Here is a 144179-nt window from a genome sequence, read left to right on the forward strand (position 1 = left end):
TGAATTGCTATGTTTTAAAGCGTGTACACATTACCTATCGACTTTGCATGTATCGACTCTCGTACTAAACTTCTGCAGGTAGATTGTGCTGCTATCTTAGCATAACTTATACGCATGAACTTAAAGTACAGAGAATAGCTATGTCTCAAAGCGTGTACACATTACTTATTGATTTTGCATGCAACAAATATCGTACTAAACTTCTTCCTCTACATTGTACTGCTATCTTAGCATAACCTATACACATGAACTTAAAAGTAGAAAGAATAGCCATGTTTCAAAGCGTGTACACATTACTTATTGATTTTGCATGCATCAAATATCGTACTAAACTCCTTCTGCTAGATTGTGCTGCTATCTTAACACAACCTATACGCATGACCTTAAAGTAAAAAGGTGTGTACACATCACCTATCGATTTTGCATGCATCGAATCTCGTACTGAACTTCGTCCGCTAGATTGTGCTGGTATCTTAGCATAACTTATACACATGAACTTAAAAGTACAAAGAATAGCCATGTTTCAAAGCGTGTACACATCAACTATCGATTTTGCATGTATCGACTCTCCTGCAAAACTTCTTCAGGTAGATCGTGCTGCTATCTTAGCATAACTAAGACGCATGAACTTAAAGTACAAAGAATAGCCATGTTTCAAAGTGTGTACACATTACCTATCGACTTTGCATGCAACAAATATTGTACTAAACTTCTTCCGCTAGGTTGTGCTGCTATCTTAGCATAACCTGTACGCATGAACTTAAAGTACAAAGAATAGCCATGTTTCAAAGCGTGTACACATTACTTATTGATTTTGCATGCATCAATCTCGTACTAAATTTATTCCGCTAGATTGTGCTGCTATCTTAGCATAACCTATACCAATGAACTTAAGGTACAATGATTAGTCATGTTTCAAAGCGTGTACACATCAACTATCGAATTTGCATGTATTGACTCTCGTACTAAACTCCTTCCGCTGGATCGTGCTGCTATCTTAGCATAACCAATACGCATGACCTTAAAGTAAAAAGAATAGCCATGTTTCAAAGTGTGTACACATTACCTCTCGATTTTACAAGCATCGACTCTCGTACTAAACTTCTTCCGCTAGATTGTGCTGGTATCTTAGCATAACCTATACGCATGGCCTTAAGGTACAAAGAATAGCCATGTTTCAAAGCGTGTACACATTACCTATCGATTTTGCATGCATTGACTCTCGTACTAAACTTCTTCCGCTAGATTGTGCTGGCATCTTAGCATAACTTATACACATGAACTTAAAAGTACAAAGAATAACCATGTTTCAAAGCATGTACACATTACCTATGGATTTTGCATGCATTGACTCTCGTACTAATCTCCTCCCGCTAGATTGTGCTGCTATCCTAGCATAACCTATACGCATGACCTTAAAGTAAAAAGAATAGCCATGTTTCAAAGTGTGTACATATCACCTATCGATTTGCATGCAACAAATATCGTACTAAACTTCTTCCGCTAGATTGTGCTGCTATCTTAGCATAACTAAGATGCATGAACTGAAAGTACGAAGAATAACCATGTTTTAAAGCGTGTACTCATTACTTATCGATTTTACATACATCGACTCTCGTACTAAACTTCTTGCGCTAGATTGTGCCGCGCTATCTTAGCATAACCTGTACGCATGAACTTAAAGTACAAAGAATAGCCTTGTTTCGAAGCGTTTACACATTACCTAATGATTTTGCATGAAACGACTATCATACTAAACTTTTCCCACTAGATTGTGCTAAAATCATGTAAGTGTGCTGCTATCTTAGCATAACCTATCGATTTTACATGCATCTACTATCGTACTAGACTTCTTCCGCTAGAGCATGTAGCAATCGCTTTTGTGTATCCCTAACCCATGTGCACGAACTTAAAGCATAAAGATGAGCTATGTTCTAAAGCGTGTACACATCACCTATCGATAATGTATGTATCGAATATCGTAATAAACTTCTCCTGCTAGAGCGTACGAGTATCGCTTGTGCGTGCACGAACTTAAAGCATAAAGAATAGCAATGTATAAAAATCTTGTAAACAAAGCAGCAGCATTACGTATAGTCAAGATTAAATGCGTGCACACATCATGTATCCATGACGCACACAGTACTAAACTTATTCTATTAGAATGTACAAAGTTCGCATGTGTTTGTGCTGCTATCTTAGCATAGCCTATGTGAATGAACTTAAAGCATAAAGAATAGTGATGTATAAAAATCTTGTGAACATAGCAGAGTGTTAACTACGTAGGTGTAGACATTGAACTTTACATGCTGAGGCAGCATACTACGTGACCGTGACGTCACGACCACGTGCTCTTGTTTGGTAAACATAGCCACGTGCTTTTTTGACAGCTGTCTTCTTGACGAACCCTAACCTCACTTTGAAGGACAATAGAGCGTCGCTAACCTCACTGCTGCCATCTTTACGGCGGTAAACCTCAAGGCTGCCACCTTTTGCATGTTATAGCGGGGAATTTTAAAAATCCAACAACGGAACATTGCTAACCTCACTCTTGCCATCTTTACGGGAGTAAACCTCAAGGGCTGCCACCTTATGCATGTTGTAGCGTGGAATTTAAAATCCAACAACAGAACATTGCTAACCTCACTCTTGCCATCTTGAAAAGTTCAGTGTTCCAAACACTAGTTCGAAAAACGTAACTCATCGCACCTCGGGGATTTTATTAGGTAAGACGTAACCCCTAGGTTCCATTCCTTGTTCTGAACATAAAACCATTTACCAAAAAAGATTAATTTTCTACACTTAACAAAGTACAAGCGTTCTTGCTGATAGCGATCGATGAGGTTGTTGCACCTTTAGCCCTTTAGCCCATTAGCCCTTTAGCCCTTTAGCCCATTAGCCCTTTAGCCTATTAGCCCTTTAGCCAAGGAATGTGCGGTAAGGAGGAGGAAGAGTCCTTTCATCCTTTTTGCCCTTCTGATAAGATGTAACCCCTGGGTTCCATACCCTATCACGATTTTTTTTCAGCCATGTTTATGCGATAACTTGTTCGACTGATTTTTACACACAAGACGAATGACGGAAGGTAAATAATTTGAAGATATACTTTGGCTATATCGTTTACCGAGCGAGTTAGCTGCGCAAATCATCAAAATTGTACTTTTGCTCTGAACACATCAAACAATGTTCTGATCATATGTTGAGGTTAACAACATCGATTACAGTGTTCGATTCTAGTCTTGTTATGTTTCATTCTGATCTTCTTAGAACAAGGGTACCCCCTAACATGTTCTAAACACATGTTGTATTGAGTACAGTGTTCGATTCTAGTCTTGATCACTTATTTCGTGTTCTGAACACATCGATCAATGTTCTGATCACATGTTGTATCGAGTACAGTGTTCGATTCTAGTCATGATCACTTATTTTGTGTTCTGAACACATCAATCAATGTTCTGATCACATGTTGAAGTTAACAACATCGACTACAGTGTTCTATTCTAGTCTTGTTATGTTTCAATCTGATCTTCTTAGAACAAGCGTATCCCCTGACATATTCTAAACACATGATGTATTGAGTACATTGTTCGATTCTAGTCTTGATCACTTATTTTGTTTTCTGAACGCATCAATCAATGTTCTGATCACATGTCGTATCGAGTACAGCGTTTGATTCTACTCTTCTTATGTTTCGAAAGTCTAAACATGCACAATAATGTTATCGCTGCACACGCTTGCCTTCGCGATGCAGGTTTAAACTTGTTCGATATAAAGCTATGCCTTGACATAAGAGGCGGAGGAGGAGGTAGAGAAGGAGGAGGAGGAGGAGGAGGAGAATGATAAGGCCTTAACAGCCTATGTATAGTCGCCATTGTTTTTAAAGATGATAGCTGTCAAAAGAATTTTTCAAATTATCCACCACCACATTTCAGCTAAAGAGGGCAGCAGGGTGCTCTGTTGATTAAGCACATAGAATTTCAAATTGCCCTCCACCACATGCATAACAGCAGCTGTTATCTTGCGCAGTAGCCTCTAAGCTAGCTTTCTTCATAAGAGTAGCCGCCATCTTGTGCGAGCACCCCTAGGCCGTCTCATAAGGAGCTATGTATAGTCACCATTTTGTGTCTGCCATCTTGCGTAAGCATCCCTAGGACGTCTCAAGGCATCTTGTTTCTCATAAGAGCAGCCACCATCTTGTAGAAATAGATAGCTGCGAATGGCAAAGGGCTTAAGTAGGAATTGAACCGTTGATCTCATCATTAGACTATGTTTTTTCTTGTTCCTGATACTACGAACCTACGTATTAGGCGGAAAAATTTTGTCCGTTTTGCTCTACGATGCATCGTTTTCGAGATATTTAACATTTTGCATTTAAGCCTCCAAATTTAATGAATCGAACCTGCACGGTACGTTATACTCTCTACCATAGCTAGACCTGATCATGTTACGAAGACTCGCTTCAATACAAGCTAAAACAGAGCAAATGCCAAAGGGCCTAAGTAGGAACCGAACCGTTGATCCCATCATTAGACTATGATTTTCTTGTTCCTCATACTGCGAACCTAGGTATTAGGCAGAAAAATTTTGTCCGTTTTCGAGATATTTAACATTTTGCATTTAAGCCCCAAATTTAATGAATCGAACCTGCACGGCACGTTATACTCTCTACCATAGCTAAACCTGATCATGTTACGAATACTTGCTTCAATACAAGCTAAAACAGAGAGAATGCCAAAGGGCCTAAGTAGGAACCGAACCGTTGATCTCATCATTAGACTATGTTTTACTTGTTCCCCATACTGCGAACCGAGTTATTGGGTAGAAAAATTTTGTCCGTTTTGCTCTACGATGCACCGTTTTCGAGATATTTAACATTATGTATTTAAGCCCCAAATTTAATGAATCGAACTAGCACGACACGTTAGCCTCTAAGCTAAGAGCAGCAGCCATCTTGCGCAAGCACCCTTAAGGCGTCTCATAAGGAGACTTGTATAGCCGCCATCTTGTGTCCGCCATCTTGCGCAAGCATCCTTAGGGCGTCTCAAGCTATCTTGTGCAAGGACCCTTAAGCCGTCCCATAAGAGCAGCCGCTATCTTGCGCAAGCATCCCTAGGGCATCTCATAAGGAGCCATGTATAACTGTCATCTTGCGCAAGCATCCCAAGGGCGTCTCATAAGAACCTGTGTATAGCAGCTATCTTGCGTAAGCACCCTTAAGGAGTCATGTATAGCCGCCATCTTATGCAATTAGCGTCGAGAGAGGGCTGCTGTAGAATTTTTCTTTTTAAATTATCCGCCACCACTTTTCAAAGGTATCTAGCTAAAGATGGCAGCACTGCGGATGACAGGTGACGAATTTACATCTACTACGATAAAGAGGGCAGCACTATGCTCTGTTGATTAAAGATGGCGGATGGTAGCTGTCGAAAAAGCACGTGAGTTTGTTTCCAAACAAGAGCACGTGGAATTTTTCAATTTGCCGCCACCACATTTCAAAGGTATCTAGCTAAAGATGGCAGCACGGTGCTCTCTTGATTAAAGATGGCGGATGATAGCTAACAGAACTTTTCAAATTGTCCGCTACTACGTGCTTAAGGTAGTGGCCATAAAGAGGGCAGCACGGTGTTCTGTGGATTAAAGATGGCGGATGACAGCTGCACGTGGCTTTGTTTCCAAACAAGAGCACGTGGAATTTACCACCACCACATTTCAAACTAAAGAGGGCAGCACTGTGCTCTATAGATTAAAGATGGCAGATGACAGCTGTCAAAAAAGCACGTGAGTTTGTTTTCAAACAAGAGCACGTGGAATTTTTCAATTTGCCGCCACCACATAGAGGGCAGCACTGTTCTCTCTGGATTAAAGATGGCTGCTTGTCGAAAAGCATTTTTCAAATTATCCGCCACCACATTTCAAAGGTAAGTAGCTAAAGAGGGCAGCACTGTACTCTATAGATTAAAGATGGCGGATGACAGCTATCAAAAAAGCACGTAGCTGTCAAAAAGCACGTGGATTTGTTTATCTCGAGCTAGTGAGGTTAAGTTGGTAGCACTAAGGTTTAGGCCCGCCAAGATGGCAGCACTGCCGATGACAGGTGAGGAAAGGGGGCAGCACAGCGCTCTGTAGTTTAAAGATGGCGGATGACAGCTGTCAAAAAGCACGTGGCTGTCAAAAAGCACGTGGCTTTGTTTATCTCGAGCTAGTTAGGTTAAGTTGGTACCACCGAGGTTTATTCCCGTCAAGATGGTAGTACTGAGGTTTGCGATGCGTTGTTGTCGATGACAGCTGTCAAAAAGCATGTGGCTTTGTTTACAAATCTGTCAAAAAGCACGTGGTTGTCAAAAAGCACGTGGCTTTGTTTACCTCGCGCTAGTGAGGTTAAGTTGGCACTACTGAGGTTTAGGCCCGTCAAGATGGCAGTACTGAGGTTAGCGATGCGTTGTTGTCTGTCAAAAAGCACGTGGCTGTCAAAAAGCACGTGGGTTTGTTTACCTCATGCTACTTAGGTTAAGTTGGCACTAGTGAGGTTTAGGCCCGTCAAGATGGCAGCAGTGAGGTTAGCGATGCGTTGTTGTCGATGACAGCTGTCAAAAAGCACGTGGCTTTGTTTACAAATTCAAATCTCGCGCCAAAATTCAAATTTCCCGCCAAAATTCAAATTTCCCGCGGGCGGCGGCGGCGGAGGATGCGGCGGAGGCGCCAGAATCCCTGCATTATACTACTTCTACAGACACTTTGGTTCATCGGATTACTACGTGCCCAAATACTGCTGTAATATGGAAATGGACATTGAAAGTTATCAACAAAATACAGAATATCCTGCAATTTGACGTTCCGAAACAATCGAGCAAGGAAAGAAACGCAGTCCTATGATTTCTAGCCGCTGCCATTCATTATAACCTTTCTGGCCATAAGTAACCAATGTTCCTCATACAGGCTGATTTTCCTGGATCATCTGAGGAAGGAACGACGGAGACATTCCCGACACTGACAGTTTGACGCAGCCTTTGATCGCCATCTGTATCACTTTTGATCTCCAGCAGCATAATGGATGTCCTGCAGCCGTGGTACATTTGGTAGATATGTTTCAGTGCCAAAGTAGGATTCTAGATACTTACAAAATCACATCAGTGAGTGAGGGAGCATTCCAGATATATGAGGAGACCAAGTCCTCAGAAATAAAAAAATGTCCTTTCTTCCTTCCGAACTGAATGGCATACTTGTAATTATGAGATTTTTTGTATGATTGTAAGTTTAATTTTGTATTCAAAATATTTATTTTTAAATTATATTTATAACATCCTATTATTTAAAAAGTACAGTTCTTAAAAAATAGAAATGTATTTGCTACTTTCTTGTTTTTATTATATTATTGTTATTTTCATTTAATACGAATATGGCCATTTTGTACATTATATTCGTAGCGGATTATTATTATTATGATTAATATATGGTTTATTAGGTATCACATCGGGAAGTCTGATATGAAAATTTGGTTCTAAAGCCTCAGAGAACTCATCTGTGGAGACAATCTTGTTTAAGAGCGGTGGCATGATTGGAAGAGCAGCAGGAGATTACATGGGTTTAGCTGAGCCGTCGCAAACTGAAATACTGCCATTTAGCGCGAAATTAAATTACCAGAGCAGTGTAGGCAAATTTTTACTGAACTGGAGGCACGATGCTGTTATAAGCAAATCGTATTAAAACCAGCGTGCGCAGGTAACTGGATTTATTTAAAAATAAATCTAGCAAAACCTGTAGAACTCGAGACATGTGTTCAATTAAGCTACTAATAGTTAATAACAAATTTTAATGGGAATTTGAACTATTAGAACTGATGTCGATGTGTACATAGCGATTAAAATCAAGATATTCAGATTGACAAGCATACGCTTCAGAAAAGATGGGTTCTGCCTTATAATTATACATGCTCCACTGTGTCTCGAAATATCAGAATTGAAAATGCTATTAGTATCTGTAGTCTGTCATGAGTATTAAAGACAAATAAATCACTGGCTGTCTAGATAGGATATTCAGTATTCAATGTTTTGTCTCGTTGGGACTAGTTTAATCTAACGTAATATGTAACTGTGATGTGGACTGCTTCAGCCCCCTTAAATGACAGTTTCAAAATTTCCTTTCATCTCCCTCTCCTTTTAATTATGACAAGTATATAAGGAACACTGTTAAACACTTCATGCAAGTGTCTTTAACACCCACCTCGCCCCATAAATCACTCAAACTTTTACATAAATCTAGTAGAACGCTTTGATCAGCAGGCGACAACCTGATCACTGTACGCGCGTTGTTGAGCCCAAGATATTGATTGTATTCAGTAGCAAATATGGGTATTACATAACATTATATACTAAATAATTAATTTGCAGATCTTAGAAGTGCAATGATAGATTAAGGTGAACTTGAAGGTCAGTCAAGTGAGAAGAAACGAAGCCTTTACCGTGGCCGATTGCTTCGGCCTGACAATCCTAGCACCTATTTCTTTGATTCATCTCGTATTAAAAAATTCTGCATCAAATGGGAAACCTTTTAGCCTCAAGATTCTCCTCAGAATTGTCCAACCAAGGAGCTTCTATGTTATCGCGTTACACCACCCACTTAATGCATTGCACTTCGTGGATAATATTACTGCATTATGTATCACTTTTGCCGGGCCTAAATATTTTTACTTCATCAAAACGACCACAACTGAAAGAGCAGTCGGAGTGGAGTGAAAACGTGTATTGGGATAGGTAGGTGCCGTACTGAAATAGACTCTCCAGTAGCATGAATATGCAGTGTTGTTAACACCTTCAGGAAATTCATCATGCTACGTCATCTTTTAAAGCAAGCAATTGCATGCGATTTACTGGAGTCACTCGTTAGAGCAAAGGCTTCAGGGGAGGAAATAGATGATGCATGAACGTCTCGAAACCGAAACAAAATTACAACCACATTGCGACGAACATTGGACTCCTTTTTGATAAGTTGATTGGACAAGATTGACGACTATGGCACGTATTAATCAGTTGGTGGAAACAGAAGTATACGGTAATAGGCTTCATATAATATCTGAAGGTTGCTCCAATTCTGACACGGCAGCTATGAGCATGGAATCACCATACTCCTCACTTTGTGAAACAACCATGAGCTAGCATTCATTTTAATCAGTGTATTGCAATGCTTATCTTTGGAGTATTAGTAAATGAGCCGTTTTTGATGAAAGGTGTTCGTGCCTCAGAAACAGGAAATGAAGTCATACTGACATTGAAAAGTTGTGATTAGCAAGTTGCTGTAAAACGCACATTATCTAATAGGCCGAACTAATGGCCAAGTTGAAATATTGAAGTTTACGTTTCTTGGTTCATAATCACCATCATTTTGAGAATATAGTCACTATCATCAACAATAATAGGGCTCTTGTATTTCCTTCTGTAGCATGTGCTTGTTCTTATTTTCAAAACTACAGTATTTCCCAGGGCCAGCCAAACGTTGCTTAGTGTGCGAAGTTACTCACCAGCATGCCTATATGTTCAAATGACTGCTAGAAACGATTGTGAAGTGGTGTTGAGTGTTCTGGGAAATTGCCAGATAATGATAGATAGGAGTATAGCTGGCAGTTCAATTATGTTGCATGTTATGTAACGTTATATGTAGGTACGTAAGAGTCGTTTCAATGATTAAACTTAACAAGACACAGTTGCAATATATTTGCGAATTAAAATTTCCTAAATTGCTTGCCCAGGAGAAGAGAGAGACTGATATACTACAACTTGAGACATCCTGGACTCGTTCAGTTAGCTTTCGAGGAAAATGTGGGGAGTAAGAATGGAAGGGGAAAAAACAAGAAATTACACTGCCTGACAAAAGCGTTAAGCACCCATAAGGAGTGGTCCATTATTATCCCATTTCGGTGTACACGCATACCATTGATGTGTGAGTAAATGATTAGATTTACGAGGATCTGTAATGTGCAGAACGCCCACCGTCCTGTTGTTGGTAAGTTGTTACCAGTCAACTGCTGTGAGTCAGACAGTTAAGCGAGACGTGCAGAGAGGACTACGTACAGTACGAAGCACCCGCGATGCCTCGCAGACGCGCCAAACAGCCTATCCACCAATTGGCAGCATTTGACAGAGGCCGCATTGTGGGAATGCATGAGGTTGGTTGGTCGTATCATGCAACTGCCAGGCATGTGGATCATTCAGATGTCACAGTGGCCCGATGTTTGACTCAATGGGTACATGAGGGCACCCAATCACGTCGTACAGGTTCGGGTCAACCAAAAAACACCACCCTGAGGGAGGACTGTCGTATGGTGTGCCAAGCATTGTGGGATCCCATAACTTCGGCACCTGCATCAGCAAAAATATACTGAAGACTCTACAACATCCTGTGAGTTCCCGCACAATGTCTCGACGATTCTCATCCACCGGACAGGCGTCCTACCGCCCCATGCGTCGGTTGCCATTGACACCAGAACAACACCTGCGTTTGAAATCCAGACAGAGATATAAATGTTATTGGAATTTTCCCCATCTTTACTTTTCTTACTTACCTCAGGTAATGGCTGGAATAGTGCATTATGTTGATGTCCTCAATGACTAATTTTATGATGTGAAATAGTGGTCATTAACCATGTTAACTTAGCAATGGTAAACATTAGAACTATAGAATATGTGCTGGAGTATGTGTTCGAAATGAAGTGTTTCCAAACTGAGCAAAAAGCAGCAAAGTTGTATTCCCAAGCTGCCGAAAACTGCCTTGAGCATGGCTGAATTGTCTCTTGTATCCAAGGTTGAACGTCTATGGTAGTCTGGTCGTTGACAGTATTACGCTTAGTCCAGCTCCATGCCTTTGGTTCAAGAGATCCCAGGTTCGATTCTAGCCGGGTCGTGGATTTTAACCGTAAGTGCTTAATTCCACTGGCTCGGGGCTGGGTGTGTGTTAGTGTCGTGCAAAACACTCTATGCTCGGTTCATATTTGTCGAGTATGGTCATGACCGAAGATTACTGCTCAGAGGCGAGGCAAGCTATGTAAGCTCGACCTTGCCCTTTGATACTCGCTCCTTCACGGGCTATCTCAGTCACCCTCGCCTCCCTCCGTTCTTGCTTAGCTGTACTCGGCAAAGTTTGTCTCGCGCATCTTTATCTCTCAAAACATTACGCTTTTGCCATAATGGTGGACTCATGACGGGACATGAGACTGTAGTAGTAGTAGTAGTAGTAGTAGTAGTAGTAATAGTAGTAGTAGTAGTAGTAGTAGAGTTAACCATTCGTTTTGACCTGAAGTTAACCATACAACGTGAATCGGCGGACAGCGTGATGGCTAAAATGCAAATCAGTGAATATAAACTAATCAATATAGATGGGCTTAGTTCCACCACCTACAACAACTACTACTACTAAATATTTTCATTATTCCCGATAGTGTGACGCCATCTCTCAGGCTTACTTGTTCCAACCTTTCTCCCTGCACGACCCATTTCCTGTCCTCCTTTCTTCCTTTGTTTACCTGGGCGACTAGCATTTTACATTTATTCCCATTAATTTTCAAGGCCCATTTCTTTGCGATATCCGACACTGCATTTAAGGCCTTCTGCATCCCACCTGAAGTTAGAGTCATCAACATCACATCATCAGCAAAAATCAATCCCGGTACCTCCAACCCATTAATTACCGGCACGGCCCAGTTGCTTCCCCCATGCCCCTCCAAGATATCGTTAATAAATAAAATAAACAATATTGGCGATAATTTACACTCATGCTTTATACCCACCTTAGACTCTAAGGTTCTGCTCAACCTATCGTCTCCCAATTTTACACAGCACCTGACCACCCCATATATCCCCTCCACTGCCCTCATCATCTTTTCCGAAACCCCTAACCTACCCAATTTATCCAATAGAGCCCCTCTATTCACCTTATCGAACGCCATTTCAAAGTCAATTGCCGCCACATACACCTGACTTCTTGACAGGCTCCTATAGTTCTCCAAAACTGTCTTCACTATCATTATATTATCCACTGTTATTTTCTTTCTTCTAAATCCCCCTTGGTAATCTGTCAATACTTCATTTCTTTCGGCCCATTCACTTAACGTGTTCGCCAATACCCCCGTGTAAATTTTACTTGGGGAATCTAACAGAGATATTCCTCTATAATTATTCATACTGTTTTTGCTACCCTTTCCCTTATATATTGGTCATACAATTCCTGTTTCCCATTCCTTAGGGTACTTCCCCTCATCAAAAATCTTACTGAATAGTTTAACTATGCCCTCTATCATTGTCACATGTTTGCTAATTTATTGATCCCGTTACAACCCGCAGCCGACCTGCCCCCGATTCTTCTTATCACTCCCAAGGTTTCTTCCCTTGTAATTTCCTTGTCCAGTTCGTAAATTGCCACTCTTCTATTCCTCCAAATTACTTCTTACCCGGCTCTCTCAACCATTCTTCCCCCTTCCCCCCGAGTAATTCACCAAAGCAGCTCACCCACTGTACAGCCTCAATGCTCGTTATCTCTAGACTCCTTCCACCCTTAATTATTCTGTTAATCATTTCCTAAACTTGTTCAATGCTGTTCAACTTATATTCTTTATTTATGGCTTCAGTTTGTTCCTCTAACCACGCCTTTTTTACCTCACAAATTTTATTTTTATACTCTTTCCTCAACTTACTAGAGACCTCCCTTTCTGCACACCCATCTTTCTTTCTATACTCTCCTAACGCACCCAGCAACCTCTTCCGCATTCCTTCATACTCTCTATTAAACCATTCTTCACCCTCTTTCTTTTTTCTCCTTCTACATTTTACCTTGTGTGCTATCATCATTATTGGATGTTGCAGCAATTCCAAGGCTTTATCAATATTATTCTCCTCTAACGCTCCTTCCCATCCATATTTCAGAAATTGTAAATCCTCTTTTGCTACCCTATCCCAGTTCCGTTCTACTTTCTCTGACCATTTGTACTTATTATATCCACTCCCTAGTTCATCCTTCATCTTAACTTCTTTCCTTATATACTTCTCCTCCCCCTTTTTAACAGAACCCACACTGGGAAATGGTGTGATTCAATCCAGTCTCCTACTTCCATCCTTACAATATCCTTCAACACTCCTTCCGAGCTTTAAACTATATCTATCACACTAACTCCCTTCTCTGTAACATAGGTCAATTTCCCCGTACTGACACCTTCCTTCCATCCATTCAGAATATACAAATTTCCCGCAGCGCATAACTCTAAGAGCTTCTCTCCATAACTGTTTATCATTTTATCCTCACTTCTTCTACTTTTCAACATACATCCCCCCATCTTCCCTACTATACACTGGGCTCTGTTTCCCTATTCTCGCGTTCCAATCTCCAAATAGCAATATATCCTCTTCTTCTGCAAACTTCTCTCTTGTCTTACTAATATCCACCAATAGCTCTCCAAAAAGATGCTTATTTGTATATGCGGAACTACTAGGATGGCAATATACGAACGCTAGATTTATTGGGCCGATTGCAGAAATGGTATTTAGAGGATGTCCACTGTTAAACAATGCCTAAGTATGGCTGCCGCATTGCAGAGACGTTATTTATCACTTAGACAGTGTCTAAAACCGATATTCAACCGGTCATGTTTAAACACTGCCGAGAGCACTGTTTAACCTCAAATGAGAGGAGTGAATCACAATCAGAGGTTATGTACCATGAAATATGTAATTTGTATTGTCATGTTGAGACGATTCCGGGAAAGGTTAGACCGACGGCCTCTCTGTGGGTCGCCGGCTGCTAAATCGCAGCAATTCGTTTGACATGCCCGGGAGATAGATCTTAAAATAAGGTTTCGCTTTTCGAGAGAGACTTGTTTCTTGACACTGACAAAGTGACAGTTCGGTAACTGTCAACTTGAATACAATTCTTGGCAACCGATATATTTTATTATATACATGGGGTAATTTCAATGGAATTATAGGTCACTTCGACTACATACATATCAGAATTACGAGTCCCGATCGTCAGAGGGCTGTCACATACATACACCTGGAGGGATTCGTTTATATTTACTGCCAAGTAAACACACATAACAGTAAAAACTAAAAGGAGGGTTGTATGGGGTTTTTATATATATAATCGTGTAAGCTTTCTTCAACTATCAGATAGGAAAAGGCAAGTGGTGGTGATTATTGTTTAAAGAGGACTGAGTAAGAAGAGCCTTGTCCATAATAACAGCCCTAGTATTTGCCTGGTGTAAAAATAGGGAAACTACGGAAAACAATCTTCATGGCTGCCGATGATGCATTTCGAACCTACGATCTCCAGAATGCAAGCTACATCCATATGGCCCGTACAATACACTCGGTTACACATTATTATTGCTTCATCTTCCCTTCGTCGAAGCTACCGCATTTATGAGTAGATTACACTCATAGTAACAACGCTATAATGAAAGCTACGCTTCCCCGTACGGTGGCGTGTCGCTTTCGTGTCTATAATATTATGAGACTTAATTTCCACCGAAAGCGATACTCTTATCTGTGGGCAAGTCATGCTCAACCATATTTGAGTAATGTGTAGGAAGACAAACAGCTGACTGGCGTTCGGCGCGCGCACCGACGAATTTCATTGGCTGCGACAAGTAAAGAGTTTCATGAAAGATACTTCTGTCTCCATTTTCAAACCAAAATTGAAACTTTAAGCGATGTCTAGTTAAACATCGACTGAACATTGTTTACGCAATGGAAGATCGTGCTCGATTTAGACGTTGTTTAGGTAGACGATGTCTAAGGCTTAAAACTAGTCATCGTTTCTAAAATCGGCCCATTTTCTTCATCCTTCCCTCAACCCTCCCATATTAAATCCCATCCGTATGGTTTCTTTCATATCTGTCTCGATATCCTCTACTAGTTCACTAATTTCTTCCCTAATTAATACTACCATTCCTCCTGGGGCGCATCCCTCAGTCCTCTCCTTTCTTCTATATTTATATTTAATCACAAACCCCTTCCATGAAATCTCTTTCCCTGTTTCCAGCCACATCTCCAAGAGTGCCACAACGTCGAAACTTTCTACCACTTCTCTAACCTTTTTTTTTCCTAGTTTGCTTATTAGTCCCTCAATATTCAAAAATCCTATTTTCCACTATAGTTATAACTTTCCCTCACTCCCTTCTAAATTTCCTCCCCTATTCTTACTCCTTGTAGTTCTCGCCCCCTCATCCCCTATCTCCATTCCTGCTTTTTTACCATCCTTTGCCGTTTCTTGCCCTCCGTATCCTCCAACCCCTTACATACTTTACCCCACAAGTATTTTAGACTCCTACTTCTTCCTCAGCTCATAACAGCTTTACCCTCCCGTCGATCACTCTTCTCGTGTGCTTCCTTTCTCTGGGGCAAAACTAAAGGACGGAGACCAATTAGGGTAAAATTTTTATCTACCCTAATGGCCGAAATTGTGATAAGAAACGGTAACCACTGCACTCTGCTCCCGCCGGTTCTTGCTGCTCACCCTCACTCACCCCTTCAATGCTCTGATCTTCTGTATCCACACGGTATTGTCCAATTACACCTGGATTGATCTCCTCTCCTTCCTCCGCTCCACCCTTAGTTGTTTCTTCTTCCTTCCTTCCATCTTGCACTGCCATCACTCCCCCCTCGGAACTCACGTGTTCGTCCATCTCCTTCAGCTTCGCCACTGAGTGCTCTCTAACCTATCTTCCATTCGTCACCACTAGCCTCTGACCTCTTATTCGGGCCTTTAGGCCTTGCTGTCTCGCTCTCCACAGATGTCTGTTCAGAATCTTCATATGTTCATCGCCTTCTTTTCCCTTGTCTCTTTTGACCCCTACTTTCTGGCCCTGTAAATTGTTACGTTTCTTATCACAATTTCGGCCACTTGGGTAGATAAAAATTTTACCCTAATTGGTCTCCGTCCTTTAGTTTTGCCCACTCTCTCCACATCGTCTATGTCCACTTCACTGAAATTTATCTTCATCCTATCCCGTATGACCTCTGCCACCTTCGAGATTAGATCAATCTTGCCTTCCCTCTCACCTTCTTCCACACCATATATAAGTATGACATTCTTCATTCTCTCTTGCCTGTATCCCTCTGCTTCCCTCTTCATCATCACCTCCTCTTCTAGATGTTTCACTTTCCCTCTTAATAACTCTATTTCCTTCTCATTGTTGCCCGCTCTCCTGTTCGATTCCTCAGTCTTCGTTTCTAACCATTTCTTCACGTTCCCTATCTCCTTTCTCTGCTTTTCCATCATGTTCTTTATTTCTTGCACCTTATCCCATTGACAATTTTCTTGTATTATTTCGCTCACTACCACCTTAAGTGCTGCCAAGTCCTCCGTGCTGAATTTTCCGCTGGTATTTGGGCCTGGGTTTAATTCCTCCCCCCCCCCCCACCAATAACCAGAAGCACAGCTATGACCGTCGCTATCTGCACCGCTTCACCCATTTTCACGTCTTCTTTTCTTATCACCAGCCCATTCTTGCATTCCTGGCCTCCTTCCTCTGCTTCACCTGCCATTTCCCAATCGCGGCCCGGTACTGCTCAATACCGACCATGTTCACGGCACGCACTGCACCACGCGACTTCACTCCTCGGTTGCTCAAGTTAGACTGGACCGAGCGAGTAGCTGAGCGGTTTGAGTCGCGTAGCTGTCAGCTTGCATTCGGGAGATAGTGAGTTCGAATCCCATTGTTGGAAACCCTGAAGATGGTTTCCCGTGGTTTCCAGTTTTCACACCAGGCAAATGCTGGGTCTGTACTTAAATGAAGGCTACGGGTGATTCCTTCCCAATCCTAGCCATCTCCTTGCCCATCGTCGCCATAAGACCTGTCTGTGTCGGTGCGACGTAAAGCAAAAGGCAAAAAATACTTAGAATCTAGAAGATTTTAAAATTCAAAATTGAGATTATATATTTCAGTGTCAAAAGTGCGTAAGTATTTCTCAATTTCTCTTAGAGAGCGCTTAAGTGATATTATGTACGAGACTTACAATCGACTACGTAGTGTAATTGGCTAAGCGCTTATTTTCTATACTCAAGCTTCAGAGTTCGATTATGATGCAGTTAGTCGACATTTAAAGAAGTTCAAAAAATAGATACCCTTGTCAATAGATTACACCCACGCTTTCAGGGCCAAATATCAACACACTTCCATCTCTTAAAATGTAAAGCAATTGAATGAGTAGACATTAATCACGTATTATTATTATTATTATTATTATTATTATTATTATTATTATTATTATTATTATTATTATTATTATTATTATTATTATTATTATTATCATTAACATGATGCACCACATTTAGAACGTGGCTTGCACGTATAATTAATCAGAGTTTTACAAAGAATATTTCTAATCACCTGTGCAACAGAATCGGAGATTTTATTAATATTGCACCCATCAATCATTCAGAAATACACTTTTGAATCTATAGCACCTAGTAAATGACATTCAAAAGAAATAAATATTCCCCGCCATCCATATCTAATATCCACATCTCTCTGTAGGGCTATTTCAGAATGGAAACTGTCTATGGCCAAACGTAGCTTACGTATTTTTGGAGGAAGATGATAATGAGAAACATTATCATCTAACCAAAACTTCTGTTATTCCAAGAATTAATATAGAATTAGCTTGTAATTGCGGAAATGTAGTCTAAGAAAAATTCGACACCCTTTTATACGGAGTATATATATACCGGGTGGTTCACTAGCCCCTTATTTTTTCGGAGGTAGGTGACCCAACTAACGCGTATATCATAGTCATCGGAAAATCATTAGTTCCTGCTTCTTTATGGCCTTAGTACAACCATACCGTTTATATAATGCTCGCGAATATAGTAGAAATCATTAGCGACAGTGTTATTTCTATTACTTGAACTATAATGAATATGGAATACGAACACAGCTGCGAATAACACTATCTTACGTTTGGATAGGAAGTGACTAAACCACTACAACGTGCTAATAACGCACCTCAGTTTGCGGTAGCTAAGGTGGTTAAATCACCAATAACTGCTATGTGGTAGTAGGTTCGATCTGCAGGCTGGTACACGTTTTATCGATTATCGCCGTCTAATGTGACTGTAATTTGGCCGCATATCATCCTGTTCCAAAGAGTGAATTTTTATTTGGTCCTGAAAAAGACCGGTTTTTAATCCGTTGTTAACATAACCGGGTTGGACTGCGACATGATCGTCTGTAGGTAGGAAATAGGGTGTTCTGCATATTCAGAGTAACAAGTGTTCGAAATGTTGACCACTTTACAGTGTTCATTTAACTTTTTACCATTACGGAGCACGTGGCATACATACTGTATTAATTCGACCATACGTTCTCCAAAAATTAGCAACAATTCAACGTACTCTTCATATGAATACATCGTGACGAAATTAATAAGTACTGTGATGAGACATGGTAGGTGGGGTTTAATATTTGCGTGCGTTGGACTCGGGAATTTGAGGATTCGAATCCTATGCTGTCTGTCCTGAAAATGGTTTTCCTCGGTTTCCCATTTTCACCACCAGGCTAATGCCGGGACGGTACCTTAAAAACAGACCAAGGTCGATTTCTTTCCCAATCCTTCCCTAACCCACCTTTAGAAAAAAGACTCCAAATCAGAGCGCAGCCTATAGCAAAAACAGATAATGAATATTATTGTGAAAATGAAAACCTACTATATGTTTTCCAGTCATTGACAGGGTCAGGCATGGAATGAATGAAGCCTCCATCTTGCGGCAAGGATAGGAATTGTGCCGACTTCTGAAGCCTGTCGCACTCCTGCGGGGCAATGATTAATGAATGACAGATGGAATGAAATGATATAGGAGAGTGTTGCTGGAATGAAAGATGACAGGGAAAACCGGAGTACCCGAAGAAAACCTGTCCCGCCTCCACTTTCTCCAACACAAATCTCACATGGATTGACCGGGATTTGAACCACGGAACCCAGCGGTGAGAGGCCGACGCCCCCTGAGCCACGGGGGCTTTGATTTTAATGTATCCCTGCAAAATGGAGCACCTCTATCGATCCAAAACTTTGACTCATGCTGGATTCGAACCACTACACTGCCGATACTCACACACCTTGCGCACCGGACCTTACACAATACAGCCACGAACTCAACATACTGTGCATGATCCTTGCTAGAGATCTAGTACTTAAGCATGGCCGTTCCACCTCGAAAGTTATAATGTCCGCGTCAAAGTTGTCAATGATGATTTAGAGTGTTCATTTAACTTCTTTACATTACAGAGTACATGGCATAACCTATTAATTCAATCGTATTACGGATACCTGTGTTATTTCGAGGCGCAATAAATCGCATGTTGCAGAATGGCCCCTAGTTTTTGGCGCGGAATTGTGTATAGTAGTTTTTCCTTTGCTTGGTCAATGGATCAATTTACAGTGATGACACACAGGTAGAAGAAATCCTTATCGACAAGGAGAAATTTCATGTTATTTGGTGCTCATAAAACTAAATTATAAGCATCTTTAGGTTATACGCTTTATTTGGGTTGCCTATTCCCGAAAAATAAGGGGCTGGTGAACCACCCGGTATATACCGTATATAACCAAGCTCGGTAGATGCAGTCGTATAACTGCGGCTAGTATCCAGTATTCGGGAGATAGTGGCTTCGAAACCCACTGTCTGCAGCCCTGAAGATAGTTTTCCATGGTTTCCAATTTTCACACCAGGCAAATGCTGGGGCTGTATATTAATTAAGGCCACGGCCGCTTCCTTTCTACTCCTAGTCCTTTCCTACCCCATCGTCACCATAAGACCTATCTGTGTCGGTGCGACGTAAAGCAACTTGTAAAAAGTAAATAAAACAGGCAACAGAAATTATTTTTCCTAACCTGTATATATTTGACGTTACGACGCATCATAGTTCTTATTTCAGATATACTTTTTTATCTTTGATCTGCATAAAATAGCCACCACTACATAGCAACTTCTTCAGGACCAAGGTACTATATCAAGCCCGTGCCCAGTACGAGAGAGAATGTGGGATGCACTTTGCCGCAGTTTTACCTGGGGAGAACGGTGGGCATTGGTAGCTTAGAGGACATCGATGACTGTTTATTTGATTACTGCAAGGTCAAACCACATTTTGAGAAGGTAAGTAATAGATCAGCCAAATCCTAGGTCCCATACATACCCTAGATATAGCGAGAGTTATGTTGTTGTCTTTTCTTGCTAGGGGCTTTACGTCGCACCGACACAGACAGGTCTTATTGTGACGATGGGATAGGAAAGGCCTAGGAGTTGGGAGGAAGCGACCGCGGCCTTAAATTTTTTGTTAGTTGCTTTACGTCGCACAGACACAGATATGTTTTATGGCGACGATGGGAGAGGGAAGGCCTAGGAGTGGGAAGGAAGCGCCTGTGGCCTTAATTAAGGTACAGCCCCCAGCATTTGCCTGGTGTGAAAATGGGAAACAACGGAAAACCATCTTCAGGGCTGCCGACAGTGGGATTCAAACCCACTGTCTCCCGGATGCAAGCTCACAGCCGCGCGCTCCTAACCGCACGGCCAATTTGCCCGGTGAGAGTTATGTTAGTTCTGTTAAGTGCCTACAGTTCAGTAATTAGGCAACTGAGGTGACTCTTACTGCCCTACTACAAGAAAGGACGACTTCATTTACAAGACTATATTATGCTTGTTAGTGTGGTGTTTTGTGTGTAATTGAATATGTGAATGAAGACTAACAAACAGGTAGTCCACGAGCTAGGCGACTTAACGAGATCAGGTTAAAATCCTCCTCCCAGCCGGGAATCGATATCGTGGCCCTCTGGACAGAAGGCCTTGACATTGCCAAAGAGCCGGGTACTGTATTGTACTTGTGTCGTGAGTTGTGGATCAGTATTTCCTCCACAAGAGCATCTCGGCAATGTGATGTTTAAACTTCGCTTTTTTTCCACTAAGTTGCATTTGGTTTCTTTCTTCCGCAAAGAAACAAAGGGTATACTTTTGTCAAGAGATGTCTTACTTTGTACATGTGTTATTGGAGGACATATGAAAGTTCAGCAGTCTATTGTAACGCTCACCTTAGGATGACGATGCACAATGTGTAGAGCATAATAAACCTAAAACCCATGGCGCAACAGCCCCGAAGGGCCATGGCCTACCGAGCGACCGCTGCTCAGCCCGAAGGCCTGCAGCTCACGAGGTGTCGTCTGGTCATCACGACGAATCCTCTCTGGCGTTATTCTTGGCTTTCTAGACCTGAGCCGCGATCTCGCCGTCAGATAGTTCCTCACTTGTTATCACATAGGCTCATATCCAGGTAAAAATCCCTGACAAGGCCGGGAATCGAACTCAGGACCTGCGAGTAAGAGATAGGCACGCTCCCCTACACTGATGAGCTGACTAAAGCATAATATAACAGAATTTGTAATGCTGTGTGGGTGCTATTGGCCTAATTCGTCATTATCTGGCTGAAATCCAAATGACCAATATTGTGTAAGCGGAACAATCCATTTCTACATGGTGTTAGTTTCAGAAGTGAAGTGTGTTATCTGCCCCCTGGATACACAGTATAGTTCGGTTACAAAACGTTGGCATTTCTCTGCAATAAAGTTCTCTAGAAGAGAAGAAAGTAAAAGGCAATCGAATAACTGCCTGTCCGTTCTGAGAGAGAGAAAGAGAGATTGTCCGTGATGAACTGCTGAGTGGAAGAAAGGCAAGGCTGTACATTTCGTAGAAAGTTAACAATTTCCTAGTGAATCAAATGAACTGATATTACCTGTCTTTTGTATACAGTATTGGTTCGAAGATAAGCTGTAATTTTTATCTGTTACCCTCGCAAAATGCTGAGCTTACGTGCACGACCTTACGAAAATGTTCTTTCGGAGGACTCATCGTATTCGTATATACAGTACTACTTCCTCTTGAAACAATAACAACCACCACCACATCATCGTATATAAAGTATACACTGTTCGTCGTTTTGAAATATTCCAACGGATGCCGCAAGCATCAGGAAACGAGGAACTGGAAGAAGTGTAAAAGTTACTCCGTTCTGTCACAACCTAATGTTTGATCTCCGCGGTTGTGACTCTTATCATCTTTCGAGTATTCCTTTTTCAAACTGAAGTACTAGTAAATATGCAACAACGCTATGCAAGATGACTTGGAGCAAAATGCATCAACAAGCTTGCGAATTTGGTAACGTTATTCAGTGCATAGCTTAAGTAATATCCTAAAAGTACAAGCCACAGAGAGTTCGGAATCCATCAGACCAAAGATGAATACACTCCATTTCAATGGGTGCAAGTGTAATGGCATATTCAATTATCTAGAACTATTTTCTTAGCGATTGTACCCATACAGCAATGAAGGTGGATGTGTTGAATGATAATTCTGCAGTTTCCCAAATGAAATAAAATTGGTCTACTTTCAGACCTTTCTTTATAATTTTCTTTCTTTCTTTCATCCCTTGATTACAGTTTTATCTTTCCTTACTTCTTCAAATTCTAAAGTTCCACATTATTTTAGGTCAAAAACGGTATATATTACGGCAATAAAGCGAAACAAACTGAAATATCGTAGCTTTACGTGGATTTCGAACCACAGGAATGTCGTTTTCCATTTCAAAAATCCCACCTGTGTTGGCCGGAATTCGAACCGTGGCCTCCCTGGTGAGAAGCCAATGACCGTGTAGCCCTGCTGTCATTTCTATTCGTTCTTAATTTTTATTTTTAACTTTTTATTCTATTGACTATGTTTGCATTTCTTCTATCACTTGCTAACCACACCGGTGGGGTCGCGGGTGCGAACTATTTCGCACGTGTGGATTTGGCCCTGTTTTACAGCTGGGTGCCTTTCCTGACACCAATCCAATGTGGAGGGATGTAATCACTATTGCTTATTTCTGTAGAGGTTGGTAGTGGGGTGTGTTGACTTGAATATGAAGAGGATAGTGTTGGGACAAACGCAAACACCCATTCCCCGAGCCAGGAGAATTAATCAGATGCGATTAAAGTCAGCGACCCGGCCAGAAATCGAACCCTAGACCCTCTGAACCGAAGTCCTCAACGCTGACCATACAGCTATGGAGTCTGACCCTGTATCTATTCATCTTTCTGTATCTTATGAATAAAATTGTATGGGTTCCATTGTCTAATTCCATTTCTTTTTGCATTATTTTGATATATTTATCCGTTTTAGGTCAACTCAAGACCGTATTAGTGGTTTTTAGCTTTTGTTTGTTTGTTTGTTCCAACATCACGGAGAAACGGCGGGATAGATCTCGACTAATCTTTGTATTCAGAGTCAACTCATTCAAGAGCAGGTTTCGATATGCATACCATTTAAAAATCACTGAAAAGACTGGGCGTTTATAGGAAGATCTGAAGAAGATTATATTTTTCCAATTTTATTTTACACTATTGATTATATGTCGACCAAACTTCATATCCAGAGTCTACTCATCCAGGAGCAGATTTCGATATGACAATTATTTAAAAATCACTGAATAGACTCGGATTTATAGGAAGACAAGAAGAGCTTCTTTTTCACTTTCCCCTTAGACTATTGACTATATCTAAAATCTGTAGACCATATGCGAAACTCCCCTTCATTATAAATTATGTTTGTATTATGTACGTAATTTCGCTTACTCTTCAAATGACGGAGAAAATTACTATTTCCTCTGGGCTTAATGCTATGCAGCCGGTGAAGGTCACCCTCGCAGACCTACAGTTGTTTGAAGGATCGATAACAGGAGAAAATCCGAGGATCCGGATGTTGTGAACGGTGCTACTCACATGCCCAGTCATACTGCAATAGCACTTTCTAGCCCAGTGCGAAAAGCAACAGTAAACTACCATGGTGCCTAGTACCTCTCGTTTTGCCACCTCCACCGATTTTTGCGGTTTCCCAGTAATTGCGTAACTTCTGATGGTGTTATATGAGGATCTAACCAGCCTCTGAGCTGATGACTGAACAGACATACAATGACGGTAAAAATGAATGTTATCTACTCAGAAATATTGGACAATTTATATAATGTTACCGTATCGCATAATAAATTCACGGTCACGGTCACGGTCATTATGACATTAATCATAAAATAATTAAAATCAAACATTTTAACTAGGTATTAGCAGCCTGCTCCACAAGTCTATTGTATGTATCAGGTAATAAAGTTCATACAATACATGCAATCAATTTTAGGTAATTGAGTTTTAGGGATTCTCAGTTATCCTAGAAATCATGTTCATCTCATTTGGTACCATACGTTTTAGCGTAAGACCATCCACCGCGTACTACAAAGAAGACAGGTGTAAGGAATGAACGTAGAAAAGCATTATTGTACCCTGTGGGTTGATGCAGTAATGAGGGAGATGAACAATGCATTAGCATTTCAAGAGCTATGGTCAATATATGATGTAGCAGCAACAAAGGTCCTTACTTATACAAAAATTCGTCATCAAATAGTTTTTAAAATTATTATGTTTAATTTAAAGCGAAGAGTATTGTGTTCTGTAAAACGTTTTGTCTGTTGTCCACATTGCGTTGCCATCTAGTGGTTAATCTTCCTATGAGAACTCTCTCCACACTAACACCCGATCATGCCTTAATTCGCACTACAGCTGCGTTATTTCCATTCCTGCCACCCTCTTTGCATTTTTATTGTGCTAAAGAGGGAACTTCACTGCATATAGACACGTTTGTTAGTGGTGTTTAGGTACTGAAGGCAATTATAGTTCTAGACCTTGTTTTGTAACACTTTTTCGTACAGGCTGGCTACGATAAATAGATACATTTTCTTTTACGAGAGGAACGCTACCTGTATATATAAAAGAACTTGTCCTGACTGACTGACTGATTCATCATCGCCGAGCCAAAACTACTGGACCTTAGCCTACAAGGAATACAAAGCCTGCTCACTCGCAGTGCTCTCTTCAGAAACAGTGTCCGCCTGGCAGTGCGCGTCTTGACCACTGCAGCGCTAGTATACCACCTCACATCAGCACTCACTAGCATTGCTAACGGGATTTTAAACTATCACAAATTTACCTCTACACTATACACATAAATTGTTTTTTCTTCCCAAGAAGTAATCTCGGCGATACTCATCCGTCATGCCATTAGTGTAATTAGTGACACAGGGGCACAGAAACTTCTGCTTAGTTCCTCAGGATCATCACTTTTCCCACACTGTAGAATAGGATTTTTAGCAACATGTGGCGGCAGTGTTTCGGTTAATGTATGTGCTATTTTTGTACTGCCCAACGTTACCGATACCATTTCATCCGTTACTTGAACCAGTTTCATCAGCAGTGAAACAAAACCTGGCACTATCTCTGTCCTTGATTTTTATTAATGACGTTAGTGGAGATGGACTCTGGATACTACTAATTTTATCAAGAAACTTCGACAACTCTTACCAAATACCCTCCTATATATGCCATTGCAGCACTCGACATAGAAGCGCATGGTGCTCCTTCGGCTTCCTTTTCGATGCTTTCCAGTTGTGTTTGAAAATTTCTTGCTAACTCTGGATTCGTTGTTGCCGGTTCATTGGCGTGAATTGTTGAGCTAGTCACTGCAGGTGGATTCAGGTGCTACATTTCCCGTGAAAGATGCACTAACGAGTCCAGTTGTTAGAATTTTATGTAGGCTACGGGTAACACTTGCAACGTTTGTTTGGTCATTGCTACTTCCAAGTTGCCTGATGCAACTAAATAAGCTTTCTATTTCATCAGAATGGAAACCATTCTCAAGCAGGTACTTGACACACAGGATGGCAGATTTTGTCATCAGACAAGCTGCTTGATAAGTTTCTTTAACGAATTCCGCCGAACGTGCTGATGCTTTCTCCCAGAGTTCCAGATAGGAGTCTTTCATCATCAACTGAGAAGAAATTCAGAGCGAATATACTGCAAAGTGTTCTTCACGTTGAGTATGGTGAACTATTTATTAACTATCTTCAAGAACTCAATAGTACTTTCAGCATACTAAAATTCTTGACCCATATTGCCTCAAGAAATCGAGCACCGAAATGACATCTGAAGAGAAAATATCCACGGTTCTACCCATGTGCATCTTCTCAAATGATGTCGGGTAGACATGTTTGTGTGTCAGCCTTCTTACTAATTCTACTTGCATGCTCTTCTGTAAGTCCTGATGCATCTACCAGATTTGGGTTTCCCATCCTTGACCAGATGCTTCTTCGCGTATAGCAATGCATTTCTTAAATTTTTCAGTATCTGGCCTTGGTCATAAGAGAGAACTACGTTCCATGAGCTGTCCGAGGTACGTGGCACAACGGGTAGAGTCGTACTACCTCCAAAAAGCAAACGGAAAAGTTTCACATTGGTGGAGTGATTATCTGCCACTATAAGCACAACTCGAAAAGAAGCCTTTTCCATTTTATCAATAACCTGAATATCAAGTTGATGAAGTACTTCAGCCTTAGTACGCCACAAGGATTTTAAAAAGAGAAGCAAGTCCAACGAACACAAAACACACAAGTTTTATTGCAATCATTTTTTCTAAGGCTAAATCAATTTCGAGTCCAGCCAGTGACACGAGTCCCTGTACTTCATCAGCAGCTTTACAGTAAAATACGCGGGGTTGAATAGCCATCTCATCTACAATAATCTAGCCAAATGTATTTATTCTCTCGGTGCATTTTTGCTTCTTCGTGCAGTCCCTTTGCTATTAAGCTTGAAACCATTACATCAGTAGTGCTTCCAACACAACGTTCGATAGTAGACTTAGAAGGCAAGCTTAACAGTTCGCTACTTCGTATAAATCTGTAACCAGCCGGGGACTTAACTGTGACCGATAATACAATACCTGACAGTTATATCTTTCCACCTGTTTTTTTTTTGTACACGTACAGTACTTTAAGCTGTTCTTGTAGAAACTTTGCTTTTAAATTTCCTTCAGCACTCGAAGCCTCAACTGCGTCTAACGCCTCAGTGCAGATATCCTCTGCCTTGCACGTCGAAGTGACCTACACAGTGTTTATACTGCCATGTCCTATTCCGCGACTTTATATGTCGCACATGTAAGTTTCTGTAGACACATCTTTCTTGGCTGAATCACTACCACTATCCCTTGAGACATCAGGAGCACAAGAATTATTCGGAAGAGAACCAGCATTGGGAGATGTTCTGGGTATAATTGATTTTACAATACATCTTCTTGGCACTAAGAGTTTTATTTTCTTACTTGGCGGGTCCTCCTCTGCGAACCATGTGACCTTGCCACGGTGGGGAGGCTTGCGTGTCCCAATGATGCTGATAGCCGAGCCGCAGGTGCAACCATATCGGATGGGTATCTGTTGAGAGACCAGACTAACGAATGGTCCATCGAAAGGGGGTAGCAGCCTTTCGGTAGTTGCAAGGGCGGCAGTCTAGATGATTGACTGATACGGCCTTGTAATAATACTCAACATGGCTTAGCTGTGTTGAAACTAAGCCGTAAATACCTCCCGCGGACATGCAGCTCTCTCTGTATGAATGATGTACTGATGATGGCTTCCTCCCCATTCGGATCTCCGGGTGGGGACTACACGAGAGGGGGCGATCATCAGGAAGATGGATACTGACATTCTGCGAGTCGGAGCGTGGAATGTTAGAAGTTTGAATCGTTGTGGTAGGTTAGAGAATCTGAAAAGGGAGATGGATAGGCTAAAGTTAGATGTAGTTGGTATAAGTGAAGTACGTTGGCAGGAAGAACGAGATTTTTGGTCAGGCGACTACCGAATTATCAACACAAAATCAAACAGGGGAAATGCAGGAGTTGGTTTAATAATGAATAAGAAAATAGGGCAGCGGGTAAGCTACTACGACCAGCATAGTGAAAGAATTATTGTCGTCAAGATAGACACCAAACCAATGCCCACCACACTAGTGCAGGTCTATATGCCTACTAGTTCCGCGGATGACGAAGAAATCGAGAGAATATATGAGATAGAAGATATAATACAATATGTAAAAGGTGATGAGAATCTAATTGTGATGGGAGACTGGAATGCAGTGGTAGGCCAAGGAAGAGAAGGTAGTACAGTAGGAGAATTTGGATTGGGACAAAGGAACGAAAGAGGAAGTCGGCTGGTTGAATTCTGCACTGATCGTAATTTAGTCCTTGCCAATACTTGGTTCAAACACCACAAACGACGGCTGTATACGTGGACGAGACCTGGAGACACTAGAAGGTATCAAAGAGACTCCATTATGATTAGGCAGAGATTCAGAAACCAGGTATTGGATTGCAAAACTTTCCCAGGAGCAGACGTGGACTCTGACCACAACTTGTTGGTCATGAAATGCCATCTGAAGTTGAAGAAATTGAAGAAAGGAAAGAATGCAAAAAGATGGGATCTAGACAAGTTGAAAGAAAAGAGTGTGCGGGATTGTTTCAAGGAACATGTTGCACAAGGACTAAATGAAAAGGCTGAAGGAAACACTATAGAGGAAGAGTCGACAGTCATGAAAAATGAAGTCAGTAGGGCTGCTGAAGAAATGTTAGGAAGGAAGAAAAGATCAACTAAGAATCAGTGGATAACTCAGGAGATACTAGACCTGATTGATGAACGACGAAAATACAAGAATGCTAGAAATGAAGAGGGCAGAAAAGAATACAGGCGATTAAAGAAGCAAGTGGATAGAAAATGCAAAGTAGCTAAGGAAGAATGGCTTAAGGAGAAGTGCAAGGATGTCGAAGTCTGTATGGTCCTGGGAAAGATAGATGCTGCATACAGGAAAATCAAGGAAATCTTTGGAGAAAGGAAATCTAGGTGTATGAATATTAAGAGCTCAGATGGAATGCCACTTCTAGGGAAAGAAGACAAAGCAGAAAGGTGGCAGGAGCATATCCAACAGTTGTATCAAGGTAAAGATGTAGATAATTTGGTTCTGGAACATGAAGAGGCTGTTGATGCTGATGAAATGGGAGACCCAATTTTGAGGTCAGAGTTTGACAAAGCTGTGAGTGACCTAAATAGGAACAAGGCACCTGGAATCGATGACATTCCCTCTGAATTACTGACTGCCTTAGGAGAAACCAGCATGGCACGGTTATTCCATTTAGTGTGCAAGATGTATAAGACAGGAGAAGTCCCATCCGATTTTCGGCAGAATGTTGTTATACCTATTCCCAAGAAAGCCGGTGCTGACAGGTGTGAAAACTACCGCACTATTAGTTTAGTATCTCATGCCTGCAAAATTTTAACACGTATTATTTACAGAAGAATGGAAAAACAAGTTGAAGCTGAGTTGGGAGAAGATCAATTTGGCTTCAGAAGAAATGTAGGAACACGTGAAGCAATCCTGACTTTACGTCTGATCTTAGAGGATCGAATCAAGAAGGACAAGCCCACGTACATGGCATTCGTAGATCTAGAAAAGGCATTCGATAATGTTGATTGGACCAAGCTATTTATGATTCTGAAGATGGCTGGGATCAGATACCGAGAACGAAGAATTATCTATAATCTGTATAAAAATCAGTCTGCAGTGATAAGAATCGAGGGCTTTGAAAAAGAAGCAGCAATCCAGAAAGGAGTGAGGCAAGGCTGCAGTTTGTCCCCTCTCCTTTTCAATGTTTACATAGAACAGGCAGTAAAGGAAATCAAAGAGAAATTTGGAAAGGGAATCACAGTCCAAGGAGAGGAAATTAAAACCTTGAGATTTGCCGATGATATTGTTAATTTATCTGAGACTGCAGAAGATCTCGAGAAGTTGCTGAATGGTATGGATGAAGTCTTGGGTAAGGAGTACAAGATGAAAATAAATAAGTCCAAAACAAAAGTAATGGAGTGCAGTCGAACGAAGGCAGGTGATGTAGGAAATATTAGATTAGGAAATGAAGTCTTAAAGGAAGTAGATGAATATTGTTACTTGGGTAGTAAAATAACTAACGATGGCAGAAGTAAGGACGACATAAAATGAAGACTAGCACAAGCAAGGAAGAGCTTTCTTAAGAAAAGAAATTTGCTCACTTCAAACATTGATATAGGAATTAGAAAGATGTTTTTGAAGACTTTCGTGTGAAGCGTGGCATTGTATGGAGTGAAACATGGACAATAACTAGCTCAGAAAGAAAGAGAATAGAAGCTTTAGAAATGTGGTGTTACAGAAGAATGCTGAAGGTGAGATGGATAGATCGAATCACGAATGAAGAGATACTGAATCGAATTGGTGAGAAGAGATCGATTTGGCTAAATTTGACGAGAAGAAGAGATAGAATGATAGGACACATCTTAAGACACCCAGGACTTGTTCAGTTGGTTTTTGAAGGAAGTGTAGGTGGTAAGAACGCTAGGGGTAGACCAAGGTATGAATATGACAAGCACATTAGAGCAGATGTAGGATGCAATAGTTACGTAGAAATGAAAAGTTTAGCACATGATAGAGTGGCATGGAGAGCTGCATCAAACCAGTCTATCGACTGATGACTCAAACAACAACACTTGGCGGGTAATCACTAAAGACTGTGGACACCGTATCAGGCTTTAACCGCTTTAGCTTCAGTTCAGGTTTGTAGTCACATTCCGTAAAGTGATTACTGCATACGACGAAGCGGTCACTAGGGTTCCATATCTTATTCTTGGTACCACCTACACAACAGAATAAGGAAATTATCATCAGAACAGGAGCAATAATAATAAGTTATTTTTATTTTTGCCGTCACATGGTCTGCGTATTTACTGTACCGTACCTTGCCTGCTTATTGCTTTAATCCATAATTCCCTAGTTGGCTCTTGGGGAGGGAATTCATAAAAACTAGTTCCAGGAACTTTGTTTCTAGAGCCTTGTTTATAAAACGGTACGCAACAGTACACCAACGTAATACAATTGACGTATTTTAACAATACGACGTCACCCGTAAGCATACAACATGTAAATATACCGCCAACCGAGGTGTTCACGTGAGGTTGAATTGCAGCGCCTCTAGCGGCAAATATAGCATCCACAGGGCGGATAGCTATGAGTGGCTATTGGGCAGGCGTTTTATTACTTGTAGGCTAAGACTGGACATAAAGACACAAATTTTGAGGATATATTCATATTAAGATGTAGGTGCTCGCTAAGAGAGGATTTTTGGATATTCCCTCGCTAAGGGGGTGAAAACGGGGGTGAAATTTTAAAATAAGTGTATCTATATCTCAAAACTTTAAAAGTTTACAGATGTAAAAATTGGTATTTAGACTCTTCTTTAAAAATAAGGAAACACGTATTTTTTTGTTTTCAGAAAATCCCAATAGGAGGGGTGAAAAAGGGTGAAAAAGGTGTTGAATGCCTTTAATCAGGATACCGGTACTTATATCTCAGAAACTGGAGATATTACAGACATAAAAATTGGTACTTTTGATCTCTTTTAAAAATAAAGAAACACAAATTTTTTTGTTTTCGAAAATCCAATTAATGGGAGGGTGAAAAGGGGGGTGGATTTTTAAAATGAGTGCATCTATATTTCAAAACTTTTAAAGTTTACAGATGTAAAAATTGGTATTTAAAATCTTCATTAAAAATAAAAAACACATATTTTTTTGTTTTCGGAAAATAGCAGGGGTGAAAAGGGGGTTGATTGCCTTTAATGAGGGTACTCATATCTCACAAACTGAAAATATTACAGACCTGAAAATTGGTGTTTGGGATCTCCTTTAAAAATAAAGAAACTCGCATTTTTTGTTTTTAGAAAATCCAATTAATGGGGGGATGAAAAGGGGGTGAATTTTTAAAATGAGTGTATCTATATCTCAAAACTTTTAAAGTTTATAGATGTAAAAATTGGTATTTAGAATCTCCTTTAAAAATAAAGAAACACGTATTTTTTGTTCTCGGAAAATCCGAATAGGAAGGGTGCAAAGGGTGAAAAAGGGGTTGAATGCCTTTAATGACGCTACTTATATTTCAGAACCGGAAGATATTACAGACCTGAAAATTTGAGTTTAGTGATCTACTTTAAAAATAAAGAAACAGTTATTTTTTCGTTTTTGGAAAATCCAAATAATGGGGGGAGAAAAGGGTTTTTTTAAATGAGTGTGTCTTCAGCCTAAAACTTTACAGATGTAAAAATTGGTATTTAGAATCTCCTTTAAGAATAAAGGAACACGTAACTTTTTTTTGTTTTTTTTTTGTTTTCTGTAAATCCCAATAGGAGGGGTGTAAAAGGGTGAATAATGGGTTGCATGCCTTTAATGAGGATACATATATCTCAGAAACTGAAGATATTACAGAACTGAAAATTAGTATATGGGATCTCCTTTAAAAATAAAGAAACACGATTTTTTGTTTTTGTTTTTGGGAAAATCCAATTAATGGCGGTTAAACAGGAGTGACAAATTTGGGTGAATTTTTAGAAAGACTATATCTACAGAATATCTGAGAAACGTAAAATGTTACAGACGTAAAAAGTGGGTATTTGGAATCTCCTGTAAATGTAAAGGAACCTAGGTGATTTGTTTTTGGAAACTCCACTTACGGGGAACTAAAAAGGAGTGAAATTTTAAAATGAGAATTTCTACAGTATATCTCAAAAAACTTAACATGTTATAGAAGTGAAAAATGGTATTTTTTATCTCTATTAAAATCAAGAAACGTGTATTTTTAGTTTTCGGAAATACCACTTGGGTGGAGGGGGGGGGGGTAAAAGTGATTGAAAATGGTGTTGAATTATTTTAATTAGGCTACTGATATCTCAAAAATGAAGATGTTACAGACGTGAAATTTGATATTTGGAATCTGCTTTAAAAGTAAAGAAACACGTATTCTCGGAAAATCCAATGAAGGGGGGGGGGTGAGAAAGAATTGAAAAATTAATTGACTTAATTGTATGAGAATACATACATCTAATAAAAACTAAAATTGTTACAGACGTGGAAATTGGTATTTGGATCTCCTTTAAAAACAAAGAAAAACGCGTTTGGTGGGGGGGGGGGGGGGGAACTGTCTTGGAGGGCGGGAGTGAGAAGGAGTTGAATTCCTTTCATGAGGACACATACATCAAAAACTGAAGAAGTTAGAGTCGTGATAATTGGTATTTAGAAGATCCTTTACTATTAAAGAAACAAGTGTATTTTGCCGGAAAATTCACTTAGGGGGGTGGGGAGAGTGTGAAAGGAAGTGAAAAAAGTGAATTATTTTTATGGGGATACTTATATCTCAAAATTGAAGGTAATAGACGTGAACACTGGTGTTTGGAATCTCCTTTTAATATAAAGAAACGCGCCTTCTTTTAATTTTTTCTTGGGGGGGGGTGTAAATAAACTTAATGGCAGTGGGGTGTAAAAGGCGGTGAGACCAATTTATTTTACTGTTCATAATGTATTTATAAGGAGCCTCCGTTGCTCAGGCGGCAGCGCGCCGGCCACTCACAGCTGGGTTCCGTGGTTCAAATCCCGGTTACTCCATGTGACATTCGTGCTGGGCAAAACGGAGGCGGGACAGGCTTTTCTCCGGATACTCCGGTTTTCCCTGTCATCATTAATTCCAGCAACACTGTCCAATATTTCATTTCATTTGGCATTCATTGATCATTGCCCCAGAGGGGTGCTTCGGCAGCACGCACAATTCCTAGTCGCCGCTAGATGGGGCTTTATTCATTCCATTCCCGACGCTGTCGAATGACTGGAAACTGGCTGTAGATTTTCGATGTACTTATTCTGATCATAAACTGATCATTTTTAATCTTTCCTGGGTTCGTTTTAAACAGCCATCTTTTCTTTCGGAGAACGTTCTTAGATTACAGTAGATTATCCTGCCATATAAATAAAAAATTAAACTCATTTGAAATAAACGATAGGAATAAGATTGCCCGTCAAATTGTTCACCTCTATAATAAGGTCAATAATGCACGGAAGTATGTCATTCGTATGGCCAGAAATCCCGCACACTTGCCTACGCGCGACAATGGTGCTGGTCACATTGTCAACAATGACAATGGCAGCAGATGTAATTTACCGCCAAGTAGTGGTGTCCAGAACATATAATAATAATAATAATAATAATAATAATAATAATAATAATAATAATAATAATAATAATAATAATAATAATAATAATAATAATAATGTTCTGGACCGTCGTCAAATGTGCGGACCGCGCAGGAAACGGGTCCTGGACGTGTAATGGCAAAGAATGCAGTCCGGCCGAGGGGTCAGTTCCGCCAAGGCACCCAAGACGACACCACGCCGGATGATCTGAAGGATTTGATCCATATTTAAAATGCTTATAGGAAAAGACGGCAAAGATTTAGGGACCCAACTGACCGGGTGGAATACCTGGACCTAGCCCGAAAAGTACGAAATCGATTGCTGGAAAGAAAGATTGAAAAATGGGACGAAACTTGCCGTAATCTATGAGAAAACGAGTCAGATCGCGAATTTTGGCGGATTCTTGCAGAAAACGAGTCGGATCGCGAATTTCGGCGGATTATACATATCTAAAACAATAAGCATTCAATTATAAATTTCAGTATAATACCGTAGCGAAGCACGGGTGTCTTGCTAGTAATCTTATAAGTACATTTGTAGGGGGTCCGCTGTCTTTAATATCATTTATTTCACCATATTTTGATATATTTATTCGTTTTAGGTCAACTGAAAATCGCGTTCGTTCGTTCGTTCGTTCGTTCGTTTCACTATCACGGGCAAAAGGCTGAATTGTTCTGGAACAAGTTACATATTTGGAGTATACTCATCTAGAAGCAGGTTTTGATATGTATATCATTTAAAAACAATTGAATCACTGGCGGTTTATAGGAAGAGCAGTAGAGTTTTTTTAATATTCTCTTACATCACAGATTATACGTAAAATCTGTAGTCCTTATCTGAAACGCCCCTTTGTTTTGAATATTGTAAATTATATACATAATTTCGCTTACTCTTCAAATGACGCAGAAAGTAACAAAATCCTACGGGCTTCATGCTCTGCAGCCAGTGACGGACACTCTCGCAGACCTATGGTTATTTGAAGGATCCATAACAGGAGACAATCAGAGTATGCGCCCGAATCCATGGCTAAATTTTTAGCATGCTGGCCTTTCGTCACAGGGATCTCAGATTCGATACCCGGCAGGCCCGGGAATTTTGTCTGCCATTGCTTAATTTCGCTGACACGGGGGCTGGGTATTTGTGTTGTCTTCACCATAATTTCATCCTCATCACGACGCGCGGGTTGCCTACAGGCGTCAAATCAAAATACCTGCACCTGGCGGGCTGAATATGTCCTCGGACACTTCTGGCACTAAAAGCCATTTGCCCTTTCATTTCATCAGAGTATGCAAAATATTTCGTTGTGCTTGAAAATTAACTCCACCTAATGTAACTGAACACCGAGTAAACATGATGTAGAACTTTTCCCTTCGGAGTCTGTCTCTTCCTAAAAGTGGAAAACTATTGGACTTATTTCAACCAATCTATGTATTTGGAATCTGCTCACTCAGGATTGTTTTATCAGGTACATATCATATCATGGTAATCACATGGATCTGGTATTTATAGGAAGATTATTTTAAAATATTATTTATATCAAAAGGCTGTATATAAGAAACTTTTAAGAATATATTATTTCCGTTCCTTTATTCCATGTACGTATTTATCGTACGACGGATAATAACGCAAACGATTACGACTTCGGACCAGGAACTGTACCATACAATAAATTCGAAAATCGTCCACGTTCTCTCTCAACTTTGTTCAACTTCATCATATTTCACCTTACTGCCACGCGCTTTCGTAGGAAAATATCATGTCGCATTAAATGTGTGAATAGAGTCATGTTAGTTCACATAAATTCCTGAAGGCAGCATGTAATCCACTGCAATTTCCCGTGCGAAGAACGGGTACAAATGCTAGATTTAATACGTTTTCATGTTTTACTTTTATTAGTATTTACTTAATCCGTGTACTCCCCCAGGGTTGCTTTTCCCATGGACTCAGTGAGGGCTCCCACCTCTACCATCTCAGTGTCCTGGAGCATGAGGCATCTGGTCGGGTATACAACTGGGGAGAAGAACCAGTACATCGTCCAGGCAGCCTCACCTGCTTTGCTGAACAGGAGACGTGTGGGGGATGGGAAATGATAGGCAAGGAAGAGGGAAGCGCCCGTGGCCTTAAGTTAGGCACCACCCGGGTGTTTGGCTGGAAAATTAGTGGGAAATCACGGAAAACCACTTCGAGGTTGGCTGAGGAGGCAATTGAACCCCTTGTACTCAGTTGAGCTCCCGAGGCTGAGTGGACGCCGTTCCATTCCTCGTACCACTTTTCAAATTTCTTGGCAGAGCCGGGAATTGATCTCGGGCTTCATACTAATCACTACACAACAGAGGCGGACTTTTTAATTTTTAATTTCATTGAAATATACTATTTCACTTTAAAGGCAAGGCCTTATTTAATTTGAATATACACTGAGTGGCCCAAAGTAACAGGAAGTGGTTTCCCGTTAGAAAATGTGCCGTGTACGAACCCTGAGCGTTGCGGCTAGCTGCGGTGCAGCTGGGCAGTCCGTCACAGACTGTCACAGGCCAGTGTCGTGACAACTGCAACACGTCGCGAGTTAACCGACGGTGTGCATTGTGCATGGTTCATGGCATTGCGGATATTACAAGCTAATTCGAGTTTTCGAGGTCAACCGTGGCATGAGTGGATCTTCAGTATCGCAGAGAGAGTGATACTGAACCATATCATAATTTGCTTCAATTTATTTGTAGTAACACTGTGGCATAATTTTATTTAGCGCACCTTGGAGTCGCGGGAAGTGAAGGAAGGAACCCTGGATGGCCGTGCTATAGACCGTGAGAACCCCGTATTACTCCGGAAGGAACTATTTCCCCGAGATGGAATTGAGCCGCAAGACGTGATTTCAATCATGTAGACCCCTACTATACCGCTTAACCCAAGCGCAGCAACTTGGAGGGGGTGAGATTTAAACAAGTGGATGGACAGAACAATTGTCCCAAGTTGACAACCTTCTCTTTCCCAGGACTGGAATCACCTGAATTTCAATTAATAAATCCGCCACTATGCTAAATTCCACAGATCTGACGCCACACATAATTAAGAACAGAATGATTGAATGCCAGGAGTCGATAATATTATTTACTTGTGCTGGAGTGAGAGAGATGTGAATTTACAGTGGAGGCCGTTGGCATCTGGATGGCTGTCACAAAGGGAAACGGTTTGTTAGATAGGGCTTACCCTCGAGGGTAACGTCCTGTTGAGGCTATAAATTCTGCTGCAAGAAAGGAAGCGTTCTCACTTGTATCTCACTTATTCGTTCACTTGTTTCTTAGTCGGCTCGTTCAGTTGATACTAACTTGATTTCTCACTTGCGTCACAGTCGGCTCGTTCAGTTAATACTTACTTGACATTCACTCATCGAGTCAGTCGCGAACTCAATATCTCATTGTCTTATTAACCCGCTGTTCTGAAACGCCAAGTGCGGCGTGGCGTAATTCGCGCGCGTATTAGACATATTTATTTGTTAAACTGTTGTCAGACTAATGTACAATCGCCGTGAGTTAACTCACAAGAGCTAGTGACGATATAAGATATTACATGAATTTCTTTAACACGTACGTGGATTGTGTTAATAACGTGTGCGAGTCGTGTAAGATATAACCGCTGTCAAGGACTGATTACAACCGGGCTGGTTCCCATTAGATAGTGCCGCACAGATGTGACTCATCTCTCTGCGGAGGCTGTAGTAAATAGTAGCCAAACACTAAGGTTGTAGTCGTATGCACGATCACGCCAAGCGGTGAAGTAGATGTTCTGACATAACTCCACAATTCCAGACACGACCAGGATCAAGCAGACGACAACCATGATGTATCCAGGAGTCGAGCAGACGACCTTCATCCCTGTGCTGTGTGCCGTCACCATGGACTAGGCACGCATGACATAGCGGTCGTGTGATTCGTCGCTGATGGAGAGGTTGCTGTTAAGTTAAATCCTTTTGTTCCCTAAGCATGTGAATTAACATTTTATGCACTAGTTTAGGCCACTCTTAAAAAAGTAAATTAATTGTTAAATGTAAGCCAGTGCGGCATTTGCCTTGTTCAATTTAAGTAAAATGAAATACGTTCAGGACTGTATGTATGTTCAGCCCCTGAGCTAAGTGTTGTATATAAATTAGATGGAAATAAGGGACAGAATAGGTTAGATATAGGTGTGTGCATTAGTTATTAGTATTTTTTTCATTTCTGTGTTGAATTTAGATATAGATTTTGGGCAGATTCTTCATAATACCTAACGGGCTGCACGCCTTCAGCGTCCAGATATTAAACATATTAGAGTAGCGGCAGCATAATGTTAGGACGTTTCTATGCATGAAGCATAAATTTTCAGCTGCGAGGAGACTACCGGGAGAGCTTTCAACGTCGAAAGTAAAACAGGGTCTTCAAATGTGGTGGCAGGCAAATTCATGAGTGTGGCGGTCATCGAACCAAGAATGCTTTATATGTGAGGCTAGAATTTCCGTTAGATGTTTACGAGGCTGTGATGATTAGAGAAAGGCAATGAAAGCCATGGTGCTTTATTGGGAGCCCTTATTTATATGTATTGATAAGCCAGCCTGTTTTTATCCAAGAGAATGTGTGGGCTGTGAACTATATTTCTCAGTGAGAATTGTGTGCCGTTATGTAGCACCAACAAGGTCGGCCAGGCCCCGACGAGATAATTGCTTCCCAGGTAGGAAGGAAGGCTCGAATCAGTTGTAGGCTGAAGGCTGAGCGCAGAGCGTGGAAGTGTTTAAAAACAATACCGTTATTTACGTGAAATACCTAACCCACAAAGCCCAATTATTAGACGTTTATTGCTAACCAGCTGATCTCCCCTGTCATGACGAGTTGTGCTGAAATGTTGTGTCTATGTGAGAAATGCAATCCTCGGAGCGTAGATATGTGGGGATCGATCCCCGGCGCCTCTATCAACTTTAGTGCATATTCTGTGTGTGTTTTATTTATCAGGTGTAATTTATGTATATTTATCTTGTGTTGTTTATTGTTGTGTCCGGTGTATATATTTCTGTGTTGTGATGTTGTCGTCTGGTGATTAACGGAGAGACTTGGCCCGATGGCTAATTTTGGGGAAGTAAGGTTCTGTCCTTATTCTTTGCTCATGGGTGCGGACCCATATGATTAGAATCTGTGTTGTTTTGGATGCGTAATTTAGACGCAGTCCTGAATAAGTGTTTTATATATATTTGTGCGCGAGTGATCGGAATATACATATGCAAATTAGGCCAAATACTAGTATATAGTATATTGCTATCGCATTTCGTGAACGGTTTAGATCGAGCCTCCGGGCAAAGAACTAGGGTCTTGACGAGGCAGTCAACATAATGAAATAACGTAACCCATACATACTCCATGTAACATGATATCCTATTTTCTCGCGTTCGTTATCCGTTTCTAATTTGTAAACGTTTGTTAAAAATGTCAATTCATGTAAATGTGCGTATCACTTTCTTTGACCAACATCATGGTCGTTTCTTAGTTTTGTTTGATAAATTGTTATTTAATTAGTATGATTTTAATTCATGTTTTTAGTTAAATAAATCTATTATACACGATAACCTGCGTTCTCATTCACTAGTTTTATATGTACGTATTTCCTGTTCATATTCTTTAGTATATTTTAGTAAGTAGATATTTTATTGCCCACATCCGGATGTACCACGCGCTTCTACCCTGAGCTAGGCCGAATTTAAGACAGGATGCGGTACAATACCACCCGCGTAAACCGTCACACGGGAAGACCACAGGTGTTTAACGAACGGCCATCACGTCGCCTCCGCAGAACCATACACGGCGCTCGACGGGTTATTGTGAGTCAGATCACCGCCTAGTTGAATGTTGGGAGTCAGGAACCCATTTCTACCAGGACTGTAAGGAGGCAACTGCACCGCATAGGCTTCACCAACCGACGAGCAAATCGTGTCTCTTTGCTGAAAACTCGACACAGAGTTCAACGACGTGCACAGGCCCGTGAACATCGGCAGTGGACCATGGAAAAGTGGTGGCGTGTGGTGTGGTCCGATGAATCCAGGTTCCAGTTGTATCGAGCTGATGGGCGCGTGAGAGTGTGGCGTATGCCCCATGAAGCTATGGATCCTCCGTGTCAACAAGGTTGTGTCCAGGCGGGAGGTGGCTCAGTTCTGGTCTGGGCGGCGTTCTCATGGTCACAATTAGGCCCCATTTTCCGGGTGCAGGGAGCGCTGACAGGTGCACGTTATGTAGACATTCTTTCAGACTCTCTGCATCCCTTTCTGGCCCTACAGTACCCTGATGCGGACGTCATGTTTCAGCAGGACAACGCACCATGTCACGGCTCTGTGGTGGCACGCGGGTGGTTGGAGGACGACTCCAGTGAAGTTATGACCACGGATTGGTCCTCCAGATCTCCCGATCGTAATATAATCGAGCATTTATGGCATGCTTTTCGACGCTGATGTACGCTCCATCAACACCGCAGGAACTACACAGGACCAATTGTGAGCTGCAGTGCATGATGCGTGGGTCCATATCCCTACAGAACGATTCCAACACATTGTATAATCGATGCCTAGCCATATTGCTGCCGTTTAGAGGGCTCGCGGAGGAGCAACTCGTTATTAACATCACATTCAGTGTCTTCCTATGGCTTTTGGCCACTCAGTGTACTTTATGGTCATTTTAAAGCACAATACAGCATTGCGAATTAGATCCGCTGATTATTTTAAATTCATAATCATTTCCTTCATCACCACTTTTATCCTAGTCAGTGGATAGTTTCAAATTTGTAATTGTTATTTCTTTTCGCCTCATCTCGTACTATTAGGGGCCGATGACCTAGATGTTAGGTCCCTTAAACAACAAACATCATCATCACTCTGCTTTCACGAATCGTGATGTCCACCATCGCAGTCACCATCACAGTCATGGGGTTGACGAGGGTTCACAAGGGACCTTCCTGTCAAGTTTGAATTGATTTGCTTCCCGGCTCTGTCACGAATTAAAGACTGTTCTTAAAAACTAAAACTGGGGGTTCTCAGCCTCTGGTAACAACACTGAGAATAGAAGAATGTTGAAATTCCACTCTTGCCATCTCAGATTCGATTTCCTTCGTTTTCAACTTCAAATCCAGGCAATTTCCCGAACAGTGCTTTACATACAGCCAAATCGTAGCCAGTTAAAATAGTGATTATGCAGACACCATCAAATGTTGACATTGCCCTTCTTACCACCATAGACTTACAACACACTGTTCAGAACAATACTCTAATACTTCCTTCCCGGTGCTACAACTTCACTGCCAACAAATTGAGTTTAACGCTCTGCCTATATAGGCAGGGCTACATACAAATATGGTTATCTCTCCGGTCTGCATATGAACATCCAAGATACAACATACTGACACTATCTACGGACATCTTGGCACTGAGTAGGCCTTGGCTTACTGCCCATCCAGATCACCACCAGGGATTGGAGTGCCATGTAGTCACAGTGACGACATCCCCAGTCGTATTGCTTGGCTAATATCAGGCAGTTGGCCTCACGAAGCTGAGAGAACACCGTTTCTGCCCTCGATCCAGAATTAAAATCCGTGGATTGACCGGGAACAAACCCGGCTCCCCTCGTCGTTGCAAAACATTTTTGAAAAGTGTATAAGGATAGTGTTTAATATAGGAATATGGACGTTTCCGCCATGTCAAATGTGGGTAATGACCAACAATAGTGCATTAAGAAAACAAATTGCATTGTACTAAACAAAGAAAGGGTTCCATTGACTGATATAATTTATTTTTGTGACGTTTAAGTGACCTCCTCTGTGGTGGAGTGGTTAGTGTGATTAGCTGCCATCCCCGGAGGCCCCGGTTCGATTCCCTGCTCTGCCACGAAATTTGAAAAGTGGTACGACGGCTGGAACGGGCTCCACTCAGCCTCGGGAGGTCAACTAAGTACAGGGGTTCGATTCCCACCTCAGCCATCATCGAAGTGGTTTTCTGTGGTTTCCCACTTCTCCTCCAGGCAAATGCCGGAATGGTATCTAACTTAAGGCAACGGCCGCTTCCTTCCCTCTTCCTTGTCCACCCCTTCGTCCGACCCGTTGGCTGAATGGACAGCGTACTGTCCTTCGGTTCAGAGGGTCACGGGTTCGATTCCCGGCCGGGTCGGGGATTTTAACTTTCATTGGTTAATTCCATTGGCCCGGCGGCTGGGTGTTTGTGCTGTCCCCAACATCCCTGCAACTCACACAGCACACACGACACTATCCTCCACCTCATTAACACCTAGTTACCTACAAATGGCAGATTCCGCCCACCCTCATCGGAGGGTCTGCCTTACAAGGGCTGTACGCGGCTAGAAATACCCACACGAAATTAATTAAGTCTACCCTTCCAATCTTCTCATCCCTCTACAAGGCTCCTGTCCAGCATAGCAGGTGAGCCCGCTTGGGCGAGGCACTTGTCCTCCTCCCCAATTGTATCCCCCGACCCAAGGTCTCACGCTCCTGGACACTGCCCGTAAGGCGCTAGAGGTCCGAGGGAAAAACCAACCCCGGACGGTAAACAGATTAAGAAAGAAAGAAACAAAGATATTTAAGTAGTGTCAGTATACTCGTGTCCATAGGTCAGCGAGGAACCACATAATGATGGAATTGAATAGCTTGACCTGACAAAATCCGACCTCCCTATCCTCAGAATTACTGCACGGCCTTGAGAATACTCACTACAGCCCGTAAAGGTAACAAGATCATTAAAAACCAACTCCTTTAACAGATTAAGGAGAGGGCCTTATGTCGAGCCATTGTACAACTTGAGATAAGCAAAGAATGGCTTTATACCGGAAAATATCTGACGACAAAGAAATGTAGTGATCTTATCTAACTAAACTGTACTTCTCTCAGACGTACCTTCTAATTTAACAGTGGACTACAGGACGTCATGAGAGCTAAAGAAGACTGGCGTCTTGGTCATGTGAATGTGTCGTAATAATAATACTAATTAGTTTCGTAAACAGTTCAGTGATCTGAAAGGTGATATGTTTCGGAGGGCAGGTCTTCCATGACGATCTACTCCAAAGTGGGCAGATGATATTATGACTACGTGCTCGAATAAATATCGTGTGACGTGCATGAGACCTGAGTGGCATCAACTCTAGCCTCGGAGACAGGCGGCTGCGGGTCGAATCTCTGTCATTACTTCGCCTCCCTTGGGCCAGCAGCTCTGATAGGCCTTGGCGTACCAAGTGACCGCTGTTTATCCTGAAGGCCGGCAAATTACGAGGAGATCGAAGTCAGTTCGACGACAGCGCGGTGTTTATTCTTAGCTTTTTAGACCGGGGCCGCTGTATCACCGTCAGATAGCTCCTCAATTGTTCTTATGTAGACTGAGTGGACCTCGAACCAGCCTTAAGGTCCAGTTGAAAGTCCCTGACCGGACCAGAATTGAAGCTGAAGCCTCCGAGGAACAGGCAGGCTCAATACTCGAAGATAGTTTACATTAAGAAATTACATTAAATTCCAACATTAATTTACCTGTAGTATTTTTAATTAATGTCTGAATTGTGGTGCGTTACCAACAATTTTTAAGTACGTTAATGTAATCCCACTTCCTATGAACTCAGCTTCGAAACTCCTAACAGATTACTGTCCCATTTTCACTCTTTCTGATCTCTCCGAAGTGTTAAAATGGTTGGTGAATGTTTAAATACTGCAATACATTCAAGCTTCTGGACCCACTGCAGTGCCGTAGCACACCACCTGCCTTACTCAAAGTGACTGACGACATCAGACAAGCAGTGGACGAAAGACACAGTACTCACACTTCTTGACGTTATCAGTGCGTTTGACACGATAAATATCCAGATACTGTTGAACATAATTAACACTTTTTAGGTACTAGGGCTTTAACATTTTCACCGCTTATGCTGAAGGTCGTATGCAGCGTTTTATAGCACATGCTTCTTCCCGTTGCAACTCAGGAAGACGGGAACTCCAAGTGTTCTATCCTTGTGACTCTTATTTGCCCCCTATATTAATGACAAGCAAGATACTCGTGCTTCGCTACGGTTTTAAATTGAAAGTTATTTTTCAAAATTTTAAATTTTGGAGAGTCTACTGTCGACTGAGCCTGTAAAATACGCCCTCAGTTCGTACGTCAAACGGTTTTGAGGTAATGCTATCAATGTTCTTATCTAACAAGCATTGGAACCGTGTAGAGAAGAATTGGAATGTTTTAAAAGCCTATCTTGTGTAACATATAAGATGTAAAAGCGATCAGCCTGTTAAATTTAGATGTTGTACGTTGAACAGTAATGGAGGAATTATTGTTTTTTAAGCGGTGAATGTTTTACAAATATTTCTTAAGATCTAGGACATAGAAGACCACCCTTCATGTAAAATTTTAAGATCGTACCTGAAACGGTTTAGGAAGAATGGATATTGTGTTTCTTGAGAGTCAACCACCCTTTAGGGGAGAAATATAATGAAGTATATGATATTTTACATCTAGGACATAAAAGAAGAATCTTGTCGTAAAATTACAAATTTGTACGTCAAACTGTTTTGGAGGGATGAATAATTTCGTTTGCGGAAATAACCCCATTTAACACTTTAGGGATGAGATGTTTAAAAATATTTCCTAATTTTTTTTTGCTATTTTGCTTTACGTCGCACCGACACAGATAGGTCTTATGGCGACAATGGGACAGGAAAGGCCTAGGAATGGGCAGGAAGAGACCGTGCCCTTAATTAAGGTACAGCCTTTATAGCACATGCTTCTTCCCGTTGCAACTCAGGAAGACGGGAACTCCAAGTGTTCTATCCTTGTGACTCTTATTTGCCCCCTATATTAATGACAAGCAAGATACTCGTGCTTCGCTACCGTGTCTGGTGTGAGAATGGGAAACCACGGAAAAACATTTTCAGGGCTGCCGACAGTGGGATTCGAACCCACTACCTCACGGATATGAGCCCACAGCTGCGCGCCCCTAACCGCACGGCCAACTCACCCGGTATTTCCTAATCCACATCTAGGATTTATAATACGAGGAGCGTACTATATTGTTTTACACTTTCTTTTTTGTACGTCCGCGTATAGTTCACATTCCACTTTTGAAGATGGTGACGTGTAACTAGTGTCTTGTTCCACAGTTTGGTAGCAGCATGCGCACAGGGGCCAAGGAATGCACTCGCCCTAGCCATTTCATAACAACACTGTCAGTGTAGGAGCAGACAACATAGAAAGCAACCGTCAGGGACAGCGCTATACGGCTTGGTTCCTATGGAAAAAAGGCGTGACCACTGCAGAAATTCATCGACTCTTGGTGGCAGTTTGTGGAGAACATGCGCCGTCACGGAAAACAGTTTACGACTAGGTGGAAGGTTGGACAACAGGGCGCACATCGGTGGACAAGGGAACCAGTTCTGGAAGGAATGTGACAGTGGCAACACCAGCCAACATTGCCCGGGTCGAACAGGCCATCCAAGGAAACAAATGCATCACATTTACGGAAATGGAGGCAGCCACGGGCATTAGCCGAAACGCCCTGCAGCGGATCGTGCACGGCCACTTACTGTTGGGGAAGGTGTCATCCACGTGGGTGCCTAGATTCTTGTCTGCAGACGTAAATCAGAGGCGTGTGGACGTGTGCAGAGAACTTTTGCAACGCCACGATCAAGATCCAGCCGACTTCATGGCTAGGCTTGTGACCGGTGATGACGTGATGAGACATGTCTCCATTACCATGAACCACAAACGAAACAACAGTCACGGTGCTGCCACACCCATCAGACCCTCCTGACTTGTCACCAAGCGATTATCACCTGTTAGGGAACATGAAGAAACCTCTGCGTGGTCACCGTTTTGCGGAGTTTGTAGAGGCATGGGTACGCAGCACCCAGAAAGAATGGTTTCTAGAAGGTCTGGAGAGACTGACACATCGATGGCAAAAGTGCATACAGTTACAAGAAGATTATTTTGAAAAGGTGGACGTAACAATTGATGTGTAATGTACTTTATTTGGGTCGAAAAAATTAAGTGTAAAACGATATAGTGCGCCCTTCGTATCTTTCTGTTATTTAATACCTAGGATACGACTTGAAATTTTAACTTCGTAATTCAAACGGTTTCAAAGAAGTGAATTTTTTGTCATCATTCCTCATCCCCCAGTCAAAAACTCTTAGGAGTGTTTTGTTTGAAGACCACTTCTTATTTAAAATCTAAGACAAATAATTTAGTGTGTATAGTGGGTAGCATCGATCTCTAATAAAAATCGAGTTGAAAACTCCTTATTATATGTATTAAACTTGTGGAAAGCGATCAGTAATTTGAGAGGTTTAAATCTTGACATATTATACATTCTACGTCCGCAATAATTCGTAGGTACCATTAATAGTATACAGTCTCAAAAATGATCCTCTAGCTGTGAATCAAGTTCAAGATTATTTCAGTTAAATCCCAGAGTTTTACAAATAACTTTCGTTGGCAATAACGAAAAGGAGTCGGAAATTCGGTCGAGTACCTTGGCTGTTGTGGAGACATAGTTTTACAACTTCAACGACTTCTACATAATCCCAATCCTTAAACGTGAAATATTTTGAATTGTGTCATATTTGATACCTACAACATCCAAAGATCTTGTAACATTTCAAATTCATTCCTTAAACGGTTTTGAGGGATGAATAATTTTGTCATAAGTCGTCGCCCCAACAGCCAAAACCTCTTAGAAGTGTATTATTTTAAGACGACACTTTGTTTAAAATTCAAGATATATAGGAGCAACCGTCATGTAAAATTTCAAACTCGTATGCCGAATGGTTTGAGAGTAATGAATATATATGTCGTCAAAACTTCACCCTTAGTCACACACTCCCCTTAGGGGTGTATTGTTTAAAATTACTTCTTATTCAAAATCTAAGACATATAGGACAACCATCATGTGAAATTTCAAGCCCTTATGTCAAACGGTTGGAGAGAAATGAATATATATGTTGTCAGCCCCCACTCCCAGTCAAAAAATTCGGAGAAAAATGAATATATTTATTTTTGGTTATTAACGCCCATTTTACCCTTAAGGGATGAATTTATTTCTAAACATGTCTTATTTAACATCTAGTACATAAAGAAGCAATCATTGAGTGCAGGTTCAACTTTGTCCAGTCAATGGTTTCGGAGGAATTAATATTATGGTTTTTAGGGTTTTGCCTCCATTTCATCCCCTTTGCGGTGGAATTTTTGAACCCTTCCGTAGTGGGTGCCTGTTGCCTTTTAAATACATAGATATATACCAATTTTCATGTCTGTAACGTCTTCAGTTTTAGAGATATTAATATCCGCATAAAAATAACTCTACTCCTTCTTCACTCCCCCCTTAAGTGGATTTTCATAGAACAAATTCTACATGTTTCTTTATTTTTAAAGGAGATTCCAAATACCAATTTTCATATCTGTAACATCTCCAGTTTTTGAGATATTAATATCCTCTTAAAAATAATTCAGCTCCTTTTTAAGTCCTTTACTCCCCCTGGCCCTCTTAAATGGATTTTACGAAAACAAAAAGATAAGTGTTTCTTTATTTTTAAAGAAAATTGCAAATACCAATTTTCACGGCTTTAACATCTTCGTTTTTGAGATATACTGTAAATTTTCTCATTTTAAAAATTCACTCAATTTGATCACTTCTTTTCAGACCCCTTCATTGGATTTCCCGAAAAAAAATACGTGTTTATTTTTGAAGGCGATTCCAAATACCAATTTTCATGTCTGTAAAATCTTAAGTATCTGATATATAAGCATCCTCATCAAAATAATTGAACCTATTGTTTACCTCTCTTCACCCCGCGTAAGAGGATTTTCATTAAACGGAAATTTAATTTCTTTCAGTCCAGTAATTTTTTTTATTTTTATTTTTTTGCTATTTGCTTTACGTCGCATCGACACAGATATGTCTTATGGCGACGATGGGATAGGAAAGGACTATGAATGGGAAGGAAGCGGCCGTGGCCTTAATTAAGGTACAGCCCCAGCATTTGCCTGGTGTGAAAATGGGAAACAACGGAAAACCATCTTCAGGGCTGCCGATAGCGGGGTTCGAACCCATTATCTCCCGCATGCAAGCTCACAGCTGCGCGCCCCTAACCGCACGGCCAACTCGCCTGGTGTCCAGTAATTTTGGCTCGGCGATGAAGACTGACTGACTGACTGACTGACTGACTGACTGACTGACTGACTGACTGACTGACTGACTGACTGACTGACTGACTGACTGACGGATTCATCATCGCCGAGCCAAAACTACTAGACATAATGAAATGAAATTTTGAGGATACATTTATAGTACAATGTAGGTGCTCGCTAATGGAGGATATTTGGATATTCCTTCGCTAAGGGGGTGAAAAGGGGGTTGAAATTTTACAATAAATGTATCTATATCTCAAAACCTTAAAAGTTTACAGATGTAAACATTAGTATTTAGAATCTCCTTTAAAAATAAGGAAACACGTATTTTTTGGTTTTCGGAAAATCCCAACAGGAGAGGTGAAAAACGGTGAAAGATGGGATGAATGCCTTTAATGAGGCTACTTATATCTCAGAAACTGAAGATATTATAGACCTGAAAATTGGTATTTAGAATCTCCTTTAAAAATAAAGAAACACGTATATTTTGTTTTTGGAAAATACTATTAATGGGAGGGTAAAAAGGGGTTGAATTTTTAAAATGAGTGTGTCTATATCTCAAAACTTTAAAAGTTTACAGATGTAAAAATTGGTATTTAGAATCGGCTCTAAAAATAAAGAAACACGTATTTTTTGTTTTCGGTAAATCCTATTAGGAGGGGTGAAAAGGGATGAAAAATAGGGTGAATGCCTTTAATGAGGACACATATCTCAGAAACTGAAGATATTAGAGACCTGAAAATAGGTATTTGGGATCTCCTTTAAAAATAAAGAAACCTGTATCTTTTGGTTTTTGGAAAATCCATTTAATGGGGGGTGAAGAGGGGGTGAGTTTATAAAATGAGTGGATCTATATCTCAACAATTTAAAATTTACGGATGTAAGAATTGGTATTTAGAATCCCTTTTAAAAATAAAGAAACACGTATTTTTTGTTTTCAGAAAATCATAATGGAAAGGGTGAAAAAGGGATGAAAAAGGGGTTGAATGCCTTTAATGAGGACACTTATATCTCAGAAACTGAAGATAATACGGACCTGAAAATTGGTATTCGGGATCTCCTTTAAGATAAAAGAAACACGTATTTTTTGTTTTTCGAAAATCCAATTGATGGGTGGTGAAAATGGGGTGAATTTTTAATTTAGTGGATCTATATCTCAAAACCTTTAAAGTTTACAGATTCAAAAATTGGTATTTAGGATACCTTTCAAAAATAAAGAAACACATATTTTTTGTTTTCGGAAAATCCCAACAGGAGGGGTGAAAAAGGGTGAAAATGGGGTTGAATGCCTTAAAGGAGGATACTTATATCTCAGAAACAGAAGATATTACAGCCCTGAAAATTAGTATTTAAACACTCCTTATAAAATAAAGAAACACGTACTTTTGTATTTGGAAATCCAATTAAAGGGAGTTAAACAGGAGTGACAAATTGGGGTGAATTTTTAGAAAGACTATATCTACAGTATATCTCAGAAACGTAAAATTTTACAGACGTAAAAATTGGTATTTGGAATCTCCTTTAAAAGTAAAGAAACATAGGCGATTTGTTTTTGGAAACTCCAATTAAGTGGAACAAAAAAGGGAATGAAATTTTAAAATGAGCATTTCTACAGTATATCTCAAAAAGTTAACATGTTACCGAAGTAAAAAATAGTATTTTTTATCTCTATTAAAATAAAGAAACATATATTTCTCGTATTCTGAAAAAACACTTCGGTTGGGGTGGGGGGGGGGCAAATGTGACTGAAAATGGGGTTGAATTATTTTAATTAGGACACTGATATCTCAAAAGCTGAAGATGTTACACAGGTGAAATTTGGTATTTGGAATCTCCTTTAAAAATAAAGGAATCCGTATTTTTTGTTTTCGGAAATCCAGCTAAGGGGGGGGGGGGAATTGAAAAATTAGTTGAATTATTTGTATGATGATGCCATTATCTCAAAAACGAAAGATTTTGCAGACGTGAAAATTAGTATTTGGAATCTGCTTTAAAATTAAAGAAACACGTATTATTCGAAAATCCAATGAAATAGCAGGAGGGGGGTGAATGAATTTGAAAAATTAATTGAATTCATTGTATGAGGATATTTACACATAATAAAAAGTAAAGTTGTTACAGACGTCAAAATTGGTATTTGGGTCTCCTTTAAAAACCAAGAAAAAAGTGTTTTGTGGGGGGAAATCATCTTGGGGGTTGGGGTGAAAAGGAGTTGAATTCCTTTTATGAGGACACATTTCTCAAAAACGGAAGATGTTAGAGTCGTGATAATTGGTATTGAGAAGATCCTTTACCATTAAAGAAACAAGTGTTTTTTGACGGAAATTCGCTTAGGTGGGAGGGGGGGAGTGTGAAAGGAAGTGAAAAAAGTGAATTCTTTTTATGGGGATACATATATCTCTGAACTGAAGGTAACAGACGTGAACATTGGTAGTAGTATAATTGGACAGTTCGGCGGCCACCTCCACCTCAGGCTCCCAGTGGCCACCTCCACCTCCACCTCAGCCAGAGGCCTCCCAGATGCCTCCTCCACCTCCACCTCAGCCAGAGGCCTCCCAGAGGTCTCCTCCACCTCCCGCGGGAAATTTGAATTTGTAAACAAAGCCACGTGCTTTTTGACAGCTGTCATCGACAACAACGCATCGCTAACCTCAGTACTGCCATCTTGACGGGCCTAAACCTCAGTAGTGCTAACTTAACCTAACTAGCGCGAGGTAAACAAAGCCACGTGCTTTTTGACAGCCACGTGCTTTTTGACAGATTTGTAAACAAAGCCACGTGCTTTTTGACAGCTCTCATCGACAACAACGCATCGCAAACCTCAGTACTACCATCTTGACGGGCCTAAACCTCAGTAGTGCCAACTTAACCTAACTAGCATGAGGTAAACAAAGCCACGTGCTTTTTGACAGCCACGTGCTTTTTGACAGATTTGTAAACAAAGCCACGTGCTTTTTGACAGACAACAACGCATCGCTAACCTCAGTACTACCATCTTGACGGGCCTAAACCTCAGTAGTACCAACTTAACCTAACTAGCGCGAGATAAACAAAGCCACGTGCTTTTTGACAGCCACGTGCTTTTTTGACAGCTGTCATCCGCCATCTTTAAACTACAGAGCACCGTGCTGCCCTCTTTCGTCACCTGTCATCGGCAGTGCTGCCATCTTGATGGGCCTAAACCTTAGTGCTACCAACTTAACCTCACTAGCTCGAGATAAACAAATCCACGTGCTTTTTGACAGCCACGTGCTTTTTTGATAGCTGTCATCCGCCATCTTTAATCTATAGAGCACAGTGCTGCCCTCTTTAGCTACTTACCTTTGAAATGTGGTGGCGGATAATTTGAAAAATGCTTTTCGACAAGCAGCCATCTTTAATCCAGAGAGAACAGTGCTGCCCTCTATGTGGTGGCGGCAAATTGAAAAATTCCACGTGCTCTTGTTTGAAAACAAACTCACGTGCTTTTTTGACAGCTGTCATCTGCCATCTTTGAGCACAGTGCTGCCCTCTTTAGTTTGAAATGTGGTGGTGGTAAATTCCACGTGCTCTTGTTTGGAAACAAAGCCATGTGCTTTTTTGACAGCTGTCATCCGCCATCTTTAATCAACAGAGCACTGTGCTACTATCATGCGGGCAATTTCATCACCTGTCATCCGCCACCTTTAATCCACAGAACACCGTGCTGCCCTCTTTATGGCTACTACCTTAAGCACGTAGTAGCGGGCAATTTGAAAAGTTCTGTTAGCTATCATCCGCCATCTTTAATCAAGAGAGCACCGTGCTGCCATCTTTAGCTAGATACCTTTGAAATGTGGTGGCGGCAAATTGAAAAATTCCACGTGCTCTTGTTTGGAAACAAACTCACATGCTTTTTCGACAGCTACCATCCGCCATCTTTAATCAACAGAGCATAGTGCTGCCCTCTATATGATGGCGGCAAATTCCACGTGCTCTTGTTTGGTAAACATAGCCATGTGCTTTTTTGACAGCTGTCATCCGCCATCTTTAATACAGAGAGCACCGTGCTGCCCTCTTTATCGTAGTAGATGTAAATTCGTCACCTGTCATCCGCAGTGCTGCCATCTTTAGCTAGATACCTTTGAAAAGTGGTGGCAGATAATTTAAAAAGAAAAATTCTACAGCAGCCCTCTCTCGACGCTAATTGCATAAGATGGCGGCTATACATGACTCCTTAAGGGTGCTTACGCAAGATGGCTGCTATACACAGGTTCTTATGAGACGCCCTTGGGATGCTTGCGCAAGATGGCAGTTATACATGGCTCCTTATGAGATACCCTAGGGATGCTTGCGCAAGATAGCGGCTGCTCTTATGGGACGGCTTAAGGGTCCTTGCACAAGATGGCTTGAGACGCCCTAAGGATGCTTGCGCAAGATGGCGGACACAAGATGGCGGCTATACACGTCTCCTTATGAGACGCCTTAAGGGTGCTTGCGCGAGATGGCTGCTGCTCTTAGCTTAGAGGCTAACACGTCGTGCTAGTTCGATTCATTAAATTTGGGGCTTAAATGCAAAATGTTAAATATCTCGAAAGCGATGCATCGTAGAGCAAAACGGACAAAAACATTTCTGCCCAGTACCTCGGTTCGCAGTACGAGGAACAAGAAAAACATAGTCTAATGATGAGATCAACGGTTCGGTTCCTACTTAGGCCCTTTGGCATTCACTCTGTTTTAGCTTGTATTGAAGTAAGTCTTCGTAACATGATCAGGTCTAGCTATGGTAGAGAGTATAACGTGCCGTGCAGGTTCGATTCATTAAATTTAGGGCTTAAATGCAAAATGTTAAATATATCGAAAACGGTGCACCGTAGAGCAAAACGGACAAAATTTTTCTGCCTAATACCTAGGTTCGCAGTATGAGGAACAAGAAAATCATAGTCTAATGATGGGATCAACGGTTCGGTTCCTACTTAGGCCCTTTGGCATTTGCTCTGTTTTAGCTTGTATTGAAGCGAGTCTTCGTAACATGATCAGGTCTAGCTATGGTAGAGAGTATAACGTACCGTGCAGGTTCGATTCATTAAATTTGGAGGCTTAAATGCAAAATGTTAAATATCTCGAAAACGATGCATCGTAGAGCAAAACGGACAAAATTTTTCCGCCTAATACGTAGGTTCGTAGTATCAGGAACAAGAAAAAACATAGTCTAATGATGAGATCAACGGTTCGATTCCTACTTAAGCCCTTTGGCATTCGCAGCTATCTATTTCTACAAGATGGTGGCTGCTCTTATGAGAAACAAGATGCCTTGAGACGTCCTAGGGATGCTTACGCAAGATGGCAGACACAAAATGGTGACTATACATAGCTCCTTATGAGACGGCCTAGGGGTGCTCGCACAAGATGGCGGCTACTCTTATGAAGAAAGCTAGCTTAGAGGCTACTGCGAAAGATAACAGCTGCTGTTATGCATGTGGTGGAGGGCAATTTGAAATTCTATGTGCTTAATCAACAGAGCACCCTACCGCCCTCTTTAGCTGAAATGTGGTGGTGGATAATTTGAAAAATTCTTTTGACAGCTATCATCTTTAAAAACAATGGCGACTATACATAGGCTTTTAAGGCCTTATCATTCTCCTCCTCCTCCTCCTCCTCCTCCTCCTCCCCTCCTCCTCCTCCTCCTTCTCTACCTCCTCCTCCGCCTCTTATGTCAAGGCATAGCTTTATATCGAACAAGTTTAAACCTGCATCGCGAAGGCAAGCGTGTGCAGCGATAACATTATTGTGCATGTTTAGACTTTCGAAACATAAGAAGAGTAGAATCAAACGCTGTACTCGATACGACATGTGATCAGAACATTGATTGATGCGTTCAGAAAACAAAATAAGTGATCAAGACTAGAATCGAACAATGTACTCAATACATCATGTGTTTAGAATATGTCAGGGGATACGCTTGTTCTAAGAAGATCAGATTGAAACATAACAAGACTAGAATAGAACACTGTAATCGATGTTGTTAACTTCAACATGTGATCAGAACATTGATTGTTGTGTTCAGAACACAAAATAAGTGATCATGACTAGAATCGAACACTGTACTCGATACAACATGTGATCAGAACATTGATCGATGTGTTCAGAACACGAAATAAGTGATCAAGACTAGAATCGAACACTGTACTCAATACAACATGTGTTTAGAACATGTTAGGGGGTACCCTTGTTCTAAGAAGATCAGAATGAAACATAACAAGACTAGAATCGAACACTGTAATCGATGTTGTTAACCTCAACATATGATCAGAACATTGTTTGATGTGTTCAGAGCAAAAGTACAATTTTGATGATTTGCTTAGTGTAAAATCAAAAACTATGGAAACACACTGTGCACATATCACGTAGCTAACTCGCTCAGTAAGCAATATTGCAAGACTACAACTTCAATGATTTGCATAGTGTAAAAATCAAAAACACACTGTACCCATACTGCGCAGCTAACTCGCTCGGTAAACGATATAGCCAAAGTATAACTTCAAATTATTTACCTTCCATCATTCGTCTTGTGTGTAAAAATCAGTCGAACAAGTTATCGCATAAACATGGCTGAAAAAAATCGTGATAGGGTATGGAACCCAGGGGTTACATCTTGTCAGAAGGGCAAAAAGGATGAAAAGACTCTTCCTCCTCCTTACCGCAAATTCCTTGGCTAAAGGGCTAATGGGCTAAAGGGCTAATGTTCTAAAGGGCTAAAGGGCTAAAGGTGCAACAACCTCGTCGATCGCTATCAGCAAGAACGCTTGTACTTTGTAGAAAATTAATCTTTATTGGTAAATGGTTTTACGTTCAGAACAAGGAATGGAAAATCCCCGAGGTGCGATGAGTTACGTTTTTCGAACTAGTGTTTGGAACACTGAACTTTTCAAGATGATAGCAGAGAGTTTAGCAATGTTCTGTTGTTGGATTTTAAATTCCGCGCTACAACATGCATAAGGTGGTAGCCTTGAGGTTTACCGCCGTAAAGATGGCAAGAGTGAGGTTAGCAATGTTCTGTTGTTGGATTTTAAATTCCGCGCTACAACATGCATAAGGTGGCAGCCTTGAGGTTTACTGCCGTAAAGATGGCAAGAGTGAGGTTAACAATGTTCTGTTGTTGGATTTTAAATTCCGCGCTATAACATGCATAAGGTGGCAGCCTTGAGGTTTACCGCCGTAAAGATGGTAGCAGTGAGGTTAGCGACGCTCTATTGTCCTTCAAAGTGAGGTTAGGGTTCGTCAAGAAGACAGCTGTCAAAAAAGCACGTGGCTATGTTTACCAAACAAGAGCACGTGGTCGTGACTTCACGGTCACGTAATCAATCCTTAGCTCGACGTCGTTAAGAGCAGTATTAGGGTTAGCTATGTTTAAAAGTCTTGGGAACAGAGCAGCAGTATGAATTGCTATGTTTCAAAGCGTGTACACATGACCTATCGATTTTACATGCATCGACCATCGAACTAAACTTCACCCGCTAGATCGTGCTGCTATCTTAGCATAACCTATACCCATAAAATTAAAGTACAATGAATAGCCATGTTTCAAAGCGTGTACACATCACCTATCGATTTTGCACACATCGACTCTTGTACTAAACTTCTTCCGCTAGATTGTGCTGCTATCTTAGCATAACCTATACGCGTGACCTTAAGGTACAAAGTATAGCCATGTTTCAAAGCGTGTACACATTACCTATCGACTTTGCATGCAACAAATATCGTACTAAACTTCTTCCGCTAGGTTGTGCTGCTATCTTAGCATAACTTATACACATGAACTTAAAGTACAAAGAATAGCCATGTTTCAAAGCGGGTACACATTACTTATTGATTTTGCATGCATCAAATATCGTACTAAATTTCTTCCGCTAGATTGTGCTGCTATCTTAGCATAACCTATACCCATGAACTTAAAGTACAATGAATAGTCACGTTTCAAAGCGTGTACACATCAACTATCGAATTTGCATGTATCGACTCTCGTACTAAACTTCTGCAGGTAGATTGTGCTGCTATCTCAGCATAACTAAGACGCATGAACTTAAAGAACAAAGAATAGCTATGTCTCAAAACGTGTACACATTACCTATCGATTTTGCAAGCATCGACTCTCGTACTAAACTTCTTCCGCTAGATTGTGCTGCTATCTTAGCGTAACCTATACGCATGACCTTAAGGTACAAAGAATAGCTATGTTTCAAAGCGTGTACACATTACCTATCGACGTTGCATGCAACAAATATCGTACTAAACTTCTTCCGCTAGGTTGTGCTGCTATCTTAGCATAACTTATACACATGAACTTAAAGTATGAAGAATAGCCATGTTTCAAAGCGTGTACACATTACTTATTGATTTTGCATTCATCGAATCTCGTACTAAATTTCTTCCGCTAGATTGTGCTGCTATCTTAGCATAACCTATACCCATGAACTTAAAGTACAATGAATAGTCATGTTTCAAAGCGTGTACGCATCAACTATCGATTTTGCATGTATCGACTCTCGTGCAAAACTTCTTCAGGTAGATTGTGCTGCTATCTTAGCATAACTAAGACGCATGAACTTAAAGTACAAAGAATAGCCTTGTTTCAAAGCGTGTACACATTACCTAATGATTTTGCAAGCATCGACTCTCGTACTAAACTTCTTCCACTAGATTGTGTTAAAATCGTGTAAGTGTGCTGCTATCTTAGCATAACCTATCGATTTTACATGCATCGACTATCGCGAGCATAACTAAGACGCATGAACTTAAAGTACAAAGAATAGCCTTGTTTCAAAGCGTGTACACATTACCTATCGATAATGTATGTATCGAATATCGTACTAAACTTCTTCCGCTAGATTGTGCTGCTATCTTAGCATAACCTATGCGCATGACTTTAAGGTACAAAGAATAGCCATGTTTCAAAGCGTGTACACATTACCTATCGACTTTGCATGTATCGACTCTCGTACAAAACTTCTTCCGCTAGGTTGTGCTGCTATCTTAGCATAACTCATACACATGAACTTAAAGTACAAAGAATAGCTATGTTTCAAAGTGTGTACACATCACCTATCGATTTTGCATGCATCGAATCTCGTACTAAACTTCTTCCGCTAGATTGTGCTGGTATCTTAGCATAACTTATACCCATGAACTTAAAGTACAAAGAATAGCCATGCTTCAAAGCGTGTACACGTCACCTATCGATTTTGCATGTCTCGTACTAAACTTCTTGCGCTAGATTGTGCTGCTATCTTAGCATAACCTTACGCATGAACTTAAAGTACAAAGAATAGCCTTGTTTCAAAGCGTTTACACATTACCTAATGATTTTGCACGAAACGACTATCATACTAAACTTTTTCCACTAGATTGTGCTAAAATCATGTAAGTGTGCTGCTATCTTAGCATAACCTATCGATTTTACATGCATCGACTATCGTACTAGACTTCTTCCGCTAGAGCATGTAGCAATCGCTTTTGTGTATCCCAAACCCATGTGCACGAACTTAAAGCATAAAGATGACCTATGTTCTAAAGCGTGTACACATCACCTATCGATAATGTATGTATCTAATATCGTACTAAACTTCTCCTGCTAGAGCGTACGAGTATCGCTTGTGCGTGCACGAACTTAAAGCATAAAGAATAACAATGTATAAAAATCTTGTAAACAAAGCAGCAGCATTACGTATAGTCAAGATTAAAGGCGTGCACACATCATGTATCCATGATGCACACAGTACTAAACTTATTCCATTAGAATGTACAAAGTTCACATGTGTTTGTACTGCTATCTTAGCATAGCCTATGTGCATGAACTTAAAGCATAAAGAATAGTTATGTGTAAAAAATCTTGTGAACATAGCAGAGTGATAACTACGTAGGTGTAGACATTGAACTTTACATGCTGAGGCAACATACTACGTGACCGTGACGTCACGACCACGTGCTCTTGTTTGGTAAACATAGCCACGTGCTTTTTTGACAGCTGTCTTCTTGACGAACCCTAACCTCACTTTGAAGGACAATAGAGCGTCGCTAACCTCACTGCTGCCAACTTTACGGCGGTAAACCTCAAGGCTGCCACCTTATGCATGTTATAGCGCGGAATTTAAAATCCAACAACAGAACATTGTTAACCTCACTCTTGCCATCTTTACGGCAGTAAACCTCAAGGCTGCCACCTTATGCATGTTGTAGCGCGGAATTTAAAATCCAACAACAGAACATTGCTAACCTCACTCTTGCCATCTTTACGGCGGTAAACCTCAAGGCTACCACCTTATGCATGTTGTAGCGCGGAATTTAAAATCCAACAACAGAACATTGCTAAACTCTCTGCTATCATCTTGAAAAGTTCAGTGTTCCAAACACTAGTTCGAAAAACGTAACTCATCGCACCTCGGGGATTTTCCATTCCTTGTTCTGAACATAAAACCATTTACCAATAAAGATTAATTTTCTACAAAGTACAAGCGTTCTTGCTGATAGCGATCGACGAGGTTGTTGCACCTTTAGCCCTTTAGCCCTTTAGCCCATTAGCCCTTTAGCCCATTAGCCCTTTAGCCCATTAGCCCTTTAGCCAAGGAATGTGCGGTAAGGAGGAGGAAGAGTCTTTTCATCCTTTTTGCCCTTCTGACAAGATGTAACCCCTGGGTTCCATACCCTATCACGATTTTTTTTCAGCCATGTTTATGCGATAACTTGTTCGACTGATTTTTACACACAAGACGAATGATGGAAGGTAAATAATTTGAAGTTATACTTTGGCTATATCGTTTACCGAGCGAGTTAGCTGCGCAGTATGGGTACAGTGTGTTTTTGATTTTTACACTATGCAAATCATTGAAGTTGTAGTCTTGCAATATTGCTTACTGAGCGAGTTAGCTACGTGATATGTGCACAGTGTGTTTCCATAGTTTTTGATTTTACACTAAGCAAATCATCAAAATTGTACTTTTGCTCTGAACACATCAAACAATGTTCTGATCATATGTTGAGGTTAACAACATCGATTACAGTGTTCGATTCTAGTCTTGTTATGTTTCATTCTGATCTTCTTAGAACAAGGGTACCCCCTAACATGTTCTAAACACATGTTGTATTGAGTACAGTGTTCGATTCTAGTCTTGATCACTTATTTCGTGTTCTGAACACATCGATCAATGTTCTGATCACATGTTGTATCGAGTACAGTGTTCGATTCTAGTCATGATCACTTATTTTGTGTTCTGAACACATCAATCAATGTTCTGATCACATGTTGAAGTTAACAACATCGATTACAGTGTTCTATTCTAGTCTTGTTATGTTTCAATCTGATCTTCTTAGAACAAGCGTATCCCCTGACATATTCTAAACACATGATGTATTGAGTACATTGTTCGATTCTAGTCTTGATCACTTATTTTGTTTTCTGAACGCATCAATCAATGTTCTGATCACATGTCGTATCGAGTACAGCGTTTGATTCTACTCTTCTTATGTTTCGAAAGTCTAAACATGCACAATAATGTTATCGCTGCACACGCTTGCCTTCGCGATGCAGGTTTAAACTTGTTCGATATAAAGCTATGCCTTGACATAAGAGGCGGAGGAGGAGGTAGAGAAGGAGGAGGAGGAGGAGGGGGAGGAGGAGGAGGAGGAGGAGGAGGAGAATGATAAGGCCTTAAAAGCCTATGTATAGTCGCCATTGTTTTTAAAGATGATAGCTGTCAAAAGAATTTTTCAAATTATCCACCACCACATTTCAGCTAAAGAGGGCGGTAGGGTGCTCTGTTGATTAAGCACATAGAATTTCAAATTGCCCTCCACCACATGCATAACAGCAGCTGTTATCTTTCGCAGTAGCCTCTAAGCTAGCTTTCTTCATAAGAGTAGCCGCCATCTTGTGCGAGCACCCCTAGGCCGTCTCATAAGGAGCTATGTATAGTCACCATTTTGTGTCTGCCATCTTGCGTAAGCATCCCTAGGACGTCTCAAGGCATCTTGTTTCTCATAAGAGCAGCCACCATCTTGTAGAAATAGATAGCTGCGAATGCCAAAGGGCTTAAGTAGGAATCGAACCGTTGATCTCATCATTAGACTATGTTTTTTCTTGTTCCTGATACTACGAACCTACGTATTAGGCGGAAAAAGTTTGTCCGTTTTGCTCTACGATGCATCGTTTTCGAGATATTTAACATTTTGCATTTAAGCCTCCAAATTTAATGAATCGAACCTGCACGGTACGTTATACTCTCTACCATAGCTAGACCTGATCATGTTACGAAGACTCGCTTCAATACAAGCTAAACAGAGCAAATGCCAAAGGGCCTAAGTAGGAACCGAACCGTTGATCCCATCATTAGACTATGATTTTCTTGTTCCTCATACTGCGAACCTAGGTATTAGGCAGAAAAATTTTGTCCGTTTTGCTCTACGGTGCACCGTTTTCGATATATTTAACATTTTGCATTTAAGCCCTAAATTTAATGAATCGAACCTGCACGGCACGTTATACTCTCTACCATAGCTAGACCTGATCATGTTACGAAGACTTACTTCAATACAAGCTAAAACAGAGTGAATGCCAAAGGGCCTAAGTAGGAACCGAACCGTTGATCTCATCATTAGACTATGTTTTTCTTGTTCCTCGTACTGCGAACCGAGGTACTGGGCAGAAATGTTTTTGTCCGTTTTGCTCTACGATGCATCGCTTTCGAGATATTTAACATTTTGCATTTAAGCCCCAAATTTAATGAATCGAACTAGCACGACGTGTTAGCCTCTAAGCTAAGAGCAGCAGCCATCTCGCGCAAGCACCCTTAAGGCGTCTCATAAGGAGACGTGTATAGCCGCCATCTTGTGTCCGCCATCTTGCGCAAGCATCCTTAGGGCGTCTCAAGCCATCTTGTGCAAGGACCCTTAAGCCGTCCCATAAGAGCAGCCGCTATCTTGCGCAAGCATCCCTAGGGTATCTCATAAGGAGCCATGTATAACTGCCATCTTGCGCAATCATCCCAAGGGCGTCTCATAAGAACCTGTGTATAGCAGCCATCTTGCGTAAGCACCCTTAAGGAGTCATGTATAGCCGCCATCTTATGCAATTAGCGTCGAGAGAGGGCTGCTGTAGAATTTTTCTTTTTAAATTATCTGCCACCACTTTTCAAAGGTATCTAGCTAAAGATGGCAGCACTGCGGATGACAGGTGACGAATTTACATCTACTACGATAAAGAGGGCAGCACGGTGCTCTCTGTATTAAAGATGGCGGATGACAGCTGTCAAAAAAGCACATGGCTATGTTTACCAAACAAGAGCACGTGGAATTTGCCGCCATCACATAGAGGGCAGCACTATGCTCTGTTGATTAAAGATGGCGGATGGTAGCTGTCGAAAAAGCACGTGAGTTTGTTTCCAAACAAGAGCACGTGGAATTTTTCAATTTGCCGCCACCACATTTCAAAGGTATCTAGCTAAAGATGGCAGCACGGTGCTCTCTTGATTAAAGATGGCGGATGATAGCTAACAGAACTTTTCAAATTGCCCGCTACTACGTGCTTAAGGTAGTAGCCATAAAGAGGGCAGCACGGTGTTCTGTGGATTAAAGGTGGCGGATGACAGGTGATGAAATTGCCCGCATGATAGTAGCACAGTGCTCTGTTGATTAAAGATGGCGGATGACAGCTGTCAAAAAAGCACATGGCTTTGTTTCCAAACAAGAGCACGTGGAATTTACCACCACCACATTTCAAACTAAAGAGGGCAGCACTGTGCTCAAAGATGGCAGATGACAGCTGTCAAAAAAGCACGTGAGTTTGTTTTCAAACAAGAGCACGTGGAATTTTTCAATTTGCCGCCACCACATAGAGGGCAGCACTGTTCTCTCTGGATTAAAGATGGCTGCTTGTCGAAAAGCATTTTTCAAATTATCCGCCACCACATTTCAAAGGTAAGTAGCTAAAGAGGGCAGCACTGTGCTCTATAGATTAAAGATGGCGGATGACAGCTATCAAAAAAGCACGTGGCTGTCAAAAAGCACGTGGATTTGTTTATCTCGAGCTAGTGAGGTTAAGTTGGTAGCACTAAGGTTTAGGCCCATCAAGATGGCAGCACTGCCGATGACAGGTGACGAAAGAGGGCAGCACGGTGCTCTGTAGTTTAAAGATGGCGGATGACAGCTGTCAAAAAAGCACGTGGCTGTCAAAAAGCACGTGGCTTTGTTTATCTCGCGCTAGTTAGGTTAAGTTGGTACTACTGAGGTTTAGGCCCGTCAAGATGGTAGTACTGAGGTTAGCGATGCGTTGTTGTCTGTCAAAAAGCACGTGGCTTTGTTTACAAATCTGTCAAAAAGCACGTGGCTGTCAAAAAGCACGTGGCTTTGTTTACCTCATGCTAGTTAGGTTAAGTTGGCACTACTGAGGTTTAGGCCCGTCAAGATGGTAGTACTGAGGTTTGCGATGCGTTGTTGTCGATGAGAGCTGTCAAAAAGCACGTGGCTTTGTTTACAAATCTGTCAAAAAGCACGTGGCTGTCAAAAAGCACGTGGCTTTGTTTACCTCGCGCTAGTTAGGTTAAGTTGGCACTACTGAGGTTTAGGCCCGTCAAGATGGCAGTACTGAGGTTAGCGATGCGTTGTTGTCGATGACAGCTGTCAAAAAGCACGTGGCTTTGTTTACAAATTCAAATTTCCCGCGGGAGGTGGAGGAGACCTCTGGGAGGCCTCTGGCTGAGGTGGAGGTGGAGGAGGCATCTGGGAGGCCTCTGGCTGAGGTGGAGGTGGAGGTGGCCGCCGAACTGTCCAATTATACTACTATTGGTATTTGGAATCTCCTTTAAGCATAAAGAAACACGCCTTCTTTTTGAGGGGTGGGGGTGTATATCAACATAACGGCGGTGAGGCGAAAAAAGGAGTTTTAGACAATTGATTTTACTGTTCATAATGTACTTATTTTGATCATAAACTGATCATTTTTAATATTTCCGGGGTTCGTTTTCAAGAGCCATCTTTTCCTTTGGAGAATATAAAGTTAGATTACAGTAGATTCTCCTGGCATATAAATAAAAAATTAAACACATTTGAAATAAACGATAGGAATGATATTGGCCGTGCAATTGTTCACCTCTATAATAAGGTCAATAATGCACGCGTGTAGGCTATATCATTCGTGTCGCCAGAAATCTCGCGCACTTGCCTACGCGCGATGATGGTGCTGGTTACATTGTCAGCAATGACAATGGCAGCAGATGTAATTTACCGCCAAGTAGCATCTCGCTGTGGGGTCCAGAACACCAATAATAATAATAATAATAATAATAATAATTGTTACGGAGATATCCGTGGTAGGTAGAGGTGAAAGAAGGTGCGGGTGTGAATGGGTTTCAAGCTACGAAATTAACGTGCAATGTAAAATTAATTTAAAATTTAACTAGGTTATATTTTCTTTTCAAAAACAAGAGATAACAATCATAACAGGTACAGAGTAGCAAAAATGTAGGTACAATATTACTGGATTCGGGCTCAGTGCCCTTACTTCATAACTCTTGGGCAATCAGCCCCGCCTTACTCCAAAAAAAAAAAATTTTAGCCAAGGGGCAGAAAACCCCATTCATGCCCAGGAGCACTGGCTCCAAACATTACACATAAAGCCTGCACGAGGCATACAGAAACAAATTTCAAAGAGCGATCCGCTCTCAAAATTGTAAGCCTATCACAAGGCCACACCAAACTCTACCTTCAAGCTGTCCTCTAAGGACGTATTCACAGGGGTAAAATACCCAACCTACGGAGGTCTATTACATGAAAAGACGGTTGATTACATGACCTCTAAAATAACAATTTGAGAGGAGGCGAACTTGCACTCCTAATACACTTTGTTTTTAAAACCTAATCTGGCTCTGGGCCGCTAACGCAAGGGCTAATCCCATACTACAGAGGTGACTTAGAGAAGAACACTTTACATTACATAAACGAAGAATAGTTTGAGAAAATAAGTTCACCTCAAAACAAATGTGAGTGGGAGCTCGAGAGGGTTAGCACTCTCTATCCCAATATGTAGCTTTACAAGAAAAAGATGAAAAGAGTAATTACATTTTAGGAAAAGGTTACATGATGGAAATGCTTCGAACCCGCCGCGAGTGTTAAACTGCCGACCTAGCAAGAAAAGAAGTTATTAATAGGCCATTACCTGGTGTTGAACGGCTGAAGAAGAAAGAGGCGCTTCCCGCCTCCTGCTATGTACTTAATACACTGAAAGATGGAACAGAAGTGGCCCGGAGACCCCAAAATCAGCAGTTTAAATACTCTCGCGGAAGTTTCTAGGCGTTAGGGGAATGAAAACACCCGCCCACAATGTTTTTATTGGATAGGACCCCGCAACAGATACAAGTTGGGGGAAGATACACCAGATTGGTCAGAAATTACTAAAAGAAATTCGGGATTGGATAAATCTAAAACAAGGGGAAAAAGAGGGGTATACAGCCAACTTAAACAATAACAGAAAGAAATTTAACAAGAAACAAACTTTTGAAATAAAAATTTCTCCAACAAAATAGTTCTTTGACTCCGCACTAGGGTGCGCTATTGTTGATCTTCAGTAGTGTCCTCTAGAAGAGAAAGTTCACACTTCTTACTTCAAGCGAAACAAAAACACATCAAAAGTGACACAGTTCAAAAACTCAAAATTTTCCACGTGGTGACATCTTCTGAGAAAGTAGAGAATTAATAGAATAGATAAAGTTCAACCTTCCTCCAGAAGAGGAGTTTCAACTGGCGCAACTTTTAAATAAACGGTGTAGAGGTGTACCGCCCGGTACAGACCTCCCCCCCCAAAAGTTCCTCCAGGGGTGACACATGAAATCAGTTTGAAACAAAGTCCAAGTAATGATGTTGATACGAAGATAGATAGCAGAAGCATTTACAAGATTTCTTAATTCAGTTTCAAAATGTTGTTGTTGCAGGTGAATGAAAGTCTTTATGTTTGTAGAATTTGAATTTCTGAAGATAAACTTTTAATACTTAAAGGTGAAGAAAAATTTTGCAATGTCCACCAAATATTGTTGTTGAATTCCCAAGTGTAGTTATTGCTTATGGTGACTGTCCATGTCGTTGATGTAGATTGAGTCGGATGGCCAGACCGGCCGTTGCAGCTTGCGTCCAACGGAGGCCGCTCGGACCCCTCAAGTACCCTGAGATACCGCTCGCCCGCACTATGAGGGGAGCAGAGGTGTTGAAGTACGCCGCGCCCGCGGTGAACAGATACAGGCTGCGGGCATGTAGCAGGTCGTGCGCCGCACATCAGCCTTGGCCGGGAGGAGAGCTCCGGCTCGCCGTGCACATGTCGTCCTCGCTGGAGAGGAGGGGGCCCATCCCCCTCCCCAGTCGCTGCACGGCGCTGCGCGGCTGCGGGGGCGCTGAAACATTAAAGCTAGGCGGCAGAATTGTGTTGGACTATCATCTTCTTTGAGGGTACAGGCTTGTGGAGAGGTTGAGGGGCCAGCGGCGTGTAGATATCCATGGCATTTACTATTATGAAGCCACAGTGTAAGGAGGAGCAGGAGACGGGAGCGTGGTAATGGCCGTGGCAAGAACAGGATGGCAGTTTAACGGGTCGGGGCAGGTTTTACACAAGGCTTACATCTAAAACCAAAATATTACAGAAGGGGCAGAATGCCTTAAAAGTGAAACTCAAAAAAAAATATAACCTTCATATCCTTTCAAAATAATATGAAGCAAGTTAACACAGAAATTACACCGGTTTCACCTGGGACAGGTGAACTCTAAATATCCTCTCGGTGGCTGGATTACTTAGCAATAAGGTAACCGGCGTAAGAAAATCGAGAATGATACAAGGCCCATGAAATCTGGGGGCAAGCTTGCCCGCGGGAACAAAATTTTTGACCATAACCTGGTCACCTACCTTCAAAGTGGTGGGTCTCCGTCCACGATCATACTTTTCCCTAACCTTTTCATGAGACACTTTAAGATTGGCTTTAGCCTTCTTCCAAAGATCTTTAATGTTATCCGGATCTATTGTCTCGGGTAGAATGTCATTCAAAGACCAGAGGTTAGAGAGCGGCGAGTTGGGAACAAACTTGAACATCAAAGAAGCTGGAGTAAACTTGTGAGATTCATGAACCGCCGAATTCAAAGCAAAAGCTATCCAATGCAGGGACGTGTCCCACCTGGAAGGATCTTCATGATGATAGGCAATGAGTGCGGACCTGAGATTACGGTTAACCCGTTCAGCCAGAGATGGTTGAGGGTAATAAGCAGAAGTAGTTACATGAGAGATGGACAAGTCAAAACAGAATTTACGAAATAAATTTGATGTGAACGCCTTAGCATTATCAGATACAATATATTGACACGGACCAAAAGAAGCAAAAATAGAATTTAAGCAAGTAATGGTTGACTGAGCGGTAGCCAGCTTAGTCGGAAATAACCAGGAAAATCTTGTAAAACCATCTACACACACAAAGATGAACTTGTTGGCATTGCCCTTTGACTGGGGGAAGGGTCCCACATAATCAATATACAGGCGTTCCATGGGGCGCGACGCTTGATGAGAAGACAAAAGGCCTACTTTAGTGGACATGGTGGGTTTACTGATCAAACAAGATTTACAAGCTTTTACGAGTTCCCGAATTTCACCGTCCATACCTTTCCATATGAACATTTCACGAATCTTTTCACGAGTTTTAAAGATTCCAAGATGCCCCCCCAATGGGGTCTCATGATAGTATTTGAAGATCATAGGTACAAGAACCGCTGGAACAACAACTTTCATCAACTTATCATGCCTCGAAGGGCAACATAGAACACCATTCCTCAGAACATAAGGGACAGCATGTTCCCCAGAAGAAAGGGTTTCCATTATCGGAGCCAGCGTAGGATCTTCACGTTGGTATTTCTCGATATCCCTAAAGAGCATGGGAGCATCGGTTAGGATGGCATTAACCTCGGATAGTATGGACTCGGAAGGTGATGAACTGTCGACCGGTTCATGGGTCTCGACCTCGTTTGAAAACATACGGCTGAGTCCATCAGCCACAACATTTTCGGTACCTCTGATATGCCTGACATCGAATTGGAAGGCGGAAATACGGATGGCCCAACGGGCTATACGACCAGTACGACGCGGTCTACCTAAGACCCAGCTTAAGGCTTGGTTATCTGTCTCCAGGTCGAATTTGACATGTTCCAGATAGAGACGGAACTTTTCTAAGGCGAATAAGACTGCCAACCCTTCGAGCTCATAGATGGAATACTTGGCTTCTTGAGCCGATAGAGTCCTAGATGCATAGGCGATGGGACGCCTCCCTAGTTCAGTCTCTTGAAGAAGGACTGCAGCTACAGCTGACGACGACGCGTCCGTTTGGACGATGAATTTCTTCGAGAAATCAGGCATAGCAAGTACAGGGGCATTACAGAGAGCTAATTTAAGATCTTCGAAAGCGGCTTGTTGAGAAGGTCCCCACTCGAATTTGATGCCTTTCCTACGAAGAAGGTTTAAGGGCGCCGCTCTATTAGCGAAGTTAGGAATAAACTTCCTGAAGAAATTCACCATACCAATGAATCTAGCGATACCTTTGATGTCCTTAGGAGGTTTAAAATCACGGATGGCCTGTGTTCTAGAATGATCGACAGCTACCCCATCGGGTGACACAATATGCCCTAGGAATGACATAGAGGGCTTAGCAAAGGCAACCTTGGACAACTTGACAGTTAACCCAGCCTTACGAAGGCGATTCAGAACTTCTCGCAGATGATCTAGATGTTCTTCAAAAGTCTCGGAAAATACGACGACATCATCCAAGTAGTGATATAAGTACTCAAATTTGATGTCGGAAAAGACCCTATCTAGTAGCCTAGTGAGCACAGCTGCCCCCGTGGGGAGCCCGAAAGGCACGCGGTTGTATTCGTATAAGTTCCTGTCCGTGGCAAACGCTGTAAGATGTTTAGACTCTTCGGCAAGGGGAATTTGATTATAGGCCTGATTCAAGTCCAAGATGGTGAAGAACTTGGCCTTACGAAACCATGAAAAGCAAGAATGAAGGTCGGGAAGGGGCACAGATTGCAACACCACCTTCCGATTGAGAGCCCTGTAATCAATGACAGGCCTGAAGCCTCCTTGGGGTTTCGGGACTAGAAAAATAGGCGAAGAATACGCTGACTTAGAGGGCCTAATAATACCATCCTTCAACATCTGATCGATGATTTCTTTCAGAGCCTTAATTTTAGGTGGAGATAGCCTATACGGTGGAAAACGGACAGGAATCGAATCCGTGACCTCAATTTTGTATTCAATAAGGTCAGTAACACCAAGAGTATCAGAGAACACCTCGGGAAACGACTGACACAGTTTCCGAATACTATCAGCCTGCTCCTCAGGTAGATGTCTAAGGTCTAACAACATCTCATCCTGGGTAGGCGAAATAGATGAACATGATACAGAATTACACTTTAACAAGGGAATTCTACAATTGGACGCAAATTTGAATGTGCACGACCTACTCTGGAGATCGAGCACAAGACCAGTGTGAGAAATGAAGTCCGCTCCCAATATGATGGGGCAAGACAAGTGCTTAGCCACAAACAGTTTGATTTTCCATGTAAATTTAAAAATACGAATTTTGACCAGTACGGAACCTAGAATTTCTAATGGCGATGAATTAGCCGAAACATATTGAATAAGAGCTGAGACATGGTCAGGTAGTTTACAAACAGATTTCAATTTAGAATACCATTCAGCCGAAATAATCGAACAAACACTGCCTGAATCTAAGAGAGCTGTTATAGGCTCGTTATTTAACTCAATCTTAAGAAAAGGAACAGGTGCGGGGGTATCCGCCGCAATCCTAAGACATTCTTTAGGGCATTCAAAAGATGAATTTGAAGGCTGATTGTTCTCTGCATTTACAACCTGTTTACTAGGGGCTGAGTTTCGGGAAGATGGATTAGTCGACTCAGCCGATGCCACTAGTCACTTTTTATTATTGGCATAGGTGGAATTTGCACCAGAAGTTGAGCAGGAGGGGGTGCTATTTGAGTTTGGGCAATTTTTGGCGATATGTGAGAAGGCCCCACACTTAAAACAGCCTTGTGATGAACCAGCTCCATTATTTGCCCTACTAGACTTGATCAGAGGACACTTATTGCGCAGATGGTCAGGCGACCCGCAAGCATAACATTTACGAGGGGTGACTGATCGGCGAGGTGGAAGCCGAGTATTACTAAAAGAAGGCGGGGGTTCTTTTGCCACACGCAAGGAATCGGCATACCTAACTCCTTCCGCAGAGACGGCTAATGCTTCCAGTTCAGAGAAGGTTTGCGGGCACGCCGCGAAACACAAATATGACCTGTAGGGTGGTGAAATCCCTTCGATAATAGCTTGCACGATCTGATCCTCAGGGAAGTGGAGAGCAAACACCCTAGTATAAAACTTAATATCTTGGATGAAGTCTGCCAGGTTTTCATCCAAGCGCTGTACCCGATAATAGTATTTCTGAATAAGAGATGACCTCGCGCGGGCAGGAATAAAATTTGCAAGCAGATGTGCATGGAAATCTTCGATAGATGACTGTTCAGCTATGGCTCTTACTATTTTATCTGAGAGAACCCCAATAGCATAAGGATAGATAATTTGCAAAATTTGACATGGGGAAAGAGAAAACACCAGGGCATGATCCTGAAATTCCACTAGAAATCTTAAAAATGAAATTACGTCACTGGTGGTATTAACGGAAAACTTGGATATACCTCTGAGCAACATTGCCAATGGATGAGGCAAGCTGCTAAACCCGGGCGACATAGTAGGTAAAGGTTTCAATGGCAAGGAAGTTAATTCAGCACGTACATTGTTCAACGATGTGCGGCGTTCAGACTCGTTGTCCAATGGGGCAGAGATAGTTTGAGCAGCAACGGTTATCCTATTGCCTTCTCCCTTAGCAGGTTCTTCCTCACTACTTACATTCACTATGGTGGGCTGATCAGATTTGGGAGGAACTTCCCCAGTTAACAATTGAGTGACTTTACTAGACAATTCAGAGATAGTTTCAAGGAGCGTATTAGCTTGCTTCCTCTGAACGTCATTCACCTTCAGAGACAACAGATCATTAACTCTATTTGAAAAGTGATATAATCTGCCTTGCACACGCTTAATTTGGTTAGGAGACGGATCATTTTCATCAAAAAAACTAACTACGGAAGCTAGCCCAGTAATATTCTCCGTGATCGTGGAAAGAGAGTCGTCAATTTCTTTCTCTCCCAAATTGGGGATGGAAATGGGCAAATCAAGGGACTCTCTAAGCTTGTTAGTGTCTATTGCAACCGTGCCTCCAGATTGAACGTTTCTGATAGTTAACTCGTATATCAACTCCTCTTTGCGCAAATAGTTAAGGAGGAGAACATCGCGAGGGCCGGACATGATGACAGAACAATTTTAAAAAAACTCAAAAAATTCCAGCAACTGAGAAAATTGTTAGAGTTCGAATTAAAGCAATGTTTAGCCGTCAAAAGGGGCTAAATTGAGACCCATTCAACCACGCTCTGCTACCACTTGTTACGGAGATATCCGTGGTAGGTAGAGGTGAAAGAAGGTGCGGGTGTGAATGGGTTTCAAGCTACGAAATTAACGTGCAATGTAAAATTAATTTAAAATTTAACTAGGTTATATTTTCTTTTCAAAAACAAGAGATAACAATCATAACAGGTACAGAGTAGCAAAAATGTAGGTACAATATTACTGGATTCGGGCTCAGTGCCCTTACTTCATAACTCTTGGGCAATCAGCCCCGCCTTACTCCAAAAAAAAAAAATTTTAGCCAAGGGGCAGAAAACCCCATTCATGCCCAGGAGCACTGGCTCCAAACATTACACATAAAGCCTGCACGAGGCATACAGAAACAAATTTCAAAGAGCGATCCGCTCTCAAAATTGTAAGCCTATCACAAGGCCACACCAAACTCTACCTTCAAGCTGTCCTGTAAGGACGTATTCACAGGGGTAAAATACCCAACCTACGGAGGTCTATTACATGAAAAGACGGTTGATTACATGACCTCTAAAATAACAATTTGAGAGGAGGCGAACTTGCACTCCTAATACACTTTGTTTTTAAAACCTAATCTGGCTCTGGGCCGCTAACGCAAGGGCTAATCCCATACTACAGAGGTGACTTAGAGAAGAACACTTTACATTACATAAACGAAGAATAGTTTGAGAAAATAAGTTCACCTCAAAACAAATGTGAGTGGGAGCTCGAGAGGGTTAGCACTCTCTATCCCAATATGTAGCTTTACAAGAAAAAGATGAAAAGAGTAATTACATTTTAGGAAAAGGTTACATGATGGAAATGCTTCGAACCCGCCGCGAGTGTTAAACTGCCGACCTAGCAAGAAAAGAAGTTATTAATAGGCCATTACCTGGTGTTGAACGGCTGAAGAAGAAAGAGGCGCTTCCCGCCTCCTGCTATGTACTTAATACACTGAAAGATGGAACAGAAGTGGCCCGGAGACCCCAAAATCAGCAGTTTAAATACTCTCGCGGAAGTTTCTAGGCGTTAGGGGAATGAAAACACCCGCCCACAATGTTTTTATTGGATAGGACCCCGCAACAGATACAAGTTGGGGGAAGATACACCAGATTGGTCAGAAATTACTAAAAGAAATTCGGGATTGGATAAATCTAAAACAAGGGGAAAAAGAGGGGTATACAGCCAACTTAAACAATAACAGAAAGAAATTTAACAAGAAACAAACTTTTGAAATAAAAATTTCTCCAACAAAATAGTTCTTTGACTCCGCACTAGGGTGCGCTATTGTTGATCTTCAGTAGTGTCCTCTAGAAGAGAAAGTTCACACTTCTTACTTCAAGCGAAACAAAAACACATCAAAAGTGACACAGTTCAAAAACTCAAAATTTTCCACGTGGTGACATCTTCTGAGAAAGTAGAGAATTAATAGAATAGATAAAGTTCAACCTTCCTCCAGAAGAGGAGTTTCAACTGGCGCAACTTTTAAATAAACGGTGTAGAGGTGTACCGCCCGGTACAATAATAATAATAATAATAATAATAATAATGATGATAATAATAATAATAATAATGTTCTGGACCGTCGTCAAAATGTGCGGGCCGCGCTGGAAACGGGTCCTGGCCGGGTAATGACTACAAATGCAGACTGGCCGCGGGTTCAGTACCGCCAAGGCACCGAAGATGTCACCACGCCGGATCTCCTCAAGGATTTGACCCATATTAAAAATTGCTTATAGGAAAAGATGGCAAAGCTTTAGGGGCTCAACTGACCGGGTGGAATACCTGGACCTAGCCCGGGAAGTACGAAATCGATTGCTGGAAAGAAAGATTGAAAAATGGGAGGAATTTTGCCGTAATCTGTCAGAAAACGAGTCAGATCGTTAATTTTGAAGGATTCTCTCAGAAAACAGTCAAGTATCGGAAGTATGAGAGTCTGAAGAAGATTCATTTTCACGTCTTGTGTCAAAATGTAGTTGTGTGTTCGAGTGGGGGTAGTGACGCGTACATCTTTCTACATGTATTTCTTACACATGCAGACCAGTCAAGAGTTTCTCAGTCATACCAAGACTCTTCACTGCTGTACTGAGGGGGATTACAGTTGCTTTTAATGTTATAGAAGGGATAGTGTAGTTTTTACAAAGGACATTTAGCAATCCCGTGAATAGATTATAATAATAATTTGGATCTTTTCCTTTTCGGTTGGGAAGAACACACATTTTGTTGTTGTAGGGCGGTGCTTATGTCTCGTAATGCGTTCGAAACATCTTTGATCCTAACGTGACAGTAAATTTGGAGGTTCTCTCCATAAAGGAGATATCTATTATATTTTATCACTAGCAAGATACCCGTGATTCGCTACGGTATTATACTGAAATTTATAACTGAATGCTTAACGTTTTATATATAATCCGCCGAAGTTCACGATTTCAACTTCACTGCATCGGCTCTTCACAATTTCAGTTCATAACTTTAAAAGTTCTCAATATTTCGTTAGTAACAATACACAGCCACTTGTGGATTTTATATACAAAAGGTACTGTTCTTATCCAAATGCCCATTACACTCACGTTCTTCGAAGATTTATTTCCCTATCATCACAATGTTCTACTTCTTGATGCATTTTCCTTCTGAATTTATCATTTCTTTCGACGTCTGTTCTACTTGCTTGTAGTCTTAACTGTTAAGAAGGTGTCGAATTTTGTCTCATAGGAAAACTTAATGATTCATGGGGCAAACAAGACTGACTTACACACGTAAGCATCATTAAATGTCCGCGAACTCAGCCAGGATCGGTCCAACTAACTTGGGAACAAGAGGTCAATTACCAATGAACTGCACCACTTGTGGTACTAGTGATAGTGTTGCTGACGATTGCAGTTTTAAATGGTAAACCAACGTGATAGTCAGCCCCTAGAGTGCACCATTGATGTTGTGATCAGCAAACTGGTTCTGAATGTTAATCCTTGGTTCAGGACAGTTTTGTCTTTGATATTACTATTATTTTTCTTGTTATTGTTCTTTTATTTATACTAGTGGTAGCAGAGCACCTGGCTTATGAACGGTCTGGACGAATTCCTACTGAAGTAAAGTGAGTTAAAACTGACATTAAGTTGTGCATTCTGAAAATTTTCGTTTCTCCTACTTTTCTAATCTGGCCAATGTATTTAATAGTTCCTTTCTCCGTTCCATCATGGCTGCTCGAGACATCTCCTGCCCTTGCCACTGAGGAAACAGGAGCTCCTGTATGAGCTTATAATAAGGAAAGTCCTCTTGCCCGGAATCGTGAATGCCGACGTCCCCCTCTTGAGGCAGCATTGGGCTAACATATGATTGATCCTGTGTTGGACGAAAAAGCAGTTGGCGAGGCTCTGTCCATTGTTGCATCAAATATATCGGGGATTTCCTCACTTGTTAAATTTTTGGAGAATTGAGATCCATCTTCAAGCTAAACAGGTTTCAAGCTGGAATTTTACATTACCTTAACCGTGTACAGGCCTGTTATCTCTTAAATTACTGCCAGAACAATGTAAAACTCCTGAAGTTCTATTAGTTGAAGTCACGTCTGTGTCATCTAAAGTGGGGACCTTGTAAACATGTTCCGGTAGTGGTAGGGATGTTGACTCCCAACTAGAGATTCAGAACCTTGAGGTAGCTTACCTCATCCCCGTAATCTTTTACTGAAAGGTAGCGCTAAATACCATGGGTGACGACATCTCGTTCCTTCGTTTCTTTGTAGAATTTCAGGATCATGTTTTTGTATTTGGAACCGAGCTCGATAGCTGCAGTCGCTTAAGTGAGGCCAGTATCCAGTATTCGGGAGACAGTGGGTTCCAACCCCACTGTCGGTGGCCCTGAAGATGGTTTTCCGTGGTTTCCCATTTTCACACCAGGAAAATGCTGGGGCTGTACCTTCATTAAGGCCACGGCCGCTCCCTTCCCGCTCGTATCCCTTTCCTTTCCCATCGTCGCCATAAGACGTATCTGTGTCGGTGCGACGTAAAACAACTTGAAATAAAATGTGTTTGGAGTTAGTCTCATTTGCCAATTTTCCTCTGTGTTTTGTTATATGGATTTGTGTAATTCTGTTTCCCCTCCTGATTATAGTTAAAATCTGGGGAGAGGGAATTGATGTTACTGTAAGATATTTTTCTATTTTTCCGGTCAAATTTCCACACTTCGAGCTCTTTTTGATTATTTCAAATTTTACATTTATCTGCCTTGTCTTTTTGGCCTTTCATCTACACTGCCCAAAATGGTTCATCAATGCACGTGTTAGTTGGCGCCTGTTTTTTATATTAGGTCTTATTATGGAATGAAAATAGTATTTATATGTGATATTGAAATAGAATGTACAGTATTGTGAGTAGCGTGACCCTTTCGTATTGTTACAATGGATGTTGCGGTAACCTCTCGTCTCTTGTGAGCGGTATTTAATAAGTATGTTTAGGGTGTGTTGTGTTTTTCTTCGGTAATGTGTCATGGATGTTCAACTAGTGCTCGTCGATTTTGACCCCAAGGTCTGACATGTCTTCTGATACGAGGCTCTATTAGATATGTCCTTACCGAGCTCGATAGCTGCAGTCGCTTAAGTGCGGCCAGTATCCAGTAATCGGGAGATCGTGGGTTCGAACCCCACTGTCGGCAGCCCTGAAGATGGTTTTCCATGGTTTCCCATTTTCATACCAGGCAAATGCCGGGGCTGTACCTTAATTAAGGCCACGGCCGCTTCCTTCCACTTCCTAGGCCTTTCCTATCCCATCGTCGCCATAAGACCTATCTGTGTCAGTGCGACGTAAAGCAAATAGCAAAAAAAAAAATTCCTTATTGTCAGTTAAAGTCAGAATTAGGCTATTGGCATCGCCTTGCCATCTTACTTCAGCTTAGAAATTGGCTACTAATATTCTCTCGTTGGTAGATTTTTGTTGAAAATCCGTTATTAAAAATGATGCCCAGTTTTTAGGAACTTGATCTTCCTTAGACGAACCTCATAATCTGACTCCACTATTTTTCATATTTGTTGTTGTTCCCAGCTCTCCGTTGTTACCTTTGCCCCCGTCAGTGGATCCTAACAAGGTTGAGGAAGTGTGGAACAGCGTCAAAGACAGCCTAAAAATATCTCATGAGAGTTAAGAAAAGGTACGACCATGGGCGGAAGACCGTCTAAATTTTCTGTTGATGACAAAGATGTTGTGAAAAATTGAAGGGAAATATAGAGTTAATGTAAAATGCCCTTGTATCCAGTACTGACCGAGTTAAATTGTGCCCCATAATTTTTTTGATAATGACATACGCGTATGTATGCTGACATGTCCCCTTTATGGCAAGGTATTGTGCTGAATGAGGCGATAGTGCCTTCCCTTTGCTATTTCCAAAATTACATTTTCATTGTGCTAATTATATTGCTCTATTGTAGTCGTCCTTCAATGTGGGATTTTTTTATAGGGACTGGCCTTCTCTATTAAATGAAACAACTTCAAAACAGAGAATATTTTCAGTTTCAATAAATGAACTCTAATTTCTAATACCACCAGCGTGTACTGAGATGTCAAAAAAATCTCACGGAACGTTGTTGTTGTTGTTGTTGTTGGTAAAATTAAGAATGGTAATTCAGGATTTTGTCCGCCTCTGTGGTATAGTGGTTTGTGGGATTAACTGCAACCCCCGGAGGCCCAGGCTCGATTCCCTCTCTCCCACGAAATTTGAAAAGTGGTACGAGGGCTGGAACGGGGTCCACTCAGTCTCGTGAGGACAACTGAATAGTGGAGGGTTCGATTCCCACCTCAGCCATTCTCGAAGTGGTTTTCCGTTGTTTCCCACTTCTCCTCCAGGCAAATGCCGAGATGGTACCTAACTTAAGGCCACGGCCGCTTCCTTCCCCGTCCATTGCCCATCCCTTCCAACCTTCTCATCCCCCGCATCCCCCTGGGCGAGGTACTGGCCCTCCTCCCCTGTTGTATCCCCGACAAAATGTCTCATACTCCAGGACACTGCCCTTGAGGCGGTAGAGGTGGGATCCCTCCCTGCGTCATAGGGAAAAACCAACCTTGGAGGGTAAACAGATTAAGAAAGAAAGAATTCAGAATTTCATCCCTACGTATTTTTGCCCAGAATAAATTTTACTTTACAATATTACTGAAATGTCCAGTGACAATGTGAATTATTAAAAACAAATTATATTAACTTACTGAGCTCTTATATTATTAAACGAAATCAGAATCGTGCAATAATACATAAAGGACTGTTGAATAGTGATTGCTTATTAAGCAATGGAAAAATTATATTTGTATTTCCTAAACATTGTAGTGTAATTTATTCTATTTTCGGTATAGAAAAGAAAGAATAATGGCCGAGAGGACTCGTCGCACTGACCATGCGTCACCTCATAATCTGTAGGCCTTCGGGATGAGTAGCGGTCGCTTGGTAGGCCAAGGTCCGTCAAGGCTTTATTGCCATAGGGTTTGGTTTGTTTTGGTTTTATTCTATTTTGTTCCAGTTATGAAAGGCTGGCAATATAGCTTAGGATGCTATCTCACTAACAACGCAGCAGATGACCAACAAGTTTAACTGTCAATATGAAAAATGAAAAACCTACAACCTGTTTTCCAGTCATTGACCGGGTCAGGGATGTAATGAATGAAGCAGATATAGGCTGTTAGTACGATGGGGTCGCCACTCCCAAAGTGATTTATTAATGAATGGTAGATGCTATGAAATGAGAATGGAGAGTGTTGCTGGAATGAAAGGTAACAGGGAAAACCGGAGTACCCGGAGAAAACCCTGTCCCGCCTCCGCTTTGTCCAGCACAAATCTCATATGGAGTGACTGGGATTTGTACCACGGTATCCAGCGGTGAGAGGCCGACGCGCTACCGTCTGAGCCACGGAGGCTTCTGTCAATATATGGAACATAAATATTGGAATTGTGCATAGAAAGTATTATCCTTGCATTTACCTGGTCTTAGTAACATGTCCAGAAAATCCTATGAAATGGCATATGGCCTTTAGTGCCAGGAGTGTCCGAGGACATGTTCGGCTCGCCAGATGCAGGTCCTCTTATTTGAAAACCGTAGGCGACCTGCGCGTCGTGATGAGGATGAATTGATGATGCAGACGACACATAAAACCAGCCCCCCTGCCAGCGGAATTAACCAATGATTGTTAAAATTCCCGACCCTGCCGGGAATCGAACCCGGAACCCCTTGACCGAAAGCCAGAACGCTAAACATTTAGCCATGGAGCCGGACAGAAATTTATAAATCATAGTGAACACAGTCGCCGACTTCGGCAAATATTCGACCCATTGGCCTCGCTTACAGAATAACTACCCAGTCCACAATTTTGGTCACTATAATTTACAAGTGTTGTTCGACGAGTGTATCAGTATTGCGAAAGAATGGAAGAGTTTGCTATTTACAGTGTGGAATGGAAGAAAGTTATTTGTAGCATTTGTGTGCTCCATAATGGGTCCAGCTGATATGCAAATTGACCTTCCTGTAATTTAGTGTAGCTGAGTACCTGCAGTTCCAATTGGGGTCAGGTCAATAGTAGAATGGTCAACAGTTGCTCCTGGCGACCACTTTTGTTTCGTCTCACCTATCGATTTGACCCGTTTCCTTGAACTGCGCCAAGCACAATGTCTGTGTGTGGATCTAGTAAATTATTGCTATGAACTCTTAGTGGAAACATCGTCGGTGTGTGCTATCCTTGACCTTAAACATTTTCCAGTATTATTTCAAGCAAGCGCCTTACTAGGTCAGATGGATATAAAATACTTCCACAAGGATCTACAGACACAGAGAATTATTTATTTCTAACATGGGATACAACCTGTGGCCCGCGACCAACTCACGCAACAAGGAACTTCAGGACATTACCTCATACTGGTTAGTAAGTTCGTCAATTTTTCAACTTCTAGCTTCAAATAATGCACTAACGTGGTTTTAGTTCTTTTTTCATTAATTACCTTAGTCTATTTAAATGGCCCCTTAAATATTGAATTTGATTTAGAAATGTAAAAGGCAAGCAAGCTTGTAGTTTTCGGAACTGATGACATCGTGACCATAGCCGCGGGACCTCCAGTTTTACGAAGTGTCCGAACTACAGGGACGTGATATTACGTCTAATAAATTACACATACATTGGCTGGGATTCGAAACACAACTGCCTTTGTGAGAAGCCAGTATTGATGCCAGTCGGCTATCACATCGCCAGAAAAAACGTTTTATAAATAACACAGTTCAAAAAAATTAGGGGAAGGTGTTTTTAAACGTTTGGTATTTGAACGTTAATTTAGTAGATGGGGTTCCAATGGTCGTACAGCATATCTTGGGACCTTATCTACTCAGGGTATGTCAAATCGAAGTTATACTCCATCCGTAGGCGTAGCCATGCATTCAACTGTCAGGTGACCCCTCAAAACAAAGTGAATAGCTGTGCGTCCGTGTGTCGTTGTGAGGTACACAGACTACTGCGGTCATTTGAGCACGTTGTACGTAAACCAGCGTATCCCATGAGACATCTTAACGACGTTCAACTCGCAAGGGCCGTCACATTGATCCAGGAAGGATGGATTTTTCGTCATTTTGCTATGGATCTCAATGTCTCTCCGTCAGTTATTCACCGCTTGTGGAATCGCTACACTGAGACAGGCCAGTTCACAAGGAGGGTTGGACAAGGTCGTGGACGCATGACAACCCCACAGGATGACCGATATCTGACCATCTGTGCGTTGCAGCGTCGTTCAGCAACTGCCAGAGAACTGCAACAAGACCTCAGGAGGTTCACTGCAGTCACGGTGTCTGACCAGACAGTAAGGAACAGGTTAAGAGAAGTGTCCTTACGACCCAGACGTCCTGTTCGAGTTCCCCGTTTAACGCAGCAGCATCGCGCAGCTCGCTTTCTGTTTGCCCACACCCACGTCAATTGGCAACTTCGCCAATGGAGACCTGTGTTGTTCACAGACGAGTCTAGAATTTCCCTGGCACAGCGTGATGGACGTCAACGTGTATGTAGACGCCGTGGTGAGCAGTACATGTCAAATGTTGTCCAGGAAGGCGACCGGTTCGGACAAGGTTCTGTGATTCTGTGGGGTTGCATCAGTATTGATGGCCGTACGGATCTTGTCTTCATCCGTGGTAATCTTACCGCTTCGGGGTACATCGATCAGACACTGCTACAGCATGTGTTGCTTGCTGTATACGGTGTTGGCCCTGAATTCGTATTCATGCACGACAATGCCTGAGCTCATGCAACGCGCATCACCAGAGCTTTCTTGCGAGAACTGAAAATTCAACAGATGGAATGGCCAGCAGTAAGTCCCGACCTTAATCCCATCGAGCATGTGTGGGATAGGCTTGACATAAGTGTTCGTGGTCGTCCTGTTCCACCACAGACTCTCAAAGATGTTAATCAGGCTCTCATTGAAGAATGGGACCTAATACCGCAACGTGACCTCCGTCGACTTATACGAAGCATGCCACGTAGGTTAAAGCTGTGATAAATGCTCGTTGAGGACACACACCATACTGAAACTCTCCCACTGTGATAAAAGTCCACTCTGGAGGACTGTTACCACTTTGTTTTTGCCGCTATTCGGACATTTCCATTTGTGTTCTGAAAATGAACGCGAATCTATCGATGCTCTTTTGTATACTTCAACGGTAAAGAATAAAGGTTTAGTGGGTAATATACCTGGGTGTGAGGGAGCATGGCATACGTTCAAAACATGTTCCTCTAATTTTTCGAACTATGTATTTGTATTTACTTTATGTGTTTGACAAGCTGCAGAACTCAAACTGCTGTTGACAAGTTCATCCTTCTTTCACTCAGACGCTACAGAGTTAAGCCGGTCATCAACAATCACCTACGATTGTTATAAATGCTGAATCGCAATACATACGCATATTTAAAGTTGCATAATCTGCAAATGCTTTACTCGAAATCCATTGCATGGATTATAACGCGTTCATCATGCCCACGGACTAAATGCCGATATTAATATCCGGAGACCTCTCCCGCAGCTAACGGACTGAGGAAACTGTACACCCCATGATGCACAAGCAAAATACTAGCAAGCATAGAACTGTTTTTCGAAAGGAAAACGAGCTTAGCTCTAACTTGCATTGAAACAATGAAATTTCCAGGTGTGTGTTTGCAACCATTATTAAAACTCGGGAAGTATTTTCATCAGAATCTGCCTTTCTAGATGCCACGAACAGCAGAACAGGTTTTCATGCTAATCCTCAGTGCTTTGCGTACATGTCAACAAATTACGTGGCAAATGATTGCGCCCCATATACCGTATGTTAAAATAATGTGGACTACTGAAGAAAATTATAGGAGAACATTTCATTAATATCATTCGCTGCGCTCATAACTTCTGCTGTTTTGAAATTTGAAAGACATTCTTGTTTTCAGTGAGTATGGAATACTGACATCTTTACCAAGGTCGAACATATTCCCGTACTGAGGTATAAACTGGATGCCTCTGTCTTTTCTACATATTTCAGGTGTCAATTCATCCATTTCAGCGTCCGTTGTATCCCCTGTAATTACGACAAATACACAGTTCTATCCGAAAATCGCCATTGTAGTTTGATAATTGTGTACCTACCATGAGCCGTCCGACTCGTTGGCTGAATGGTCAGCGTACTGGCCTTCGCTTCAGAAGGTCCCGGGTTTGATTCCCGTCCGGGTCGGAGATTTTAACCTTAATTGGTTAATTCCAATGGCTCGGCGGCTGGGTGTGTGTGTAGCGTATTCAACAGTAGAAATCATCCTAGGTAGGGTCCCCATCTTCACAGACATACAGGTCGCCTACTAGAAAAAGACTTGCACCAGGCCTCTGCGAAGGCCATACGCCATTATTATTACCGTGAGCCAGTTGTTCGGCAGTAGAAATGGTCGGTACTGATATTCATAACAGTACGGAGATGGTCGTATTTGTAAATAACCCCAGTTTTCTACGCAATTAAGAATCAGATGACAGGCAAAGTTTGCAGCTAATTCCTTGCAACTTTGCGTAAGCATTGAGGAAAAAACATATTCCGCACGAAAAGCATATTGTCATTTCTCTGGAGATGCCTGGCTTTGTAAATAGTCGACTCAAATATTGTTTGCCCGTTCTACGATTGTGTAGGAAACATCTCATTACAATTTGTTTTACGTCGCACCGACACAGATAGATCTTATATGGCGACGATGGGATGGGAAAGGCCGAGGAGTGGGAAGGAAGCGGCTGTGGTTTAATTAAGGTACAGCCTCGGCATTCTCCTGGTGTGAAAATGGGAAACCACAGTAAACCGTCTTCAGGGCTGCCGACACTGGGGTTCGAGCCCACTATTTCCCGGATTCAGGCTCACAGTTGCGCGCCCTTGACCGCACGGCCAACTCGCCTGGTACGTTTCATTAATAGTAGGAGTTATAACAGGGCATAATCCAAATATCTACGCAAATCTTAAAACGAAGCTGTCCTGCGGATAAGAGGACACTTGATATTCGTTTGCACTCTAACTTACTGTTCCATGACATTTCTGCTTTAGTGATAATACAATGAAACAGACATATCTGGGTGGTGTTTGTCTAGGTATCAATGAAACCTGTGTTTGCTTTTCTTTGACATATGAAAACAGTTATTTTTTGACACAATTTCGTTAAGTTCTTTCAAATTCTTTTCCAAGACCTCATCTCACTGTAGGCAGCCCTGAAGATGGTTTTTCATGGTTTCTTATTTTCACACCGGGTATATACTGGGGGCTGTACGTTAATGAAGACCATGGCCACTTCCTTCCTATTCCCAACCCTTTCCTGTTCCACCGTCGCCATAATATGTATCTGTGTCGGTGCGACGTAAAGCAACTTTTACAAGATTGGATGGAAACTTCAGCCAGTGGCAACTACAGCCGATTTCGGGGGTTAGTTGCGCGAGCCCTGGCAGCAACTTCCTCAAAATAACATCCGACGCCTTTATGTCTCCATTTCCCCAACTTATCGCCGCCTGCATCTGTGCTACGGGCGGTCCAACACCCTACTAAGTGCATCGTGCAAATCTTTTGCTACCCTTCAATAAATGGTTAGTGTGGTGCAATAGTGTGATGTTTTCTTTATATTACCACGTCCTGTGCCTGTACCAGTAACGTGCCCCTACGATCGTTCCTACATAGTGCTCCATGCTTTTGCAACGAAAAGGATTAGTTTGACCTAATCACGTGGCAATGCAGTGTTGGTTCAAGGTGAGCCGTACTGGAGAGCGGAATATGGTACAGCATTAGGTGTATGTAAGATCTGACTCCTTGGATGAATGGCCAGCATTGAGGCCTTCAGTTCAGAGGGTCCCGGGCTCGATTCCCGGTCGGGACGGGGATTTTAATCGCATCTGATTAATTATTCTGGCTCGTGGACAGGGTGTTTGTTTTCACATCTGTAACAGTGTATGCACCGTATTCATTTAAAACAAAGATTGAGAAATAATTTAGTAAGGTCTCTGTGGCCGAGAATGGGACAATTTTGACTTAAATATTCTTTAATAGTACGCATACTAGCACTCGCATCTTTGGAAGCAGGCATTCAGAAATATCTCATAAGGAACATTTTCACGCGAAAAAATGTTTAAACTTTTATATATACCACGTGAATAAGTTAATTCTTCTATTAATCCTTTAGTTCTATTTGTCTAAATATCACCTAAGCAGCAGTAACCATAACTGTACCGGGAGGTACACCTCTACGCCGCACATTTAAATCTTGCGCCTAAAAGAACTCCTCTACTGGAGGAATCGTGAACTTGAAGCTAGACCTACTTAAACCTTTACTAAGAAGATGTCACCACAGTAATTTGACGTAATTTTGGTATTGTGAAATTTCCTGTACTGTGTACTGTACTTGTTTTGTTTGCCATTCATCAAGAAGTTTGGACAGTCTGCCATAGATGTCACTGCTAAAAAACTACGATCATGCACCCTGGTGCGGAGTGGAAGAACTTTTGATTGGAAGCGTGCTGGGCCCATAACCCAGAGGACCGTGGATCGAAACCACGCTCTGCTAGCACTTGTTACGGGGTTACCCGTGGAACGCAGAGGTGAAAGAAGGTGCCGGGTTGAATGGGTCTAACTACAATGTCAAGAAAGAATTTAAAACTGAAATTGAAGGTTATATTTTTGAAAAGCAATAAGTTAACAAATTCTCATTTAGTGAGATAACAATGACAAAAATAGAAAAATCCAAAATTTTAGAACTTTAACTCTCTTGGGCTTCAAGCCCCTAGTCTTACAATTCCTCGAGCTCCTAGCTCAAATTTACCAAAACAAAATTTACACAAGGGCGGAAATCCCTCCATACATGGAGCGCTTGCTCCCAACTCACAATAACAAGCCTCCCAGAGGCATTTCAAGGCACAACTTACAAATTTGAAACAGAGGTATCTAGTGCCCAACCTATTGGGCCGATGCGGGAAAGAACAGGTTAAGTACCTAATGTAAATGGCCCGAAACATCAATTGAATGGAGGCGAGTACTTGCACTCCTAAATATATATTCTTAAAACCTAAGGGGCACTAGGCCGATGAAACAGGGGCTATTCCCAAACTATGGAGGTGACTCGTATAAGAAAGTAATTTACCACATTACAGAATGAAAAACAGCAATAAACGTAGTCACCTCAAACCAAGATGAAGGGGAGCTCGAGAGGGTACATCACTCTCTATCCACGATTTCCAGTTAAAGATTTATGAAATGTTTACATGAGCCGAAAGGAGATTTACATTTTAGAGAAGTTGGTTACATAGTTAACGTTTCGAACCTTTCCCTCGGGTTAAACTGCGGAGCTAGCAGAAAAGTAAGATGTTAGATGGCCATTACCTTGCTGAAGAACTGCTGCCTGATGAAAGAGGCGCCGCCCGCCTCCTGCTTGACACACACACACTTAGTTAGATGACGATCAAATAGCCAAGAGACGCGAAAATCCGCAGTTTATAAACCCTTGGGGAAAGTTCGAAACCAGCCACATCCTCTCAATTTATTGGACAATTTGAAAGGTTACACACCAAATCGAAGAAGAAGGTTGTGATAGGTTGAAAATTAATTACAGAAATCCGTCATTGGCTAAATTCAAAACTGCCGGAAAGAAAAGATAAATATTACCAACCCAAAAATAAAGGAACATCAATTAATAAAAAACACTTATGAATACAAAACTTCTTCAAATCAAGAGTTCTTCCACCAGGGTGCATGATCGTAGTTTTTTTTGCAGTAACATCTATGGCAGACTGTCCAAACTTCTTGATGAATAGCAAACAAAACAAGTAGAAATTCACACAGTACAGGAAACTTCACAATAACAAAATTACGTCAAATTACTGTGGTGACAACTTCTTAGTAAAGGTTTAAGTAGGTCTAGTTTCAAGTTCACGATTCCTCCAGTAGAGGAGTTCTTTTAGGCGCAAGATTTAAATGTGCGGCGTAGAGGTGTACCTCCCGGTACAATAACAATGAACAGTATTATCATTATTACGATTAACATTATTATTATTATTATTATTATTATTATTATTGTTGTTGTTGTTGTACCCCGTGCATTTAAAACTAGCGCCTTGTAGAAGGCCCTTTAGATCAGGATATCTGAAACTCATTTCGGAAATAGTGTGAACATTTCTCAACAGTTGTCGCTACTATCAACTTATGTTGTGCGCTCTGGGCTGAAGATGAACTACTAAAATTCAAGATAAATTCTGGTTTCCTAAACTGGAATGTTTAGTGTTTGCTTTTGATGTTCAAAAGTTATCAAAACTTCTATCTCTTCCCGCCAGCTTAAAGCGTTGGCCAATAAGAATTGTTTTTATATTTATTTATCTACCAATCAAAATTTTCTGATATTTATTATATTAACCAATATGTATTGGGGGTGTGTCAGGGCCTTGGCCCAGACTTTTCTGGAACTTGTCTCTCCGCTATAAAAGCCGAGGGATGGTGAGCCATGTTGTCTTTGTGATCGCTCCAGTCTAGGGTGTGTACGTAACGGAGGTACGGAGAAAGGCTCCCCCGTCCATCTTCGGGAGGTCCACCAGCTGAAGGCAATGGGAGTTTCCGCTTAACTATGTGATAGTCTTTGAAAGATAGCTCGAGGGGAAGGTTTCACATTTTTAGTAATGTGAATTATATTTTCTCAAATGTAAATTTCAAACCTCGCATTTAAATTTCAAAGAAGTCGAAAGAATTTAACGGAAATCAGGGAATAGAGAGTGAGGTACCCTCTCATTTTTAGGCAATTGGACAGTTGAGCAGTTAAGACAGTGAATACTGTTTGTTCTGTTAAATGTGGGTTGTGCCTGGATAGGCCTGGAAATTGTAAAGAGTAACCTTCTGAAAAGTAAACTTGTAGAGCGAAGACGCTCCTCCACTGATGTAAATTTTTTGAGATCCGTCTCCTGACTGTTGGTTAAAAGGAGCAAGTGTGCTCATGTATAACTTGTAATTAGAGAGCTTCAAGCTCAGGTTGTTAATTGGATATTAATTGATTATTTTGATTGTCCTAACATTATTCTTTACCTGATGTACTATTTGCTTAGCAAAGTGCAAAGTTCAAAATTTGAAAATAATAACAAAACTTATAAGGAAGAAATATACCTCAAATTTTAAATGTTTAAATTAATCTTCTGACTTTTCTATATCCACCCATTCATGCCCGGACTTCCTTTCACCTCTGTAAACCACAATATTTCCGTAACAATTATTATTATTATTTATATGGTTCACTGAATGCCACTTGAAATACATACCTCTGATTTCTTGGACACACCTCGTACAACAGAAAATCTTACGCATATCACTTCATTCAAAAGTAGTCTACTTCGAGAATTTGTGACTTCAACGTGGTTACTACGACGTCCTCATCTCGCCAAGATGTCATACTGAAATACTGTAGCAGCAACAAGGGAATTCCCACATGTTACAATGAGATACGCACAAAAATATAAAATATTCAATGATGTATTCCGGAACGTTTGCATATATGTGAAGCAGTCCCTCGGTTAACCACCGCACGTGATATTAGCGACAACACACTTAGCTATGCTCTCGTGGTACGATTCAATTATGGAAGGATAACTTGACGATTCACGTTAGTGGGTAAGTTGCAGCCTTGTCAGCAATGGTATCAGACTGATTCCTGTCCAGAATGTGGGGTCGAAGGGAAGTACACTGACTGACAGAGCAAATGCAACACCAAGGAGGAGTGGTTCGAAAGGGATGAAAGTTGGGGAAAAAACAGAGTCGGCACGGAAGAATAATTGATGTTTATTTCAAACCGATATGCAGGTTACACAATGCGCACGGCATCGACTCAGTAGGATGTAGGACCACCGCGAGCGGTGAGTCAATAAGAGTGCGGATGGTGTCCTGAGGGATGGTTCTCCATTCTCTGTCAACCATTTGCCACAGTTGGTCGTCCGTACGAGGCTGGGGCAGAGTTTGCAAACGGCGTCCAATGAGATCCCACACGTGTTCGATTGGTGAGAGATCCGGAGAGTACGCTGGCCACGGAAGCATCTGTACACCTCGTAGAGCCTGTTGGGAGATGCGAGCAGTGTGTGGGCGGGCATTATTCTGCTGAAACAGAGCATTGGGCAGCCCCTGAAGGTACGGGAGTGCCACCGGCCGCAGCACATGCTGCACGTAGCGGTGGGCATTTAACGTGCCTTGAATACGCACTAGAGGTGACGTGGAATCATACGCAATAGCGCCCCAAACCATGATGCCGCGTTGTCTAGCGGTAGGGCGCTCCACAGTTACTGCCGGATTTGACCTTTCTCCACGCCGACGCCACACTCGTCTGCGGTGACTATCACTGACAGAACAGAAGCGTGACTCATCGGAGAACACGACGTTCCGCCATTCCCTCATCCAAGTCGCTCTAGCCCGGCACCATGCCAGGCGTGGACGTCTATGCTGTGGAGTCAATGGTAGTCTTCTGAGCGGACGCCGGGAGTGCAGGCCTCCTTCAACCAATCGACGGGAAATTGTTCTGGTCGATATTGGAACAGCCAGGGTGTCTTGCACATGCTGAAGAATGGCGGTTGACGTGGCGTGCGGGGCTGCCACCGCTTGGCGGTGGATGCGCCGATCCTCGCGTCCTGACGTCACTCGGGCTGCGCCTGGACCCCTCGCACGTGCCACATGTCCCTGCGCCAACCATCTTCGCCACAGGCGCTGCACCGTGGACACATCCCTATGGGTATCGGCCGCGATTTGACGAAGCGACCAACCTGCCCTTCTCAGCCCGATCACCATACCCCTCGTAAAGTCGTCTGTCTGCTGGAAATGCCTCCGTTGACGGCGGCCTGGCATTCTTAGCAATACACGTGTCCTGTGGCACACGACAACACGTTCTACAATGACTGTCGGCTGAGAAATCACGGTACGAAGTGGGCCATTCGCCAACGCCGTGTCCCATTTATCGTTCGCTACGTGCGCAGCACAGCGGCGCATTTCACATCATGAGCATACCTCAGTGACGTCAGTCTACCCTGCAATTGGCATAAAGTTCTGACCACTCCTTCTTGGTGTTGCATTTGCTCTGTCAGTCAGTGTATTTAATGAGGTGCTATTTACGACAGAATTTCCTACAGATAATGGAATCCCTGTGGGAGGGTGTACTCTTCGTAAAGTAGAGATTAATGATTAACAAGGCTTACTTTGAGAGACTGGTGTGTCCAATACAATGTCGTACTGCTTGACGTAGAGGATGAGAATGACGTCTTGACTAAATAACAGACCCAGGGATTAATGAAGCAATTATTGTAACGCTATACATTTATAGCTATTATATATATATATATAATAGATAATAATAGATATAATATAATATATAGCTAATATAAGTGTAAGTGGGAAAAGAATGAACTGTCACTGCGGCGCGTGCAGAAACTTTAGATTATGGAAAAGAAACACTAGTCATTGAACCATTGACGAAAGAGACCTCCATATCGTACAGTTGTACATCACACCCTAAAATACGGCTCACTGGAATTTATCAGCGTACTTTCCGCACTTGCCCATAGTTATCAACAAGTGAGATGGCAGTCATAGATCTAATCATTATATTCTAAATGTAATATTAACGTTCGGCACTGACCCTGTAGCGCTGAGACTGAAGATGCCACTATCTCACCTACAAATGTGGCAACACGAAATACAGCCATTTGTTGTGGTCACGATGGGCAGGTAGCGACTGACACGCCGCCATCTGCACTATCAGATCCTGCAAACAGCAGTCAGTCTCGGCGTCTCTCCAGCCGAGTTCCAATCTACGTATCGTCCTGAACAAAACGACTAGTGTGGTAGGAATCATGACACATGTCTGTAGCATGTAGCTGCGGCCAAAACGATTTTTAGATATTGCAGGTGTGAATGAAAAAATACGCATTTTCGGTGTCTGTCGAAAGTTGTTGTGTCTTAGATTAGTATCACTAGAGTTTTTCCTGAACTAAAGTCACGTTTCGACGCTGAGTATTAATCATTAAATTTCCCAGGTGGATGAGTTATTTAATAATAATTTTATTAATTGATCTGACATCCCAGTAACTACTCTTATGATATTTGGAGATGCCAAGGTACCATAACTTTGTTTTTCAGGAGTTCTTTTACGTACTGGTAAATCTGCTGGCACGAGTATTTCAGCACTGGAGTGAGCCAGGATCGAACCCGCCAACTTGGACTCCAACGGACAGAATTCTACCATCTGAGGTATTCAGAGTGACAAAGAGTTATTTCATTCTATTTAGACACTTATCATAACACGGTATACCGGATACTAATCTAAGGGAGAATAATGACTATGTTCCCTTAATTTATAATTGTTAGGTTTTTCAGTCTTCCGAAACTAATTCAAATAAATAAATTTATAGACTGCCTGTAAAAGAAAACATATGCTATACCTGATAAACAAAAACTTAATTAAAGTATAATGAAATAAAATGAGTAAAATAGAATTAAAATAAAATTGATAGACTGGGTTGCAAAAAGAAGAACTTTAAAATCAATTGTATTACTTTTGCAGATGATATGGCCTTGTTTGCTAAAACAATGGAGGAAGCAAGAGAGAAAATCCTTGAACTAGAGAAACAAGCAGGTAAAGTAGGTCTTCCTTTCTCTTTTGAAAAAACCAAAATCATGGCAAACAACAAACACCCACGTAAATACCTCAAAGTCTAAGAATAAAAGATTGAATTAGAATTCAAATATCTCACATAATGGATTAGTTGGAATGCTGCGTTATGCACAGCAATGGAATCCAGGAGAAATAAACTTGAACTAGTCTTCCAATTAACAAAAATATACAAGAAATCCCTTTCATGGGGTCCGAAATTAAACACTATAAAACAGTAATTAAACCTGAGCACTATACGCTGCAGAAACACTAAACATGAATTTCAAAGGCCGGATGGAGAAACTCGAGTTAACAGAAACGAAAATGTTAAGAAAGATCATTGGACCAAAATTTCAGGATAATACATCGAGAATGAAACACTCTACAAGAAAATTGAAATACTCTCAGATACTATGCGAAAAAGAAAGATATTATTTTACGGTAATCTTCCTAGAATGGATTGTAATAGATTAACCAAATAATATTTGACTTCTTCCGTAACCGCAAAACAAAACCCAACTGGTTTATAGAAACTGAAAAAGCTCTAGTAGAATTACAATTTACAGAAAATTCACTATTCGATTGAACAGCTAAAATAATAACTTAAGACGAAAATATAAGGTTCTAAGAGAAATCTACATTAATAGCCAAACCTATTACCTCGGAATACGAGAGGAAACGAAGATTAGAAAGAATGAAGAAATGCTGGGCACTAAGAAAAGGACAGAACACAGAGGAATCATTGATTCAACGTATCGCAAAGAGGGTAAAACGAAAGAAGGAGTAGAATGACATTTTCCGTTCTTGAAAGAACATCATCATATCACAGTAAAAAGTATTAAGAAATGTGTATACATTTACGTTTAAATTTTGTTCAAATCCTTAAAATCTTAAAATTTGGAAATTATATTAATGAAGGCCCCACATTTTTCCATTCTATCATAGAAGGCATTAAATGTTTATACATTACTAAATATTTTTGAGAGTTATGTGATAGAATTTGATGATCTTTCAAGAACGAAACACGTCTTTCTATTTTAATAAGGTTATTTATTTTCCAGGTATAATTCTGTTACCATATTTTAATAAGGTTCTTTATTTTCCAGGTATAATTCTGTTACCATATTTTAATAAGGTTCTTTATTTTCCGGGTATAATTCTGTTACCATATTTTAATAAGGTTCTTTATTTTCCAGGTATAATTCCGTTACCATATTTGAATAAGGTTCTTTATTTTCCAGGTATAATTCTGTTACCATATTTTTTTCTTTCTCAGGTTAGTTTATAATTTATTCGTTTAAAATTAGTTTCGGCAGGCTGAAGAACCTAACAGTTGTAAATTAACTGAGTTGAAACTGAAAAGAAATGGTTGCAGGTATCACAAAAAATAAAACATGTTCCCTTAGCCCTTCAGATAAGCAATAACAATATTTGAAGTGAGTGACGCGGTAATGTTTGAAAGTACATGAAGTGGTTGGTTTGGCTGGCAACACAGAACAGTCTCGAAGAATGTAATAAAAACGTTCCAGTCTGTGAGACATTCAACAACTTTAATTGCAAATTAAAACACTATAAGCATACCCGTAAAAATCACGTATTATATACAGAGAATGCCATGTTTCATTGTACATGAACATCTTCAGATTCTATCATATCACTAAATTATGTGCATATATGTACAGGTATAGTTTACGTAGTATAAACTTGTCAATGATATTGAGTTAGGTAATAATATGAACCACATGTGAGCAAAAAATGATTGTATGGGAAACGACCAACACCGTATAATGAAATATTTTGTACTTTATGTACACTGCCGAAGACACGTCCGTTGTCACCTCACACTATAACAGATCTGTGAACCTGGGAGAGGAGCGATTTTGAGTTTAGCTAACAGTTTCTCGGGGAGGGGCACAGGTAGGGGAGGGGCGCGTGTAATGATCTGGATCTTTCCTATTCTTTGGAGGAGAGCAGGTTGAAGCCTTCATCCTAGAGCTAGCAACTGTAACCTGGAGAGATTTGGTGGGGTGGAGATATTAGGGGCGGAGCGTTGTGAAACTTTCTTCAGCTATCTTCTAGTAATAATGTATGCTGCATTATGAATAAATGCAAGTTTATGGTGTGGGTTTAATAAATTAGATATTGAAATAGAGTGCACCTACTAAACGTTATTTTTAATGTTAACTTATGTTCTGACTACATGAAACATTTACTTTTTAAATTTACTATTAATATTATTATTATTACAATAGGGGCTGTCTGGCCTAGGCGGTAAAGGAGTGCTTAGTTCACCCGGAAGGACGTGGGTTCGAATCCCCGTCAGGAAGTCTTAAAATTTAAGAAAAAAGAGTTCCACTTCCAGAGGTGCACATGGGCCTGAGATTCAATCAGCCTACACCAAAAATTAGTACCAGGTTAATTCCTGGGGGTTCATATCATCACCTAACTCCATATCATTGACAAGTTTACACTACGTAAACTATACTGTACACATATGCACACACTTTAGTGATTTGATAGAATCTGAGGATGTTCTGGTAAAACGAAACATGTCATTCTTTATATAAAATTGATTTTTACAAGTATGCTTATAGTGTTTTAATTTGCACCCGAAATTGTTGTGTGTCTGACAGACTGGAAAGTTTTTATTACATTTAATAAGTCGACACTGAAAATATAGTTCCTTTCTTAACAAAAAAAATCACGAAGGAATCATGAACGAGTATAGCACTCATCTTACGAGAGCAAATTAACATTATCTGGTAATTTCAGACATCTAACATTTACGAAGCTACATTTGCTTATGATTTTCTCTGAGCTGGAATAACTTCTTCACCATTTCTTACTTCATTATATCAAAGTGTCCTGTATATTCAGTTGACATTCATTCCACTCCGACTTTTATTCATGGCAGTGAGTGTGTCTCCACCCCCTCATTAAGCATACACGCTCGCTACCTCTAGGTCATCAGCGCATTCTCTTGCCAACTTGGCATTACACACAATAATTTTAATTGCAATATGTTGCATGTTATTATGCTTTTGGTAAGCATTGACGCATATGTAGTAACACAGTGAAAACACGGTACCGAGAAGGAGTAATACCAGAAACTTAACAGTCGTAAGGAAGGTCGTTTGGGAGACTAGAAACAGAATGTATTACGCATGTGGCGCATGTACATGAATAGCACAAAGTCTGATATCTGATGATGTCTACACACCAATCTGTGATGTCACCAAAGCCTATATTCTGGCTTGAGAATAACCAAATACAGTGAGAGTCTTCTACCACTTTGAATACAGTTTTAGGCCACACTTCGCACTCTCGCATTTATAGACAACCTACAAACATCGGGCCATGCCTTTGTGCACATACTACTGAGGTAACTAAGTAGGCTACGCTGCGTACAAATCTAACGGCATTATGCCATAGATTTGGGAGTAGTAGCGTTCCTCAATGAACTCGTTAGCCTTTCGCAACAGCGAATTAAACCTTTATAGACGTGGAAGTGTGCATTAGGTCTACGCGAAGCGTACTCGATAAACTGCAATCTTGCGGTGACAACCTATGTTCCTCGTTAGAACCTGCAGTGAATTCGAGAGCGACCGAATCACCGCAGGTGCTGTTTTCTTTCTTTGTTACGTCGCAGGCATGCTGTTTCAGTGACTGGATGTTTACGATGCCCTGAAAAGGGCCGCTTGATGACCAGCTCTGGACGGGAACCGTATGGCCGGTGCAAGGGTCTTGAGGTACGTGAACACAAGTTCGCTAACGCAGTATGTGTTTGAAATGGTGACCTTGATTAATGCATATTTGGACTGAGACTCTGGCTTGCTGAACCATGTTAGGTGCGACGGACCTGGAGGCCTCCGTAACTAGATTTCGACGGCTTTGAGGTACTTCCGGCTGTTGTGCGTAGACTACTCTTTTTAAGTGGCCTCACAGGAAGAAGTCCAATGGTCTTAAATAGGGCGATGTCTAACAGACTGGAAGGTTTTTATTACATTTAATAAGTCGACACTGAAAATATGATTTTTTCTTAACAAATAGAAGTCTCGAAGAAATCATGAATGAGTATAGCACTCATCTTACGAGAGCAAAAGTCAGTGTAGCATTCAGGTGGTCGCGGATGACTGCTCAATTGTGAGGTAGAGCTCCTTGATGCTGAAACCACATGGTAACACTCTGCCCTAGAAGCGCATCATCTAACAACAGTGGTAATTAATGGCGGAGAAAACGTAGGTAGCCGTAGCGGGCTTCTGTCAAATGGGCCTCAAAGAAATTTGGACCAATTAGATGGTTACCCAAAATACTACACCAAACATCGTACTTTAAAGGCTTCCTCTATTATCCAGTCAACGCTCCAATAATGCATGTAGTGGCGATTCACGGTACCATTATTGTGAAACTGTGAGTCGTTCGAACACAAGATTTTCGAAATGAACGCCCCATCATTTGCCATTTGCCTCAGTATCCATTCGCAAAAGTTTATCCGAGCTCCGATATCTGCCCCGTGGAGCTCCTGGTGTATTTGCAGATAGAGGTTGAAAGCGCCTGTCGTGCAAGATACGTGCTACAAACGATTGGCTGATATTAGCCTGTTGTGTCATTCCCTGTGTACTCGCATGCGGGTTATCCGAGGTAGCGTTCAGCACAACCTCTGCACTAGCTGGAGAAGTCACATGCCTCTCTAACTGGTAGCAGTCGGGGGAGTGACCCTGCTGTACGCGAACGGCGTTCCACATTACTAAATGTGCTGCGGCCGGTGGAAATCTCTCTTGGTAAATGCGTCGTGCTTGTAGTGCGGTCACGCTTCAAAAACCGTAATGTAGTAATTTTCAGCATTCCTCTCATATTTCACAATATCAGATCATTTGGCACATTATCGTTTGACAGATAGATTCATTTCGTAACCCCTGGATGCATACATATCTTTACAACGATCTTACTGCGATGGCATCATCTGACGTTACCTTAACCCTTATTTTTATACTAATGTGTAGTAAGCCAAGTTTAACGACAAGATGCCCTTTCCCGCGCTAACACAATGTAGAGAGATGTATTCGCTACTGCGTTCTTGTGATATGTTGTACGTAAATGAATGTAGAGGAATTAACTAATCGCGGCTAATACTCCCAGCCCGACCAGGAATCGAACCCGAAGTCCTTTGAACCAAAGGTCTATACGATACTCATTCAGGCAAACAGCCGGGCATGTACGGTACATAATGTGTTGGAAATTTTGCCATGAAATAATAGGATGAGAGATGAGACCAAAAGTATTTTTGTGACTGAAGTGCTACATTTTGCATAGTATTTCCATCGATCCAGGAAGCTTCAAAGTGAAGCTTGCAAACCTCTTACTAATCATTTTCCGGGAAGAGTGGATCAAACGGTAGAGTGGTGGCTTTCTCCACCCAGGTTGGCATTCCGCCTGCTCAAATGCGCCTGACTCGTGTAAGTAGATTTAACGATAGATAGAAGTACGCTTGCAGGACAAAATTCTGGCTCCTGGGCATTTCCAGAAGCTGTAAATATAGCTAGTACGACATAAAGACAAGTGCTTTTATTATTTAAAAATGTATCCAACCCGCGGATTATCTACGTATCGAGCGAGTTGGCATCGTAATGTAGATCATGTAGCTGTTAGCTTGTATTCGGAAGACGGGAGTCCGAATCCCACTGTCGGCAACCAGCGCTGAAGATGGTGTTTCTGTGGTTTCATATTTTCATACCAGGCAAATGCCTGGTCTGTACCTTAATTCAGGCCACGGTCGCTTCCTCCCTAATTCTAGCCCTGCTTTAGCCCATCGTAGCCGTACGACCTGTCTGTTTCGGTGCGATGTAAAACAAATAGTTTATCGTCGTTGCCGGGAAAAAACCTCCGATGTGATAATATTTTTGGAGATAAACTGACCCGCAGCACATACATTATGAAGAGCGAGAATGCTTTGACAATATTCACACAATATTGCACCTTAGATGACAGAACCTCACTGGTCATAGTTCTAAGCTAAAATATTTCACATAGGAGGTTTTCCCCGGCACCGACGTTATCTACTATTGTTGAATGTAGCATTTAAGTATCACCGCAAAAATACAGAGAAGTGAGCTGGAGCTCTTCGGCCTCAAACCACACTTGATGTCTTATTGCGAGTGGCACACCTTGTAATGTTTCAGGGAAGGATTCCACAAGAAACACTTTAAAACGTCTACCGTCAAAGTGATTTACTTAGGCATCATCGGATAAAGAATTTCCTGTACAAAATTTAATTCACTCATCCCAAGGAATAACAAGATAAGTAAAAAAAATGTTCTCAGGGGAAGTATTTTTTTTTTTGTTTAATAACGCGAAATTACCGGTCCACCAAATGTTTTCAAACCATTCTGCGTTATATGAAAAGCCTTTTTAAATAATGGTTTTGGTTAGATTTTGTTTAATTCAAAAAATGAATGAAGTATCTGCTTAGAATCGTGAATGAAAGCGACTTGTCCTATACTGACCAGGCACTATTTTCTGGTGTGGACCACTCAGAACCAAAGTGGAGTAAGTCACATTTGTGTATTGTTAGCTAGTAAGATTTAACAGAACCAGCTGGGTAAATACACTATCAATAATTCATATACATGATAATAATGTCCACGTCCACCACAACCACAGAAAATGCATTACACATAAGGCAAACCAACTTATCTGGTTGAAGCCACTTTTATTAACAATATTCAGAATATTAACAGTATAACCCGACTTATCTGGGTCTTACCGGTAAATGTTTTGTATTCTTGAATTATCTGGAAGTAAAATTGGGCTATTTCTTCAATATTATAACGAAATGAGTAATGTTGTTAGCAGTTGCGGTGGGCTCTCAGGAGCACATGAGCACGTGAACACCCAGTTGTAACGCATATTCACGCATCCATGGATCCCGGCAATTCAAAATTGTTTCCTTTTTGCGATATGATTTCGTCAATCGATCGAAAGCATTCGACTTATATCGAACTCTGTTACAATGACAGCTGTTCGTATCGACTGACAATGCCACGGAGCTCACTGGAGATTTTGCTACGAACCTTAAGACTATATTTATTTATTTTTATTTATTTGATCTATTGTTTAACAGGCATTTCCGCCCACTTACAGAACATTCCCATTTCTTATTTCTAATTTTATAAATAATTTACAATAAAAATTAAAATATAAACCTAATATTATACTTATGAACTATGGACAGTGGTAAGTGTGTGTTTCAAATTATTTTAATTCCTCCTAAAATATACATTATTAATCTAAATTAATCTAAGGACTAAATTATTCATGGTACACAATAATGCTACTCTATTTACTTTATGTCTTCTCTCTGTGCGAGTTCCCTTCTGACTGACCTTAACAAGATACTCTCGTCGTGAAATATGTCCACGTTTGGCATTTTATTAATTAACTGACATATTCTGTTTAATGGTGAATTCATTTGGTGATTTGTGTTTGACCTTTTAACAAAGAAAATTAAATTATTTCTATTGCTTCCAAACGGTGCATATAAATTTATTTGGTGGAGTAACTCTCGGTTATCTGCTTTACCTTTGAGAATTCTATGTAGGTATTTTACACAGGTTAATGTTCTCCTCGTATGCAACCTATCTATCCCAAAATTTGTTATTAAGTCACTGTATGCAACATATTTTGCACTAGTTTTAGAGATACAGAAATACAGATATCTTAGAAATTTAGCTTGAACATTTTCTCTTTCTTTTATACGTTTGATACATGATGGATTCCAGACTATAGAGGCATATTCTATTACTGTTCTAACTAGTGAATTGTATACCGGTATTATCGCTTTGATATTTTAGAATTTGTTTGTGCTTCTCATTAGAAATCCTAGGTTCCTATAGGCCTTATTTACGGCGTTATTTATGTGTATATTGAACTGAAGTTTACTATCAAATATCACTCCTAAATCCTTCTTTTCTTCAACTCGTTTTAGGCTGATACCGTTCATTTCATAAGAATGGATTTTTGGTTGTCTTTTTCTAGTAAATGTCATTGATTCACATTTCTTAACATTGAATTGAAAGGAATTGTGTTTTCCCCTTTCAAGCAGTGCTGTGAGGTCTTGTTGTAATTTTTCGCTATCTTTGTTTGAACTAATCTGCCTGTAAATTTTCACGTCATCGGCATATAACTGAAATTTAGAATTCTTCAACACAGAGCCAATATCGTTAACAAACAGAATGAACAACAGTGGACCTAATTTTGAACCTTGGTTTATGGATGAAGCTACCCCTTTGAAACTAACAAATTGAAATCTATTCCTGAAGTAGGAGTTAAAGAATTCGACTAGTTCAGGGCTAAAACTAAAACTGCGAAGCTTGTTTAGAAGTTTACGATGATCAATCCTATCGAATGCTTTTATCATGTCCGTGTATATGACATCCACTTGCCCTCCTTGATCTAAAATAGATGACACATATTTTGTAAAGTTTACTAAATTCGAACTTGTTGATCTCCCTTGCATAAAGCCATGTTGTTGCTCTATGATGACTTTCTCAACTTGTCGATAGATATTGCAGTAAAGTATATCCTCAAACACTTTGCATAAGACCGATAGTATTGATACTGGTCTACTGTATAGTTTCGATATTACCATCTTTGTGAATTGGACACACTCTTGCTATCTTCCACAAATCAGGAAATGTTTTTTGTTGCAGCGATTTGTTAATAATTATACAAAGTGGATATGCAAGAGTGTCTCCGCATCCTTTCACTACATATTGGGGTATATTATCTGGACCAGCACTTCTTTTAGATTGTAATCTTTTTATAGCACATTTAACATCATCAACAGATACCACTGCATGCGCAAGGAGATGACGTCATGGTTTATGCAGAGATATATCATTAAGCGAGGAGCACGGTAAGGAATGTGCCTTTCCGTCTACAACCACTCTCAAACCAGAGATAGACCACAAGGGCCCGCCACCTCCCCTATTACTGTTGGCCACAGCACCCAGAAGTTACTATTGCATTACATCGCTGGAAGATTTCGCTAGTAGCTAATTCTGAACAGGTTTTCGTAATCACGGGATCAGAAAGCCAGAGCCTCAGCCAAAGCCTGAGCGACTCAGCCCGGCAGTCGTAATTTTACTTTTCTTGTACACTCACAGAGTAGTCTCGGGAAAATGCATCCTCGGTTATAAGGGTTCCACCATATTATGAGTAGAGAAGCAACCGTACAAGGAACTTTTAGTGAAATGATTTAAGTAAGTGATTTTGTACTTATTTGCGTTCTACTTTGGTATATTTCAGGCGTGAACACAAATTTTGTTGTGAACCCCCTGAAAATTTGTTCACGAGCCGCCGCTGGTTGTTAGTGTCAAAGGATAGAGAGCATTGACCTTATTAGGTTATTGTAAAAATTAAAAAAAAAGGTTTTTCCCCGGGATGAGTGAATTAGATAACTCTGATAGCAATGCTCAGTACTATCGTGTACATTCTCTTAGACCCAGATGTGCTCATTATTACTTAAGAGTAGACGTAGCTTAATCCGTAAACAAAATCTTAACAACGTGCTTCATGCAGTCCATTAAGTGCATTTTGTCTTATTAGATGACTGCTGCCATGTGACATTGCCAGCAAAAGTCGGAGTGTCACATGGCTGGCGTATTATTTGTAATCCATGATACAATTCTGAGACCCTCATATCAATAGTTCCTCAGACCTCGTTTGATAAGCTGAATATCCAACATGGAGGTTTAGTTGAAATACATGAAGCCACGACACGTACACCATGAGCTGGGCTGAGTAAAATCGCATCCATTTGGTATATGCTCCGAAAGACCACTGAACGAAGCGCACTTCAGCTGAGTGTGTTGATAGATGCTGTTGATTCTCATGGAGCATTAAACTGCTAGAAGTGCCCGGTTCCTTTGCGTTGGCTGGAGGACTCTTTCACGGACTCTCTTTGGCCACATCGACCATATACTCCTAAGTGAACAGATCAGACACACTGATGTGTCTTCCCCACGTATATTAACATGTTAACCTCCTCTGTCCTAAGATATCTATCGATATCAGTGACAGTACTCTGCCAGTACCACGAACACAGTTATACTTTTTATTGCTAGTGGTTTAACGTCACACAAACACATCGAAGGTATTCATTGGCATAACGATGGGAAGGAGTTAGGATTGGGAAGGTAGCAGCCATCGACTTAATTTTTTTTGCTAGGGGCTTTACGTCGCACCGACACAGTTGACTTAATTAAGGTACAGCCGCACCATTTGCATGGTGTAAAATTGGGAAACCACGAGAAACCAACTTCAGGACTGCTGCCGACGGTGGGATTCGAAACTACCATCTCCCGAACGCGAGCTCACAGCTATCCGATCCGAACCGCTACGAATGAAAGACTTGCCAGTACTGTAGTTCAGGCACGTTGAAAGCAACAATGCTATCTAGTGAAATCGTAGGTGTGGTTGCCTAATCTAATAAAATATTGTACCGCACCTTGAGGATTTGTAGAGCGTAGGGAAAGCGACGAAGAACTGTCAAATCTTCACCATTCCCAAACATTTTAGTAGCTACGTAGTTGAGTTATTGAACAACATTTACTTTTGTATTTTCGAAACAATAAATTGCATTTAATATAGTAGATATAAATGTCTGTAAATTGTCAAACATTTTCTCACACCGAGTTTGTTCGTCCGGTTGAATTACAAAAACTGATCATTCGTATTGAGTATCACCACAGTCCAACTTACTAGGGTGTGATAGATGATCCTTGGGTAATCACATTCCCTCCATAACAATGACTCTAGCGGATAATACGAATCAATACGAATCAATTACACAAACAATAAATGCATTTTAACTGCCTCTGTACGTAGAATTAAACATAATTATGTTGAATTTATCAAAATATCTTTGTATAGACAGAATATTATACGAAAATGAATTCCACTGGACATAACAGGTAATTGTTCTCCAATTTTTTAAATATATTATATTTTTGAAAATATTTCGGCATTTCAAATATTTGATGAAGTATTTCCTTTTATAGTTAAACTAAAGTAATTCCGATTTAGCAGAAAACTTTCATCGACTGGTACGTGAATGCTTACGCTATAGCATCAAGTTCTAAAACTGGTTTTAAGTGCATAATGTTGCTACCAGGAGTGTAGGATTAGTATATTAGATCGGTTGGAGACATTTATTCACCTGGAAGCCGGCTAGAGCTAGATATAGATAGATAGATAGATAGATAGATAGATAGATAGATAGATAGATAGATAAATGTCTTTATTGGCGTAGTTAAGGCCATTAGGCCTTCTCTTACACTAAACCAATTTGTACATAGAATCAAAGTTAACACTACCGTAATTAATACTAAGTATAGCACAGTTAAGGACAATCTAAATATTTTATAACAGAAATAAAATTCCACCCCAGTGAGATAAACATACTTACAACAATAATAATAGGCATAATAATAATCACAGCAATAATAATAATAATAATAATAATAATAATAATAATAATAATAATAATAATAATAATAATAATAATAAATAATAATAATAATAATAGCTAGTAGTAATAATGTACTAACACCATCAGTAAAGGACTAGAAATGCACAGTTCATTCGTATCCTGCTGTACCTCTTAACGCTCTTTTAAATGACCTGGTGGTTGGTATTCCTCTGACGTCATCCGGTAAGCGATTCCATTCTCGGGCGGCAAACACAGAAAATGAGTTATTATATGTTGCAGTTCGATGGTGAGGAATGACGAGCAGGTTTGATGTTTGAGCCCGTGTACCTCTGTTATGAACATTTGAGAAATAATGGAAACGCGAAGAAAGGTAAGTTGGGGAAGATGTAGTAAGGACTCGGTGGAGGAGAGACAGAGTATGATGATTACGACGAACGTGGAGTCGCGACCACTCTAGTTCTAGGAAAGATGATGATACGTGGTCATATTTTCTTAGATTGCATATATACCTCACACATGCGTTTTGAGCGCGTTGTAGCCTTAGGGACAGCAGTGGCCTCACATCATTGAAAACAACACCGCAATAGTCGAAATGTGGCATTACAAGAGCCTCGATTAATTTCTGCTTAAGTTTTATCGGAAATATGTATTTATATTTATATAAAGAATGAAGAGCAGAGAAAACCTTCTGGCAGATATGTGAGATATGTCCAGACCAAGTCATGCGTTCGTCCATGATAACGCCGAGGTTCTTCAATTGTGGTACAAAAGGAATTGCAACATTCTGAAGGATTACTCTCGGCAATGGACGTTTATTGATACTTGCCATTTGATTTTGGTGGCCAAGAAGGATTACTTGTGACTTTGTAGGGTTCAATTGCAGGCCGTGGGCAGCAGACCATTCACTAACAGTCTGTAAGTCAATGCTTAGTAAGTCTATATTTTCCTGAAGGTCTTGTGCTGTAGAGTCTGTGTAGAGTTGTAGGTCGTCAGCGTACATGTGGTATTTGCAATGTCTTAAATTCGATGATATGTCATTCACAAAGAGTGCGAAAAGAAGTGGTCCAAGTACAAGCCTTGAGGGACTCCTCTATTCACTTGACGCCACGATGAAACAATTCCATTATTACCTTTCACACATTGTTGACGTCCGTAAAGATAGGAATGCATCCAAGCAATCGTACTTTGAGAAAAATGTAGAGCCTTCAGTTTTACAAGTAATATGTCAATGTCTACGCTGTCAAAAGCTTTACTGTAATCTAGTAGTACTAGAACTGTGACTCGTCCTCTGTCTATTTCCTGTCGAACGTCCTCAGTCACTTTGAGTAAGGCTGTAGTTGTACTATGTCCTTGTCGGAAACCGGACTGGAAAGGATTAAGGAGACTGTGCGTTTGAAGGCACTCTGACATTTGTTTATGGACTATATATTCTAAGATTTTAGATAAAGCTGATAAAATACATATTGGACGATAGTCTCCCTCGTTCGAAGGCGTTTGACTTTTCGGAAGAGGTAGCACAACAGCCTTCTTCCAGAGAGTTGGATATGTGGAGTATAGAAGAGAGAAATTGATTATATGGGTTAAAGTTGGTAATATAAAATCAAGAATTAGTTTCACCATGTCAGTCCCAATGTCATCAATTCCTTTCGCTTTTGTGCTTATCCTAAGAACTGCTTTCCTGACTTGGAGGGGTGCCACGTGACTGAAATAGAATTTATCTCTGTCAGGGGTGGGGTGTGTATCGTAATGGTTCATAAGTTTCTGTTTGTCGATAGGTCGTACTGCGGAGGAACTAGCAATAAAGTACTCGTTAAGAGCCTCGAGAGGTACTGTAATTTCGTCTTTGTTTTTGTTCTTCGTAAGTCCAAGGTTATTAATAGATTTCCACAATGTCGTCGCTGTTCTACCGTTAGGCGTAATTAAACTGTAAGCGTGCCGCAGTTTAGCATTCCGTATTTGTTGTGTTGTCTTGTTCCGTAACTTCCTATATTCGTCAAAATTTTGTACAGTAGGGTCATTTTTGTATTGTCTGTGGGCGCAGTCTCTTTGTTTCATTAGTTGTCTAATGTCGTCATTTAACCACGGAGAGGGTTCTTTAGATATTCTCGCTCGCCGCTTTGGGGCATGCTTGTCAAATAATTCCGTTACTTTGCTGTTAAAGAAAGTGACTTTGTCGTCTAGTTTGTTATATGTCGTTATGTTATGCCAGGGTATGTTGCTTGCGTCCTGGAAGAGTCTATCTTTATTTATATTTTTCAATGGTCGATAGGTAAAAAATTTCTGGGAGCGTTTCGGTGGCCGGAGGTCATACGAGATGTATATTGCGTCATGTGCAGAAATACCAGGTACAGAGGTTTGACCAACATTGAGAACTCTGTCTGAATTGCTGGTAACTATAAGATCTAACAGAGTGTGCGAATGAGATGTGTGGTGAGTTGGAGAGAGAGGCAAGATGTTCATATTATAGGATTGAAACAATGTTTTAAGTCGCGTGGTTTCGGGAGAAGTTACGTCAATTATGTCCGTATTAAAATCTCCCATAATTATTGTGTGGGGGTAGTCTGGCAGCAGTTCAGTTAAGTCAGCTTCAAAGTCTTCTAAGTGGCCTATATTCGGAGGTTTGTAAACTACTCCTACAAGGGTTTTAATCCCGTTCGCTGTTATTTCTACGAACATGTATTCTGGTTTTCTCTCATACCTGCCTGGTGAATGACCTAACATTTTGGGTTTGAGGCTGGTTAAGAAATAGCCACATACCCCTCCACCTCGCTTGTGTGCGGTCATTTCTCAGAAGCGAGTAGCCTTCAAGTTGACACAAAGAAGACGGGCTCTTATCTGTCAACCATGACTCAGACACTAGTAGGACATGGAAAACAACTGGAGTGAATATTTCTGTAAGCTCATCCATTCGATTGGCAGCTAATAAGCTTTGGCCGTTTATATGACAGACGTGAAGGGCTCTAGGATGTTGCGAGACGAAGTTCTTAAGAATGTTAGCGGTACTTTGGTCAGGATTGGAACTACAGGGTGGGGGGAGCGGGGACAGCGGAAGGAAAGGAGCGGGTACATGGCCTGGTGGCTGCTGAGATAAACAGGTGACGTCAGAGGAATGTCCATTGTGACTCGTGACAGTAACCAACTTGTTAGAATGTAAATCACCAAAATAGACAAATAAACACTAGGGGCTAGGAGAAAATTATCGTTAACTGAAGTACAAGGGTGCAGGTAATGAATTAACTGTGCATAAAATTACCAATATTTTTAAAGGACAACTAAACTAGGGGTGTGTTGTCTTAAATTAATGAAGTATATATGTGACTTCCCCTCTTGGAGAACAATAATTGAACGAGAAATGCAACCATGCAAGCTAAGGGCGCCAATCTTTAAGTTGATGACTTAAAGATAAAAATTTATAATCAAGCTTGGACGGACTCTTATCACAGGGGTGGGGTGATAGTGCACTAATCATTAAGCAGGAGAATTAGAAATCAAAAGGCTAATTAAGGCAGACTGATTAAAGTAAACTAGGAAAATACTATTTATTATATTGAATATAAATGACGACGGTTTAACGAGAACTGAATTTAAAATAGGAAATGAATTTAACAAAAAGTTGAATGACTCTACTTCGCGAAAACTTGCAATATTTTTAACTCGCTTGCTCACCATGTAGTCTTGTTCTGCTGGTCCTTGGAAAGCTTCCATCCTTGTAGCTGGGACATCACCGGTCGTCTTTGAGATATCTTCATCTGCAGCTAAGTACCATTCCTGCCTTGCAAATTGCATCAACCACTAATTGGATGATGGCTTTGAAACTATCACTCCCTGTTATGCTCTATCCCATATATTGGAGATAAGCCCTATGTCATAGTTAGAAAAACCTCCTTGGGTTATGTGGAGAGGATACTCAATTAATAATCCTTCCAACTTTACTGAAAATGTGCACTGAAGTTTCATTTCTATCTAGTTTAATACTACCTATTGTCTTAGACTGGTATAAACTGGTCTAATACAGAGCTGTTCGTACTTCCTGATGAGAGTGGCTATACACCCATCATTCAGAAATTCCGAAGTACCACGTCGTGGTAACGAAGTAATGAATGTAGAAGTAATAAACTATCACACTAGTCCACTATGGTACAACAACCATAAGACAAGTTATCAGACCTAAAGCGAAATACAAGATAGAAGAATAATCAAGAAGATCCAGAAGATTCAAAATGATGACAAGAGCTCCAACACGCCCTTTTATAACCTTTTCTGGCTCGAATTACAGGTCGCTACACGTGGTCCAATCAGTTGACACGTCTCTCCCCACTCCAGATTTTAAAGTTGATGGGTCCCAACCATGATATCAACTGTTCTTCTATTAGCCCTTTCACTCAGTATCCATGGCAACATGACGCTCCTTTGAAAATATAGGCGGTGATCAGTTTGAATTATTCTGGTCGAAATACAGTAGCTGTTCGTTACAACGCTTGAACACGTGCTCGCTTTTCCCAGAATTTGATGTCTAAATTTGTCTTTCCTTCTTCCTCAGTGATGTGGCAAGATAGAGGAAAATCTACTGCAAGTTAAATTTAAACGAATGTCGCAAGAATCTAAGTTAATATTAGGATATTCAGCCCTCGTTTACAAGTCGTAGTTACAAAGTAATGAAATGATAGTGAGCAAATGATCAAACATGAATTATAATAAAATTACATACCAAGATAAATATCATGACGTTAAATTCCTGAATTAATTACACGTAATAAAATTAACATAATTACACTGTGACGTCTGGAACGTTACATATATTACTGTTAAAGTATTAAAACTATTTAAAAAATATTACATTAATACTAATCATAAAAAATAAGAACGCAAATACACGTATTTGGTTAAATTCAAAAGTTAATTAAAATTAAAAATGAAGTGTTAAGAATAGGAAATGTATATACAAATATAGTAATACTGAAATTTCAAAGTTACAGTTCAGAATAGTGGGCAACGGAGTTTCATAACTATGGAAAATAATGCTATCTTAATATTTACAATGTGATGTGTTCCATCCGTGTTGCTCGGATTTTGCTGCCGTCTGGTTTGCGAATGATGACTGTGCAGTCTTTGGTCCACACGTTACGCAGTCCGTGGAGCTTCACTGCTGCACGAAGGATGCTCAGCCGGCAGGTCGTCAGATCTTCCCGGATGGTGACCCCACTTCCTTTAAGCTTCCTCTTATTATGAAACAGTCTGCTGCGATCTCTGTATGACACAAATTTAACTATTATCGGGCGAGGTTTCTGCCCCACCTTCGGACCAACACGGTGGCTGCGCGAAATATCGGTTAACTGAATGTCAGCTCCTATTTTTCGTGCAACATCCAGTACAAGATGGTCAGTGTCTTCCCCTTCAGTCTCAGGCACACCAAACACTCGCAGATTGTCTCTCCTCTGGTACTGCTCGAGGTCATCAGTCCGAGAGATAATTTCTTCTTTAGACGATGTCCTTAGCTCCTCCAAGCTTTGCCTCAATTGTTCAATTTCACTGTCCTTTAAACTGAGTTGTTTTCTAAGTTCCTCATTCAAATTCTTGAACTCGGACAGTGCCTCCTCCACTCAATTTAGAACTTTAGTTTCTATGCTGGCTGCAACCGCATCGGCTAGCACCTTCGCTACGTCCGGCTCCTAGAGTACGCGCCGAATGGTGTCCTCCACGCTAGGGTTGGCGGCACTTCCTCTGGGCTTGGATGCAGGCATAACGCTACTTCACAAAGCAATCAATAATTTAAAGATAATTACGAAACCGTAGCTTTTTCGTATGTGGTACTTAGCTATCAGTTAAACACCCTTTACACACGGAACACAAGCACAGTTTCAATGCGCACTTCACTGTTTTTCCCCTCCTATTTTTACTTTCTCCGGGAGCCTCACAACTCACGTGTTGATATACCATAACGAATTAAAAATTATTGCACCGGGCAAGTTGGCCGTGCGGTTAGGAGCGTGCAGCTGTGAGCTTGCATCCGGGAGATAGTGGGTTCGAATCCCACTGTCGTCAGCGCTGAAGGTGTTTTCCTGTGGTTTCCCATATTTACACCAGGCAAATGCTGGGGCTGTACCTTAATTAAGGCCACGGCTGTTTCCTTCCCATTCCTAGGCTTTTCCTATCCCATCGTCGTCATAATACCTATGTGTGTCGGTGCGACGTAAAGCAAATAGTGAAAACGTACAGTTTCCTGTACAGCTCATTGACAGCATAGGTGCCTTTCTACCCTATTAAAATCAGTTCAAAAGTCGCGTCATTTGTAGGGTGATGGGCGAAGGGACTCGAGCGGCGTGTGGCCAGAACGAGACCCGCAAAAGATCGCCTGGAAAACAAAGGAAAGTTTGGGCTGGAACCAAGCCCTCGTGAAAAAGCCCTCTCAACTTTTAGACAGAGTTGGAGATACGACGCAACGCTACGGTAGTCTAATACGCCCAGAGGTGTGGCCTAGTTTCTCAGGGTTCCACACAAACAGAAGGAACTTCCGGGTTTTTATGCACGTTCCACGGATGCCAACGTCGAATTTTGGCGCGTAAAATTATATGATATTTTGATCCAGACATGGGAAAATTATGGGAGGCACACCAATGAATAGAGGTGAATTTTCTGCGTATCCCAGACTGAGAATATGGAATACCTTATTCAAGGGGTGAAATGAGGTCACCAGATGTCCAGCTGTAATGTATTACTAACACATGTGAATGTAGAGCGTTCCCCAAGCTAAGAATAGAATGTATTATGTAAGGGGACATCATCTCATATTACACGGTGTGATCGACAGAAGAATAAAATTAACGAAAATTGTACGAAATTAATGAGGGAAAGATAGACGATATTAGTCGCCAAACCTCAATTATACCTTTGTGCTAAATGAAGGCCCTCAGGCGAGTCAATTTAAAGCTTTTATTGCTTTTCTTTTGGTTTCCCCTCCATATGCGGAGAATTAATTGTATAGGGCTGTTCCCTGTTATGTCACAATTCATAATAAACTAGTCTTCGTAACCCCATTACATGATTCTTGTCATTTTAGCAGTGCTAAGCAGTATCCAGTAGACAGTTGAACCCAGAGATCCTACTTTCATATTACATAAGGCTCCATCTTAGGTATTTTTTCTCTTCTTGCGAACGTGTCCACCCCCAAGTGCTCGAGCTGCCGAGGCCAGTACAGAAAATAGGAGGGGAGCGGTTCGAAGCTCGTTAGGCAGTTCGGGCCGCTCTTCACTCTAGTCTCACCCGTGGTTGCTTAACAGGTTACGCTGAAGCATTATTATGCGTGGGTCGCCTATTCGAGGCCCGTTAGGGTACAATAGCAAATAAAAAATTGCAGCTAGTTGTACTTTTTTATGGTACTCCCGATCGTATATTGAACTGCCTGTACATTCACTCAATTATATTTAATTTAGTAATAAAAATGATTTTATATACTCCTTATTGATATTGAGGGATATTTTATTTCTGATTTATGGTAATTAAGGGTATTATTCTGTTCATAAAACGTCCGACTCTTTGGCTGAATGGTCAGCATAGCGGCCTTTGATTCAAAGGGCTTTAATCGGGCCGCGGATGTACTGTATGCCCGCTCGCACCTGGTTAATTCTTCTGGTTCGGGGACTAGATGTTTGTGTTCGTCTTCATATTCGTCAACGTAAAACTGGGTCAAATCCACATCTAATGTCGGCACCAAATTATCGGGGTAAGTCTAAGAAGGTTCTGTTCTTCGAAGAATGCTTGTTCCCGTAGTAACTTGTACTTCCCATAGTTATCTATTTCCTAAATCATTGTTATATTCCCTGTATGGTTTGAAATATAAGAAATAAATTTCTTCTTCTACTTCTTCTTAACAACCCATTTACCTTCCAGGTTTGGTTTTTCCCTCGGACTCAGCGAGGAATCCCACCTCTACCTCCTCGAGGGCAGTGTCCTGAAACGTGAGATTTTGGGTCTGGGATACAACTGGGCAGGAGGATCAGTATTTCGCCCAAGCAGCCTCATCTGCTATGGTGGACAGGGGCCTTATGGGGGATGGAAATATTGGAAGGGATAGACAAGGAAGCGGCCGTAGCTAGGTACCATCCCGGCGTTTTCCCGGAGGAGAAGTGGGAAACCACGGAAAAACTTCGAGGATGGCTCAGGTGGGAATTGAACCCCCTCTACTCAGGTGACCTTCCGAGACTGAGTGGACCCCGTTCCAGTCCTCGTACCACGTTTCAAATTTCGCGGTAGTGCCGGGAATCGAACCCGGACTTCCGGGGGTGGCAGATAATCACACTAACCACTATACCACAGAGGCGGACAATAAATGATTTCAAGTATACAATTTTGCTTTACGTCGCACCGACACATAGGTTTTATGGCGACGATGGGATGGCAAATGGCTAGGAGTTGGAAGGAACCGACTGTTGCCTTAATTAAGGTACAGCAGTAGCATTCGCCTGTTGTGAAAATGGGAAACCACGGGAAACCATCTTCAGGACTGCCGACAGTGGGGTTCGAGCCAACTATCTCTCGAATGCAAGCTCACAGCTACGTGACCCAAACCGCACAGCCACTTGCTCGGTACTATATTAACTAAGCCGGCACTGAAAAGAATAGCTCCCGTCTTAACAAACAAAAACAAAAGTCGAAGCTCGCTCACCGTGAAGGGGCCTTGAAATAGACGGGGAACAAGGAAGTTAGCGACCAGTTCTTTGAAAATGACCAACCCCTTGCATGTTCCTGATTTGAAATAAAGTAATTGCCAGAAACCATTTCAAGGATGGGATGCGAATCAATCTGTCGTACAGATCCATGAACAGCATCAGCCATTGTAAGCATCAGAAGGAACTGAACATCACCATTTCAGGATCAGAATTCCGATAATAGCTTAACTGTTACAGTCATAATTGTATATGATGGAACAATATACTTACACTATAATTAACGTGCGCCTGTTTTGTCCCCATTAACCTCAATTTCATTTCTCGTCTATTCTTCAAGTTGAACCATTCATTATCTGAGCGGAGTGGTTGGAGCTCTGAGTCAATCCAATATTGATACAGGAGTCTCTGGAGAACGGAGCCGTAAAAGGAATATGTAAATTGTAGTTGTACATGTACCCTGAACTGGATGTGGGTATGGGGACAGGGAAGGAAATGTTGCCTCTATGACCTCGATTATTTATTCTGGAAAGAAGTGAGATCAATGAATATATTACAGAAAGTTTAGAATACTACGTACAGCAGTAAACATTGAAGAAGTTTATTTATGGTCATCGATTAATGTAACCAGTATTCCTGTTTAGAAAATTACGATATTCATCTACGAGGTATATATATACACAAAAGAACATGTCCTGACTGACTGACTGACTGACTGACTGACTGATTCATCATCGCCGAGCCAAAACTACAGGACGTAATGAAATACAATTTTAAGGATACATCTATATTACAATGTAGGTGCTCACTAAGGGAGGATTTTTGAATATTCCGTCGCTAAGTTGGTGAAAAGCGGGGTGAATTTTTAAATTGAGTCTATCAATATCTCAAACATTTAAAAGTTTATAGACGTAAAATTTGGTGTTTAAAATCTCCTTTAAAAGTACAGAAACGCGTATCTTTTGTTTTCGGAAAATCCCACTAGAAGGGGAGAAAAATGGTGAAAAAGTGGTTGAATGCCTTTAATGAGGATACTTATATCTCTGAAAGTGAAGATATTACAGACCTAAAAATTGATATTTGGAATCTCCTTCAAAAATAAAGAAACACGTATGTTTTGTTTTTGTAAAATCCAGTTAATGGGGTTTCAACAGGAGTGACGAATGGGGTGAATTTTTAGAAATTTTTAAAATGAGTGTATCTATATCTCAAAACTTTAAAAATTTACAGATGTAAAATTGGTATTTAGAATCTCCTTTAAAAATAAAGAAACACGTATTTTGTTTTCGGAAAACCCCACTAGGAGGGGTGAAAATGGGGTTGAATGCCTTTAATGAGGATATTTATATCTCAGAAACTGAAGATATTACAGACCTGAAAATTAGTAATTAGAAACTCCTTAAAAAATAAAGAAACACGTATTTTTTGGTTTTTGGAAAATCCAATTAATGGGGGTTAAACAGGAGTGACAAATGGAGTGAATTTTTAGAAAGACTATATCTATAGTATATCTCAGAAACGTAAAATGTTACAGACGTAAACATTGGTATTTGGAATCTCCTGTAAAAGTAAAGAAACACAGGTGATTCGTTTTCGGAAACTCCACTTAAGGGGAGCTAAAAAGGGTGTGAAATTTTACAATGAGCATGTCTACAACATATCTCTAAAACTTAACATGTTACAGAAGTGAAAAATAGTATTTTTAATCTCTATCAAAAATAAAGAAACCTGTATTTTTGTTTATGGAAAAACCACTTAGGTGGGGGTAAAAATGACTGAAAATGGGTTGAATTCTTTTTATTAGGGTACTTATATCTCAAAAACTGAAGATGTTACAGACGTGAAAATTGGTATTTGGAATCTCCTTTAAAAATAAAGAAATACGTATTTTTGCTTTCGGAAATCCACTTAAAGGGGTGGGGGGGAATTGAAAAATTAGTTGAATTATTTGTATGAAGATACTATTATCTCAAAAACGAAAGTGTTGCAGACGTGAAAATTGGTATTTGGAATCTGCTTTAATAGTAGAGAAACACGTATTCCTTTGATTTCGGAAAATCCAATGAAGGCGGTGGGGTGAAAGAATTGAAAAATTAATTGAATAAATTGTATGAAGATACTTACATCTAATAAAACAAAGGTTGTTACAGACGTGAAAACTGGTATTTGGATCTCCTTTAAAAACAAAGAAAAACGCATTTTGGGGAGAAAATCATCTTGGCGGTGTGGATGAAAATGAGTTGAATTCGTTTAAGATACATATCTCAAAAACTGAAGATGTTACAGTCGTGATAATTGGTATTTAGAAGATCCTTTACTAATAAAGAACAAGTGTTTTTCAGAAAATTCAGTTAACCGGGGGAAGGGTTGGGGGGGAGGTGAGTGCAAAAAAATTAAAAAGTGATTTGTTTTGTTTTTTGCTAGTGGCTTTACGTCGCACCGACACATATAGGTCTTATGGCGACGATGGGATGGCAAATGGCTAGGAGTTGGAAGGAACCGACTGTTGCCTTAATTAAGGTACAACCCCAGCATTTGCCTGGTGTGAAATTGGGAAACCACGGAAAACCATCTTCAGGGCTGCCGACAGTGGGATTCGAACCCACTATCTCCCGGATGCAAGCTCACAGCCGCGCGCTCCTAACCGCGCGGCCAACTCGCGCGGTAAAGTGATTTATTTTTATGGCGATACTTATATCTCAAAAGTGATTGTAACAGACGTGTACATTGGTATTTAGAATCTCCTTTAAACGTAAAGAAACACGCCTTCTTTTTTTTGGGGGGGGGGGGGTAAATCAACTTAACAGTGGTGGGGTGAAAAAGGAGTTGAGACCAATTGATTTTATTGTTCATAATGTACTGTACTTGATTCTGATCATAAACCGATCATTTGCGATCTTTCCTGGGTTTGTTTTCAAGAGCTATCTTTTCCTTTGGAGAACTTAAAGTCAGATTACAGTCGATTCTCCGGGCATATAAATAAAAATTTAAACACATTTGAAATAAACGCTAGGAATGATATTGACCGTGCAATTGTTCACGTTTATAATAAGGTCAATAATGCACGGAAGTATATCATTCGTATCGCCAGAAATCCCGTGCACTTGCCTACGCGCGACAATGATGCTGGTCACATTGTCAGCAATGACAATGGCAGCAGATATAATTTTCCGCCAAGTAGCGGTCTTGCACCTTGCTGCGGAGTCCAGAATATAATAATAATAATAATAATAATAATAATAATAATAATAATAATAATAATAATAATAATAATGCTAATAACATAAATTCAACTAATGTCACCCACTCTAACAATGGGCAATGGGAATAATAATGTTCTGGACCGTCGTCCAAATGTGCGTACCGCGCTGGAAACGGGTCGTGGCCGGGTAATGACTACGAATGCAGTCCGACCGCGGGTTCAGTATCGCCAAGACACCCAAGACGACACCACGCCGCATCTCTTCAAGGATTTGATCCATATTTAAAATTCTTATAGGAAAAGATGGCAAAGATTTAGGGACCCAACTGACGGAATGGAATATTTGGACCTAGCCCGGGAAGTACGAAATCCATTGCTGGAAAGAAAGATTGAATAATTGGAGGAACTTTGCCGTAATCTCTCAGAAAACGAGTCAGATCGCGAATTTTGGCGGATTCTCTCAGGAAACGAGACAGATCGCGAATTTCGGTGGATTATATATAAAACGTTAAGCATTCAATTATAAATTTCAGTATAATACCGTAGCGAATCACAGGTATCTTGCTAGTTACGTATAAATGAACAATCCCTCCTACCTAAGAAAATCAATCTTCTAGTTTTATGTGACTCTTGATATTGATATCATAGTCACGGCACGTCCTATTTTACGTGAAATCCGAACCACAAAGACGTGAATTTTCTTTTCAGAATTCCTAAGTGCACTGGTCGTGTTTTGTACCATGTCCATCTTGGTGGGAAAACAGTGACAATAAAAAATCCCGCCTACTCTTCCTTGACACTTTTTTTTATTTGCATCTGTCTCTTGGCACGGGCCAGAACAAAATGTAGCTTTCACCGAAGTCTCCTACTCATTTATGGATGTGACAGTATGGAAGCTGCTGAGTGGCGCTGACAAATGCCATTTGGAGCATGGCTTGTGCATCTTGATTCTATGAAAATTGCTACTCATTGTGTCAGTCGTGGTGCAGTAGCAATTCCCGGCTTAGCAATGGGAAACTTCCTCACTCCTCATCTTTACAACTACTCCTCTTTATAGCACCACCATCGGTTTTTGCTATTTTCTTTCGGTAGTGCTGTTTGAGGATCTAACTGGCCACCGGTCTGACGACTTCATAGATAGATAGATAGATAGATAGATAGATAGATAGATAGATAGATAGATAGATAGATAGATAGATAGATGTACTACGAATTACAGTGTAATATAGAAGCACGGAGAAGTATGGGGTTATTGGTTAAGTGCAACGTCTGTTTCTCCACATCTTAACACTGGCAATGCCAACTGTCAGAACACTTCACATTAGTGTTGAACTGTATTATGGAACGGGATAGATGCCGTATAGAAAGAAATATTCCACTATATGACCAGATGAAGTGTGAAAATGCTTATAGGATATTCATATTCAGAATTTCATTCCCTTTGAAGTTACATGCCTCGAGGATCCTCGACGCACTGCCCAATAATTGATTTCCTGGGGTCAGTACGAAAGATCACATAGTCACTGATGACAGATATAAGTTGCTCCCACAGCCTGAACGAATTTTGCTCATAGACTCACAAACCAGACTCAGCTTCGTAGCAGAGATAAAGATCGTTCCTAGGACATCCTAGATAGCAGCTTGCAACGCTAACCCTTAGGTTAGAAGATACAGTCTCCACAGACGAATTTCGTCATGACTGAACCGTTTGAGTACCTGTTCCTTTCATGTTCCACAAGACTATGTAACAGTAATAACACTTTAACAGACTGCCCACATTAGATCCTAAAGGCGTTATTTCTTCACCCAATTCACTTTCAGGCAGTCGAGAGTAAGAATTGTGTCTACCACTTTTGGGGTGGCATATGATGTTGATATTTACTGATACTACCAGGGAAATAAGTACCAAGTTGAATTTCTTGTAGGAACGGCGGCTGGTTTAACAACTATACCACTCACTGCCCAGGTTGTCATTCGTGGAAGACTTTACTGACTACTCTTCCATGAAATTTCACATCACCAAAGAATGTACAGAGATGGCTTTACTTTCGATTTGACTTTTCTGAGAATTAAGGAGAAGGTTTCTTCTTCAAGTATTTCTTTTTATTACTTTAAAGTCAAATGAATCCACCGTGCAAAATAGTTTAAGTGATATCCTTACAAGGGGCTGCCCGTGCCCGGTTCACCCGGAAGGACGTGCGTTCGATTCCCCGTCAGGAGGTCGAAAATTTTAAGAAACGAGATTTCCACTCCCGGAGGTGCACATGGCCCTGAGGTTCACTCAGCCTACACCAAAAATTAGTACCAGGTTGATTATTGGGGGCAAAGGCGGCCGGGCGTAGAGCTAACCACTCTACCCCAAAAAGTGCCGAGGTTACCGGTACGGATAGTGGAAGCCTTTACATTCCTCCCCTCCAAGGGCCTTTTACCTTTTACCTTTGAACCTATAATCTGTTCTGCTCTAATCTGTTGTTTCTTAGTTCTTGTTGGTGTTTTCACATTGCACTAATCCATAAGGAATTTCGGCGACTCAAGTGCAAAAGGTCTGGGAATGGGACGAAGTGGCCATGGTTTTTATTTATTAAGGTACAACCCCAGCATTTTCCGGATGTTAAAATAGGAAACCACGGAAATCCATATCCACGACTGCCGACGGTGGAGTTTGGAACCACCATCTCCCAAATGCAAGCTCATAACTACGTTACTAGACCACGTAGTCAACTCGCACGGTGTTTCTTATTTCAAATGTCATATCAAGGGAATGTGGGTAACGTGTTTCTTTATACAAGTATGTTGTTATACGCTCAGAATTTGAATGAAGTCTATTCAAAAATAAATTGTTGAATTATAATGAAACGCTGACCATTCAAATAATGCGCCGAACTATTCAGATATAGATATTGAGAATGGAAAAAGTCTGATCCTTAAATTATTCCGCTGTTCTAAATATCCAGTGAATATGAAGTTGAAGAAGATTGCTCTGAGTAACCTACAAACGTACCCACGTTGACTTTGTGAAGTTTCCGCACAAGTGAATAAACACAGGTAAATTTATAAATTCTGCATATTCAGTGTTTGTGTAAGCATGTAAAGCCTTTTATTCCAGCTTGTGTTATGCAAATAAATTGTTTTAGCCTTAAGAACAGAGAGCAGTATAGCCATACATTTCCAGAAGAATAAATACCAGTAGGGGTTTCTGACCAGTTAAAGAGTTAAGACAAATGCAAATACTCAAACCCCGAGCTATAGAAATGAACCATACGTGATTAAAATCCTCGGCCCAGCCTCGAATCGAAACCGAAGCTCTCTGAAATGAAAGCCAGAACGCTGACCATTCAACTAATGCGCCGGACTATTCAGATATAGATATTGAGAATGGAAAAAGTCTGAGCCTTAAATTATTCCGCTGTTCTAAATATAGCAAACGTCGAAAGGATGTTGCTGTGAAAGTTCCTATTCCACCCAAGTCGATGTCATAAATAATTCTACCTCGAAGTTCCAAATTCTGCTCCCCGTCCTTCACCTTAACTGTGCCTGACTGAATGACCTAGTGACCGATAATCACGATATCAATGTAGCATTAGAGCAGACGGTAAGCAGCTCATCCCAGTGACCTAATCATGCATATTGACCCAACTGTCGCGTGTGTCTATTCGTTCGTCAGCGAGAACCGCTAAACTGGGTCATCACACGACACGACAAGCAGTCCTAAGAACGGGCAGGTAAGTAATGGATTGACCTGGTCGGGAACTAACAGCGTCCTCACCCACTAATTTATTAACATTCTCATATGCTTATGAAACAATGAAGTTCTAAGCTGACGTTAAGCAGTTAATTATAAGTGACCTGGTTATGTAAAAGAAACTATTAATGACCTTTCATGGCTCGAGAATTTCACAATGAATGATTGTTTGATTACTATTCTGTGGAAAAATACGAGGTTATCAGCCCATATTAGAGAAAAGGAATCATATAGGTCTCAACGCTAGCTCAAACATTAACTTTATTCTTAAGCAACCATAAATCCCTTCCCAAAGATGCTCCATCATAACCGTGCGAGTTGGCTGCATGGTACGGCTGTATAGCTATAAGATTGCATTCAGGAGATCAAGGGTTAACACTCCACCATTGACATTCTTGGTTTTGCATTTTCGCAGCAGGCAAATACTGTTGCTGTACACTAATTAGAGACACAGCATCTTTTTTCCCCCAACAATCCTGGCCTTTTCTTATTTCATTGTCGTCTGAAGCCTACCCAAATTAGTGCGACGTTAAACTTACTGGCAAATAAATTCTTGATCATAAAATAACAAATTATCATGTAATAATAATAATAATAATAATAATAATAATAATAATAATAATAATAATAATAATAATAATAATACTTTTACGTTCCGCTGACTATTCTTACTGTTTTCTGTAACACCGAGGAAATATATCGACACGAAGCCGGCGTATTTTAACAACTTCAAATACGAGCGAACTGAGCCGGGATCGAACCCGCGAACTTGAGCTCAGAAGGCGAGAACTCTACCGTTTCATCAACTCAGTCCGGCATTAAGTAATGCATGTTCGTTCTGCAGTCATCCATGTACTGAACAGTGTGAAAATATGGCTTTAAGAATCTATTGGTGTGTACATCACTGTAGCCTTGATAAACTAGTATGTAATAGCACCTTTGGCTCAGTGAGGAAAGCAACATGAAACTACCTCACTCCTCATTTTCCTAGTAGGCCCCCTCTGTGTCACCTTGAATTAATTTGACTGGTGATGGTGAAACTGTTGGGGATTCAATGGGCATCAGACTGAAAATTCAACAAGCATTATTATTATTACTATTATTATTATCATTATTATTATTATTATTATTATTATTATTATTATTATTATTATTATTATTATCCGCCTCTGTGGTGTAGTGGTTAGTGTGATTAGCTGCCACCCCCGGAGGCCTGGGTTTGATTCCCAGTACTGCCACGAAAATTGAAAACTGCTACGAGGGCTGCAACGGGGTCCCCTCAGCCTCGGGAGGTCAACTGAGTAGAGGGGGGATCTATTCCCACCTCAGCCATCCGTGAAGTGGTTTTTCCGTGGTTTCCTACTTCTTCTCCAGGCAAATACCGGGATGGTACCTAACATAAGGCCACGGTCGCTTCCTTCCGTCTTCCTTGTCTATCCCTACCAATCTTCCTATCCCCTACAAGGACCCTGTTCAGCACAGCAGGTGAGGCTGCCTGGCCGGGGTACTGGTCCTACTGTACAGTTGTATTCCCCTAACCAAAATCTCATGCACTAGGACACAGCATTGAGTCGGTAGAGGTGAGTCCGAGGGAAAAACCAACCCTGGAGGGTAAACGGATTAAGAAAGAAAGAAAGAATAATAATAATAATAATAATAATAATAATAATAATAATAATAATAATAATAATAATTGTCGAATCTTCAGCCTGAAGCTGGTTGTCTCCCAAACATTTCCACTATAGGAATTGGGACGTAATATATATTGGCGATAATGAAAAAGAAAAGGAATATCGGGAGAGTGAGTTACTATTCATGACTTGATTCATATCTCGGAATATGAACAGCGCCGTTGCCTACCACCTGAGTTAAGTCGTTGTCGCTGGTTATTGTCGTTAATATTATTTCTTTTGAAGTCCTCCTACTGCTATAGATTATTAGAGACGCCAGGGCGTCTGATTGTTGCCCCGTAGGAGATCTTTATCGTGACGGAAGCCAAAAATCACCGAGTTGTTGCATATAAATACCTTCAAATGCAATCGACCTCGGGTGGGATCGAAACCGATTTTTGTCAGGAGGAAGAAAAAGAATAACCGACTGCGCCATACTTACTGATATTGGCTATACTTATCGTCCTAGCTAGTTACACTATGTCTGGAGACTGGTCGGTGGGTGGTAAAAATTTACCAGGAATACTTTCAAGCGACATGAACCTTAGTTAGGGTTTTCACAACAAAGTACCTGTTATCTCCTTCTTCTCAAATTATTGGTGTCACCAATTGATTTGGCCCAGTTGTACGACCGGATACCCTTACTGACACCAAACCAATGTGGACGGATGTATTCACTAGTGTGTTAATGTAGCGGTTGGCAGTCTGGTGTTTTGTATGTAAACAAGAGAAGTGTATTAAAGTGAAGAATAACACCCCGTCCCCGAACCAAGGGAATCGCCGCACGCAGTTAAAATCTGTACTTTGGTCTGGAATCGAACCCGAGGCCCTCTCAACCGAAGGCCAATACGCTGATCATTTAGTCAAGCTGTCGTACTATGCAGTACGACCAATGCCACGATATGCATTAATTAACTCTGAATGTGAAAAATTCAGATTTATATGACTGTTTAAGTTTACAGTAGCCTGTCTCTACACATGTCGTGAAAACCAAGTGATAAAAACATGTAAAATATCGATTATATTATATTAGCGAGCTACTGTCTGTACGCTGTTATTACCAAACAATGCTGGTAATAAAATAATGTTTCAACATTCCATATTTAATACGGTTACGTAAAATGTTATTTTGTTTCTGCTTTAGAGGATTTCTCAGGGAGGAAGTATTTCGTGCAAAAGTCAAACCATTATATAAATTCGGATAACGCATATCAAACGGTAGATCATTTTAAAAAGCATTTGGAAACTAAATCTTCTCAGTGTTTGTATAAATGTAAGAGGTTCTGAATATTTTCGTCTGGTAGAAAAATTCGGTACATTTCCACAACACTAAAATAGAGGGTGTAAAAGTATGGTTATATCTGGCATCGAGGTATTATATCTTTCGTACAACAACTGAGCGAGTTAGCCGTGCGGTTAGGGTCGCGTAGCTTTGAGCTTACATTCAGGAGATAGTGGGTTTGAACCCCACTGTCGGCAGTCCTGAAAATGGTTTTCTGTTCTTTCCCATTTTCACACCCGGTATTTTTAAGTCAAAGATACCCGTATCTCTTAATCTCGAAAACCATAGATTAGGGAGAGGGTGTTGTTTATTGTAACCGTTTCATAATTTGTGATACATGCAGTATACTAAATTAGAAGGAGTAACCTGAGATAACAATTGAGAATTGTGTTAATAAATGGTACATTCGATGAATATTAATATAAAACAGATGATTAGAAATTCAACAGAGAAAGAATAATTTAAACTGTATGTTGGAGTTGCGTTGATAGATGGCATTTTGAAAGAAAAACCGAAACATCTATGGATATGAATATCTTTTGAGATTATAAATAAAACCTCAAAGAATCTCAATATTGTCTTTGCAGACTATTGAGAAAAGAAAAAATGAAAATTAGTATTCGGCAAACGGCAGACTAATAGAACTACTGCAACAAGGTAGTTCCATACTATACCTTAAACCTACGTACCTAATGGCTCTAGACTTCAACGGAGTTATATTGTCTAGGTTACCTTATGTACAATTCAGTTCCTGGCTGACATGTATCACATCCTTTCCTTCCCTCAGTTTCCTACTCCACATTCCCCTAATAATGTTAAATAATTTTGGGATTCTCCCCGGGTGCATCCATTCTCTGTTCAATAACTTTACGATTGTATACAACTGATTTTCGTTCTCAATTTTCTTTACATCCTCCTCATCTATACATTTCCCTCGTATTTGCTTTGTCATTGAACAATCTTTTATAATGTGTTCCCATTCCATTTTTTCAGAACAGAGTAAAAATTTATTTTCATCTGTGTTTTGTCTGTATGCTTTATTTTCATGTATCCTCATTAACCACCATATTATACCCCTCATTCCCTTTTTTTTGTTATAATCTCTACATTTATCCTCATTCTCCCACTTACATTACAAAATTCTTCTAATGACCTTTTACTTCTACATTGTGGAGCAATACATTGGTTTTCAATATCCTTAATTCCTAGAACTATTTCTTTACATATTCTCATCTTCCCTGTACAGTCTCTTTTCCAGTAATATCCCATTCTTATCGTTTCCAAAATGTTCCGTACCCCAGCCACCCCGTATCCTTGGTTCTGATGTTTCATTTGGTGTTGATATGCTATCTGTAATACTTCGCCACCTTCTCCCAGCTTCAATCTCAACGAATACTTTATTATCCTTTTAATAATATCCGCTTGCAGACTTATATCTTTGCACATCATTCTCACTCCACAGTTAGCTGTACAACTGTGTAGACCCATAATTATTTTACCAAAACTACTCGTGATTGTATCAAGTGAATCAACCCTCCCTTCAACTCCCCAAATTTACGCTCCGTACAACACTCTAGATTTAACTAATGCATTAAAAACATTTTTATACACTCTGTAGTCTGTGTTGGACATCTTATTCTCCAGTTTCTTAATGGCTGACAGTGCACTCATACCTTTTAGTTTCGATCTTTTTATTTGCTCTGTCCATTTTCCACTTGCCCTTAATATCAAACCCAAGTATTCCACTTTCTTGACAACTTCTAACCTCGTCTCGCCCATCCACCTTTTTTCATTCTTTGACAATTTATACCCTTTTTTGCACACCATTTCCTTGGTTTTCTGTGCATTAATTGTTTAATTCCACTCTTTACAGTAATTTACCACTACATTTATACTAGCCTGCATAATATTGGGTGTCAAAGTGAGCAGAAGGATATCGTCAGCAAAAATCAGACCCGGAATATCCTGGTTCTCATGACTTGGGTAAACCCCTGCCTCAAAACCTTTCGATTGAATGATATAATTTATAAACAGTAGGAACAGTACTGGTGACAACTTACAACCATGTTTCAGCCCTACTTTAGAGAATATTTCCCCAAATACTGCTCCCTCCTTAGTTTTAATTGAGCACTTCATTTCTAAATATACGTTTTCAACCGCTCTTATCATATTCTGAGACATCCCTATCCTTCTCATCTTGGCTACGACCGCCCCTCCGCTCACAGAATTAAATTCTTTCTCCAAGTCAATGGCAGTAATGTACAATTTTCCACCTTTCTTTTTACGTACTTATTCATTATTGTTTTCATTACAAAAATATTATCTGTTGTCCTCATCCTTTCTATAAAGCCTGACTGAAGTCTCTCCAGAATCGATCCCCCCTCTGCCCACTTCATTATCCTTTATGGTAACACACATGTGTATATTTTACTTAATGTATCCAGCAACGTTATGCCCCTGTAATTATTTGGGTTAGATTTATCTCCTTTCTTCTTGCAGATTGGGCAGATCACTCCCCCTTGCCAAGATTTTGGAAACGCCCCTCCTTCAAATATTCTGTTAAATAGTTTCACCATACTTTCTAGGATATCCTTATTCTGCACCACCTGCTTCCAAAATTCGTTAGTGATGCCCGAAATCGCTCCTGATTTGCCTTTCTTGGCTTTCCCTCTCTTAATTCCTCTCTCGACATTTCCTTGTCTAATGCAGGCACAGTACACCCCAGCCCTACCGATATTCCGTTTTCATCTATTCTCGGTCTCCATCTATCTTCAACCTCTAATAGTTTCTTATAGTGCTCCACCCAGATAGCCTGACTTATTTCAGTCTGCCGCGGAAGCTTCCGCATTCCACAAATCCTCCTAATTGTACTCCATACTTTCCTACTATCATTCTGTTTTGCATTGCTATTCAATTCAACAACTCTCTGCTCCTGCCATTTGGACTTAATTGTATACAGTAAATCCCTATATTCTCTTCTCAAGTTACAAAATTCCATCCTATGGTTTTCTCCCCCGTGCTTTCTGTACGCCTTCAATGCTTTCAGTACTTCATACTTTTTATGCCTGCATTCGTCATTGTACCAAACCTTTCCTATTATGTTCTTCCCCTCCTTTACCCTCATCTTCTCCCCTGCCATCTTTACAGCGTTTTCTATTATTTTAACTGCTGTACTCGTTTGGTTAATCTCGATCATTGAGTCTATTCCAGCTTTCACTATCTGGCCTATTTCTCCCTGATAATAGTTCATAAACTCCTTCTTTAGCTCCTCTCTCCACCTGTATTTAGTAACTAACGTTTCTTTGAATTTTATCGTATAGCTTGTTAATGCCCTACCCTCTCATCATTGGTAGATGATGTGACTCACCCCATTCCTTAACCTTCATGCTTTTAATCACAGGCAACGCATTCCTAGAGCATAGCGCCAAGTCTATGCTACTACCCCCTGTCTCCGTTATGTATGTCAGGTTCCCTAATTCGTCGCCATGCCACCATCCATTCAAAATATATAGTTCTACCGCACCACACAGCTCTAGCAACTTTTCTCCATTTTTATTACAGCCCTTATCCTGGCTCACTCTCTTTTGTACATAAAAGTCTTCTGCCTCCTTGTCGTACACCGGCTTCTGATCCGCAACCCTTACTTCTGTAACTTACTTCTAAGGACTTCAATATTGATGCACCCTAATGTTATCTCTAGTTATTTCTTTCTCCCCTGCCCCTCACTCTGTCTGTTCTTCTTAGACCTCGTAATCCTAGTAACACCCAGTTCATCAGAGTTCTCATCTAGAGTATCGAGGCCACCCTCGTTTAAATTACATTTTCTGTGCCAGAACTCCTTGAGGCTCACACGTCTGCGTTTCGGTGTTGCGTCTCTCATGGAGTCAGCACTCAGCTGTCGCTGAAGGTCACCAGGACTGCCCTCAATATTATTGTCTCTGCGTCTGCTTCTTCCTCTCTCTCTGTCTTTGCCGCTTCACTACCTGGTCTTCACTCGCTGCTCCGCCTTCTGCTGATCTCAGCTGCCTCGTGCGTTTACCTTCCTCCTCGGCCAATGTACTCGCTGTGTTGTACATATTCTTTAACTGCTCTACCCCCCGTGCTCTAGTCCACTTGCCGTCACCCACCACTAATTTGTTGCGCCTTATGTAGGCCACGCCTAGCTTTACCTAGGTGGAACTGTAGCATTCTCTGGTTCCAGAAGGCTTCTTTCTCCAGCGCCTGTTTGATCCATAATTTTTCACCTTTCAATCGGCTTGTATTATACAAAATCTTCTTCACTAGTAGGGTTAATACGAACCTCACTCTCACTGGTCTCTTGCCTTTTGCTTTCCCCATTCTCTGTATCTCGTCTATATCGGTCTCTCTGCAGCTGATCTTCAATCTCCCGTTTATTAGCTCCACTTTGGATACCAGATCTTCTTTAGTGTCTTCGGGCAGCCCATATATAAAAATATTTTTCTTTCGGGTTTTCTGCTGTCGCTTTTTCTCCTGCCACCTCAATTCGTTTATCTCTTTCGCCATTTTTCTTACCTTATCCCTCAAACTTGATATTTCTTTATTATTTTGGACCACCATTTCTGTCACCTTGCCTATCTTCTCTTTCACTGTTTCTCGTAGTTCACTAGATTGCTCTCGTAGTAACTCCCTCATTTGTTCAGCTTGAGCCTTAGCGATTTCCCTTATCTTCTCCATCTCTTCCCATCCAACCGCATTATCATGATCAGGTCCGGGGTTCATCTCGACCCCTCCAATGACCAACAACACTGCCATCACTGATGCAGCCATCAGAATTGAAATCAAACTCACCTGCTGTCCGGCTCTGCTACCCATGTTGCGCCTCGTGGGCGTGCCTCTACCGTGCCAACGATCTATCGTCGCCCAGTACAATTCTATTGAAATCCCCATGTCAGCACTCACTCATTCAACAACCTTCCTCTTCGCTTGCACGATTACAACTGACACTAGGTAAATGCTAGGACTGTACCTTAATTAAGGCCACGGGCGCTTCCTTCCCTCTCCTAGCTCTTTCCTTTCCGTCGTCGCCATAAAGCCTATCTGTGTCGGTACAACGTACAGCAACTTGTAAAAAAACAAACAAATATTTCGTACAAAGACTAAGGAGTATAAGTCAAAAGCAGCTGCATTTTAGCGACGGATCCCACCTCTACCGCCTCAAGGGCAGTGTCCTAGAGCGTGAGACTTTAAATCGGGGGGATACAACTGGACAGGAAAATCAGTACCTCCCAAAGGCGGCCTCATCTGCTATGCTGAACAAGAGTCTTGTTGGGGGATGGGAAGACTGGAAGAGATAGAGAAGGATGAGGGAATGAAACGGCCCTGGCCTTAAGTTAGGTACCATCCGGGCATTTACCTGAAGGAGAAGTGGGAAGCTACGGAAAACCACTTTGAGGATGGCTGAGGAGGGAATCGAATCCCGCTCTACTCAGTTGACCTCCGGACGCTTAGTGGACCCCGTTCTAGTCCTCGTACCACTTTTCGAATTTCGTAGCAGAGCCGGTAATCGAACCCGGGCCTCCGAGACTGGCAGCTAAACACACTAACCACTATTCCACAGAGGCGGACAAAATTGTATTTTTACTTTTTAATAATCGTTTCCTTCTATTAATTCTCGATTTTTTTTTGCTAGTGGCTTTACGTCACATCGACACAGATAGGTCTTATGGTGACGATGGAATAGGAAAGGCCTAGGAGTTGGAAGCGGCCGTGGCCTTAGTTAAGGAACAGCCCCAGCATTTGCCTGCTGTGAAAATGGGAAACCACGGAAAACGAACTTCAGGGCTGTCGACAATGGGATTCGAACCCAGTATCTCCCGGATGCAAGCTCACATCCGCGCGCCTCTAACCGCACGGCCAACTCGCACGGTAATTGTTGAAATTTAATCAGTGACTTGTTCTATGAGGACCCGATATAATATGGCATACTCTTACTCGCTAGCTCGAAAGAAATAGCGGATCATCATAAATATATTGAAGACACAAACCACACCTCAGCCTGGTGGGGATGCGGTAGATGAGCGGCACAGTCACTGGCTTCTCAACATAGCTGTCGCGCTTATCATAAATTAATAATAATAATAATAATAATAATAATAATAATAATAATAATAATAATAATAACGGCTTTACGCTCCACTGTCTACTTTTTACGGCTCTCGGAGAAGCAAGGTGCTGGAATTTAGTCCCGCACGAGTCCTTATACGTGCCGGTAAATTTACCGACACGAGGCTGACGGAATTTTAGCTCCTTGAAATACCACAGGACTGATCCAGGATGGAATCCGTCAAATTGGGGTCAGAAGGCCAGCGCTCTACTGTCTGAGCCACTCAGCCCAGCGTCGCGTTAGGTTCTCGGCCAATCCATGTAGGATTTTTGATATGAAAAGTCACATCTGTGTGGTTAGAATTCCACGTACAGTATAGCTCCGAGATCTGAGGCTATGGTCACAATATGAGCCGTCACAATCTTGCTTTTTCCTTTCAACATCTTAGTTGGATAACAGTCATGTAGGGTATTGGTAATCCAACTGGTGTTATAAGTCGTCTCTTCTTCTTCCTCTTCTCCTTCTACGTAATGCTTGCTGGTGCCGCTGGTGCGATTTTTGCCACACATGTTGACTTGACCTTGCTTTGCACCCGGATCCTGTTCCTTTTCATTCCTTCCCTGAAGGGGTACGGCGGGCCTCATAGAGTTTGACGCCCTCTCTCGGGCCAGGAGATGTGTAGCGGTGATTTGATATGCAGCGAAGGGGGTGAGGGGAGCGACCATGGCCTATGAAAGGAACTGTTCCGGCATTCGCCTTAGTGATAAGAATGGAAAACTAATCAGAACAGCCGACGGTGGATTTTTCATTTATTCAGAAATTGTATTCGGTCATTTTTCCACGATGAATTAACAAACAAACAAATAAGCAAACAAGCACAAAAGGTTGAAATGGAACTACTTTCGGCTTCTGTACGTACCGAGCGAGAACTGGCCGTATGGTTTGGGTCGCGTACCTATCAGCTTGCATTTCGAAGGTGGTGGGTCTAAATCCTACCGTCGGCAGCTCTGAAAATGGTTTTCCGTGGTTTCTTCCTTTCATACTAGACAAATGCTGGCCGTTACCATCTCAATCCTATCACTTCCCCAACGATGCGTTTTTGAAAACCTTCAGTGTGTTAGTGCGACGTTAAACCAGTAGCCCCGAACGAGTTGGTTATGCAGTTAGGGGCGCGGAGCTGTGGGCTTGCATTCGGGAGATGGTGCGTTCTAACCCCACCGTCGGCAGCCCTGAAAATGGCTTTTCGCTGTTTCCCATGTTCACGCCAGGCAAATTAAGGGCACGGCCGCCACCTCCCCAACTCTTGCGTCGCCGAAAACCTTGGATGTGTTAGTGCGACGTTAAACCACACACACAAAAAGATCATATACCACCTCGGCACTTGTTGGAGTAGAGTGATGAGCTCTACGCCCGGCCACCTTTGCCCGCAGGAATAAACCTGGTACTCATTTTTGGTGCAGGCTGTGTGAACCTCCGGGCCATTAGCGCCTCCGGAATTCGAAATATCGTTTCTTAAATTTTACGACTTTCTGACGGGGAATCGAACCCACGTCCTTCCGGGTGAACCGAGCACGCCTTTACCGCCTCGGCCAGGCAGCCCTCTTTATATACAGTAAATGTACAGGCAAAATTATATATATTTAAATATAAATCGCCTCCTCTCCATGTATGTTGAGTACTCTGTCCGAAGGCTGCTCGGATCCTCAATGGCTCTACCATCAGCTTTTACAGATAGCGTAAGTACCGGACGAGTTGGCCGTGCGGTTAGGGGCGCGCAGCTGTAGTGGGTTCGAACTCCACTGTCGGCTGCCCTGAAGGTAGTTTTCTGTGCTTTCCCATTTTCACACCAGGCAAATGTGGGGGCTGTAACTTAATTAAGGCCACGGCCACTTCCTTCACATCGTCGCCATAAATACCCATCTGTACCTGTGCGACATAAAGCAAGTCGTAAAAAAATAGCCCAAGTGTCGCTGAGGAGGCGTACGAAGGATATGAGTAAGACAGTTTGCCGTTGCTTTCCTTACGGAGCCGGAGGTTATTACATATAAGTCTTCCAAGCCCATTGAAATGCATGCGCCAACCGATCCTGTGAGCAACACTTTTAACACTAGTCATAACAGTGACAGACTGAATAAGGAATGGCATAACTAGCATCACACATACCTCAGATATTTGCATATTGTCAAAGCCAAGGATGGGACTGAGACAAGTCAATGAATGTAACACGTTTGTTCTAGACCATGCTAAAATATATAATGCCCTGTGAACACTACAGTACGTCTCGCCAGCAAAGTCTGCTCCACAATACAGGTGGTCGGAAACAGCTTGAACCGGGTAGAGGGCTGGTCATACTGATAAGTAATTGGAAAAAAAGTAATTAGATATCTCGCATTTTATCAGCTGCTGAAGTTAGTCAATCCGATCTTCTCACGGGTGACTTCAGATGAGCTTTGCGAGGCGGAGTTGCTAAACCTGCACGTGGCTTATGACCGGATTGAGAGCACTAATAGAGGAAATAAACTTCTCCAGGGGCGGGACCTCGCTGCTGATAGTCTCGCCCCATAGCAAGCACGCTGCGGTGGCACTGGCTGAAACCCACTGTGTTTTGGTGTTTGACGCTCATTTCTCGACATGGTTCTCAAGTCACACCAAGCCACGTGCAGATTTGGCAACACCGCCTCGTAAAGCCCATTTGTATTCGCCCGTGAAGCGATCCGATTGGCTAACTTCAGCAGCTGATAAAAAGACAACAGCGCGAGATATCAACGTAATGTCCGACTAGTTGGCTGAATGGTCGGCGTACTGGCCTTCGGTTCAGAGGGTCCTGGGTTTGATTCCAGACATGGTCGGGAATTTTAACCATCATTGGTTAATTTATCTGGCATGGGGGCTGGGTTTATGTGCTGTCTTCATCATCATTTCATCCTCATCACGACGCGCAGGTCGCCTTCGGGTGTCAACTCAAAAGACCTGCACCTGGCGAGGCGAACATGTCCTCGGACACTCCCGGTACTAAAAGCCATACGCCATTTCATTTCATCAACGTAATTTTTCTCAAATCAGTGTTCAGTATGACCAACGCTCTAACGCCCATATACTTGGTTCACGTTATTTCCGACCACCCTGTATAAGGTCCCGATATCCGAACGCGCCCGTAGTTTTATTTTCTTTATGTAGGAAATTGCGATTATATTGTGTGGAACACACTTGAAGAATACTCCTAGAGAGACAATTATCAAGTGCCATTTCAACTTTGTTAGATGAATCTGTCATTGGTGTACCATTCTAGTTACTGAAATAATCGCAAGGTTCGCGAGAGCGTTTCATTGGTGTCCCCCACACGCTGCGGGCTGCAGTAACTCACTCACTGAAATGAGGTAATCCGTACTACAAACTGAACGCTAGTGTACGTAAGGTGTATTATTTGTACTAGGTTGTAAATGTATTCATCATGCAATTCATCTGCGCACATCAAGTTTATGAATCATAGGACAGTAACACTATAGTCACCGTAGGGGCTTATGAGTATCGCTTTCCAAGCAGCAGAATTCCGACAGCGAGCACTCATTTAACCGACATTGTTCCACATAATCATTTAACAGTGAAGTATGCAGTACCAAAGGGCGAGGTGAAATTAAGAGAAAAATATACTAATGACAGGCCAAGATTTAGACCTCGATATTACTTTTACAGAGACGCCAAGTTGCCGGAATTTTGTCCCGCAGGAGATCCTGTATGTTCCGGTTAATCTATTGAGACGAGGCTGATGTACTTGAAAACATTCAAATACCACCGGACTGAACCAGATACGAACCTGCCAACATGGACTCGGCTAATCAGTATTATTTATTTATTTATTTATTTATTTATTTATTTATTTATTTATTTATTTATTTATTTATTTATTTATTTATTTATTTATTTATTTATTTACTGCGTTTTGCGTCGCAGTAACTCGGGCAGGATTTCGGCGACGATGGGATAGGAAAGAACTAGGGAAGAAAGTGGCCGTGGTCTTAACTGTGGTACAGCCAAAGCATTTGCCTAGCATGGAGATGAGAAGTCTGAAAAACCATCTGCAGGGCTGTCGATGGTAGAGTTTGAACACACCATCTTCCGAATGCAAGTTTACATTTACCCAGTCTCAACATTCATAGAGTTGCTGCACAGGAGTGAGATCCTTCGCAAACGTTCATAAATGGCATTTATACTTCTGATCAATAGGGACCAGTGGCTTTGATAGTACAGCGTTGAAATTCTAAAGACTAATGTGTTGGGTTCGATCGTGTCTCCCAAGGAACATTCAAGAAGTGCCGGACTAATAATTGTATAAAGTAAAATACGATAGAAATGTCAGTTGTAATCAATATGTATTGTACTAATGTTAACTGCCCATAGCGTTAGTTATACATGTTTATGACGACAGGAAACCTAGCTATAAATAATTAGCCGGGCTGAGTGGTTCAGACGGTTGAGACGCTGGCCTTCTGATCATAATTCGGCAGGTTCCATCCTGGCTCTGCCCGGTGGTATTTGAAGGTACTCAAATACGTCGGCTTCTCTTCGGTAGATTTGCTGGCACGTTAAATAACTCCTGCGGGACTAAGTTCCGGTACCTTGGCATCTCAGAAAACCGTGAAAGTATTAGTGGGACGTAAAGCCATTATTATTATTATTATTATTATTATTATTATTATTATTATTATTATTATTATTATTATTATTATTATTATTATTATTATTATTACACTAATTTTATCTGTCCTTCCATATTCTTAAACATATTTGTGGGTCTTGATATAGAAATCTGTTGAGGAAAATTGTAAGCAGGCTGAATGAATGATGCATTTGTGCAATTGGGGGTTGAGCGAATCGAATCTTCAGTGGCCCAGGTAGCGTTGTCAGGAGCATGAAATGCATCACATTCAACTGTAAATATAGCTTTCTTCCAGGCATAGATAATCATGTTATTGAATATGGGGGTAACGAATTGATTATGGATAAGCGTACGGAGGTTGATGATAGCGTTACGGCTCTGGAGGTCAAAATCAATGTTGTCGAGTAAAACTCATTCAAGAAAACATTTGGCGACCTTTTTCCATTGACTAAAAATGTATAGGGTACACCCAAGGTTGAACTAGGTAAGTTTCACCAAATGGAATGGTTGTTACATTTATATGTTCATCCAGAATTACAAACTGATTTTGTTGCCAGACACTATTTTTTCCAACATCAGGAGAGAGAAAGACAGTTATACCGCAATTGTCCAAGAATACTCTTGTCCTCTTTTCCTGATTTTCAACAAGTTATATCAGGAGATCAGAGCATGCCCTGTTTCACAAATAGACCAAATATGCTACTTGGTCCACTTAAGACAATAAAAAGTGGTGAGTGGAGTTTACCTTACATGGATACAATGGACAGAATTGTATACGAATGTGATATTTTAGACGTTTATTTAACTCGCGTCTCTTTCACCGATGCCAGATAATGTGCAGTCTCTGTAAATTTCATAATTAGAACCAGATTGGTCGGTATTTAAAGATTCAGCTGATGAATAATTAGGAGTGATCTTAACAGTTAATTTAATATCACATGCAATAGCAGTCAATCTCTTCTTACGATTGAGCATTTTTGTCAATTACAAAGTAACTATTTGACGAGTTAGTATGGGCAGTTAAAACTTACATTGCTGCCATCTACTAGATCATTTATGCATATATATAAAAGATGAGGTAAATACCCGCCAGGTACTTCGCGCGAATGTCAGTCTGGTGGTATCTGAAAGTGATCAAATACGCCTGTCTTGTGTCGTTAGATACACGTAAAGAAATTCCTAAGGGAAAAAGTTCCCATCACCTCGGCGTCTCTGGATAGCCTTAAACTTAGTTTCTGGGACGTAAAACTAATAATAATAATAATAATAATAATAATAATAATAATAATAATAATAATAATAATATGTTTCCATCCAGGTTGCCGCTTTAGTTGATGGTAGATCGAGTTCTGAATTAAATTTTGTTACAAGGGTAAGGTAAGGTTGTAATCTGTTGTATTCACTGTTCACGTCGTCCATGAATCATGTACATAAAGCAGGAATATGAGTTAGATTCAGTTACGGGGAAATTTAGGAACAGTTTGTCTTCTACTGACGACCTGAAAATTAGTACCGAAATCTTGCAGTGTAATATAATCATTTTATTGGCTTTACGTCTCACTAACTACTTTCACGGTTTTCGGAGACGGCGAGGTGCAGAAATTTTGTCCCGCGGGAATTATTTTACGTGCTGATAGATCTGCCGACATATCTAAGCACCTTCAAATATCACCGGACTGAGCCAGGATTGAACCTGCCAACTTGGGACCATAAAGCCAGCACCTTAGGCCTAACGGTCTGAGCCACTCAGCCTGGCACAGTCTAATGTTTTATAATTCGAGGAGAAACGCAGCGATTATTTTCAAAACAAGGCATTTCTAACATTAAACTGCCGTTAGCTCAGAAAAACGTATTGCCAGAACTTTGATTTCTTTTTCGTGATTCACTAAAGCGAGAGTAATAGTGACTAAGTGTGAGAGCGAGTTCACCGACTAGTATCGTCAATGGCTTCTCACCAAGACAGCCATGGTTTGAATCCCAGCCAATACACGTGGGATTTTCATCTGACCTGGTCAGAAGTTGTGGTGACCAGTGGTGGTCAATTTGAGTTCTACGAAGTAAATGGAAGAATGTCACTTGAATTGCTCCAGCGCTATGTACTCGCACGCTGCACTGATTTTACAGTCTCTATTTGTACACAATATGGTGGACCCCCACCACTCACCTCGACGTTATTCATTAATGGACCTAATGTCAAAGAATTTTTCATTTTTCTTCATTCATTCTAACCGTATATTAGATACCACGTAGAGTTGCAAAGTCATTAAGTCACTACGCTGGTCTTGTTTGGATTTTAAACATTCTACGCGGGGCACAGTACACGAACGAAACTAAAGGTGTATCATTTCGTCGCTGCTACGCTAAAACTGAGAATCTGACATTGATCTTCCTATCCATTATTCCCTTAAGATTGGTCACGCCTCCCAGCTACATATTGATATATGCCTGCAGTCCATCAGAACAATTTTCGTTTAGTTAATTTTCTTATGCGCAAATGTGAAGGAAAATTAACCTTATATACATCATACTGTAGGAGTGGATAAATATGTCATGCAAACATACATTCCTACAGTACGGTACAGTAAGGTTTATTTTCCTTTACACGTAAGCATGGGAAAATGAACTCAACCAAAATTGTTCTGTTGGACGGCATATCAATATGTGGCTGGGAGGCGTGACCACTCTTAAGAGAAATATTGGATAGGGAGAGCATTGTCACATTCGCGGTTTTGGCACAGTAGAAACCATGTATGAACAAAAGAGTTAACACGAAAGTCTGCGTGAGACATGTAAATATAACACATCTGTTCAGCAACAGACCGCTGGTTTTTCTATTTGCTTTATGAACACCTACGTGAACACGCTTGATACCTAGTAGTCTCGTCCATGTAGCGATATATGTCTGTATCCTTCTTGGCATAGTCACAAGTCTGGAAAGCCATTCTTATCCCATTCTAGAGTGCCAATACTACGTAGATCTTTCAGGTTATTTGGTTTGTAATAATGCGTACGAACTTCGGCTCCTTGGCTGAATGGTCAACGTACTGCCCTTCTGTTCAGCAGGTCGCTGGTTCGATTCTCGGACTTATCGAGGTTTTTAAATGTGTACGGACTCTTTCTTTCTAGACGTAATTTATTTATCCATTTCCGTATATGCATTTCCATTTCCACGCCACTAGGAGAGCCACTTGCGAATTGTCTCCCATTTTAACAAGTCTCTACTGTATTAGAAAACGTTTTGTTTCCGTGTACAAGGTAAGGTAAGGGTGTATGCTGCCCGAAGGCAGGTCCGAACCTCTGCAGAGGTGTGGCTGAGCCGGAGTTTACGTACCGCAGGGTGGCCAGTTTCTTTCCGCCCCTCCATTCCCTTACCACCACCAACAGCGCGCGGCAACCCATCCAAATCTTGACCACACCCAATGTTGCTTAACTTCGGAGATCTCACGGGATCCGGTGTTCCAACACGGCTACGGCCGTTGGCCCCTTGTTCAGGATTCATTAAGAGCCTGTTATTCCTAGAGTGAGCAATGATATGTGTATGAAATACTGGACTGCATTTCAGTCGTGTGGTGTAGTTCCAGGCGTGTAATCGCTTCAGTGAGGTGGTTGGTGTTAGTTATTGTAGCGGCCATTATAATAAATCAGGGAATATTCGTAATTTCGTCCCCTTTCTTTTTGTGTGTTATTTATGAAGTTTATTATATATTTTCAGGTTGGAAAATGCAAGCAGTGGGATAAGGAGGATATGAAAAAGGCTATTCAGGCAGTGAGGGACAAGATAATAGGTAACAAACGTGTAAGTAAAGCGTTTAACATCCCACGAGCAACGCTTAAATGCTATGGTAAAAAGAATACCAAGAAAACATTTTCATAAATGGTCTTCAAGTAATTCAGTACAGGGAAAGTATTTGGTAAGGTTAGAAAGGAAAAATATATTAAAATTCATTGTACTTTTCATAAATTCCTTGGGGGACGAAATAACGAACACATTTTGGTAGTTTAGTTTTTCTAGTGTTTATGTCAAATATTGACTACCTTACGTTATAACAGTTTCATTGTAACTAGCCGTAAACGGAGAATATATTCAGTAATATGTATACCAATTTCTAGTCTTGCCCATAATATTCTTGACTTTCTTCAAGTCCAAATCTGCTGAGGGGACGAAATATGGACCCCCTACCTTAGAGCGTTACACATCTCATTTAAGAGGTCTGTTGTTATAAATTAACAATGTTCAGCAAAGAAGAAATATACAGTTCCTTTGCAACTCGTGATAAATCTTCACTGGTATGGTTAAAACTAAGCTTATGATGTGTTGGATTAGTCGATTTAGCATACGTATATAACTGCAAGACAGTATTTGCAAAAGACTTCTGTTGAGTCGCCAGCCATGCTAGCAAGCCACCCTTCATAATTTGGGTCGGATTCCTATTCTTTTCGGTAACGCTGTGGACAGTTTCTTTCAAGCATTGGCAAATATATACAATATTTTCTTTTCCTGTAAAATATGCCGCGGTGCAGTACGAAAAAATAATTGACGACGTAAAAACTGTTCGTAAAATTATTAAATTCGCTGCCACTTAGTATAATCATTTATACCAAATTTTAAATATATCATTAAATCACACTTCAAAAGCAAGAAACTATAAAACAACTTTGAACACCACCACATTCAACAAGCTACTGGGCACCGACTGACTGCAGTTTGCTGTTAATATGTAACACACACAAGAAGATACGCTATTGGCTCAAACCAAGGTCGTGAATTCCTGAGTACCAATGACAGCACTCGTTACAACCACAACTTGTTTCCCTTCTCAATTTTGTAATCTAATCAATTTTCTATGTCGAAGGCAATACTGGCTACGAAAAGCGAATACAATAAAAATAATATTGGTCACTCAGGTGGACAAAATATTCAATAAAATGGTTTCCTGAAACTCAAAAGTTCAAATTTCAAGATTAGGCTACATAGTATGAAAGGTAGAAGTCGCCAGTTTTGTCTCTAGTCAGTAAAAATTAAATTTAGTCATTTTCAACGATAACGATTTAGCGAGGAAGTGTGGAGACGGTGGGACATCCGAGTACTGCTAAGAGCGGGTTTTCCAGTTATAAGTACATCGTGCTCGTGAAGGTCGCCAGGTGATCAACACTGTATGGAGACGGTGGGACACCCGAGTACTGCTAAGGACGGGTTTTCCAGTTATAAGTACATCGTGCTCGTGAAGGTCGCCAGGTGATCAACACTGTATGGAGACGGTGGGACACCCGAGCACTGCTAAGAGCGGGTTTTCCAGTTATAAGTACATCGTGCTCGTGAAGGTCGCCAGGTGATCAACACTGTATGGAGACGGTGGGACACCCGAGCACTGCTAAGAGCGGGTTTTCCAGTTATAAGTACATCGTGCTCGTGAAGGTCGCCAGGTGGGCAACACTGTGTGGAAACGGTGGGACACCCGAGGACTGCTAAGGACGGGTTTTCCAGTCGTAAGTACATCGTGCTCGTGAAGGTCGCCAGGTGGGCAACACTGTGTGGAGACGGTGGGACACCCGAGCACTGCTAAGGACGGGTTTTCCAGTTATAAGTACATCGTGCTCGTTATTTGTGTTCCTTCTTTTCACTTTGTTAACCCTTCGTGGTTCAAGAAGATACGCTATTGGCTGAATATTGATTATGCTGAGTGTCTGTATTATAGTCAACCATATTGAAAATGAGCTTTATTTTCACGCTAGTTCTTTCGTTGTAATTATCATGGCTGAGATATATTTAAAATTGAATTCCCACCAAATATCTTAAAGATTACTGTTGCAAGTTTTGTTACTTTGCTTCCTTAATCCTTCTGTCATTAATGTTTTGTTTTTAGATAGCACTATGTTTTCACTTTCGCCATGAAATGTTCTATCTGTTTTTGAGTTTAAATTAAGTGTGATGAGCTTGTTCACGTTGCAGTCCTTTAATATTTCCTTGTCTGGCTCCTTGGGAATGGTCGGAGTAGTACACTTCGGTCCAGAGAGCCCCGGCTTCGATCCCCGGCCGGGTCGGGGAATGGTTCATTCATCTGGCTCGAGGTCTCGTTGTTTGTACCATCCCCAACATCCCTGCATTACACACCACTCCTAATACTACCATCCACTACAATAGCACACAGTTTCCCAATATAACAGATGCCACCCACCCTCGTTGGAAGATCTGCATTACAAGAGCTGCACCAGGCTAGCAACAGCCATCCGAAATGTAAAATATTTCCATGTATTTTATTTCCATTTATTGATTATGTTTGTTCTTTCGTTTATTTATCGAGTGTCAGTCAGTCGTCCATTCTTGATGGATCTTTTATTTGATCCCATTTTTATTGTTTACATAAACTGCTTCTTTGTATTTATGTATGTATTTATATCATCCCTGCTGTTTCATTTCTTGCATATGACCTCAGATGAAATGAAAAGTACCCTGTCTTCCATAGTACCATACACAGATGATACAGAAAGTTTCAAAAACATAGTGAATTCTAGTTATTGTAATTGTATTCAAAATGCTCTGGACTTTTGCTACGACTGGGTTGACTGAATGGGAACACAAAATTAATGCATTCAAAAGTGTTAATATATCATTCTGCCTAAATGAACGTGAACTTACCCACAGGATGAAATAAACGTCACTCCACTAAAGGCTGTTACTCAGGTCAAAGATCCTGGAATAATTCATTATAGTAAACTAAATTTATCTTTTCATAGACCAGGTGAAGTCCGACTCCTTGGCTGAATGGTCAGCTTTGAGGCCTTCAGCTCAGAGTGTCCTGGGTTCGATTCCCGACCGGGTCGGTTATTTTAATCGCGTCTAATTAATTCTTCTGGCTCGGGGACGGGAGTTTTGTGTTTGTCCCGACACTTTCCTCTTCATATTCAAACAACACATTACATTACAAATCACCACAGAAACACGCAATAGTAATTAGACCTACATCCCTCCACGTAAGGTTGGCGTCAGGAAGGGCTTCCGGACGTAAAGCAGGGCCAAAGTCACACGTGCGACACAGTTTTCTCACCCGCGACCCCATGGACGTGGGAAATGCTGTAGAAGAAGGACAATAATAAGACGAAGCAAAATCCCATGCCATGAGATATATTGGACTTTTGTTCAGATTTACTGAAATTCGTGACTTAAACGCTCTTAAATAATATTTCTGTATGGGAGGTGAGTTATATTTTAATAATAAATTAAGGCTGATGAAATGTTAAATGCTTGGAACATTCAATAACACAGGTTCACTTTATCACGGCCTGTGATTATTGGATATTATTCGTACATTCTGTATAGCATTGTTAGTATACTTCACTGCACCACTTAGCCATAACTGCAACTCTCTGGAGCTTACGTCACTACTCTACCTCCACTTTCTACATCGGTACGAAACCAGTTCGCTTAGCTCGTGTCTTATACCTTCGTGTTATGTACAGTCGTTCACGTTGCTCGCATTTAATATTTCATCAGACTTCATGTTAATTATTATCAAAATATAATTCACCTTCCATATAGATATAAACCTTGTGGATACCCACAGCAAACATTACATCTATTGGTAGGTTTAACTGTTTCTGAGAAAATTGCACCAGCGCAGAACTTACACAGTACCACGCGATCATTGTTTTGAGCAACTGTGCACTTGCCAGCAAATAATAATAATAATAATAATAATAATAATAATAATAATAATAATAATAATAATAATAATAATAATAATAATAGAATCTTGCCCACGTATGAACGTTAATAATTAATAATTTCGTGTGGCTATTTCTAGCCGAGTGAAGCCCTTGTAAGGCAGACCCTCCGATGAGGGTGGGTACATCTGCCATGTTTGGGTAAGTGCGTGTTATTGTGGTGGAGGTTGGAGGTTAGTGTTATGCGTTGTGTGTGAGTTGCAGGGGATATTGGGGACAGGACAGGCACCTAGCTACCGCGCCATTGGACTTAACTAATGAAGGTTAAAGTCCCCGACCCAGCCGGGAATCGAACCCGAAACCCCCTCATCCGAAGGCCAGTAAGTTGACCATTCAGCCAACGAGTCGGAGGTATGAACGGTGATTGAGCTTCGTAATGAAATGTCTAATAGCCTCGCCTTCTCCAGTGTCAACCGCCTATCCCCACTTGTATGTTTCTAGCAACATGACTGACAAGTTGCTTAGCTCCCCAAGAAGATGTGTGAAGGATAACACGCACCCCTCCCTCTACAAGGTTGAGTCTCAAATCGTATTACAATGAGCTAGATCAACCCTGCCTATTTTCTGAAAACGTGCCAGGCTGGGTGGCTCAGACGGTTGAGGCGCTGGCCTTCTGACCCCAACTTGACAGGTTCGATCCTGGCTCAGTCCAGTGATATTTGGAGGTGCTCAAATACGTCAGCCTCGTTTCGGTAGATTTACTGGCACATAAAAGACATCCAGCGGCACTAACTTCCGGCACCTCGGAGTCTCCGAAAACAGTAAAAAGTAGTTGGTAGGACATAAAAACAATAACATTATTACTTTATGAAAACAGATAATTTCATTAAAGTAGGCCATTTCTGACCCATTCATTCTTTCTTAATCTGCTTATCCTTTAGGGTTGCTTTTTCCCTTGGACTCGGCGAGGGATTCCACCTCTACCGCCTCAAGGGCAGTGTCCTGGAGCGTGAGACATTGGGTTGGTGGATACGACTGTGGATGATTACCAGTACCCCACCTAGGCGGCCTTACGTGCTATGCTGAACAGGGGCCTTAATGGGGGATGGGAAGATTGGAAGGGATAGACAAGGGTGAGAGAGGGAAGCGGTCGTGGCCTTAAGTTACGTACCATCCCGGAATTTGCCTGGAGAAGAAGTGGGAAACTACGGAAAACCACTTCCAGGATTGCTGGGTGGGAATCGAACCCACCTCTACTCAGTTGACCTCCCGAGGCTGAATGGACCCAGTTCCAGCACTCGTACCACTTTTCAAATTTCGTGGCAGAGCCGAGAATCGAACCCGGGCCTCCAGGGGTGGCAGCTAATTACACTAACCACTACATCACAGAAGCGGACACCCATTCTTCATTTTTTTTTAGAATTTGCTTCATGTCGCACCGATATAGATAGGTCCTATGGCGACGATGGGGTAGGAAAGGGCTAGGAGTGGGAAGGAAGCGACCGTGGCCTTAATTAAGGTACAGCCCCAGCATTTGCCTGGTGTAAAAGTGGGAAACCACGAAAAACCATCTTCAGGACTGCCGACAGTGGGGTTCGAACCTACTATCTCCCGAGTGCAACGTGATAGCTACGTGACACAAGCCGCGCGGCCACTTGTTCGGTATTGTTCACTTTACACGGAATGTAACACCGTTCAATATTTGTACAGAGAAGCAGTAACGGCTGGGTGGAGATCGGTGCTAGTTAAGTAAATGCGTTATTCATACGGAAGGAAAAACTATTGTGATCTGAGAGTAAGGGCCAGGTTTTATGCACGCAAGTGTACATGAATTTCACTGACTGGTAACCACTGAATATCTCTATTTCCTGGATTTGAGTTCATTTTCCACATAACCTGTTGTGCCGTACTTCAAAATTCTAGTCGCCAGATGACGCCTGCACTGTACACAGACTTGAATTCAGTTGCGTCATGTAATATTTCCTCTACGCATCTTAAGGGTTTAATTTACTGCATACTTCAAGAGTATAGTCCAATTACGTCTAACGTGAGAACATAAACACCATACCTGGAGTACAGGATAGTAACTTGTTCTCAACACAGTTAAACAGTAAGACGTTCCCCTCAGACCGAGTCAAGGCTGGGGTTACAGTACGTATATAGGTCGGTGCGACAAGGGAAAGTTCAATGCTGCTCGCCACAAGTAGGTCGGTTATAGATTTTCTGCTGTCAACTCTTAACAACGGAATTCATTATGCGGACAATATGCATTTCTCAGGCAGCAATTCCTCTGCTCATATCGTGCAACATGCACTCTCACTTCTAGAGCGAGCAAAATACCAGTCAGCCATAAGAAATGAAGAGCGGTATACCCACACGCCGATTGTAGTACCTATACTGAACATTTTGTGAGGTGTGAAAACTTTGCCACTCTGCAAGATATTAAATCTTTTAGGGGTAAGAATGCAAATTATTGCGTAAGCAAGATAGTCTTGTATACTGTGACCTTTTCTCTTTCCTTGCATGCACTGATCGACCCCATTGGAGACAAACTTGCAGGTAACTACTACACATGCGCGCCTTCACCCGTGGTAGCATATAAATAATGCTTGAAATTAAGTTTCAATCCTTTCACACCATTGTTCATTATGACGTGCACAGCCTTGTGTGCCCTCTACTAACAAATTTCAATTTACAACTTCTGGAATGGCTTGTAGGCCTGCTCGTCAGTGGACTCCTCTGGTTCCGATAACATAGTACGATATACAGGATGTATCCACGATGATGCTACAAACTTTCAGGGATGAAGGAGGACGGAAAATGGATCAATTTGAGACAAGGAACAATAGTCCGGAAACGATCGAGTCAAAAGTTAAACGAAATTCTGCTCATTTAAGTACTTTTACCTGCCCAAGTTTCACAAGCTGCTCCATTTACAACAAATGTTCGAAATAGCATCCCCCTGCGCCAATACAGGGATGGCATTGCCGCAAAATGTTCTGTCGTACGGATACGGCGTTGGTCTACACATCCCAAGTTCGCGGGTTCAAACCCGGCTGAGGTCAATGGCTTTTAAGGGTGTTTAAAGGTGACAACCCTATGTCGTTGGCTTCCGGCACGGTAAAGAACTACTACGGGAAGAAATTCCAACACCCCGGCGTCTGTTAAGAACGGACGGTCGTTAAATAACTTGGATTGTTAATAAGTGTTGACTGCAACGTTTCCGGACTACAGTTTCGTATCTCAGACTGATCCATTTGCCGTCCTTCATCATCCCTGAAAGTTTGTAACATCACGGATACGTCCTGTATAAGGACTTGGCCAAAGTGAAATAATAAATGAAAACAGTTTGCAAAGCTGGCTGAGTATATACTAGGTGAGGCAATCCCAATCATCTTGTCTTCTTACGAAAATAAACGTTACTAAGTTTTATAAAACATATAATGCACGTTCCTTGGATGTAGATTATGTTATTTATAACATAATGGATAAAGAGATGGAATTCTATTTTTATTACACCTTGCACCTAAACATGGAAATGCTACATATATAGATACAAATGAATAATAACTTTCCTTAGGAACGATGTTCATTCAATATCCTCGCAGAAATTCAAATTTATAATAGACGGCGAAGGGATAAAGCCTAAACCTGTAAAAATAAAAGCAATTTGCGAATTTCCACGTCCCACGAAAGTGAAACAGATCAGACAATTCCTCGGAATGACACAATTCTTTTACGATCCCTGTGAAGGATATACAGAGATAGCTGCACCACTACAGGAACTATTAAAGATGAATAACCAGTGAAAATGGAATGAGAAAACTGAGCAGGCATTCCTTAAAATGAAAGAGCTGATGAAGCAGGATACCCAGATTATGAAAAAGAATTTATTATTCAGGCGGATGCGTCACACATTGGTGAAGGAGCATGCTTGTACCAGGAAGAAAAGGAAAATAAGAAGCGAACATATCTATCCTTCGCCAGTAGAAAGTTGCGAAAGCATGGACGACATTATACAACTACTGAACTTGAACTTCTAGCTATCGTACACGCACTGCAGCATTGGAGACGAATAATCTATGGATATCTCGTGATCATAAGAACTGATCATAAAGCGCTTACATTCGGGTTAAAAGCAGTAATGGTAAGCGAAAGGGTGACAAGATGGATGTTATTTACTCAGCAATTCCACCTTAAGATTGAGCACTGTAGTGGCAAAGATAACATATTAGCTGAAGCATTGAGTCGGAATCCAACAGACCAAGAGGATAATATTTTGCAAATAGTACTGGACCATCAAGATGAAGAACTGTTAAGGAAACTAGAAAATTTAGGAAAATTTCAGAGATCGGATGTAGATTTACAGTCCATCATTGAAAAGTTAACGGAAGATGAAACTGAATCTTCATTAAGACACAAATATGAAATGGTAGATGGCCTATTGACTAAATATGTTGACAGCACCAAGAATAAGATAAGAATCGTAGTACCACGAGAGCTACAACGGGAATTGATATGGCATACCCATAAGATAACAGTTCACGCAGAAATTGATAAAGTAATACGTACTATTATGGAGAAATTTACTTGGACAGGACTAAGAATGTTGGTCAGGAATACCGTAAATACATGTGATATATGCCAGCGAGTAAAACACAATAACTATATTAATAGCCATCAGCCCATTGCTATTTTACCATCAAGATCGAAAGAGATCTTCGCAATCGATATTTTTGGAAAATTGCCAACTGCAAGGAAAAGGCGGAAATATATACTGGTAACAATAGACGTCTTTTCAAAATATATTTCTCTACAGCCTATACAACGGGCAAATACAAACAGATTCTGCGATGCTTGACTCATAAAGTATTACTGAAATGGGAAAGCCCAATAAAATACTGACAGGGGAACACAATTTACATCTAGTCAATTTCGAGAACAGATTAGAAATATGGGTATAAGGCATGCATTATATTCGGTGAGGCATCCATCAGCCAATCCAGTACAAAGATACACGAAAGAAATAGCTAAGTTCTGTCGAATTTATTGTAACCAATGTCACTGGAGATGGAATGACGAACTAGATATAATCGAAGAAAGCCTTAATAACACCGTGAACGAGTCAACAGGACGAATTCCCAATGTGTTACATAATAATAAATATCCGCAGAGACCTTGGGATAACATAATGAATCTATCACTAGAGATAAAACCCGATGCTCATAGCATAGTTATGATGGTCGAAGAAAGTTTGAAAAATCAATCTGAGAAAAGACTAAAAAGAGTGAGGAATAAAAGATTCCATGCACCATTCAAGGCTAATGACTTGGCGTTAATCAAGAAAGCACCGATATCATACGCATCAGCGAAGATATGTGCCAAGTTTATACACTTATACGATGGGCCATATATAATCAAAAGAGCATTTGGAAATAACGCATATGAAGTAGCAAGTATGAATGGTAAATACAGGAATATACACAACACAGCTAATATGATGTTATATTTCCAAGAAAACATGAACCACGACATAAATAACGAGTTGGAAATGGCCAAGGAAAGTACTGAGCTCATGTGCAATCTTAAGTCAGCTGATGATCAAAGAAATCAAGATTCAGAGTGAACGTACAACGTTAACCATGGAGAAATAAATCGATACCGTTCCATAAAGGAATAAGAACTCGATGCTCAAAGAAATCAGAACAGAGGTTGAACAGAAAATGCAAAGTCACATTTAGAACTGAAGTAAGAAAAGAGTAAATATATTGCGAGCAATATATTTAATCCAACTAGGGGAAGAAAATGTGCCCAATGCATTTTCTGACGTGTTTCAAAATGGCGTCAAGTAGAGGTATGAACCACACAGGCCGTAACTGTATGGAAAGGAATATTAAGGTATAAGTTTATAGGAGGCCATGATCAAGTTGGAAAATACAATTTTAAAAGGCTGTGAGGAG

Source organism: Anabrus simplex, chromosome 2 (assembly GCF_040414725.1).
Source record: "Anabrus simplex isolate iqAnaSimp1 chromosome 2, ASM4041472v1, whole genome shotgun sequence".
NCBI lineage: Eukaryota > Metazoa > Arthropoda > Insecta > Orthoptera > Tettigoniidae > Anabrus > Anabrus simplex.